Here is a 140,343-nt window from a genome sequence, read left to right on the forward strand (position 1 = left end):
CTGCATTCCTTGGATAAATCCCATTTGGGCATGGTATATTTTTTTTACTATATTGTTGGATTTGATTTTCTAATATTCTGATGAGGATTTGAGTCTATGTTCATGTGAATTTGTTTTTTATTTTCTTTTCTTGCGATGTCTTTTTTCTGGTTTGGGTATAATGCTATTCTAATAATGGACCAATCCTTTATTTTAAAAAGGATAAAACCTAAGAAATGACAAGGATTCTGCAAACATTCCAGAGAAGACAATTACTGGATTCTGAATCAGTACCATTTGCTGTGCTGTGTGAATTGGATATAATTTCTTTTATGTTTTGCTCCTGAATTCAAAATACAGATGGTAGTCATGTTGTCTGCAGGGATAAGTGACTTCTGTAATCTTAATATCTCATTGCCAATTATTAAAGCTAGTTTTCCCTGATGACACATTTTTAGTGATTGATGTAACAGATGTTTATATCTTCTTACAGCTGCACTACCAACCTGATCTCTTTTTCCCTTCTCTTTTGCAGTCAGACCTGGAACTGTACAAAATCTACTAGCCAGGTAAGCCCAGGTAAGCTCAGGTAAGCTCTGTACAATTTATAACCACAGACAGTCCCTGACTCTATGATTTGACTGACTTACAACCTTTCAACTTTATGGTGGTGCAAAAGCAATATTCAGTAGAAACTGTACTTTGAATTTTTATCTTTTCTAGGGTTAGCTAGAGACCTTACAATCTTCTCTCATGGTGCTGGGCACTAGCAGCCAGCCACAGCTCCTGGTCAGCCACGTGATCATGAAGGGTAAACAAGCCTTACACCTAAAACCATTCTGTGCCCATACAGCTATTCTTTTTCTCACTTTCAGTACGTTATTCACTAAATTACAAGAGATTTTTGACACTTTGCTATAAAATAGGCTTATGTTAGATGATTGTGTCCAACTCTAGGTAATGTAAGTGTTCCAAGCATGTTTAAGGTAGGCTTGCCTAAGCTATGACATTCAGTGGTTTAGGTGTATTAAATTCATTTTCAACTTAGGTATTTTTGACTTATTATGGGTTTATTGAGACACGACCCCATCATTAGTGGAAGATGATCTATACATTGATTTCCTGAGGGCTTAGGGAGTTTCTGCTTCCTTCTCTCCAGAAAGATACAATAGTTCAGATAACCCCAGGCCTGTAGGTAGCATGCATTTAGCTGAATATATTGCCCATCTAAGGGCTCATGATCACTGAGGTGAAGACCGGCCAGGTCATCAACATGAAAGTAGGTAAAGGGGCAACTTTCCACTATGCAGCCCCTCTCCAAGTGATGAAAGGAATAGATGAGAAGTCAGCTATTCATTTGTTTTGTTTAATTTTTTAAAAAAAACCACAATTCTTAATTTTTTCCTATTAAGTTGATAGTCTTAATGTGGATGGATATCTATGAAATAGTGTGGAAAATCAAATAAAAAACATAATAAAATAGTTGAGATTCAGGCAGTGCTTTTAAAAAAAGATTTATTTATTTATTTGACAGAGAGAGAGCGAGCACAAGCTGAGGGAGCAGCAAGCAGAGGAAGAGGGAGAGAAGCAGGCTCCTCTCTGAGCAAGGAGCCTGATGCAGGGCTTGATCCCAGGACCCTGGAATCCTGACCTGAGCTGAAGGCAGACACCCAACCGACTGAGTCACCCAGGTGCCATCAGGTAGTGCTTTTTCTATACCAGGCATGGCTCTTGGCTCTAACCCTTTTACATATATGAGGTCATTTAGTTGTGACAAAACCACCAACAAGGTAGGTATCATTATAATCTCAACTTTACTAGGTAGCTGTCACAAGAGGGGTTATAGACTAATATGAATAGCTTTTTTATGCAATAAAAAAGCCCATCTATGAAAATACAACAAATACAAAGCCCGGAGTGCGTGCATGCATAGGGAAAGAAGATTTTCATTTTTGTTGCACATTCATCTGTTTGCTTAGATTTCTTTTTACGAGTATACATTACTTTTATCATTTAAACTTACATGTTTAAAAATAAATAAATAAATAAACTTACATGTTTAAGGGTGCCTGGATGGTTAAGCTGGTTAAGTGGCTGCCTTCGGCTCAGGTCATGATCCCAGCCCCACATCTGGCTCCCTACTCAGCAGGGAGTCTGCTTCTCTCTCTGCCCCTCACTCTGCTCATACTCTCTCTCTCTCTCAAATAAATAAATAAAATCTTTTAAAAAACAAAATTATATTTTTATTCAAATTGCTCATTTATTGCACTTATTGTCAAGTTTTTAGAAAATGAGATCACATAGGAATGAGAAAACAGGAATGACCTATAATCTTGCCTCGGAGAGGAAATAGCATTTTGGTGTTTATCTTTTCAGTTATTTTTTTCTTTGTATAAATACACGATTTGACATTTATCCAAACATTGGTTTGCACTTGAGAGATGATAGAAAATATATATCGGCCACTGCCCCCAGCCCCCATCCCTGGCTCCTAAAACCCTTTAATTTCCCATATGAGAGCCCTAGGAGCCACTGTCATTCTAGTAAAGTGACTACTGTGAGCTCCTCCTCCTGGGTAGGGGCGGGTGCCTAGAAAGAGCAAGCCATGATTGGAAGCTCAGAATTTTCAAGCTCTTCGAGAAAGTATGGCTGAAAGTAGAGCTAATGATCGATCATACTCCTGTGGTAAAAAGTCCATCAATTCTCACAAGTACGGACTCAGAAAGCTTTCAGGTTGATGAACACATGAAGATGGCAGGGAGAACGGCCCTCGGAGAAAGCATGGAAGAGTTCCATGTGCCTTCCCACATACCTCGCCCTGGGCATCTCTTCCATCTGGGTGTTCCTTTTATAAGAAACTGGCAAATACAAGTCAGTGTTTCTCTGAGTTCTGTGAACAGCTCAAACCCAAGGAGGGGTCATTGGAATCTCTGGTCCACAGCTGCCTGGTCAGAAGCACAAGTGACAACCTAAGCATGCAGCTGGCATCTGAAGTGGGGCTGGGGGCGGTGGGGGTTTCAGTGTTGTGGGGCTGAGCCCTTAACATGTGGGATTTGACGTTGTCTCCTGGTAGATGGTGGTGGGATTTGGTTGAACTGTGGGAACCCGGCTGGTGTGGCAAGGAATCATTTATTGTGGTGAAAAACCTCTACACATTTGGTGACCAGAAACAAAATATTCTGTGTAAAAGTAGAGAAGACACTCAGGAGAGACACACAGTGGGCAGGAGCTGGGTTTTCACCATTCATGGGTGGAAAACTGAGTCTCTCTCCACCTACAACACCGTAACGTTGTTTTAAAAGCTGCCATTTTCAGCTAGCAATTTTATCATGAGCATCTTTCCAAGTCATTAAGCATTCTTGCATGGTATGGCCTTGACCATATTTTTGGTACCCTGCTGCTGTACTTTTCTTTTCTTTTGCTGTTGGCAGTGGGAAGGGGTGATTAATTGAACATTTAATGTGATGGGATAATGTGATTGAGAAATAAGATATATGTGGTTTTCTCGGCCATAGACTCTTCAGGAAAGTATGTGAAGTATTTTCCCCACATCCTCCCAGAAGGGTGGCCAGAGTTTCCAGTCCTGAAGGTCAAGGGGAATGGAGCTGGTTTTCCAATGGGGGAGCAGAAGCCTTACCTGTGGGACAGTGACTTCCAGTACCTGAGAAGAAGGTGCGAGATCACAGGTGTCCACAAGTAGAAGTTGTCCAGGTGGAACACATAGTCCCTGACCATGCACCCTTCAGGTGGTGAAACCTGGTGTGGGATGGCTATGAGGAAGAAGCAGTACTCACAGACAGGAAGGACCAGCAATCAGCATGTATACAAGAAGCAGATGTAACTGTCGCTATTTCCACTGAATAAGGACCAGCTGCCCTGTTTTACAAGATCAAAACTTTCGTTTGCTTGTTTGGGGATTTTTGTTTGGGGGTTTTTTGGTTTTGTTTTAATCCAATGGGCCAGGGGATGAGGACCTAATAATGATTTTAAACTTCTCACCAACTGTGGATAGGCCTTGGGATCAGATTGAAATGAACCTGGCAAAATAAAAAATATTGGCATTTCTTCCCCATCAAGTGTCACAGACCTATTCATTCCTCACTTATGCACCACAATATGAGAGACATTTGTGTGGCTAAATCTTCGTTCATCCTTGATCACTGGCTGTTCATTTCAAACATCTCTTGGCCTGGTAAGCAGTGGCAAAGTCTGCTTGGCTGGTCAGCTCCATGGATTAAGCTCTTTGGATTAAGAGACCAGAACTGGACAGGAGTAGGGGACCCTGGTTCCAGTCCTCTCTCTGTCATACTGTGCTTTCTAACTCTGAGCAAGTTCTTTTACCTCCCTGTGCCTCCATTTTCCAGTCTGTAAAGTTCTGTGGACCTATAAGTCCTTGCCTCTTGGAGTCCTCAGCCTGTAGAAGTCAAGACAACTCACCAGTAAACTAAATGACCTATCCATGGAAACCATAAGCAGCTCAGTGTTCTCCCATGTGCTCCAGTCAAACTAGATTATGGGCTGTGTTCCAGAACATACTCTGAGTTTTATCCCTCCAGAGTTTTGCTCTTGCTGTTCCTCTAGAATGAGTGGCCATCCCTCCTGCCTGTGGAAAGGAAATCCAAGGCGCCCTTTTAAATTCAACAAGAAGGACTCTCCAGGAGGCCGCCCCCAAAGAAAGCCTCTTTCTTTCCTCTACCTCTGGCCTCTTCTGCCTGTGACTACAGTCATCAGGGTACATTTGCAAGCTCCCTGAGGGCAGGGGCTGGGCCTCACTCCTCTCTGTGTCCCCCACAGGCCCCAGCCCAGGATGCTGCGAGTTAGGTACAGCCAAATGCTGTGGAACTAAAATTGGGACCTGCACCTAGGCTTGGCTCAAGTTTCAGACGATTTCAGGCCCTGGAATGGGTGGGGCAATGAAAGGAGTGCTGGGGCAGCGAGATAAAAGGGCTGAGTGGGAATGTGGCCTGGGCTTCACTGCCTGGAAGGGCCTCTCTGCCTCCCTCCTCTCCCCACCACCCAAGCGGGAACAGGGAAACACTGTGTACTAGGGACTCTTCCATCAGGGCCCCGTGGGTCCCTTAGAACCCTAGCCCCACCTACCCCTTTCCTGGGTCCCTGGGGTGGGGGAGGGGAGGGAGGGCAAAGGTCCAAGCAGGTCTGCAGAAAATGGTTGGAAGGGCTGTGGAGACAGGTTACTGTCCAAGCTCCTGGTCTCCACTTGGGCCTCACTGTTGCTCTTGGTCTAAAACGTGGTGTTGACCCTTTGTCCGGGCTCTGTTTGGAGTGTGGAAGTGGCATGAGCTCATGTGAGAGGCCAAGGAGCCTTTCCTCACTGCTGCAGAATGGGACAAATGCTGAGGGTGGGGATGAGGGAGGTTAACTCTTTTCCTGGGGAAGAGTCCAGGCTCACAAAGCCTAAGGTGGAGCCCTCGGCCCTCAGAAGGCCACCTGAGCAGAGCTTCTGGGCATCACAGAGCAGAAGAGAGGCTGGCGAGATCACACAGAAGGCTGCGAGGGGCAGCGCTGGGAATCTAGGTCGGCTCTAGGAAGGCCTGGGAGGCTGAAATGGTTAAGGGTTTGTTGAAAAACAGGGAGAGTCCCTCCTCCAGGGGCCCAGCTGGCTGCAAAGCCAGGAGCAGAGGCTCCAAGGGTGATGCAATGGGGCCCGCCCTGCACATCAGAGAGGGTGAGGAAGGCGGGCTCCCACCCAGCAGCAGCCTCCAAACAGACGGCTGACCACACTGCTCCCGCTCCAACAAGCCAATGGCGGCGGGGCAGGGCCTTTGGGGCAAAAGGGGCAGGATCCGGGCCACCAGAGACTTAGGGAGCTGCAGCATCTGGCTCTCCCACTGCATCCAGCCCCAGTGCCCTTCCAGCCAAGGCAAATCCCTCTCTGAGCCCCCAAGAGCAGATCTCATCAACCTGGCAAACCTCTTGTCTCTTCCAAATCTGAGACCACTTCCAGCACTAGGGGCAGGTGGCTGGTGGCAGGTGGCTGGTGGCAGGTGGGGAGCCAGTGCCAAGTGAGAGGTGGAGCAGACAGGCAGTGCAGTCTCTGGTCCCAGCAAGCTGGCACTTCCGCCTCACCAGCCCACTCTCCATCATCTTAGGACAGGATATATGCCAGGGAGACAGTATTCCAGAAACTTCTAAAAGACTCAGGACAAAGCCAAGGGTGGCTAAGTCGACGTGAACTCTGGAGTTGGATTGCCATCCTCCTCCCTGCCCTGGGGTCTGGCATGGTAAATGCAGTTCACTTCTCAGAAGGACTTTGCAAGGTGGGACACATGGAGTGGAGCGAGGAGGGGGGCCCCTCCATGGAAAGGTATGGGTGGAGGGGTCCCAGATTTTGTGACAAAGTCCCACCATTGACTCTAAGCCCCATGAGGACAGGAACAATGTCTGGTTGACTGCAGGCTCCCTGGCATCTGGCACATACCCTGACACAAAGTGTGTGCTTAATAAATAACTGGCAAAGACCTGGGTGCAGGCGGATGCCCAAGGCCAGTTTCACAATTTCTGGAGTCTGCTTTTTTGGTAAACTCCTTACCTCCCTCTCTCTCTCTCTCTCTCTCTTACAGGAAAGTACACAAAGTAGCACAAAGAACCAGCAAAACAAAACAGATTCCTTGAACATTGAACATTGTTTACAATTACTGGATGCTTGCTCAGCCTTAACTTTTATGGGCTGCAGTTTTGGAAAATACAAATTGAAGAAAGATACACCAGGCTCTGTGGCCCAACACAGAAGATAGCACTGAAGGAAGTCTGGAGGGGCTGCTGGATACACAGTAGCCAGACCCCAGGCTGGGCCAGGGCAGGGGCAGTTGCTCATGGCTGGGACAATGATACTTCAACACTTCTCAAGGAGGTAGGATCCCAACATAAACAAGTACTTAGCACCAGCATGGACAACCTCCCCCAAAATGAGCAGGTTGCTGCTGCTCCTCCTCTTTCTGAGAAGCGGTGCACAGTGAAAATTCCAAATTCTCGACAATTACACCTTTCCCTCCAGATTTTTAGCTGGAGTCACCTTTTGGTAACTTCCATTTGCACAATACTTGTTCAAAGCTCATTTGTATTTATTATTTTATTAGATTGGATCATCACAAGCCCCAGAGGGAGAGCTATCCTCCTCTTTTGCCTGAAGAAACAGAGGCCCAGAAAGGCCCAGGATTTCAGCAGCCAAAATGGTAAGAGTTAAGACTTGCGGGGCCACATGTCCTTCTGCCGGGCTTCCCTCCACACCATGCAGCTCCCCGCTGTGAATCAGCCAGCAAGAGTTCCAAGCATGGGGCCTCACATCCCCTGTGGTGGAAAGGTGACTTCCCCCAGTTCCTATTTACAGCCTGGATCATTGGCCCCACTATTTACATTTTTGTTCCTTCTCTCCGGCAGGACCCGGGTGCTGTGACCCAACCTTGTCTGTTTTGCTTGAAAGCCTATCCCACTCTGACTCCTACTCTGACCCGCTCTTTATTCAGATTGCACTAAGTTGGAAACCAGGGGCCAGCGCTGGGAGCGCGATGAAGCCAACTTTCATGGCAAGATGATGGAGCACTTGGGAAATGCTGGCAAGGACAAGCATGTAAGCAATCTGTAAGCAATCTCTGTATGTGGTAATATGTGTTTTCAAAATATTGTAATCTGATCAAAGCAGAACACAAGGTGACATGCACCTACTGATCACAGGTATGTAAAAGCAAGCTTCTTCTGCAAATGGCCAAGAAAGAGAAGTGAACTTTGAGGCAAAGAGATTTTTATCTTCACAGGTTTTCCTTTCCTATAATGCTCAAAACTATAATAAATAATAAACATGATCATAAGAAGCAGAGAAGGAGAAGGCCCCCAGGGGACTTCCATCTTCCCGCAAAGGGCTAGAGTTACAAGGCGGGGAGAGGACATGGGGACGGAAGGAGCTGAGTAGGAGGCAGGAGCCAGGCATGCTTGCAGAGGCAGTGCCCGAGATGCAGAGGTGGAGCTAGGAGCCTTGCCTTGGGGAGCCCTTTGAGGCCAGGAGGGCAATCTGGGAGTCCTGCTCCAGAGGCCCCCTTCCTATCAATTACAATGTCAATGGTGCCTCCCAGAGTTGTGCAACATGGAGGGCCTGGGACAGAAAGAAGATGGGAGGCAATCCACCCAATGCAGAGCCACTGACTGAGCCTTGCTTCCTTGCTTCTGTTGTCATCCAAGATCTCCTGCAATTTTTCTGCACCTTTCATTTCGGTGGTCTAAAGAGAGGAGAGGCTAGCCTACAGAAGGTGAAAGGCCTCCAGGAGGAAGCTCACCCTGGCTGGGAGCCAGCCTGGCAGGGAGCAAGCAGGTGTGAAAGGTTCCAACCCAGGCTCCCCTGGGACTCCGGGAGAGTTCACTCCACAGACAAATCAATCTCAACATGCCTGAAGCTGACTCCTTATCTCAGCAGCCCCTCTGCCCAGCCTTGCTTCTCCTCCCAGGTTCCTCATCCTGGTGGATGTCAGCACCATCTACCCACAGCTTGCCAGGCAGTGCAGGATCTGGCTCCACCTTCAGCTCTTGCTCTGTTCCACTTTGCCCTGTGTGCCCCACCTGCACCGAAACACCTACAGTGCCCGTAATACACCAAGTCATTTCATTGCCCTGCCTCTTCTCTTGCTGTCCTTTCTCTACCTTGTCCAGCTGTTTATCTAACGTCAAGAGTCAGCCCAAGGAGCAGCTGCCTCTACAAAGCTTTTCCTGCTCATCCCCACCGCCACTCCCCCATATCCCCACCATCTGTCCCCTGATAGAGATCAGTACGTCTTTTGTCTCTGTAACCCCAATATCTAGTGCTGCTCCTGGCACATCTTCAACATTTGATGTATATTTTGTGAATTTAAAAAGATGAATGAGGGGCACCTGTATGGCTCAGTCAGCTAAGCATCTGCCTTTGGCTCAGGTCATGATCCCAGAATCTGGGGACCCAAGTCTCGTGTTGGGCTCCCTGCTCCATGGGGAGCCTGCTTCTCCTCCTCCCTCTGCCTGCTGCTCCCCCTGCTTGTGTTCTCTCTCTCTCTCTCTGTCAAATAAATAAAATATTTTTTAAAAAATGAATGAATGAATGTGGAGAGTAAATTTTTGGGAAGACAGAAGAGTGGATTTCATTAACAAGACCAAGCCCATGGGTGATACTCCAGTGCCACCACATTTCTGGTGACAGCATCTCCTAATTCATTTCTACCCTCAGGCTACTCTTTTCTAGAGTAGGGTCCCTTCTGGTCCCTAGGCTCTTTGACACCTTCCCTCCGCACACACAGCAGGTGTACCTGGCCTTGGGGCTGTATTCTTCTCAAACGCTGGCTCCTGGTCATTGTTCTTATCTGTGTATGGATGGTGCCGTTCAGGAGAAAGAGCCCTGACTCACCTACCTGACTTAGCTCAGAGGTGCTGAGTCAGATAGGTGGGTAGGCAGGTTGAGGACAGGTCATTTCTTGATATCCATGAGAGGCAACCCCCCTACCTGGGCCAAGTGGGACCATCTAGGAGGGAGAGGGGCAGCATGCAACAGTTCTCACCCATGTTATGTCATCATACTCTCTGGCTGGGTGAGTTCTTCGGGCCCTGGTCCACACATGGTGGGAGCAATAGCAGCCAACCATGTCCTCTGCAGCAGGCTGATTTCCAGGAAGGCCCTGGGCCCTGGGCCCTGGCCCGACATGAACCACACAGGTCTGCTGCTTTTTCCAGGCAGGGAGTACTATCACTCCTGCCTTTCATTCTAAGCACCCAGTTCCCCTAGCTCAGCCTCCCCTGCCTCCCCTTGGGCCAGGCACTCAGGTAAGTGGAGTCAGACCTGCTGGTCTCCTTCCTGGTTCAAACTGCAAGGGTATTGTTTCATCTCAGACCGACTCTGCCTTGAGCATCCTCAGCAGCAGCAACAGCCAATTCCATGAGTGAGGTGTTAGGGAAAACCTCTTACTTTGATTCAGGAGGAGTCAGAGTGGTGAACCTCCCTCTCACGGAGTCTCACAGTCTGATTGCTAGGACCCATGGCAAAATTTGGGCTCAGAGAGACAAAGCCCTCAGACAATGGAAGTTTTAAAAATCAAATCCAAAGGACAGACACATCTACTTTTTTGTGTGCTTTTTGTTTTTTGTTGTTTTTTCTTTTTTTAATAAGCTAGCCTAAGTCACATGCTTTCCTATTCTAGGGATATGAAGTTTTTACTTCTGTTCCAACTGGCTCTGCCTCTGTTCTCTGAGCAAGCACCTCTGATCCTTGGACACTGACAACAGTTTGGGCAAACTCATGGGCTGCAAGCTACTTTAGGCTGTAGGTCCAAAGACTCCTGGGTGGGCAAGTATGGTTCCTGGCCCCAGCTGAGAGATAAAGAGGAAGGTACCAGTGTGGCACCCATGTGAATGAATCTGGTATTCTGGTCCCCCTGCTCTCTGTCCCTTCTGATACAGGAATACCCCTGAGAGGGAAGTTGGGGACCTTTGAGAGAATCCCAACAGTGAAGATGAGGATCTGCAGAAGCATGCACCCCATTGGCCATTTCCAAAGCCCAATTCAAACACATGACCCCATGGGGTGGGGCGGTTGGAACATGGGCTTCTCTGACTAAGATTTCCGGGGCCCCAAGAGGCATGTATTTCACACCCTCCCCAATCTTGAACACAAACCAGTGAAAAAAGATGTCATTTCAAGGCACAGCTCTTTTCTTCAAAGAGCTGAGCCTGTCAGAGACCTGGTGGGCTTCTGGATATAAAGAGGTGGGCTTGGTGGAGCCCTTGAGAAAAGGGCACTGGGAGGACCTGAATTACTCATCACAGTAGAGAGGAATCTGGCTTCCCAGAGTCAGTCAAGGAGGAGAGAGGGAGGTGGAAGGATGGGAAGGGAGTAACGGTTGGGGTAACTGAGTGATGGGTATCAAGGAGGATACGTGATGGAATGAGCACTGGGTGTTATGTACAATTGATGAATCACTGAACACTGCCTCTGAACCTAATAATACACTATATGTTAATTAACTGAATTAAGGTAAAATTAAATTTAAAAAGGGAGTAACAGGAGGAAGCCACATCAGACAGCAGCGGGCTGGCGGAGCTTTGTGCGGTGGTGTGGCCAGGGAGAACCCCAGGTGACAGGATAGCCAAAATCACTTCTCAGAACATTTCAGAAATGTGACTTTAAATTGTTTGCCGTGTGATGTAATCTCTCCCCTGTGGCCCACAAACCTTCATTAAAACTTCTGCTACATGTTACAGCATTACCTTTGCAGTTGTTTTGGAAGAGGGGTGGGAGCTGAAAGGAGACAGGGCTGTGTTCCGGATCTGAATCGACAGCAGGAACTGAAAAATGGCCACACCAGCGGGATGAGGCAGAAAACTAGAGCCAGGGGCGACCACGGAGATCTAGGTCCCCCCGGAAGTCACACAACTCTTGGGGAGGGCCCTGGACTTTCCACAGGACGTGGGCACTCAGCCAAGGCCACTTACGCCTCAAAGGACTTGCTACCCGGGCTGACAGCAGGCTCCAGAGGGGGTCGCCCGGCCCTGGGATGAGCTGCGGCCACCGCCTCGCAGAGGAGCCACGCCACGGCGCCCTGGCGGGCCGGACCCGCGGGGCCCCCGCCGGCCCGACGACGTCCCCGGGCGGGCCTTCCCCGGCAGGCGGCTGGCGGCTGGCGGCTGGCGGCTGGCGGCTCCCGCAAGGTCGTGGGAAGGCCGAGGGCTGCGGCGGGCCCCGCGGCGCGCGGGGGGAGGGGCTGCGGCTCGGCCCCCGCACTCCCTGGCGCGGCTGCAGAACGTGTCGCGGGGGGCTCCGCGCTCCCCAGCAGCCCGCCCTCGACCCTCTCCCGCCCAGCGGGGACCCGCAGCCCCACTGCCCCCGGCTCAAGTCCCCAGGCCTCCTGGCCCGGAACCACGCGCCGCTCACAGGGCGGATGCCGCCACCTGGCGGCGGAAACGTCCCGCTTCACTCTGGGAACCTGCGGGACAGGAGGAAGAAGGCGGGGCTTCTGCCGCCGGTCCGGCGTGGTGACGTCAGGACGGGACGCCGCGGCCCCGCCCCGCTCGGGCTGCCAGTACTTGACGTGGCGTCACCGCCCTCTACCCTTACTTTGCGTGCGTGTCGGCGTGCGGCGGAGGTGGCGGCGCGGGCCGGCCGGAGCTCGGCGCTGCAGCCCCGGGCGCTCCTGCCGCCGCCGTCGCTGAGCGGCCGGTGCCGACTGCCGAGCGGGCGAGACCCCGGCCGCCGCAGCGTAGGCTCGGCCGCGGCTGGGCGCGGGCCGGCGGGAGAGGGCGGGCGCGCGTCGGAGGGCGCCGCGCGGGGACGAGGCGGGCGGCGGGCGGGCGCCGCGCGGGGACCAGGCGGGGGCGGCGGGGCCGCGCGGGCCGGGCCGGCCGGGGGATGTCGATGCCTGACGCGATGCCGCTGCCCGGGGTCGGGGAGGAGCTGAAGCAGGCCAAGGAGATTGAGGACGCCGAGAAGTACTCTTTCATGGCCACCGTCACCAAGGCGCCCAAGAAGGTGCGGGGGCCCCGGTGGCGGCGGGGGTCTGGGCCGGGGCCTCGCGCGGGGGGCGAGCGGGCCGGGCTGCAGGCGGCGCGGGGCCTCGGGCCGGGGGGGGGGGCGGGGTTGCGGGGGGCAGTGCCCCGGGCCGCCCCGAGCCGCAGAGGCCGCCGCTGGCCGCACTTTCCTTTGTCCCTCGGCCCTGCTCCTCCGGGATCTTTATGAAACCCGAAGGGGCCGGGCCTTCAATCTGCGGCTGACTTTTCCCGGATGAAGGGCCAGGCGGGGGCGGGGGGCCGACTCGGCGGACCCCGTGACCTGCCCCCGGGAAGGCGCGGTGCAGACCCCCAGGTGAGCGGGTAAGGCTGGCGGGGCTGCTGTGGGCAGATGTTTGGGAGCCGGGCCGGCTTACCCGGCAGCTGCGTGCTCAGCTTGGAGGCAAGAGGGAAAAGACGTGAAGCCAGCTGTTTCACGCAGGCGAAAGCAGCGAGGGCAGTGTGGACTTGAAAGTATGATTTTCACCTTCCAGGGTCATCCAGCTGCTTCGGCATGTGTGAGATACTAACGTTTGGAGGTTGGTGACAGCAGGCACCGCCATGAATACAGGTTGATTGTAGTCATGTGAATAGATCCCTTAGGCATCCCTTGAGAAAGGAGCCCGGGTGGGTTGGAGGGTGGGTGGCAAGGAACGATTGCTCATTCTTGACTGCACTTAACTGAGGCAGAACAACTTTAGGCTATTGTGCTGCGAGTTGAGCTCAAAGGACACCCTTCTGATTCTCTTGTCGTGAAAGATTAAGTAACGACCTTTTAGTCTTAACTAGCTCTCTGGTGGAATTGGGGTCCCAAGTGCTTTGTGAGCATTGGCTGCCAACCACATCTTGACTTTCCACATACCTGGCTCCCAGGGAACAGTGGACCCGAGAACCTTTGCAAAGAGGTGACCTTTCTGAACTAGTGAGGAGCTGGATAAATATTTCCCTCCTGTAAAGACAGTGTTTCGAGGCTGTCTCTGCCTGCAGTGTTTGATGGGATGCAGCGCTTGTGTAAGCTAAGTAAAGCGAGGTTTGCAGGAAGAGTTACGGTCCTTGAGGTTCCTGAGACCTGAATTCGTTAAGCTGTCATACTGGGAGCGATGACTTTGTTTTTAAAGGAGGATAATCTACCACTCCAGAAATCAAATGAAGGATTGAAAAGACAGGTCGCTGTTGTGTGCTGTAGCTCCGCTTTCCCACAAAATTAAGAAACTTATCAATAGAATGCATTAAAAAGGTAGTAGAAGATCTTCTGATTCTGTGGTGTCTGATTTGAGTGCTCTCAGTTCAGCTGACTGCTTTGTTGGGACAGTACCTGTAATCTGCACTATTTGGAGACACAGCTTTTCTAAGAATGCTTAAGGATAATAACCTATGAGGAGTTAGGGAAAAGCCCTGGTATCCTAATTCCCTGAACTCTTCGTCTCCCCATTAGACTGTCCTCTTTGTCTAGTTGCTTCAGGAATTAAGCGCCTTTATTCTTATTTGCCTTAATTTTAGCAAGCCCGTGTTGTTGCAATTGCCCAGTTTGTATTGTAGATTGTAAACTGAATAAAGGCAGGTAATCTTGTTCACCAGTGTATGTATCGTGCCTAGCTCTACATCTAGGATCTAGTAGATATTTAAATCTTAATTGCCCACCTCGCTAACTAGTAATTGAGATGTCCATAGGACAACCTGCCAGGAATAAATATTCCTTTTCCCCTATTCTTCCCAGGAGGAAAATTGTTATGTGTATTATTGTCAAACCAAATAAAGATGATTTTCAAGACTCATTCCGTTAGCTGAAATGAGCATCTTCTGCCAGGATTGTGGGAAGACTCTGTCATAAGTTTCCATTTGTTGGTCAGTGTACCCCCTTGTTTCTCTCTAATCTTGCTCTTAGCTCTGTTGTTTGGTATTTACATAGCACTTTGTATTAAAGTGATTTATGATGACTAATTACTTTTTTCCCCAGTGATGGTAAAAGGCATTTATTTAATGAGTTGACTGAGGACTAGTCAAGGTCACATAGCCAGTCCTAGGTGATCCGTTTTTTCAGAACAACTGAATTGGACGTTATGACTTAAGTCACTTATGTACCTCTGCCATGTGTGGATAATGTGAGAAAGCATGAGAAAAGGGAAAAAATGTAGCTTGGCTTTACTGAATGGTGTAAAAGGGCTCTTCAAAAGGTGCCATCCTTAACCTGCGAGCATTCCAGCCTGGCTCTAGACCAAGTAATCCTTAGATCATTCCAAGCCCTGAGGCCCCTCAGGAAGTGAGGTGCCAGTCAGGCTATAGGTTACTCTAGGGTGACCTTGATAGTCTTTAGATCAGATTCCAGTGTAACTGGTGAAATTTTATTCACTTCGGGGAAGAGTTCATGTCCATCAATTAAAAGCATAGGTTAAGGTTCTTCAGCCATAATCATAACTTAGTTTTCTATGCCCCAGGGTCGACCACAGTACCGTGAAGTTAACACGACTTGTTGGTTTGATTGAAGGCTTGATCTTTGTGTCAAGAACTCAACTAAATGGGTACCACCTTAAGCAAGTGAGGTTCAGTTTCCTCATCTACCAAATAAGTGCTTTTTATTTGGGACAGGTGGAGATAAGCGCTTGTGAGGAGCTAAGATTGCAAACGTGGTTTTGAGGAAGTCTGTTAGTATACTTTTACTCTCTCTTTTTAGTGAGTATTTGAGATGGCTTATAACACAAGACACATATAGGTAGAAAGTCAAAACTATAGAAGGAAAGGAAAAAATATTATTAACCCTGAGGACTAAAACAGTTGATGAGGCTGATCATCACATGCAGCTCCAAGCTTACTAGGAGCCAGAGGATAAAGGGAATCATCACATTAGCAGACATAGGAGATAATACATACCATTTCCTTGGGAAGACAGCCTTGGCTGTCACAAAGTTCTAAAGGAAATTTTCATGGGACAGTATTAACAGCTATAGTATGAGTCCCATAGTGAGGCTTGTTCACAACTGTTACTGTTGATTTCAGATTGTATTGCCAGGAAAATTTGGGTGAAAGGCGTCCCTTAGTTGTACGGGAGTGTACATTGTGCCACAACTAAGGAGGATCTTTGTTTGATGTTGGCAGCTACCAGTTAACCCAAATACGTCTGCTAGTTCCCCATAATCACTGGGTATTTATCCTTTCTGCTACTTTGTGTTGCAAGGATGATAGCTGTCTTTGGGTCTTTGGAAATTGACATTGTATCAAGATTTTGTTTTTTTCCTAAGCGTAAACCCGTATCTTCAGCTTGTTGATGAAACTTCCCTAAGATAGACTTATTTCTCTGGTAGGCCTATCAGAGCATTTGCTATTGTCTGTACTTCTGAACATTTATTGGGGGGAGACTGGGACTGGACGGACTTTCCAGAGTGATGCGTTAGGCATTGAACCACTAAGATCTCTGTAGACTTTTACCACCAGCACAGTAGAGGAAAAGGGAAGACACAAAACAACTACTTTTGCTTGTAAGATATTCTTTATTTGAATAAGGCATATCAAAAGCATCTGCTAGGACTTAGGACACCAAGTAGAGCCCTAGTGAGTACTCTTTAGCTGCTAACCTGTTGGGTGAAAGAAATGCAGGATGCTCCTCTTCTCATCAGGGCTATGTTATGGCTGATTCTTGGTGCAGTTTTACAGAATTTGCACCAGTACTTCTTAGATACACCGAGAAAAGGTTTGATAGGTGGATATTTGCTATCTTCTCTACATCATTAGCATATCTTGATTCTCTTTAAAGCAACTACTATTTTAGTATCAGTCTTCAAACAAGTCAGAGACATAGAAGGTCTTGTTTGGATTTCTCCACAGATAGTGATTATCTCTTTTTCTTATTTGATTTGTTTAATCAGACATTAGTTTCCATATTACTTTGTTCTAACTTACTTTAGATGATTTTCTTTTAACAGAGAGGAATCTGTTGGTTTTCTAGATCCCTTGCTGGCAAGATTACACTTATGTATCTTTTATCAGGAGGGTATCCATTTGGATCCAGGGTGTATTACCTGGTGTATTCCTGTAAAGTTATTTATGAAGGATATTTTGATACATAGAATCGTGTAGCTTTCTAGTTGCCTATGACTCTTCATAAATATACTTTGCAGCCTCAAGTACTTATGATCTGTAAACAAGCACTTTAATGCCTTCTTGGGGCCTTTATTTAAAGGAACTGGCCTGAGGATCCCTGGGTGGCGCAGCGGTTTAGCGCCTGCCTTTGGCCCAGGGCGCGATCCTGGAGATCCGGGATCGAATCCCACATCGGGCTCTCAGTGCATGGAGCCTGCTTCTCCCTCTGCCTATGTCTCTGCCTCTCTCTCTCTCTCTCTCTCTCTCTCTCTCTCTCTCTGTGACTATCATAATAAAATAAAATAAAATAAGTAAATAAAGGAACTGGCCTGTAAAGGAGAATCATTTCTACTTACCAGTTTCTCAAGTTTGGGAATTTGAACATTAAAATTTTATAAAGAAGGGCTACCTCTATTATACTGAGTAGAATAATTCCAAACACTTTGTGCTGAGGTGGGTCAGAGCATCCTCATCAGATATGAAGAACAACACATTTGCATGGACCAGAGTTTATTCAGCCTGAAATCTAAGAATCCAAAGTGAAAACAGATTCACAAATTTTCCTTCTGACCTTTGTCAACAGTGTCAGTGTCCTGCATATGACAAGCAGTTAAAACTTCACATAGCATTATGTTCACCTTTTCTGTTACTCATTCAGGTAGTTCTCTTGCTATCCCACTGTTGCTTGGCTGTTATGTAAGGTCTCTTTAACTTCCCCCTTTTTGTTCCTAAAACCGAGGGAGAAGTACAATGTACGTTAAGCGCTTGATTTTTGGAATCAGGTTTACCTTCAGTCCCTACCTTCTCATAACTGTGTGACTCTGGACAAGTGACTTAACCCCTGCAGCCTCCATTTTCTTGTCTGTAAAATGAGGAATAATGTTGAGGGGATTAGCATTTAGTAAACTTACTAAATTTGCTTAACGCTTTGGTTCCTTTATAACCAGAGTGACCATATTTCTCATTTGCCTGGTACAGTTCTGCTTTAGACCTGTTATCCCAGGATGCTATTCAGTGACTGCTTCTGTAAACTCTGAATAGTACCCTGGTTCATATGGAGTTTTGAAATAATCTTAAAGAGCCAAAACAAAGATGATTCTATTGGAATGCTTTTTCAACAGGGAAAAAATTTTCCTTGAGAAAAATGTTATTTTACATAGGGCTTGCACGTACTGAACACTGAATTATTTGATTTCTAAGAGGTACACAGACAACAGGAGAACTTAGAGCTTGTGATGGAAATAGGATGTGGTACCACCTGACCCCTCCTCCCCCATCCCCCACATCACACAGGGCACCTGTAAAAGGTGGGCTCCTTATAGACACTGGGCAGGCTGAATCCAGGAGTTTGTTTCCTCAAACTGCAGTCATCTGGGAGTCTTCCCAAACTAGAATCCTTGAATTGCATGAAACAAGTCCAAAGACCCTTTGGAAGTGTGACTTTATCTTCTTACATAATCACCTTCAGATCACATCCCTGTGTACTCCCAACTCCCTCCCTCAGGTACTGTTTCTCTTTGCTCTAAACAGCCTGCTCCTAATTACATTTAACTGATTTTCTGCTGCAGAAATGTGTGGCCTTTGCTCGGAAGCAATTGCAGAACTAGGGTGGAACACCTATGCTTTTTATACTCTGACTGGTTTCATTTTTTTCCTATCTCTGTTCAGTTTCTCTAAAGGATTCAGCCCGGTGCCTTAATCTCAGACTGAGTATAATGATTGGTGCTACTTAGTAATATACAGTGGGGCTTAATCATTTACTACCCAAACAGGCCACAAAATATAATGAACTACTGGTAAAAGGTAGTACTCGGAATCCCATGGTGGAGACGAGGAAAAGACTAAAGAAACACAAATGTGGGATTGGCCCAGCATGCTCCTGCTTTCTTGCCACGGAAGTCCCAGGGCCTTAGCTGACATGCCTCTGTGATTAACCTGTGGAGCTTAATGGGCTGAAAATGTTCTCCTTGACCAGCCCAAACCAGTTCACTGCTAAAATGGACACCTCGTACTCCGTTGTGTGCTCGATTGAGGCTTAAACAGGAGGGGCTTGGGACTGCTTACTGTTCCATGCTTCTCATCTTGGACCTGCCTCAGGCTTACTTAGTTCTTTACAATCTGAAGAACTGCCCAGCTAGAGTAAGCCCTGTTGTATGTTTTTCTCTTCTTTCTTGAAGAGTGTGTGTACAGTGCCATCAGTGGAATCCCACTGAGCATGCTGTGTGCTCGAAGTGCCACGGAAAATTCTATTGGAATAGAAAATGGTAACGGAAAATGCTAATGTGCTGATCTGCAGTGGTGCACAGCTCTGTGAGTTAGATGGTGAATTGGTTGGTGACTGACGGAGTGAGGGTTAAAGGCCTGGAGGAGATGAGTGTAAACCATGTTTCATTTCTGTCTCCCAAATGAAGCTGTCCATTACCACTGTTTGAGTAATGTCAGGATTTTGGAAGTTCTGTTTTTAATAAGTGTTTCCAACTCTTATGGTACTTATTAAGGTGAACCTTTGGTGCACAAGTTTCCATGGGCAAAATGGGAATTTATTCCCTTTCTCCAGGACTAGCCAGTACTACTTGGCTTGACCTCAAGTTAAAGTTTTGGACTGTGACTTGTTTTCATTATGATCTTAGGATCCTGAAATCAGAAAAGAGACCTATCAGAAAAATAACTAGGACAGTGGTTCTGCTCTACCCTTTTTGACCACCTCTTTCCTCAAAGGTCTTAAGAAAGATTTATTTGGGTTCTCGTGATGCTTAGCTTTATTTTGGAGATGTAGAAAAGAGCTCTCCACCTTGAATTTTCAAAGTGCACACCCTCATCTCTGTTTCTAATTTTAGAAGAGAGGAGTAAGTAGACAAGTGTGTGTGGAAGGTAGAAAACTGAAATAGGTTTCTCTTTTGCCAGTTAGAGGGAGGCTCCTGAGATACTCGCTGGTTCTTAATCTTTTGAGTCACAGATCCCTTTAAAAATCTTATGAAAATTATAGTTCTTTGGGAAAATCCAGGAACACAAAAACTTTCATATACTTTTCAGAGGACTTGTGGTACTTACTGAAACTCACCTGTGGATCCTGGGTGAAGAACTCTGATTTAGAAGAGGAGGTCTTTATGCCATAGTGTCTCTTCCCTATACAGATCCAGAAACTGCTGAGATTGTTTCCAGCTTGCTGTTTGTCCTTGAAACAAAGCTTAGGTTGTTGGTGTCCTCTGTCATCCCCCTCTGTGAGATGCTCCTCACCTTCCCAAGAGACTCATTATCAATGCCGTGAGGGTTCAACTCAGGAACTTAGGCATACTGAAACCAGCATTTCAGCCGCTTCTGGGGGTTCTTGTACTATCTCATGCCCTCTGCCCTTCAAATGAACTGTGGGTGCCTCTAAAGCTTCAGAGCTGATTCCCAGGAGTGTTTAGGGAATTCATGGGCTACACTATCAAAACTAAACAAAATAACTTGTTCCCTTGTATCTCTCAAAAATAGATTTGATTTCAGTGTAGTACCTCTCAAAACTATTTTCAGGACTGACTTGATATCTGAATCTTAATTTTCACTTGATTTCTGTAGATCAGGCAGGCATATTGAGGGCAAGGACCACATCTCACACATATGGATAGTATACAGTGCTTGGTGTATAAGTACTGTCAATAATTGTTTATTGGGTAAAAATATTGGGAGATGGTTATCGCTAGGAGAAAGTGGGTAGGACTCACTTGGTTGCTTTGGCCCGCTGTCCTCTTCAGTCGGCAAAGGTGGTTTTTCTGATTCAGATCCCTCTCATGTGGGTAATAATGGAAATACCAAGAACTGCAGGTGAGAAATTGAGAAGAATTTCCAGCAGCTTTATAGATCCCTATATAATGCCAGAAATCGAAGATAAGGGAGAAGACTGTTGAGACACAAGGCCTCCAGCTTCTCAGCCCAATAGCCAAGAACCACAGGGCAGTAGGCTAGCAGGTTAGGGGTATCCTTACATGTAGTGGGAAGGTAATCTGATGTCCCACCAAGTTTTAAACCTTTAGCGTTAGGGACACTGTCCTAAGTTGAAAGTGGTATTCTGGTTTACACATGCTTTTGATTTAAGGAACAGAGGCTTACTCTTACGGTATTCGAGATTTGAGGGCCAGCAGTGAGTTGAACAGTTTCATTTTGGAATTTGTATTGGAATCCTAAAAGTAATAAACAACAGCACTGCCCTGCAATGCCAGGCAGACTTCTGATTCTTCTCATTCTGCAGCCCTAGCTGCCACTTCTGAACCAACGGCTGAGCTCCATGTTCAAAAGCTTCATATGCCCTTGTCTTTGAAATACACCTCTTTTAGAGTTACAGTCCTCTGGGAAGTGGGCCAATGCTTGTCCTAACCAGGAATCAAGCTCGAGTTGGCATTGAGAATTCTGTGTGTGTTGTTTCCCTTAAGTATGTGACATAAGCACGATTCAGGGGAAAGGGAGACCCTCAGAATTCTGTAGTTTTGGAAGTAGAAAATAGGCACTTTGTAAAGATGGCAGATGTGTTCAATTGTTCTGGTAACTAATTCAGTTTCCCGTGGGTGGCCAGGTAGTATCCTACTTCGAGTTTAGTACTTGAGTTTTTCGTGCTCAGCTTCAGAGCACCAGACTTCTTAGGAAGCAAGACATGAAGATTCCCAATGTTCAGTTTGTATAGAGAGTAGCCCAGCTGGCTTGTCATGCTGGACTAGATGAATTGTGAATGTTAATTATACTGATCAATACAGTGGCCTTGGTAACAGACTTGTAGCTGCTGTAGAATCTGTTTACTTCAGGTTTATAACAGAAAAGAGACCAAGCTGTTTGGGAACATGATGTTCTAAATGTAATAAGCTGTATTGTAAGTCCAGGGAAAAGGCACACTGGAGGCACTGACCCTATTGCACCCTTCCCTAGGATTTCCCAGAGGGAAACATTATTCTGGGGGTGGTTTCTGTCATTATTTGCCAGTTGAAAATGAACTGATTGGCAGAGGTATAGCTTTTGTGAGGTGGGGTATAGAATATTTATGACTCATAAGGATTAGACGTAGAGCACCCACGTTGGAAGGCATCTCATTCTTCTACCTAGTTGGTAATTAGGAGTGGAAAGTTGAGATTAGTTGCAACCCTTGCATTCAGAAGAAGGAACCCCTCCTATTTGAGGAATAGAGGGTTCAGAATTCTGCACATTCTTTTCTGACTCCACAGGGAGGGGATTAGCTGAACACTGGGCATGTTTGGAATGAGAGCACCTTGCCAATTTTTACTGATTTTTGGACCAAGCCATTATAAAAATACAGTCTCTCTTCCTATGACAAGCTCTTTGTCATGTTCTCCTAAACCCTATAGATCCATTTGATGGATTGACTGTACCTGACAGATGGAGTTGGTATTAAAAGGGCAGATTTTCTACTTTCTTTGCCTTGTTTTATCTCTGAACAAGACATGTCTAACCCGTTTGTTCCCTGTGTTGCCTTCAGTTGCTTTGTCAGGAGCCTGGTAAACTCAGTGTGCTTATGTTTGCTTTTCAGATTTTGCTTAGATTGTCTCCAATGAGTACTGCTCATGGAGTGGAAGGAATGGAAGGAATCAGTCACCTAGGGAGCTTTTTCAAAACATTCATTTCAGGGCCCTAACCTAGATCTACTTAATCAGAATGGGAAAGGGTTGAGGTATACAGGGGCAGGGGGAATAGGATAGTATGTGCTTTTTGAAACAGCTTAAACTTGAAAGATCCCATATTTGGAACCACTCTTAGATTATCAGCAAGACTGGCCAAAATAGTTATGAAATCTGATATTGGGATGGTAATGTAGCTCCTACTTATCTTGGGTGACTTTGGCCATGAGGAAGAATCTTGTGTCCATGTGAGAGGACTGGAAATAGCTTATGGTTACTCTTCTTTCCAGAGTATTCAGAATAAACTGTGACCAGAAATCATGCAGCTCTGTGTCAGCTCAGGGTTGAGCTCTACTACTGTATCTGAGGACCTGTGCTGGGCGCTTAGGATTCATCAGTGAACAAGACAAAGATCCATATCCTCTGGAGTTTACATTGTAAGGTCATTACTTTTGGGTCATGTAAGTCTAGTGTAGTGGTTCTTAACCATTTGGTTTTTGGAGCCCTACAGACCCGTGTTCGTTTTCTAGAAAAATAAACATGCATGCACACGTATTTTTGACAATTTACTTATAAGGGGAGTTGGCAGCCTGAAGCCCATCCATGAACCCCGGGCTAAAAACCTAGAATGCTTGCCTAGAATTGAGAATGTGGTGATTGGGATTAAGCCAGGCCATGATTAGGGTGTTTGGGACTATTTAGGGTGTTTGGGACTATTGTCTCCTAGCCACACCGGATTATAGTTTTTTCTATATAGCTGAGGCCACTTGCAAAGAACTTAAGGATGTCAATAAATAAATAAATAAATCAAGCAAGCAAGCAAAGCAATTGCAAGGAATTGCTAGGCATCTACTACACCAATAGCGTTTCTTGAGTCTGCACTGTCTGAATGATTTTGATTGTGTTGCCATTCCCGCCTCTGATTTCTGATTAGCTGGCCTTCTTGGATTCAGTAGATTAAAAATCAGGTCAGAAGATGAGAATTGCCTTAACATAATTTATATTATCAATTCCTGGACTAAAAGTGATAGTAAAATTATAAAGATCATGAGAGGGCATTTTAGCAAAATTCGGGCTTCAAAACACAACCTTCCAGAAGGAATTGATGAAGGACTGAGAAAATAGACAAGGAGTGAAGACTGGAGAGAGAGGAGAGGAAACAAAGGACAGAACTCAGGCAGCTGATGAGCTGGCAAGCCAGATAGCCTTAAGCCAAAGGGAGTGGATTTGAGACCCAGACCAGTGGGGGGGGGCGGGGATTCCTTTTTAGTTTTGAAGGGTCTGTCACTATGCTTTATTAACAAACAGAACTCAGGAGAAAAAGGGGAGGGCAGATAAGGCTTTGCTTCATGTATACCAATATTAATATGTCTCTATCCTTGGAAAAGTTGGTGTTTGACTTGAATGGCTAAACCCTGCCTCAGGATTAGTACCATGTATAACATATATTGCAGAAGCATGAATGAAATTTCATTTGGGACACTGGCAGAATTATGTAGAAGTGACATGGTCAGATTTAGAGGTTGGAGCACAGTGAGCACACAGAGTCCTGTGCCATTTCTCCCTTTACCTCCCTGGAATCTGATCTTCAGTGTAAATACGGATCAAGACGTCTTTAAGGGTGTTCTTTACAAGGAACTCTTGTTTCTCTGCGTGAGATCTAAGGGTCCAGACCCACACAAAGGGATTGCTGGAAAAGTCCAGGCCGCCTAGGCTAAACTGTTAGACACTAAGAGTCCATTAAAGAACAGAGCCCACAGTCCTCCCCAGAGGAGCCTGGAGGCTCTAGATGATTCCAGTTGTAACTGCTCCAGTTGTTCAGCATATGGAAAAACTGTTGTGCTGTGAAACCTTACAACCTGCTGTTATGTTAGTACAAGGACATCTCATTGTTTGCTCAGTGATGCATTAAAGCCAAAGCTCCCTAATCTAGGGGAATATAATCACACCACCAATTATATTTATTTTCTATTTTTAAAGAAGCCCTTTGAATGATCAAAGGGATTTCAGACCTCACTTCCTGGGACTGTTTATTTTAAGATTCTATTCAGCTTATAAGCTACATAGTTAAAACTTGCTGTTCGGTTTTTGGAAAAACTCTCCTAGAAACCATATAACTAGAATGTTTTCTTCATTAAATGAGTAGTTTAAATAAATATCTAGTGTGGATATGGAATCAAAATTCAATCAGCATATGTTGTTTAAATCCAGAATACTTCAATAAAATTGATAACATTATAAGAACTTTTCGTTGTAGTAAAGTCAGAGAACTTGTTTTGTATTGGATAAATGTGACTTTGTTTTTTTTTTTTTTTAAATTCTTTTTTTTTTTTTAATTTTTATTTATTTATGACAGTCACACAGATAGAGAGAGAGAGGCAGAGACACAGGCAGAGGGAGAAGCAGGCTCCATGCACCGGGAGCCCGATGTGGGATTCGATCCCGGGTCTCTAGGATCGCGCCCTGGGCCAAAGGCAGGCGCTAAACCGCTGCGCCACCCAGGGATCCCATAAATGTGACTTTGTAAGATCTATCAGACATATTGTAAGATGTAAGGTGACTTGGAGTAGATACTGTTTGAGTACTACACCATAGAGGAGAAAGGAACTTAGTGGAGTTTTCCGTTTAAGGGTGTGTACTCTGTGCTGTGTGTGAAAGAAAAGTTCCTACATTATCATTGTGCACAACATAAATAGCCTTAAAAAGCACATTTAAAATATATTCTCTGTTGCATATCTTTTTTAAAGATTTTATTTATTTGAGAGAGTGAGAGATCACAAGTGGGGGGGGACAGGGAGGATAGAGGGAGAAGCGGACTCCCTGCTGACCAGGGAGCCAGATGCACAGTAGTGGACCCTGGGATCATGACCTGAGCTGGAAAGCAGAAGCTTAACTGACTGAGCCATCCAAGCGCCCTCTGTTGCACGTTTTAAAGTATGGTCATTTCTTATGAAAATAATCAGCAGGTTTCCCAGATGATGAAAAAAAGTTATTGGTTGGTTTTAACCGTGCCAGATTGAATACCTTCTTGTATAAATAAGCATAGTTGGAGTTTCTAAATTACTTTTGATATCTACAAGACATTCTGGGGTCATTTCCCTCATCCTAGTGGTCAGGGTTAGATTGCCTGTGTGTTCTTCTCCTCTCCAGTCTGTCTCCAGAAGACAGTAGACCTATATGCCAGAATGGAGCTTTTTGCTTCCACAATGTTTGGGCTCTTATACTTTGTCCTCACCCTTTCTAAGTCCAAAGGACCCTACCCTTCAAAGATAATAAATTGGCAACTTTAAAATATTACATTTCTTTTCATCATTTCACTTCTCCTAAAATCAAAGTAGATTTTGGAAAAAAGAATTATTTTTCTTCCCTAGAGCCTCACCAGGTGTTCATCTGGAAGCGGAGAAAGCTTCAGTGCAATTGGAGAGTATTCTGTAACTGTCTTCTTGAAAATAAAGGGGAGAGCTACTGTTTCCTCTAGCCTATTCCAAAAGAAGGGTAATAGTACTACTTGTAGGGATTATTTTTCTCCCTTGTATTTTCCTTTAAAAAAAAACAAAACTCCGTATTGTTAGCAAATTTTGCCTTCAGCAAGTCACTTAATCCTCACTTCTGTTTCTTTCCTCGGAGCAGAGTAAATCCTGCACTCAAAAGATTATAAAATTTTTTGAAAATACATATCCTCAGTAAGGAAATCATATCTTCAGGCCACTTATGTTGAAGCAGATTGCTTAAACTAGAATATCATAGAAATCTAGGCATTCAGAACCTTGGTTTTTACAGTACCAGTAAGTGTAGATTTCAAATTTATAATCAGCTTTAAGTAAAAGTCCTGATGTAATGCTGGCAGGTGTTTTCCCTTGTTTGGACACCAGAACCTAAAAATAGTTTGAAAAATACTGAGATCAGTGATGTCTGGCATTGTTATTTATTGATAAAATTGCTGAATAACTCTTCCTATACCAAATTTGATTTTGACTTTTGGTTTTCAGTACAATGTAAAAGCAAGAGATCTTTATCCTTGTGCATCTATCCACTTTACTTGTTAGAAAATGTTCGGAAAGTTATAGGTCAGGAAAACCGCATTTTTGTATTCTTGTCTGGGAAATAGAGTGAGGGGATTGTACTGTATTCCCTCTGGAGCAATAGGTAGTTTGGGTATTTTGGTTTTTTGTTTTGTTTTGAGTGTGAGAAAGCACATGGGTGAGGGGAGGAAGTGAGAGAATCTTAAGCAGGCTCTGTGCTCAGCGCAGAATGAATGCAAAGCTTGATCTCAAGACCCAGAGATCATGACCAGAACCAAAATCAAGAGTTGGGCACTTAACCAACTGAACCACCCAGGCACCCAGGTAGTTTTTATTTTTAAATAGCCCCAAAGGCATTGCAGCCAATAATTCCTTTCAACCAGCTTCTTTCTTTTACAGGCTATCTAAGGTCATGATTTCATACTGAGACTCATCTAAAATTGAACATAAACATCTCAAGTTAGAAAGTCAGGAAGAGATGGCAAATACTACCTCTCTAGAATGAAAAATACAGTTATGTTTTTTATGTGATTGTCAGATTCTTGTCCTTGTATTATGTCTCTAGTCTCCTGGAAGTTTAATATTTTGGGTTTTGTTAAAAGCTGTGGAAACTAAAGCTACCTGCAGCTGATCTTTTTTTTTTTCTTGCAGCTGATCTTTAAAGTGATTTTACCTTGTTTTTTTAAAATTGAAACTATTCCACCTATCTACAGAGTGGATTCTGAAAGATCCCATTGACCTACCTACATTTGGTTACAATACCTGTTACTACATAGTTACTGTTTAGTATTAGGTCTTTAAAGTCAATTTTTAAAAATTTAATATTGAGTTTTGATGTCTTTTTCCTCCCTGGAGCCCATACTTTATGGGAAGCAGTGGATGGTAACTAAAAAACATATACAGTTTCTGTCTTAGTAAACTTTGTTGGGTGTTAGCCTAGGGTTTAGAAAGCACACCTAGCTAAACTCAGAGCTGCATGTAGTTCTTTTGCCATAAACTATTTGGCAAGGATTTTCATGTCTTTGACCTCCCAATTGGATATAGGCTTCCCAAATGCTGCTCTAACAAGTGGGATTCACTCAAGCAAATACTTGCATAGAGGGTTTGAATTTGTAAAATGTAAATTGGCTTTCAACTTCATTTTTAAGCTAAACTTCCAGATCACAGCGAGGATTGTTTTTATACATCTCCAATCTTGTTCCTTCTTGGCAGGCTAAGAAATGATACAGATGGCATTTACTCAATCTGTGTGGCCACCTTCCAAAATGTCAGAAACTCCCATCTTCCTTCTAGACCTGTCCATTGATCCATTGCTTGTTTTCGCTGTTTTTTTTTCCTTAGAAATTCATTTGATGAATATAGGTTTACCTATTTATAAGCATTTGACAGATTTTCATCTTAAAGAACATCCCAGCCTACCTTGTAGTGAGGTTTGCTGGTTTGATTTCTTGTGAGCTTTATTTAAAGTCAAGATTAGCTTAGAGAGGCTGCGAATTAAGGCTAATGACTTTTTATTAAAAGCATAATAAGGTGAACAGTAGTAACCTGGCTCAGTCTTTCCCAGAATTTAAGAATTACTGATTCTTATACTCTGAACCAATACAAAGTAATTCCTAAGGCGGGGTGGGGTGGAGTGTGCAGATTATTTTAGCATTCTACCTTTTGAGTAAGAAAAGGAAAATAAGAGTATAAAGAAAAAAACACAATGCAAGTATATACTTGCTTTTTTCCTACCTTCAGAAATAAATATAAACCAGACACCGACGATAATAGGGAGAGCAGGGGGTTAGAAATGGCAGTGAGACTTCTCTGAATATACCTTTAAAACTTCTGAGATGTGTGTTTCATATATCAAAAAATTAAAGAGAAAAAAAGGAAACCTTAAAATCGCTTGTTATCAGAAACATAGGAACCTAAACTAACTACATTTGGAATTGATTAATCACCCAGAAAACAATACTTCAGCTACAAATCCTTTGTGAGAGATTTTTCAAAAAGAACTTCAGTGAAATATTGACACCTCACTATGTAGAGTATTGTTAGTATTACTCTTAAAATTTTGAAGTTGTTGTAGCGGTATTATAGAATAAAACAAGTGTATCATTGCTGTTAGAGACCAAGATTTGTCAACTTAGGAGAAAAGAAATACAAATAGGAAAATTAAAAGTTTAGAAAAAAGTAATGGTAAATTTGAAATGGAAATATCAAAATAAACTGAGTAAACAAAAAGATTTCTCTATTCCCTGAAAGAACTTAATAGCACTGACACCTCTAATAACAATTAGCACATTTTGTACTCAGATGTTATTTTCTAAATAACATTCCTCACTAAAAGAAATCAGAGCTCCTTGGAGAAATGGCTGATTCTAGGTCTGAAGCAGAGAAAAAATTAGGTGAGCCTGGTGTATCTTCTTATGCCAGAAAGGAAGGAAGTGCTAAAACAGAAGAGTCAGCTTGAAGGAGACTCCTGCTGGCCCAGTTTGGGACAATTGGAGCATTCAGTGTACCCATTGTGTAACAGATTGAATAAATAAAAATATGAATGACGAGTAAAGAAAAAAGTGAGAGGGAAAAGAAAAGCTTTTCTTTACAAAAGTAATGCTAGCTAATATAAGCAGAAAGAATGATAGGTTAAAAAAAAAAAAAAACATGGTTCTGTAACACTCTCCCCCCAATATAATTGGTTCAGGCAAGGATTATGAACAGATGGTAAAGTCACTAGGGAACAGGATATTCACAGGCTGACAAATATCACCCTGCAATTTAACCTTTACTTGCAAAGGAGAAAATAGAGTCTCACTTTAACCCAAGGCTCAGCCTAGTGTCACTAATCGTGGAACAACCAGATATTACATGCCATCTAATACGATGCAAAGTAAAGTATACAATGTTATCTATGCAATATTCTTGCCAAAATTTTAATCTTTCTGATCAAACCTCAAAACTGAACTTCCAATTTACGGGAAAGAACTAATCTAAAAAATCAAGAATATGGGAGATTCTGCGAGGCAACTCACCTGGACTCTTCCAGGAAATGTCAGTATCAGGGGGCGGGGGGGGGGGGCAGGATAAGGGAGGGAGAACTGTTCTAGATTACCAGACACTGAAGGAACCTACCAACCAAATGCATTTAGTGAACCTTGATTCCATCCTGGGTTGGAAGAGTTGGGGAGTCATTTGGGTCTATAACTATGCAAGACATTCTTTTTTTAAATTGCACAAGTATGAAAAAAAATAAAATAAAATAAATTGCACAAGTATGATTAACATGGTGTTATGTTTCAGGTGTACAATGTAATGATTCAACTATTCTGCACATTACTCAGTGCTTGATGAATGATTAATCTCCTTTTTTTTCCCATCCTCTCCAATCACCATCTCTCCTCTGGCAGCTACCAGTTTGTTCTCTATACTGAAAAGTGAACCTTTTGTGTGTCTCTTTTTTTGTTTGTTTTTATAATTCCACATGCAAATGAAATTATATGGTATTTGTCTTTCTCCGACTTATTTCACTTAGCATAATACCCTCTGGTTGCTGCAGATGGCAAGATTTCATTCTTTGTTATGGCCACATAATCCATCCTGCACATACCACATCTTCATCAAAGGTATTCTGGAGGTACTTGGAGAAGTTTGAATACAACTTAAATGATACAGGGTTATCAATATTCTTAGAAGTATGAGAAGATTATTGTAGTTCTGTAAGAGAATATCCTTATTCTTAGATGATTCATTCTGAAGAATTTATTGGTGAGTTTTCATGTTGGCAATGTTTTTTTCTTTTTTGGCAGGACCACTTGAAAATACGCATATGTATGTATATACAGAGGAAGAAACCTAATGTGGAAAATGGAAGGATTCAGTGTAGTTAGAGGGTGTTCATTATACTATTCTTTTAAGGTGTTTACATGTAGAAAATGAAAGTAAAGTTGGGGAAATGGGACAGTGGGGGACAGAGTAAGTTGGAAGGGAACTTTGGTTTGTCATTAAAGTCATGGGTATGTTCCAGGAATCTTGATTTCTTCAGGCACCTGTACAAAAATTAATCAATTAATTAAATAACCTAGGATTGATGATAATTGAATGGTAGGAGAAAAAGAATGACCAGCGTATTTTCATGTATTATTGGTGACAGACTGAAGAAGAGAGAAGTATGGACAGGCCACGCAGTTGGACAGGCAGATAGCTAAATAGACTTTGAAATATAACTGGGAATGTGTGTCTGTTAAAATTACAGTTTTCAAAAGATTAGGAAGCCCCTCCCTGTCCTACTTGTTGCCACTTTTTAACCTCTTGATTTTACCTCTAGTTGGCAGTTGGAGGGCCAGAGCACTCAGGAGCTAATAGCCAGTGAGGTATATTGTCTCATATGAAGAGTGGGGGCTGGGGGAGTATCTGATAGGAGTGAAACCGCTCTTTAGCAGAGGTTTTCAAGCTTTATGTTCCTTCCTCACCAGTTAAGTGTTAGCCCTGGTGTTGCCTCACCCCTTCCTCCCACCAGCATTGATGAAAGATCAAGTTAAGTCCCATTTTTGAAAGGAGCGTTTTGGGATCCCTGGGTGGCGCAGCGGTTTGGCGCCTGCCTTTGGCCCAGGGCGCGATCCTGGAGACCCGGGATCGAATCCCATATCGGGCTCCCGGTGCATGGAGCCTGCTTCTCCCTCTGCCTGTGTCTCTGCCTCTCTCTCTCTCTCTCTCTCTCTCTGTGACTATCATAAAATAAAAAAAATAAAAAATAAATTGAAAGGAGCGTTTCTTCTGGAAGTGGATTCTAGCAGTGTGTGTGTGCACGCGCACGCACATGTCATCCTGTTACCCTTGAGACACAGAGATGGCTGGAGTGGAGGAGGGAGATGTATGCTGTGATTAGTCAGCCGTCCCCCTCCCCCCCCCCAGAAGCTCAGGCCCCATCTGGGGAAACTGAGAATTTAAGAAACTTGAGACAGAGAAGGAGGACAGGGAGCAGCCAAGACCTGCTGAGTCTCAGAAGACTAGTTTGTGCACTAGGGAATGGAAGCAGTGACTGAAGGAGACTGTGGATTCGACTCTGGCCTGAGATTGATTCCCTTGAGATAAATTATTTTCTGGTGGTGTACCTGAGCAACGTGTTGGGAAGAGGATATCCTTCTTTGGGAAATTTCTTTTATCTAACTGAAGGTCTGAAAGATGCGCAGACTTACATAGTTCTTGTACCAAAAAGTTGGTGTTCATTGATCACTATTTTTTTGGATTCATCTGAAATGAAATCAGACTGATAAGTGGTAAGTATCAAGGAAAGGTCTTGGGCTGATTTAGTTTAGGGTGACAGCCACACCCTCTTCCTTTCCTCTGAGAAGAGAGCAGAGGAGAGTCGAATCTGTCGAAAAAGGAATATATTAGCCAGAAGATGTGAAAGAGGGATTAGAAAAGATGTAGGAATCCTGGAAGGTGTTGTAACATATTGCTTAGTAATTGACCTTGTTAAAATCTCTGATAGTCACCTTGTGCTCAGTTGCTAAGTATTAAGCTAAGAAGTACGCTGACCATTTCAAAACAGAAAAATCTGCACATACAGTATGCTAGAGGAGACAATGGGACAGATTATATAAATTTGGGAATATCTCAGAAAATCAGTCGTGTACCAGAAGAGGGGATACTGGCCCTTTAGATACTCCTCAGCAGTTAAGACAGACCAATCCCTCTACTCATTTCTAAGATATGCTTTAATGATTTGTTTTCCTAATAATTGCTGTTTACCTTTGAGTCTAGTCCTTCACCCTTAGGAGGAAACCTTTCTGAAGAAATTAAAAGCTGCTAGATAGGTATGTGAAATCACAGGTCTGTAAATTGTCTAGCCCAACCTCTGATTTTTGGAGGCCTAAGCTAAACAGTACCCAGATAAGACTGTTAAGATCTGTATCTTAACATCTATATCTTCCTTAAAAAGCAGTAAAATTCTTTGGCAACCATTTGTGTTGTTATTACCCTGTCATCAGTCTAAATCTACAGATTGTAAGGGTCCATGTTTCCTTTCATAGTTCTTTCCTGGGATAGTGCTGGGTGCTTAGGTGGTGCCTCCCAAATGTGTTGACTAAAAGAGTATAATAGTCCATGAATATTATCCTGATCACCATCCCTTGGCCATAATGTCATAATGGCATTCTGATGGCTTTCGACTCTCTTGGATTCTGGGGCTAGACAGCAAAATTGGGTGAGACCTGGGAAGAAGTGTGGCTAAGCTACTTAACATCTGGGTAGATAGAACATGTGTTTGTGGAAGTAAACTTTTCAGCTTCTAATGGTAAAAAATGTCAGTTGGGATAAATTGAACCGGTAACATATAACAGTTTTCCTTCCCTGGAGGTTCATAACTGTTTTGGATTGCCTGTGATCCCTTTTTCTGGATAAATTATCTACAGAAATTCTTTCAGCTCACTTTGTCACCAGACTTAACAATGAGGTGGTGGGTGCACCATATCCCACGTTGTTTCTTTGGCAAAGCTTCTCTTTATCATTTTCAGTGTCACATGGAAGACAGTCAACCATTATACCCACTGAGCCCTTTGAAGAGGTGCTCTAAAATAGCACATTAAATTGGCCTGATATTTAATTGAGTTTTTAAGACACAGCAAGTAGGCTTCTGTATTTGGATGTGCTATTTGGAGAATGGGTCAATCTGACCTTCTAACCTTTCTCAGATGTAATACTAGTTCAAGAATGAAAAGCACTGGCATGCCTTGTTGTGGGTAAGGCTGGTTTATGGGGAGGGGGGTGAGTATTCAAACACAAAATAGTTCTTTAACATAGGACTTTTTGAAAACATCGAACTATCTTATCTCTTTTTCTCTCCCCCTTTTTCCCATCCTACATCATATTTAGAACTAGCCTTCCTTACAGATATAGAGCTTTGAAGAAACACTGAAGTACACCAATTGAGATTTAATTATGATTGGAAGAAATGACCACAGGAAGTAATGTAAACAGAACAGCATTGCAGCCATCTTTGGGTTTTGTTTTTACCTAAATGATCATATTTGCATAAATGCAGTGAATCCATCCCAATTTAGAGGGCTGTTACTGAGATCTGGTTTCACTGAGGGAAATCTTGTGATAATTGCTTTTGGCAACAGTGTCTTTGTTTATAACATGCAGGTGAACAGCACTTCAGGAGGTACTTTAAAAAGGAAGGCAGATCTGCTGGCTGTAAAGACAGTCATGGAGGGGCGCCAGGGTGGTTCAGTCAGTTAAGCATCTGCATTTGGCTCAAGTCAGGGTCTCAGGGTCCTGGGATCAAACTCGAATCAGGTTCCCTGCTCAGTGAGGCATCTGCCTTGCCCTCATCCTCTGTCCCTCCTCCCTGCTTGTGTGTTCTCTCTCAAATAAATAAAATTTTAAAAAATGAAACATGCAGGCATGGAGTAAGCAGGCCTAGTGGAAACTGGCAGAGCAGCTGCATTCCACCCCAGCAGTTGTAATATAGGTTCTCTTCAGGGGATCCCTGGGTTCCAGCAGTTTAGCGCCTGCCTTTGGCCCAGGGCGTGATCCTGGAGTCCTGGGATCAAGTCCCGCGTCGGGCTCCCGGCATGAAGCCTGCTTCTCCCTCCTGTGTCTCTGCCCCCCCCCCCTCTCTCTCTCTCTCTCTCTCTCTCTCTCTCTCTCTCATAAATAAATAAATCTTTAATATATATATTTTTTAACCTATATATTTATATATGTTCTCTTCATGCAAGTTGGGAGAAAAGACAAGGTCATCATGAATCTTTGTATAGCTGGACCACCCTATTTATATTTATAAGCAGTGAAACTATCCAAGAGCTGTGAGAAAAGACAGCTACCCATCCATGCATGGCTTGAGTTAACATTCTGCCCACTTCAAATATGGACCAAATTCATTATTTGAGAGATGGGGCACTGCACTGATTAGTAAGCTGCTTGCAACACAGTCTAATATTTTTAGATGGGAAAGATTTTGCTAAGCTTTAGGCTACTGGTGAGCTGCATTAATACAAGGCGGGATTATGACTATTAAATCAGTTCTTAGGTGGCTGAAGAAACATTTCTGTCCTGCCACAGCTATCTCTCTCTCTCTCCTTTTATTTAAGGAACTGCAAATGTTACTGCATTTCCCTTCCCCACCCCTGCCACCACCAGGTAGGTGGTGTCTGGGAATATGCCCAGAGCCTTTTGAAAAAAGATGAACAGGGGAGGGAATCATCACAGTCAAGAGAGAAGACTAGCTTCCGACTAGACTGCCCATGCCAGGAACAAGGAGGCTGATGGAGGAAGGGCTGTCTCTAGAGAGTGGTAAAAGGCATGGATGGTCTCTTGACTATTTTTTCTGGCACCAAAAGAACTACATATTGGGTTGAAAGTCATTACCTTGGTCCTGGATTAATCTCTTCAGTAAAACTAGCTTTGCTGACTGTAGAAGTCATGTGAACATGCAGTGGGAAATCCTGTCCAGAAGGGCAGATACTGACATGGAGCCACTTCAGGAGTGGGGTTTTTTATTTTGTTTCTTGTTTGTTTGTTCTAGGTTATTTGAGAGTACTTAGGGAAAGAGGCAGAGGGAGAGAGAAACTTAATAAAGAGGCTCCTTGCTGAGCTCAGAGCCTGACACAGAGCTCGATCTCATAACCCTGAGATCAGGACCTGAGCCAAAACCAAGAGTCCGGTGCCTAACTGACTGAGCCACCTAGGCACCCCTCAAGTGTGGGGTTTGTTTGTTTTTCTGAAAGTCACTGTGCTTTTGGCATTTCAACTATTTAAGTTTCAGCCCTAAACTTTAAAAATTGCTTAGAAGATATAAAGATACCTGTTAATCAAGTTATGGTGTCATGTATGTTTAGACTGAGTCCCTTTTACTTATTTTTCTGTGTTTCACATTTAAGCCTGATTCTTACATGGCTGGCAGTTGCTACCCTAGCTGGAGGGTACATATGACAGAGGTGGGGGCTGTTCTGCAGCTATGACAAATGGGTAGTTTACTGTTCCTGGCTTCAGAGTGGCTATAACCATGTTGCTAGCATTCTGGGGAGAAGATTTTAATCTGTAATAGCTTTTACACTTCCCAGAGATATCTGCTAAAGACTTAGCTTAATGGATTCTTCATGGGAACCTTTTCAGATTTAGTGAGTGGATTCTTCATGGGAACCTTTTCAGATTTAGTGAGATTGTGAGGAGAATGAATCTCCATTCATAGTCTCAAACTGTTCTGTTTTTCAGGAGGCTGAAGTGTATTTTAAAGAAAGGGTTTTTCAGAGTTTAAAGAGTTCAAGAGGAAGATTTAAACCATTTAATGGAAGAAAGTGTTTTCATATACTTTAGAAGCATCCCTTAATTTGACTTGACTATAAATTATATTATTTGTGGGCAGCCCCGGTGATGCAGCGGTTTGGCGCCGCCTGCAGCCTGGGGTGTGATCCTGGAGACCCAGGATCGAGTCCCACATCGGGCTCCCTGCGTGGAGCCTGCTTCTCCCTCTGTCTGTGTCTCTGCCCCTCTCTCTCTGTGTCTATGAATGAATAAATAAAATCTTAAAAATTTTTTTTTAAAATTATATTATTTGTAAGGTATTTACCATTTATTAAAGCCAATTTTCCAATTTTCCTTCAAACAGTTACCTAGTTCTGGTGTGTTTCATTGAAAGAAGTTTGTAATGCAGAGTTTACCAAGTCATTTATTTTCTCCTTCCTTCAAATTAATCCTAATTAGTTGGATTTTACTGTGGAGTGCATATACTTTTTAAAATTTTGCTTTCTTTACTATATTCCAGTATTTTACTGAATGTAGAAAGTTCTGGGCATACTGTACTGGCTTTGTAAAGTATAGGTGTGATTGGGCTCTTGACTTGGCATCACCATCAAGTGCCCATCACCATCTCAAGACAGCTCCATGGTTTTTCAAACAACAAGACAGTTGCTAATTTCAGGATAAGAATGCACTGCAGATAATATTCTGAAAAAAAGAAAAAAGCAAAAGCTCTATGAGTGTTTAAAATGCCTGTTTTTTGGTAGTGTTGGGAGGAAGGGCGAAGAGTTTAATGTGTCAAGGTTGTAAGAGGAAAGAACTTTATGGAATGTGAGAAGAAATATTTGTGAGATTTGGACAGATGCTGAAAGAAATTGAGTCTAAAGCACCACGCCCCAACAAATACACACACACATATAAATTCTGCATCAGAAAGAGACAGTAATTGGCATTTGGGGAGGAGTCAGCCAGGAGCCTCTGCCCACCCTCATTCTGGTAGGAGAGTTGCTAGGTTAATAGGAGCCATACAATAATATTGGGTTTTAGGGAAAGAAATGTATGGCCTTCAAAAATGGAACATTTCATAGAATTCTTGTTGTAAGTTTTCAACTGTTTGTCTTCTTCTTACAGCAAATCCAATTTGCTGATGACATGCAGGAGTTCACCAAATTCCCCACCAAGACAGGCCGGAGATCTTTGTCTCGCTCCATCTCCCAGTCCTCCACTGACAGCTACAGTTCAGGTAGGTACAAACTTCGAGTCCACTCTGATCTCTCTTCCCAGTTCCAAAGCCTTAAGCTAGTTCTTTACCCACTGCTCTTTACTTATCTAGAATCTGAAAGTTCCTCCTATCAGGACTTCTCATCTTTCTGCTGAACGCTGATAATTAGCATTTGGGCAGTTGGACATGTCCCCAACCAGGCTTGTAGCTGAGGAGGCTTTTGTCATCTGAGGACTCTCTTCCCCTGGCTGTCTCTGTGTGTGGTCTGTGGGCAGTACCTGTTTGGTAGTATTGGGCCAGTTCCCATTCCCACGTTTCTCCGCCCACATCACAAATGGAGAAAATCAATTCTATCTTGGCTGACAGAACTGGCCTTGAAAAAGAGGTGTACTTTGGAAGCATAATTTCTCACTTTGTTGTTTAAGATATACACCACCACATATCCTTTTCTTTCTTGGCTCCAAGACTGTTTAAGTGGTGACAATAAGAAGGAATATTTTGGCTCCTTTTATTCACTAGGTCATCCTTTATGTTGAAGTGTCCTCTTCTGTTCACCTCTGGAGTAGGAAAGCTTCAACTACTATAATGTGACTCCAGCTTGGTTTCTTTTTAGCTCTCCTCTCCTATCTTAACATAGGCTTTTTTTTTTTTTTTAAGATTTTATTTATTTATTCATGAGAGACACAGAGAAAGACAGAGGGAGAAGCAGGCTCCATGCAGGGAGCCCGATGTGGGACTTGATCCCGGGACTCCGGGATCAGGCCCTGGGCTGAAGGCAGACGTTCAACCGCTGAGCCACCCAGACATCCTCTTTTTTTTTTTTTTTTTTTTTTTAATTTTGCCCTTCTCAACTTCAAAGTGAGTACTACTAGAAAGTTAATGTGGAAAAAAGAATGTAGAATTTAGGATTTGAGTACTAGAGGAATAGACACTGGAAGATCCATAGGGGCCACTGATCTAACCTCCCCCTCATTGTTCAAGTGAGGAAACATTTTTAAGAGATTAAGAGGCTTGCCCAAGGTCCTAGATTGCTGTTAGTTTTAGCAGAGATTTGCTGTCTCAGTGAGTGGCTTTGCCAGAATACTGTTTGTACAGTGTTATTAACATTAAGGACTGGGCTTGAGGTAAAAGGAATGTAAAAACAACAAGTAAATGCATTTTAAAAAAAAGTGTCCTTTGCTCTGTGCCACTGATAACCCAGGGTAGATAAGATAGGCAAATAAGAGTAAATGGTGGTCTACAGGGTTAAGTATTGAAATAAATGAATATCCAGAGTCCCTGTGGGCATGTGTGCAAGAAAAGGTTCCCAAATATATTGGCTGTCATAAATGTGTCATGGAGTGACAGATACCAGAGTGGGGGTGATAAGCAGGCTGACTATAGCTAAAAGTGAATTGTGAAAAGCTGTTATAAGAGGAAGAAGGAAGGAGTGAGGGAAGAAAGCTTTAGTGAAGTCCTCAAATATTTTGATGTCTGTGTATTAACAGGAGCCTATCAGAGCTTTTTTAAAAAAGCTTTGTTATCTAGTTAAATTGTCCCCATGGGAAAGAAACCTTGGAGAGTATTTGTGTTGGCTCTTAGTGTGAGGAAGACAGCCAGGGAGACCTGATGCACGGGCAGAGACAGATCAAGAAATACTTGTCGATTCAGAGAGGAAGGAAGTGATTTGAGAGTCTCAGGGACTGATGATTATACGTCCTCCTTCATATGTCTAAAAGGACATTTTCAGCCTTTATGTGAAGCTGCTTTTTTTACAGTTGAACATATTGAGTGATCTCAGGACTGGCAGAGCCAGAGCTACTCACCCACCTTTTGATTCGTTTCTTTCCATCTCTATTCCTTCAGCACAACCTTGTGTAAAATCCCTTGCAAGATTCTCTTAGCACTGTCGTCCATATTAGTGGTTCTCAGAGTGTGTGGTCTTCAGAACAGCAGCATCAACAGCACCTGGAGACTTGTTAGAAATGCTAATTTTGGGGTCCCACCTGAGACCTACTGAGTGGGACTCTGGCGGTGGGGCCTGGCTATTTGCATTTTAACAGACCTTCCACATGATTCTGATGAATGTTTTAAATGCTTAAGTTTGAGAACAGGTATTCTCCAGAAATGGTGTTCCTTCCATGCCCTAAAGTATTCTTCCATTTTTGCCATGTCTGGTTCCAGTCCAGGTTGGGACCAAGCACCCTTGTTACCTGGGATCCCTCGAGGCAGTGCAAGAGTGGGATCAGTAGCTTCCCATTACAGGCACTAATGGCACAGCATCATCAGGGTGGATGAAGGGGCCCCAACACTGAAAGATCCACAACAATTTCATTCATCTGTTAGACTCTGACGTAGTAGAGCTGAGCGTGATGTAAAAGGCAGCTCCAATTCTGAGTTTGCTTAACTTAAATGAGAGTCCTTTGGGGGAGGGCGGTTTGTGGAGTTGGGGCCATTGAGGTTTTTCTATCCTTGTTTCTTTCTCTCCTGGCTCTAGCTGCATCATACACAGATAGCTCTGATGATGAGGTTTCCCCCCGAGAGAAACAGCAAACCAACTCCAAGGGCAGCAGCAATTTCTGTGTGAAGAACATCAAGCAGGCAGAATTTGGACGCCGGGAGATTGAGATTGCAGAGCAAGGTAAAGAAAGGGAGAGGGTGGGGGCCAGAATCAACCCACTTGCTAGTCATCAGGATCCACAGACAACTTCACACTTGAAAGCTAACTTGAAAGTCACCTTGGACAATTCAGTATTCTAGACTCTTCTATGAGCAGATCTCTGTGTGTGCAGGTCGAGCCTCAGGGTACTTGTTCTTGGTCTCCTTGCTTCCTGTTCTCTGCACGTAGTGATTACACAAAATAGTTTCTGTTTTCCTCCCCCATGACACCATATTCAGAGAGCTCCTTATAGAGTTAGCGAGTCCCGGACCACTATGGGGTGGTTAGTTCTGCAGGATCCTACCATAGCTGCCAACCTCAGGGACCCACATTTCCCAGAAGCAGAAAATGTAGGAGGGTTTTCAGCTAAGGATGTGGTGACCTAGGGTCTCACTGGTCTTTGGTCCCAAGCACCCTCTGCTGGAGCAAGAGTAAAAGTGACTGGCGGTTAAATCTTGGTTTCCCCACCCTCTCTACTCCAAACAAGGTCTCTTTACTCTTGTGGCTTTCACACTGAAGGCATGCTCTGTACTGGGAGGAAGTACAGAAACCAAACAGACCAGCACAATGGGGTTAGGCAGCAAGTGCTCTTCTGCTGAGGGTGAAGTCTTCCTTCCTGGTTTGATGATTATATATAGGAGACCATTAGCCAATGCCATAACCACTTCCCTCTCCTCCCAAGTGAATGATGAGACTTCCCCTCCATTTTGACGAGATTTGAGAATTTACTTCATTCTCCATTCAGTCCTCTGTATAGAAAGCTAAAACGGTGGAGGAAGCAAGAAATTTCCAAGCGGTTGGATGGCAACTCCCCAACTGTCTGTCTGCTGTTGAAGCTGCCAGTCATCATGGAAATTTGCTTAGAGTTTTTCATCCGAATCTTGTGATATCTCTACAGATGCAGACCACCCCTAGATGTTGCTGGGGCAGGAATTGATAATATTGCTAGTGCAGACCTAGCTCAAATCCTCTGTTCTTTCACAGACATGTCTGCTCTGATTTCACTCAGGAAACGTGCTCAGGGGGAGAAGCCCTTGGCTGGTGCTAAAATAGTGGGCTGTACACACATCACAGCCCAGACAGCGGTGAGTTTGTGGGGAGGAAAAAGAGGGACTTCTGATGAGGGGGAAGAAAGAAACTTTTTTTTACTTGCTTTTCCTTCCCTAGCTATCCAATTTCCAAATGCTTAAGACTATTATGTGGGACCCCCTGTTACCCAGTAATGGGGTTTTCTACTCTGTGTGCACAGGTATAACCTATGTTTAACAAACTTGACTCAGGGAAATCTAGATCTGCAAAAATGTGATTGACTATCATGAAAATGTTCAGACTTTAGGACACATCTGTTAGGTAAAGTTAGATACCAGTATTCTATTTCACTGGCCCCACATTGTGACTTCCGGCGCACCACTGGTTGCTACAGAGTTGCTGGGTCTTATCCTCTTACATGCCGTGCCCTTCTGTCTGGTCCTCCTCTTTCTCACCCTGTCTTCCTCTGTTATCTACATAGGTGTTGATTGAGACACTCTGTGCCCTGGGGGCTCAGTGCCGCTGGTCTGCTTGCAACATCTACTCTACTCAGAATGAAGTGGCTGCGGCACTGGCTGAGGCTGGTAAGTTTAGCTTGTTTTCACCAACTCTGCCTCAGAATAATTATCTAAGTAGATTATTTTTTTTAATATTTTATTTATTTATTCATGAGAGACACACACACAGAGAGAGAGAGAGAGGCAAAGACACAGGCAGAGGGAGAAGCAGGCTCCACGCAGGGAGCCTGATGCGGGACTCGATCCTGGGACTCCAAGATCATGCTCTGGGCTGAAGGCAGGCACTAAACCGCTGAGCCACCCAGGGATCCCCTAAGTAGATTATATACATACCAAAATTGTCTTCGGGGATCCCTGGGTGGCTCAGCAGTTGAGCGTCTGCCTTCAGTCCAGGGTGTGATCCTGGAGTCCTGGGATCGAGTCCCACGTCGGGCTCCCTTCATGGGGCCTGCTTCTCCCTCTGCCTATGTGTCTGCCTCTCTCTGTGTCTCTCATGAATGAATAAATAAAAATTTCTAAAAAAAAAAAAATTGTCTTCATGGTTATATGTACGTCTAGGGGCTATAAAACCTAGAGGGTAATAAGAATATCACCAGGAAGAAAATGGGTAATAAACTGAAGGTCCATATCCCTGATGAAATATACGGCCATTAAGAATGACCTTTGAAAAGAATCTTAATTACGTGGGAGATGCTAATTCTAATGGTTAAGTGAACAAGGAAGAGTATCAGACTATATGAGGTACATGAGTTCAGCTGGTCTTTTTTTCACCAAAGGCTCATCATTTTTGAGGGACCACAAGTAAGAAGTGCCTTCTGTATTAGCAGTTTGGTTAGATAAGGTGGTGGTCAATACTGCACTGAAAATATATGGACCACATGTAAGTTCAGTTTAGCTTACAATTTTTATTGTAAAAATGTTCAGAAGAAAATCACCATGAAGTTTCTTTAAGGACTTATCATCTCCCTGGGATCCTCAGAGAGCAACTGTATAACTTTTACTTTTCTTGTTGTTCTTTTCTGGTGCTCATTGCAGAAAATGTAGGGATTTTCAAAATAATAATAATCCTACACAGGAATAATATTTTTTTTAAGATTTTATTTATTTATTTATGAAAGACACAGAGAGAGAGGCAGGGACCCAGGCAGAGGGAGAAGCAGGCTCCTCACAGGGAGTTGGATGCGGGACTTGATCCTGGACCCCGGGATCACGACCTGAGCTGAAGGCAGATACTTAACCACTGAGCCACCCAGGGATCCCCACAGGGATAATATTTGATGCATTTTTCCTTTTTTCTATTCATGTTTTACAGAGATGAGATAAATCTCTGTATACTTTTATAACATTTTCAGAAGTAGTTTTCCATTTCACTGAAAACTTCTTGAAAGCATCATTTATAATAATCATATGGCCACGTGATTTTACTTCACCGTTTTACTCATGTTGAACATTTAGGTTTCAAGATTCTTACTAATTAATATAAATAATGTTCTAATGAGCAACTTTATTTTAATTCCCATTTCCTTTTATCTCCTTAGGTTAGAGTTCCAAGTATAAAATTGGCCAAAGAGGGCAGCCCGGGTGGCTCAGTGGTTTAGCACCGCCTTCAGCCCAGGGCCTGATCCTGGAGACCCAGGATCGAGTCCCACGTCGGGCTCCCTGCATGGAGCCTGCTTCTCCCTCTGCCTGTGTTCCCGCCTCTTTCTCTCTCTCTCTCTCTCTCATGAATAAATAAAATCTTAAAAAAAAAAATTGGCCAAAGAGAATCACATTTTAAGGTTCCAAAAATGTCTTAAATTTGTTACTGATTGGAGAAATCAGCTGATTTGTTTCCATCCCTACAGGAGTTGCAGTGTTTGCTTGGAAGGGCGAGTCTGAAGATGACTTCTGGTGGTGTATTGACCGCTGTGTGAACATGGATGGTTGGCAAGCTAACATGGTAATGATGTATATTCATCCTACAATTTGACCATAGATTTGTTTCCTTTTTTCCCTCAAAGCATGGTTCCCTAAATATGTTTTGGTTGTGTTCTAATACACTTAACTTTGTTGCCAAAGTGTTGAACTTGATACCTATTCAGAATGGGTCTGAATACTGAATGGAAAGGTGGGGGAAGGGTAAGACGAAAGTGAACAGGTTGGCTCAAACACAGCAGAGTGAAATAGAAGTAATGTGGTTCCTCTTTGCAGTGGAATTCTGGTTTCTTTCCTTCCTGCCCCAGCTCTCCTTTTGCATTCCACAGAGCCATAGATTACAAGACTCTAGACTAAAACGAGTCTGTGATTAGCCTAATACTCTTCACTATAGCCAAGAACAAACTTAGGAATCCTTTTAACCATTCTACACCAACAAATTTGACTGTGTTTCCATTGTCTAAACCTGCTCTAAGGAGATCTGAGGAGTGCTCTTCCAAAACATACAGGGCTCTCTTATTAGTACAGAAAGTGGGTTCAAAGTTCCCCCCAGCTCTAGCAGCCTGAATGCCCATAGAAGTCTTCTGGCTGTTCTATAGATCCTGGATGATGGGGGAGACTTAACCCACTGGGTTTATAAGAAGTATCCAAACGTGTTTAAGAAGATCCGAGGCATTGTGGAAGAGAGCGTGACTGGTGTTCACAGGTAACAGATTCTGGAGTAGCTGCCCTTGGGTCCTTGCCTCAGCAAACTCTCCTGGTCTCCATTAGGCCCGAGGGCTGTGTTTCAGACTTATAACTAAATGGGAGGATCTTCATTAGATAAAACTCCATTTTTACTTCTGAAGAATCCAGGAGATCCTAAAAGGAAGTGACCTCAGGCTCTAGTTCACACATTTTTCTTTCCCACTTATTCCACTGTGAGTCTCAACCAGTGTTGGGAGGTGTAGGGAATGGATATATCTGGAAAAGCTGTATTCAATATGTATTATAATTTTATATTTGAAATACGAAAAAAATCCTATTGTAAAACTATACTTATACCCACTACAAAAAGTAAAATTTGGCAAAATATTCTTGGCTTGTTGGAAAACCTCAAAGATATCTCTCCGAAAAAGTGTTTCTCAGTTGGGGGTACATTGCACATGCTTGCACACGCACACATAGGGAACCAAAGCAGAGTCACTGATAATCTTTGTTTATCAGAAGTAGGCATGTTTTTGTTTAATTGAGAAAATGCTGGTCTAAGGAAATACTTCCCCTTTTATGGAAGAGAAGTGAATTTCTTCAGTTGAAAGGGTTTTTGTTTTTTTTTCCCTTCCAAGAAAAAGGGCAGGGGCAAAAGGGGAGAGAAAATGAAAAGAGGTGAGGGATGACAAGGAAATGCTCTTCTTTACTAATATCCTTGGGCAGTAAATACAGCTTGGGAGGGCAGCATGGCACTCGAAGAGAATTAGGCAGATTTTGTCATGTATTATGTTTTACCAGCTAACTTTGGTTTGTTTGTTTTTGTGGCTTCTTCTCCCTTTAGGCTGTATCAGCTCTCCAAAGCTGGGAAGCTCTGTGTTCCGGCCATGAATGTTAATGACTCTGTTACCAAACAGAAGTTTGATAACTTGTACTGCTGCCGAGAGTCCATTTTGGATGGGTAGGTTGAAATGTAGAGATATTCAAACTTAGAGGGGACAGGTTTGGGTTGGGTTGCAGTGTTAGTCTGATACCACTCTTGTCCCGTGGTCTTCCTTTGGCATTAAAGGTTTGTTAGAGGGGTCCATTTCATTCTATGCCTGGGGTATTGCCTCACCCTTTTACTTTTGTGCAAAGGGACTGTGTTTGGGCTAATAATGTTTAAGTTGAGCCCTTATCTGTTTTCCACAGCCTGAAGAGGACCACAGATGTGATGTTTGGTGGGAAACAAGTGGTGGTGTGTGGCTATGGTGAGGTAAATAGTTGGGCCTCAGTGTGTCTTTTCATAGACTTACTAGAAATGTTGAGTGAAGGAGATTTTTGCCATCAGTGTGGTCACTGATATGGGGTTAAAATATACTTTGAGATAGTTACTGCAATAGCAAAAGTGCTTTCTTTATTCAGACTTATCAATACAGACATATAGATCAACTGAATTTTCAGATCTCGCCACACTGTTTTATGGATTGGCATGTTGGCGTCATCCGTCCCTCCCCCCATGATAAGTTACCTTTTATGAGACTTACTTTAAGTGAATATGTAGCATTTTAGCTGCACAAGTGACCTGGTATTGGAGTGAAGGGTGGGATGCGAAAGTGGTATATAGATGATTCTGTCTAAACTAGAGTAGGTAAAGGAGATTTTATTGTCATCCATGACCCATGGAGTCTCTTGAGCTACTGGGCTATCCTGAGTTAGATGCATCTCAAAGGAGAGTTAATCAGGTTTTTCTGGAATAAGCTATGAGAGGTTACAATTGCTCTTCCTTGGTCTTACTTTCCTAATGGTAACACTTATTTTATCTCCAGATTTCTTTTACTATCCCAACCCCCGCCCTTGATATAAAATATGAATGTCCGCTAAATCCCCTTTCTAAGGGTCGCAGCATAACCTGGATCTGTTTATGCTCTGCTTGGATTGGAGCATCCCTGCCAGGGCTCACTAGATGATTGGTGATTTCGGGGAGGTTAATTCCCACCTCCCAAAGGGCCTACCTGCCCCAGTACCCATGCCTTAATGGACCTGACACCCCTACTTCTTTCTTATGCCATGCAGGTAGGAAAGGGCTGCTGTGCTGCTCTCAAGGCCCTTGGAGCAATTGTCTACATCACAGAAATCGACCCAATCTGTGCTCTGCAGGCTTGGTAAGAACAGAGTGGTAATACCATTAGATTCATCCCTGGTACTTTGTTGTTTCTGAGAGTTATTGATTATATTAACCATTCCTTGCAGAAATCTCTCAAAGGAAGAGAAAACTAGGAGGATGGCTCTGTTCCCTCCATTTTAACCCCAGGGCACTCCTAGAGCTTCCTGGCATTTTCCCTTCCTGAACAGAATCTCAGGGAATATGAAGAGGCCAGTGTGAAGTTTAGCACAGCTTGTCACTTAGCCTTGTGAGGTGCACTGGACCTGACTTCAGAAGGGAATTTAGCAGTCTCATTTTGTGACCAGCTTCTATCCCACTGCCTCCTTGCTTTGCTCATCGTGTTCCTTCCTTTTCTTCCAGCATGGATGGGTTCAGGGTTGTAAAGCTAAATGAAGTCATCCGGCAAGTTGATGTCGTAATAACTTGCACGGGTAAGTATCAGTGCTTTAGTGTATGTGGCCACTCTGAGGCCAAATCTTGAATGTGGTCTGCCTTTCACATAAAGTAGGTGAGACCTGGGCTCAGTGTAAAAGTCTCAGAACCAGAATAAGCTTTCAGAACCTTAACATGTTTTCCAGACCTAAGAGCCTTTTTCCCTGATGGCTATTTATACTGTTTAATCCTCAAACCAAATTACTGAGTCTACAGAGCTGTCATACAGTGTACACTTTCTTACAAAGATACATGCCCTTGAATGCAGCAGACTTCTTTCCCGTGCTCTCACTGGAAGCCAGTTGGTACCTTTGTTACCCAGCATCTTTCTTTGGCTACTCTCCTTTACTCTTAGGAAATAAGAATGTAGTGACACGGGAGCATTTGGACCGCATGAAAAACAGTTGTATCGTATGCAATATGGGCCACTCTAACACGGAAATCGATGTGGTAAGGTTTCTCTCATTCATTTACTGCAAGGGCTCTTCTCCCTCTCTTCCATTATGACCACAAGTCAACTGTGCTGTCTTCCTTTCAGACCAGCCTGCGCACTCCAGAGCTGACATGGGAGCGAGTACGTTCTCAGGTGGACCACGTCATCTGGCCAGATGGCAAACGCGTCGTCCTCCTGGCAGAGGTACACACGCAGGAGGGCTTTGGCAGTGCAGCACCAGCAGTATAATTAGATCCATGGCAGAGTCAGGGAAATGGGGAAAAAAGTATTAGGCCCCTGTCTCCCTCAACTCTGTCTTTGGATAGTGATATTTCTTAAATGTTTTGGTCCTTAAAATAGAACCACTCAAGAGGAAAAAAAAAAAAAAACAAACTACCTTTTGCCATGTGACATACTGTTTCCTGACCACAGCGGATTCTTCAGCCTTTCATACTCAGATGGACTTATAGAAAAATAAGATAAAACCTAGAGTTCCAATCTGGAACTGTAATTCTTTCTCTACCAACTGACTGCTGTCCTGCATTTGCTTAACTTGTATGACACTGGAATCTGAGAGGGAGAACACAACTCATCCCAGGCCTCTCTTACCTTTTCAGGGTCGTCTGCTCAATCTGAGCTGCTCCACAGTTCCCACCTTTGTCCTGTCCATCACAGCTACAACACAGGTACGTGACCCAATGCCTTCTTCTCCCACCCTGAGATTAATGGAACTGGGCCTGGGTCACAGTTCAATGAGTGTGTGCCCTGCTATGTTCTTTTCAACCTGTTTCAGGTCACAGGTGGTCAAGATAGGCTTGCTTTTTTTTTTTTTTTTTAAGTTTTATTTATTTATTCACGAAAGACAGAGAGGCAGAAACATTGGCAGAGGGAGAAGCAGGCTCCCTGTGGGGAGCCAGATGCGGGACTCAATCCCAGGACCCCAGGATCATGCCCTGAGCCGAAGGAAGACACTCAACCATTGAGCCACCCAGGTGCCCCACAATGGGCTTTCTCGAGTATAGAAGAGTCATCAGGCAGGCAATCAGTGTTTGTGTCCTTTTGAGATGGCTATGTTAGTTGAGAATGTAGTGTTGCAGTTTAGTTGTATTTAGTCTGTTTTATTAGGAACCAAACAAAAACAGCAGATCCTCTTCCGATGCATGGTGGTGTTTATTGCAGGGCAAGTCCTGGGTAGTACTACCATGGTATATCACTGTAGTACTTACCCCAAGACCCTGTTATATCTAGTTTTATTTTCATATCCCTAAGAAGTGTTTTTGTGTCTTCTGACCCTCTTTTTCCCAATCTAGGCTTTGGCACTGATAGAACTCTATAATGCACCTGAGGGACGATACAAACAAGATGTATACCTGCTTCCTAAGAAAATGGGTGAGTGAGAAACAGTAGGAACCTGTATTGATTTCCCAGACTTTTGCATGGTTTAGTAAAATGATTATCATTGAAATTATTGGATTTAGAGTCAGAGTTCTAATCCACATCCTAGCATTTCATGGTTTCTGAACCTCAGGACAAGCTCTAATCTCCATGAGCTTCAGTTTCTTGAGCTTCAGTTTCTTTATCAATAAAATAAGAATGATATTTATATACACTGCAAAATTATAGTAAGAATTACAGCTAATGAGTAAAAGTGCTTACCACAATGGTTTAGGGTAGGTGCTCTTATTCTAAGTAGCCTCATGGAGTTCAGCAAACTTCCCACTACCAGTGACTACAGCCTGCAACCAAGATGAAAGAAACAGAAACAAATCTTGGTTTTATCATCCATCCTCTGTAAATATGCAACCTCCTGATACTCCGGGAGACAGCTGTGTTGTGTTCATGTGGCATAATACATCATCTCTGATTCTTTCCCTTCTTGAATAGTGGCACCCACCTCCCATCTATGATTGGTCAGCCCCGACCCCTTAATTAATTAGCGGAAAGACTTCTCCCTCTCATCTCCTCCAGTGGCTTTCCTCATATTTTTTTTCCTTTAATTCATATTTATAAAAGTAAAGCCTGGGAAGTTTATCTATGGAAGAGTAATAAATTTGCACCAGCTGCCTTAGAAATCCATGATCCTAAGATTTGAGGCCTTTATGGATGTTATTCTAAATAAATCTTAATTTGACACAGAGGTATTTTGAACTGCTGGTATCTATTTTGTTTCGTAGTTTGATTGTAATTCAGTTAAGGAAGTTGTTGCAGGAAGGTGAGAGTATTACATAGCATGTTTGCCTTGGGTAAAGCCAAAAACTTTGCCAGAGAAGGATGAGGAGGTAAGAGTCTACCCCATTTTGTCATGCTGACAAATGGCTTTCTTAAATGCATTCTGGATGTACAGAGAAAAATTCCTGCCAGAAAGGCAACTTTGAGGGTTCTTTAAGCAAATACTTTGAGTTACAGATACTTTCAGAGTTACTCTATTCCTGTCCTCTTCAAAGAGCTTCGGATGAAAACAGGAGGAGGTTATGCCCTGGGAGGTAGATTACAGTAAGAGTCTGCTCCCCTGCCACTGTGTTCTTCCTAGATGAGTACGTTGCCAGCTTGCACCTGCCATCATTTGATGCCCACCTGACAGAGCTGACAGATGACCAAGCAAAGTATCTGGGACTCAACAAAAATGGGCCATTCAAACCCAATTATTACAGGTAACTTGGGGAAAACAAGTGAGAAGCTCTTTTACCTGATATTAAACCAGGCATGCTAGCCAGCTTTCATGAGTGCTCTGGCTGATTTTGAAGATTATGAGAACTCTGCTCCAGACTAACAAGGTAGGCAGAGAAGTTGTAGTAGATGTTAGAGGAGTAAGGGTTTTCTAGAATTCTGAAGCTTGGGCCTCACCTCCAGAGATTGTAATACAGTTGGTCTAGCATGGGGCCTGGTGTTATTTTTTTAAAAGCTCCCTAGATTAATGTATAGTCAGGGTTGAAAGCCACTGGCTTATATTATCAGGGAGCAGGAAATGAAACCAGAGATGGCATTGTCAGAACCCCTTTGGAAGCACAGGGAAGAAGAATCCATGGGGAATGGCTGTAGGGATCCCCAGCCGGGACCAGGGAGGGACCCTGGGGAGTGTCCTCTCTTTCTGATTTTTCCCTTGGCTCTCTCATGAGCCAAGTGCTAACCAACCAGTCTCTTTCTTTACAGATACTAATGGACCATATTACCAAGGACCAGTCCACATGAACCACACGACTCTTAAATCTTTTTTAAGATAACTTTTATTTTCTTCTTATTCCTTTCCTGTTGATTTTTTTTCTATAATAATTTCATTTTTGTTTTTTTCATCTCATTGTCCCAAGTTCTGCAGACCACACAGGAACTTGCTTCATGGCTCTTTAGATGAAACTGAGGTTCAAGGTTCCTCACTCTAGTCACTAAAGAAGGATTTTACTCTCCTGGCCCGGAAAGGTGATTCTTTCTTTCCCATTTCTGGAGACTTTAGTCTTAATTGGGTACCCTATTAAGAGGAAGTGCTAAGGTACCTTCTATGTTGAACAATCTGCAATGTCTAAATTGCCTTAAAAGAGCCCATTTCTTAGCTGCTGAAATCAGTGCTCTTTCACTTCATCAGAGGAGCAGGGATGGTACCCACCAGCCAGGTAGGTTAGATGTTAGGTGACGCACGTTCATTTCCCCAGGTGTTCCAAGGCCTGTTTCCTGTGTGAAGGTGGTGTGTCTGGTTCAGAGATGAGTACTGTTCAGATCCAGTTGGTCCACTTGGATTTAGTACAGCCCTTCCTCCACCCCCACCAGACCTTCTCGTTTTTCAGGTCTTTAACCAGACTGCAGTCTATTAAGTTGAATTTTGTCCCCTAGCATCAATTTCCATCATACAAAAAAAGAAAAAAAAAGTAAGAAAAATGTTTAGCGTTAACACTGAGGAACTGCTTGGGCGATTAGTTGTTCACCAGTTTCTCCTTTGAACCTTCGGAGCTGAGCGTGCAGAGTTGAGTCTGCAGAATGCTGGCCTCCATCTCTGCGAAGTCCCTCTGTCTCTAGCCCGTAGTCTTAGAGCATCAGTGAACTGGGGCCCCATACAGCTTGTGCTGAAGGCGAATTTCTTGAGCCATCGCTCAGCCTGAAACGCTGAGCTCTATCTTTAGGATTTATCCTTTAAGAGTAAATTTCTGGTCAGCTGTGCTTCTGCAACCTAAAATATTTAAAAGGAGGTAGATGTGGATGGGAGAAGGATAAATTGGGCCAGGGTGAGGGAAACGTAGTTCCGTGTAACTGGTCTGGGACTTGAGGCCCCTGCATTACGTTAGTGTTGCAGAAGTGGTGATCGACGCATGTCACAAAAAGTTTATGAACCAAGATCTTAAAGAGCTGTTTGTGCACAGAGAGGGTAATCAGTGTGTCCTGGCTCATGCTCAGAAAGAATCCCTCAAGAGGCCCTCAGAGATTGGAGAGGTGTATTCCCATGCCATGCACCCGGCTTACCAGCATCTCTGCATGGTCCGATGAGCTTTATGCTCATGAGCTTTATGTAATTATCCAGGATTCGAAACCTTCAACTTGTTCTAGCTGATGATCCTTCCAAGTTGGGTCAGGCATTAGTGCTAGGTACGAGCAATGTTCATTTCTCTGTTGCCATTGATCAGAGACAGACATTAAAAACAGTCATATAAGAAAGGAAAGCTTTCACTGCAGCCTTCTAGCAGAGTTTTGCCAAAACGTTTTTCCTTTTCCTCTCCTGGTTCTCCGCTACCCAGGCCCTTCCCACTCCCTTTCAGTGTGACCATGCTTTCTTCTCTGTAGATGTTAATGGCCCAAGCCCTTTTCCCCAGGGCATTGAACCAGCCAATCAGAACACCCCATCCTTGAGGGGCAGTAACCTGGCCAATAGTGGTATCCATCACATCAGCTCTGCTGGAGGCGAGGGGCCTAGGTCCTGCTGCCCTGTGGCCTGCCCCCTGCTCCCAATCTTTTATTGTGTCTATAGGAATAATAGGTAAGGGCTCCATCTCTGTCAAGCCATGTAACAAAGGACACTGTGGGAAAATCTCTGGCATCAGAGGGAGCGTGTGGAGAGCAACTCGGGAGGAACAAGTTTATTTTGTATTGAATGATTTTTAATGAATGCAATATTAATCCTTGCAGATGAGCAATAATCATTAAAGTCAATTAAAATGATAAGACCTTATTGGAATTGTGTGTCATTCTTGTTTAGACTTGTCATTAGAACTTCTTTTCTGGGGTGGGATGGGTCAGAGGCCAGTCAGCAGTCTCTAACAGAGATTAGCTGAGGACCTAATATGGAGAGGAGCAAGCTGGATGCAAAGTTCTTTGGGAATATCTTAAGTTGTGTTTGCCTGCTCTGTGCCGAAGCACTTGCATTTGAAACTCCTTCAAGAGTCAAATCTGCAAGGTGCCTGACTGGCTTGGTCGGTGGAGCATGCAATTCTTGATCTCGGGGTTGTGAGTTTGAGCCCTGTGTTGGATGTGGCGAGGGCTTAATAATAAAATCTCAAAAAAAAAGAAATGTTCAAATTTCAGGGCTCCTCACTTGCATCGCCCCCCTTCTAGACTTATACCTAATTCTTTTCCTTAAAAAATGTCTTTAGGGCGTCTGGTTGGCTCAGTTAAGTGGCTGACTCTTGGTTTCAGCTCAGGTCATGATCTCAGGGTCATGAGATCGAGCCCTGTTGTCGGGCTCCATGTTTAGCTGGAAGTCTGCTTGGAACTAACTCTCCCTCTGCCCCTGCCCCTCTCCCCTGCTTACTTGTTCTCTCTCTCTCTAATCTTTTCTTTAAAAAAAGAATGTTTCCAAAATTAGGAAAGCTTTAGCCCATCTCACACCTTTATCCAACTTTGGAGTTGTGTCTATGTCTTCTGATGTAACAATGTACCTATTAATACTCAAAAGTATTTTAAATTGGTCCCAGACAATGTTGACGGTGTCTATGCAGACTGGTAAAATGAGTATTTTTAATTCTGGGAGGCTTTATCCATGCACATAAATCCAAATTTAAGATAAACTTCAAATTGCCTAATTAGAGATTTAAACTTTTAACTACCCTGTGAGTCTCTTTGGTAACTTTTGAGATTATAAAAAGTTGCCTATTATGGTGGGAAAATATCTTGAAGTTAAATATTTGAATACAAAGTATTTAAATGAACTGTTGACCTTGTAGTTTCATAAAATTATTCCTCGTTGTTTTTTGTTTTGTTTTGTTTGTGCCAAGGTCTGTTTTAGATACTTGAGACATATATCAGTGAGAATCCGATTTCTTCCTTTGTGAAGTTTACATAAAATTCCAACAAGTCTCAGATTCCTCTTCCTCTTTTTCCTTTACCCACAATTCTGCAATTCAGTAGAGAGAGCAAGCTAGGCATCCACATGGATTGGTAGGTTGGTATGTGGATGTGGAGCTGGGGGTAGGCCCTGTGCAGAGAGTCAATGTAAGTGGGATGAGGAGGGCAATGGGGTTGGATAAGAACAGGAACTTGATCAAATACGCAAAAATATTAAGGATAATGGAAGAGGTGTTACAAATCGGAAAGGGGGAGAAGACTAGAATGAACTCTGGTGTTGTGTCTGAATAGGAGGTATTGCTGTGAATTCATGAATTTCAACATAAAGAAATACAGGAGCCTATATTTCATCCCCTAGCCTTGTCTACTAAATGAGGCTTGCAGCAGTCTCCTTCCCCCAGAGCAGTCACGCATCTACCATCCAGATTCAGGCACTACGTTCTCCACTTAAAGGAGTCAGGACTGTTTGAAGAAAGGGCTGATTACATGGCCGGGCGGGAAAAGTAAAAGATGAGCCAGAAAGAAAGGAAGTAGTCCAAAAGTGATGGGGGCATGTCAAAAGAACACAGAAGCTAGCTTTAAAGGGACTTCATAAAAATAATAATAATAAAGGGACTTCATGCTGGGCAAACCTGAGACAATCTGACATAAAAATAATGGCTTCTAAACCATTAAATAGAATAGGAAACTATGAGTTTATACTGATATGAATGAATGAATGGTTGAATAAGGAATTGGCTATGTATACAGTTTCCAAGTACTTCCCCGTAAAATATTAAGTGCAATGGCAAAAGAGTATCTTAAAATGGAGAGGTTGGCAGACCACCTTAACAGGATGAAAATCAGTAATAAGATTCTATATCCTCCACCCCTGGGATGCACTGAGAACACAGCATGCCTTCTGCGATATTCCTGCCAAAGATGCAAAACCCAAATGTAATCATGAGGAAACAACAAATAATCGTTTTACAAAATTATTGGCCTATAGTCGGTCTTCAAAAGTGCCAAGGTCACCAAAGTCAAAGAATGACCAAAGAACTGCAGAGACTAATACAACTAAATGAACTGAACTGGATCGTTTTGCTGTAAACATTACTGGGACAACTGGTGAAACCTGAAAGGCAAGGACTAGGTGGTGGGAACATCAGTGTTGATTTTTTCTGAAGTTGATGGCTATAGTGTGGTTCTGTAGGGTGTCCTTGCCTGGAGGAAATCAATACCCAAGTATTAGGGGGGTAATGGGTCATCAGGTCAATGACTCACTCTCAGATGGACTAGGAAAAGATTATTTGTAACATACTTGCTACTTTTTTGAAAGCTTTATTGTAAAATTGAATTTTAATGAGAAATCAAAGACCAAAAAAAATTTCAGACTTTAGTTTCATCAACTGAGAAAAAATTTTAATTCTTTTTGCTCTATTTAGTAACATTTTAGGGCAGCCAGGGTCGCTCAGCAGTTTAGCGCCACCTTTGGCCCAGGGCGTGATCCTGGAGACCCAGGATTGAGTCCTACATCAGGCTCCCTGCGTGGAGCCTGCTTCTCCTTCTGCCTGTGTTTCTGCCCCCCCCCCCATGAATAAATAAATAAAATCTTTTTTTAAAAAATAACATTTTAGACCAGATAATAAAGGTAAAGCCTCCTGGGTTAGCAAAGAAAAAGAAAAACACAAGAACAGTATTTTACCTGCCCACACAAAACCATATTTCACTGACAAGTCCCAATGAAAGTAGTAACAAAGACCTGGATGGCTCAACCAAAAGGTGGGGAGTGTGGGTGCAGCAAGGTGCAACCACTCCAGAATGCTCCCTGAACAAAGTCTTAGCTGCCAAACAACTTCTGAATGTGGGAAATTCCAGAGAAATATGTGAATCTTGAAAGAATGGAGAACAAGAATTTACATTAGTACTTAACCTGCTAACCAGGTGCAGAACTCTGGGTCAGAGCAGGGGTCCATAAGTGATAGCCTTCCCATGAGCCAAATCTGGCCCACAGCTCACAAGCTAAAGAATGGTTTTCACTTTTTTTTTTTTTTAAGATTTTATTTACTCACCCAACAGAGAAAGAGCCAGAGAGCACAAGCAGGGGGAACAACAGAGGGAGAAGGAGAAGCAGACCTTCCCACTGAGGAAGGAGCTGGACATTGGGGTCCATCCTACGACTCCGGGATCATGACCCCGAGCCAAAGGCAGATGCTTAACTGACTGAGCCACCCAGGCACCCCTGGTTTTCACATTTAAAAGAAATTTTTTAAATTGTGAATAATATTTTGTGACACTTGAAAATTACATGAAGTTCAATTTCAGTGGCCATGAATGAAGGTTTTTTTTTTTTTAAGATTTTATTTATTAATGAGAGACACACAGAGGCAGAGACACAGGCAGAGGGAGAAGCAGGCTCCATGCAGGGAGCCTGATATGGGACTCGATCCAGGGACTCCAGGATCACACCCTGGGCTGAAGGCAGGCGCTAAACCGTTGAGCCACCCAGGGATCCCCACCATGAATGAAGTTGTATACACAGCCACACTTACTCGTTTGTATAATGTCTATGACTACTTTCATGCCACAATGTCAGAGTTGAGTAGTTGCAACCAAATAGCCCACAAAGTGCAAAACATTTACTGGCCTTTTATGGAAAAAGTTTGCTGATGGCAGGCATACAGGTTGTGTTAGGTATAAAAGGAAAGATGTGTTGAAAGGCATTTCATTTGCATTCTGTTAGGTAAGAAGAGAGCAGAAGCTGAGAGAATGAAAGCATTGGAAAGTAAAGGGTATTGAGCAGAGTATTATTCTAGTGTAGGTAGCAGATGCTAAATCCATCTGCATCCTGGCCAGGATTCCCTCTGGTACTAGGAAATCTCAGCAAACTGATAACTTAAAAATTACTTGGGGAAGATAATTTGTGATTCCAATCTAGAATATGTGATTGAGTAATCAATTAAGACTTAGTAATCAGTTTTAAATTGCCATCGATTCTATACATATGGTATTGGAAACTATATATACACCATCAGAACTTTTTATTTGAGAGCACTATCAGAACTTTTAATAGTATTATTTTGTTTGCATTTGGTTTGGTGATAATTGAAATACTCCAAAAAGGAAATTGAATATATTAAATATATAAGTGCAATAGTAAATGTTTAAAGGAGTTTAAGTTATGAATTGGATATTCAGACCTCCCTTAATTAAAAGTAATTAACATTTGCTAGATTTATAAATATAAGATCTAGAAGCCAAACTTTAAAAAGCTTAAGTAATGTTTTTGTTACTTTAGTAAATTGAATATTTTTTAATTTTTTTTTAATTTTTTATTTATTTATGATAGTCACAGAGAGAGAGAGAGAGAGGCAGAGACACAGGCAGAGGGAGAAGCAGGCTCCATGCACCGGGAGCCCGACGTGGGATTCGGGGTCTCCCGAATTCGGGGGGATCCCGGGTCTCCAGGATCGCGCCCTGGGCCAAAGGCAAGCGCCAAACCGCAGCGCCACCCAGGGATCCCAGTAAATTGAATATTAATCATTTTGACTGAAGTGATGTCTTCTCTGCCCATACAGCAGCCCTTGAAGACATTTAAAAATGTCCTCTAAAACGAATTCTTCTGAACTGTGGGCCAGAAGATACAAGTCTCTGATGGTGGGACATTTCCCCTCCTCCTGCCCTCCTGTGGCGTGGTTCTCCACTGCAACCACCAGAGGGCGAGTTTTCCCACATTGTCTTATAATGTGAGAAATGTGTTGTCCTATAGGGTCTCCTGCCAACAAATGATAATAAGATGTAGCTCCACTGTCCCTTTTCTGAAACCCCTGCGCTTTGAAGTCAAGAATATTTCAGATTTTTAGGATATACACAAATATACAGTATATTATGTAATGCCTACTGGGAGGTGCAGGGCAGCCTTCCATAATCAAATGTGTTGATATTTCTTCAATTAAATTTTAATGTTCACAGAATAAAAGATAAAGACTATTAATGGCCTCCCATCAACTCAGATCAGGTTTTACTGCCAAATTGATTTATGCCAAACTTAGGGAAAAACTTTTTGATTTTTAGAATTTTTTTTTTTAATTTTGGAGTTGTGGATAATGCTTTGTGGATCTGGAATATTAAAAGTAACACATAAAAAAATAATAAAAAATAAAAAAAATAAAAGTAACACATAGGTGGGGCAGCCCTGGTGGCCCAGCAGTTTAGTACTGCCTTCAGCCTGGGGTGTGATCCTGGAGACCCGGGATCGAGTCCCACGTCAGGCTCCCTGCAGGGAGCCTGCTTCTCCCTCTGCCTGTGTCTCTGCCTCTCTCTCTCTCTCTTTCTCTCTCTCTCTCTCTGTCTGTCATGAATAAATGAATAAAATGTTTTAAAAAAAAAAGTAACAGATAGGGCAGCCTGGGTGGCTCAGTGGTTTAGTGCCGCCTTCAGTCCAGGACCTGATCCTGGAGACCTGGGATCAAGTCCCGCATCGGGCTCCCTGCATGGGGTCTGCTTCTCCCTCTGCCTGTGTCTCTGCCTCTCTCTCTCTCTCTGGGTCTCTCATGAATAAATAAATAAAATCTTTAAAAATAAATAAATAAAAGTAACACATAGGGGCACCTGGTGGCTCAGTTAAGCATCTGCCATCAGTTCAGATCATGATCCTGGGGTCCTGGGACTGAGTCTGCATAGGGCTCCCTGCTCCACAGGAAGCCCACTTCTCTCTCTGCCTCTGCCTCTCTCTCCTTTCTGTCTCTCATGAATAAATAAATAAAATCTTTTAAAAATATATTTTTTAAGCAATGCATAGTGTTTGCTGTAACTTGGCTCCATTGTGTTTTCCACAATACTTGATCTTCACAATAACCCCATAAGACAGGTACTACTATCAACCCCATTGTATAAATGGGGAATTGAGACAAGAAAGTGAAGTAACTTTCCCCAGGGTACACAACTCCTAAGTTGGTGGAGCTAGACAGTCTGGCTCTAGGGTTCTTGCTTAACACTAAGCAATACAGCTTATCAGAACCGGCCTCAAGCCAGGTTTCTAGTATGAGTCACATAAGGGGGCTGGTTAAAAATAATACATTCCCAATCCTGTCCCAGACCTACTGAAATAAACTCAGGGCCAGGAGGAAATAAAATATATCGAGTCACAGCACAGTTGATAGGTAGAGCTAGGATTTGACCTCCAGTCTTTCTGGCTCCCTGTAGGCTTTCTTCTGAGTCACCTTGAAGCTCCCCAAGGGCACTTTCAGGTGGTTTCCCTATGGTTCTCATTTCTTAGCAAAGACCCTTTCATCAGAAGAAACAGCAATGGCGTGAAGACCCACACTGCAGATGCCATGACATGCTAATGCTCCCTGAATAGCAAGCCCTGGCAACCTCGGGACCCGGCTGCCTCCTGGTGCACAGGACTCTGCTTCCCAAAGCCAGCGCCAAACTGGCTCAAAGTCGCCCACGCTTGGGGCCCCAAAGATTCCCTGATGTCCCATTGGGTCCTTGTGCTCTGGACTGGGTTGTTAAATCACAAAAGTTCACACATATGTTCATTTCTGACACCACTATTTCCATGCACAAATGCCAAACGAAAGGTGTATTCTTTTCAACAATTCTCTTGAGAGAATGGGCAAATTACTTCTGAAGGGCCACTTAGCAGTGTTTTCTCGCCAGGGAAAGTGCAACTAGGAGCTTGAAGTAGATTAACATGAGCATGCTGCTCTATTGAAGGTCCATGGAGCCTAGCCTTCTCCGAGCTGCGCTAGCTCTTAGCTCTTTGTTTTCAGGCAAATCTGTAGACAGAGGGGATAGCTGTGTGAATTTCAAGTAAACATGGCTTTATCTCAAATCTCATGGTAAAACAGGAAGAAGGGAACTGTTTTTCTCTGTCACACATATGATGGGGAACAAGCCACCACTTGTGGCTTTTTCCTGTCTATGCTGGGAACTTACTAATGTTTATGCTTTTTGTTGTTGGAGAGAGGGTTCTGTGTGTCTGTTAGAGCTGGCCGGTTTACTGCGTTGTTTCAGTCCTCTGATTCCTTGCTTATTTTCTGTTTGGTGGTTCTATCCATTATCGTGAGTGGGGTATTGAAGTCTCCAACCAATATTGTAGAACTATCCATTTCTCCCTTCAAGTCTACCAGTTTTTGCTTCATTTATTTTGACGATCTTCATTAGATGCATAAATGCTTACGATTATTATAGCTTTGTGCTGTGTTGAACCTTTTATTAATACATCATGTCCTCTTTTGGAGAGCCTGGGTGGCTCAGTCGGTTGGGCATCTGACTCTTGGTTTTGGCTCCGGTGGTACTCTCAGGCCCTGATCTCAGCATTGTGAGATAGAGCCCTACCTCACACTCCCTGCGCAGCACAGTCAGCTTGAGATTCTCTCTCCCTCTCCCTCTAGCCCTCTCCCCTTTCTCTCTCTCTCTGAAATAAATAAAATCTTTACAAAAAATATGTAATATCCTTCTTTGTCTCTTCTAAACCTTTTTTTTTTAATTTAAGATTTTACTTATTTATTCATTAAAGACACAGAGAGGCAGAGGCAGAGGCCGAGGGAGAAGCAGGCTCCCAGGAAGCCTGATGCAGGACTCGATCCCAGGACCCCAGGATCACGCCCTGAGCCGAAGGCAGACGCTCAACCACTGAGCCAGCCAGGTGCTCCTCTTCTAAACTTTTTTGATTAAAAATTGATTCTAAGGTGTCTGAGTGGTGTAGTGGGTTAAGCAACCGACTCTTGGTTTCAGCTCAGCTCATGACCTTGGTCATGATCCCAGGGTCATGAGATGGAGCCCTATATTGGGTTCTACATTCAGCATGGAGTCTGCTTGAGATTCTCTCTGCCTCTCCCTCTGCCCCTCCCCCCATGCTCACGCATGCATGCATGTATGCTCTCTCTCAAACAAATAAATAAATAAATAAATAAATAAATAAATATAGATAGATATATAGAATCTATTTTGTCTGATATTAATATAGCCATCCCCACTCTTTCTCTTTGGTGCCTATTTGCATGGAATATCTTTTTCCATCCTCTCAACTTGATCATACCTTGGGATCTCAAGTGCATTTCTTAATAGACAGCATATAGTTAGGTCCTGTTTTTGTCCATTCTGCCCATCTCTGTCTTTTGATCGAGGCATTAAGTCTATTTATACTATTTTATATCTATTTACACTACTTGCACTTAATTACTTATAAAGAGAGACTTCTGTCATTGTGCAATTTGTATTCTATATGCCCTACAGCTCTTTTTGTCTCTCATTTCCTGTATTACTGTCTTTTGTGTTTAGTTGATTTTTTGTAGTGAATTATTTAAATTCCTTTCTCATTTCCTTTTGTGTATATCATATAGCTATTTTCTTTGTGGTTACCATGGGATTACATTTAAGATTCTAAATTTATAATGCTCCAATTTGAATTTATACCTTCAATAACAGACAAAAACTCTGCTCCTTTACAGCACTTGTCATTACCCCTTTTGGTTTCTGATGTTACAAAATATCATTTTTAGAGGTACCTGGGAGGCTCAGTTGGCTAAACTTCTGGCTTCCTGGGGGAGTCAGCTTCTCCCTCTCCCCCTGCCTCTCTTTCTCTGCTCCTGCTCTCACTTGTGCTCTGTCTCTCAAATGAATAAAAAAATCTTAAAAAAAAAAGTCATCTTTGTACATTGTGTGCCCAAAAACAAAGTAATAATTCTTTAAATTCTTTATTCTTTCAAATTATGGAGAGAACAGAGTGAGGAGTCACAAACCAAAGACACAGTAATACTAGTTTTCACACTAACAATCTTTTTCTTTAAATGCATCAGTCTCAGAGAAAACAAAACCTACAGTTTTAAGCCATTGGAGAGGGGTAATTGCTACTGTGCTAAAAGCTGAAATTGATCAAAGTTAAGGTAGTTTACTCTCCAGGTCTTCCCCCTGGTAGGTGCAAAGCCTTCAGCAAACTTCTGAGTTCCAGAACAGTTACATCAGACAGCCTCTGCCAGTGCACTGTCCTCTAGATGAGGAGACCAATTTCCTGGGGCTTCCTATTCCACCATCTTCCTCGAACCCTCCTCCTGCAACCCCTAACACTGACATATCACTTGAGTATGTCCCATCACCTCCCACCTCCCCGGGTCAAGCTGTCATATAAGACTACAGCCCCAGTTAACAGTTTGCAGCCTCATGAGAGACCTTGGCAAGAGGCTCTGCTTGTCCAAACTTCAATCAGGCTCCTCCGAGCCCTTTTCTTAATGAGGCCTTGACCTTGCCCCCTTCACCTTGGCCTTGTCAGGCTTGCAGAGCCCAAGTGTAACAAGAGTTCTGTTAAGTCAGTTCAGTAAGAATCTCCTCACCCTTGATATCTAATCATATTCTTCATTCTCTACCCTTGGTATCTGATCACCTTGGCCTGGCTTCAGCAAGAATCTTGTGTCAGTTTAGCAAGAATTACCCTACCCTAGATACCTCCTCTTGGTAACTTTTTTTTCATCCACCGACCCCCTTATTACACTCGCTGGCTACAAGTCCCCATCCGTCTTTGCTGAATTTGGGTTGAGCGCAACCTTTCTCAACTTTTGATAACCTGGACACCACCTATTTCAAGAGTCCTGACTAAAGTCTTCCTTACCACATTAACAAGTATCAGAATAATTTGTTCTTTAACATCATTGAGCTAGAGGCTCTCAGCAAAGCCATCCTCAGATTTTCAACCCATAGAAACTATGAGATAATAAATGTGTGTTGTTTTGATTCTTAGATGTTGGGGTAACCTGCTACACAGAACTAGAAACTAATACGCGGTGTGTCCTGGACAGCGTGATGCAGTGTTCAAACTCTCCTTCCAGGGCTGGGGTTCTCACAATTCTATTGCCCACAGTGTTGGCTGCTAGCAGCTGAAGTTACCAGAGGTGCTTCTCCAGTTACTGCCTTTGGTAAAGAGAGCTACCTTGCCCAAAGATACACCCCTTCCCTAAGCAGTCTGCCAGCCAAGGATGTGTCCATGCAGAAACAGAAAGGCCTTGGCCTCCAATGTGGGATGACTCTAAAGGGTCATCTCAGCTCTCCAATGCCATGAAGGGTCCACTGAGATCTCTGCTGCAACTGCGTCACAATCCAACTTCTCCCTCCCCCCAGTCCTGGTGCTCTTACCTCTGTGTAGGTGCTACAGGGTCAGTCTCCAACATACCTCCTAAATGTGAACCTCTGCTTCAGAGCCTCTTTTCAGGGAACCTGGCCTAAGACACTCTGTGACCTTGAGCAAATACTTTACCTCTCTTTATCCTGGTTTCTTGATCTGCAAAGTGTCCATCCCAGAGTGCTGTTGTGAGGATTAAATGAGTTTAGGTCCTTAGCAACAGTGTCTGCCATACAGGAAGCACATACACATATTTGCTGTTATTATTATTACTGTTATCTATAAAAGAACACTCCAAGCTCCCTGCCCCCTTTCACCTCAATAAACCAGCTAGTGCACAGGTCTTGCCACAGCTGCAACCTTGGCATGCTAGAGAGACAGAGTGGGGGGCCGTGAAGTCAAAGGAGGAGAGAGGTAGGAGATGAGGTCAGAGAAGCAAGCAGGGCCTTGCTGGGCCCACGTGGGCCTTGGGTGTTAGGGTAAAGAGCTAGGATTTAAATCTAAGTAGGGTGGGAAGCCATGGCAGATTGAGAGCAAGTAAATTACACGAGTTGCTTTGGGGTTCTCAAAGCCCAAACTGGCTGCAGGGAGAGTCAGGCAAACAGAGGGAGAGAAGTGGGGACAACTACAGGGGTGATGTGCATGAAACGGGAGCTCTGGGATGGGTTTTAGGGGAGAGTCACTGGTGGATACATGTAAGGGGTGAAGCAGAGAGGAGTCAAGGACGTGTCCTAGGTTTTGGCTTGAGAAAAGTGGGCCATTGGGAACATCATCTATTCCGAGAAGGAAAAACAAGGTAAGAGCAGGTTTGGGGAAATGGAGAATTCAGAGTTCTGTTTGTAGCATGCTAAGTTTGAAATGCCTATTAGACATCCAAGTGAGATGTCAAACCAGCCATCGGATGTATGTTTGAATCCTCCTTTGACTGAGCCATAGAGCATGTAAGAAGGGTAGGAAGTTATAAATTAATATGTCCTGGGACAGAATTAAGCTGGTTGATTCCTTTAGAAGACAGGATTAATGTTATTTGCCTTATTAACTGACTACCACATTATCAACCTTTTCTTCTTCTCATAGCCATTAATAGAGAAAATGCCACATAGCACTGCAACTAGAGGGTAAGACTTGGTCTGTATGTGCTCCACAAGTCATGACTTGAATATTGAGCATATCAGTGGCTAGTAATAACCTGACTAGGGCTAAGATGGAAATTTCCAGAAATATGCAGTTAGGTATGGATGGTAGATGACACCCTAGAGGTACACAGCACGGGCCAACTTCCTTCTACAGAGCCTACCTGAGACCACCACCGTGTTCTTGGGCGCAGCCCCATGACTACTTGTGGCAAAGGAAGGGCCTTCTCACCGTAGGGTTCACCTCTTGGTAATAATAATAATTCCCCTTTTTAAAAAAACACTTTATAGTTTTCAAAATGATTTCACATAATTTGATCCATAGCCTTCATAAAACATGGAATTATCATCAGTTTACAGATGAGGAAAGAAGAAAGTCATAACTATTTTCCTACGTGTCACTGAAAATTCTTCTTAATATTAAACACGAATATTCATATCTTCTATATATTCAATTTTATCAAAGCCCCATTATTTAGTCATTTTTTTATTGGCTATTTCTCAAATTGGGTTGGTCCCAACTTTATACAACTGAAAACACCAATGGCTGGAACATCATCACATATATATATCTTCATGTAAATCTTTGTTTCTTTAAGATCTTTTAATAGAAGTGGAATTATTAAACTAAAACCTTAAACTTTCCCTACTCTGAACGGAGATGAAAGAGTATAGAGTGTTTCAAGGTCTATTCTTCCCCCTGGGTGATAGAACTTGTGGTATAGGTCAGTCTTAGAACTTGGCCAAACTGGTCACTAAAACTAGAGAGCAGTTATGTATTGGGTTTTGTGGGACTTGCTGATTTTATCCAAAAAGGTTAGCCGTATTAGTCCTTTTCCTGCAAATTCCTAGTTTTTCCTATCACCTTGGCCCAGCCCAGCTTGGATGAAATGCTAATTTACAAAGTGTATTATTAGACATAAAAGGAAATGGGCAAAGGATGGGAAGATCAGTAGGAGGAAGAAGCAACATAGTGGCTTTAAGTTTATTCATCAGTTTACAACACTTTTAAAGCAACTACTAGTTGGATGGTGGAAATTTCGAGAAAGTTGCATCACGGGGAACTTTCTGGGTATTGAGCTGGAGTAGCCAAGATGGAGTTCTGGAGGGACAAGGACGGAGAAAATGCCTTTAATGCCTTCACAGCATAGTAACAGGTAATTATCACACGTTACCTCTAAGACGTTTAATGGGTATCTCTAGCTTGACATGCCCCAAAGAGAAATCTTGATCTTCCTAAACCTGTTTTTCTTTCTCCCAGACCTCCCTAATGTAATCAGCAATACAACCATTCACCTAGTTGCTTAAGCCAAAAATCTAGGACTCATTCTTTACTCCACTCTAACCTGCTGATAGGATTCTAACCTTTTACTAAATCCTGTCACATCTACCCACACAACATTGAAATATTGTTAATTCCATTTTGGTGCAAGCACCATCATTTTCATCTACAAAGTTCCTAACCTGCCTACCCTCATTCACTCTCAAGTCTCTAATTCCTTTTCCAAAAAGCAACCAGATTGGTCTTGTAAACTTCAGACCACAACAGCTCCCTGGTTAACACCCTCTGATCGTTTTCCATTTTACTTAGAATAGAAAATAGAAAAAAAAAAATGTTCATCCCCTTCACAGCTCTGCATTTATCTGGCCCTCATCTCCTCCTGTTCATCCCCTGGCTCACTCCACTGCCACAGCGACCCCAGGACCCTCTGCTTACGATGCCTCCATGCCTCTTTGTACGATAGGGGCACCCGGGGGGCTCAGCAGTTTAGCGCCACTTTTGGCCCAGGGCGTGATCCTGGAGCCCCGGGATCGAGTCCCACGTCGGGCTCCTGCATGGAGCCGGCTTCTCCCTCTGCCTGTCTCTGCCTCTCTCTGTGTCTCTTATAAATAAATAAAATCTTAAAAAAAAAAAAGTGTTGAATGAGTGATGAATGCATGCTAGTCACAACTCTAATTGCTTTAGCCACTTGTTTCGCCCATGACCCCCAGGTGAGTGTCCATTCCCTGAAGACTGGGGATCCTGCACGTTTTGTTCACTGTCCGGTCGCCTAAGCTTTGCAAAGGGCTATCACGGTGACAAGTGCAAAGCTATATTAAGGCAAAGTGGGGGCAAGTCAAGGACTTGAGGAGCTATGGGACTACTCACAGGTAAAACTGCACCCACACAAGGACTAAAAAGGGGTGAGAACCAAGAGGACAAAGCTAAGAGCCCGGGAAGAGAAGAGATGATCTCGCGAGGTGTTGGGCAGCCAAGATGGCTTCCGGCACTTGCCGACACACCTAATATGGCGACGAGGGGGGGGGGCGTTCCTGGAGGAAGTCACGCGAGAGTTACATGAAGACTAGAGTCCGAGAATTGAGCCGGGGGTGTGGAGCCGCCAAGATGGAGCCGGCAGCCGGCGTCCCCGGCCCGCTGATCATGAACAACAAGCAGCCCCAGCCGCCGCCACCGCCGCCCCCCGCAGCCGCGCAGCCTCCCCCCGGGGCCCCGCGGGCCGGCGGGGGCCTCCTGCCCGGGGGCAAAGCCCGGGAGTTCAACCGCAACCAGCGCAAAGACTCGGAGGTCAGGCGCTTGGGGGGCCGGGGTAGCGCCCGCGGGCGGGGGGGGGCGGCTTTCGGGCTGGTCGTGGGCTCCCGTGGACTTCCCGTGGGTTCCATGGTCTCCCGTGAGCTCCCGTGGGCTCCCGTGGGGTTCCCGGAGCCCGGGCGGGCGGCACTTCACAGCGAAAGGAGCGGGGCGCGAAGCCGGCGACCCCGGCCGGGCCGAGAGCCGGCGCTCCTCCGCGGCCTCCCCGGCCCCGCCTCCGGGACGCCGCCTCCTCCCCCCCCTCCCCCGAACGGCCGGCGGAGGAGCGGGCTCGGCGCCCCGGGACTCCTGGCCTCCCCGCGGAGACCTCAGGAAGGGAGCGCCGAGGCCCCGGGCTGTGACCCGGGGCCGCCCCCGCCGGAGGTCGCTCGAAGGTCGCTCGGAGGGGACCCCCGCTAGTGCCCGCGCCACGGCCCGGCCTCACAGCCGGGAAATCCGGTCCTCGCAGGCTTTGGTGTCCTGGTGGCAGTGCATGCCCCTGGGAAAACGTGTCAAAATTTGGCAAGTCCAAAATAGAGGTACTCTGAGCTTGAAGTGAATTATTTGAAAAAGCAGTGAAACTGGTTTTTTAGGAGCTTTTGCATGGTGAAGTGATGGAGGATTATGAAAGGCTTGGGAGTGAACCCGCCTTCATCAGGAGAGGACTTAGAGCTTAAGAATAGTTTTAGATTTTCTTGAGTAGCCTTCAGTGATCAAGGCAATGATCATGACCCTCTGATGCATGTAAATTTCTCTTTTCTACCCTTTAATTTCCATATAGACTCATCGCAGGGAAGGCAGCCAGTGAACACATTTAAGCTGAGAGACCTGATTCAGTTATTTTATTGGAGATGCCAGAGCTGCACTCCGCTCTTTGGGGCATAGATGGAATCCACCGGCTGGGAGCTTGAGCAGTGCCTGGAGGACAGCGAGGCGGTCTTGGGGAGAGCCCACTGTGTGCTACATAATTTTGATTAGTCCTTAAATCTTTCAAGATAGGGGCGCCTGGGTGACTCAGTAGGTTAAGTGTCCACCTTCAGCTCAGGTCATGATCCCTGGATGCTGGGATCGGGCCCTGGGTTAGGCCCCCTGCTCAGTGGGGAGTGTGCTCCCTCTCCTTGCCACCTATTCATGGGCTCTCTTAAATAAATAAATAAAAATAAATACTTAAAAAAAAAAACACACAAAACCTTCAAGATGGATTTTTATCATCCGCTTTCCATAAATGAAGGAACTGAAGCTCAGTAACTAGAGAAAGTATGCATTGTTGCCTTTGACCGGGTAAAGTTCTTTGTTTTTCCATCTCTGTGGGTTTGCTATATTGTTTTGTGAGTGCTCTTTGTCTTACAAAGTAGCTTGTAATTAGACCTGAGGACTTTACCTATTTCGTCCCTTCTCTCTTCCCAGCACAAGGTTTTCAAGATGGTGTGGTCTCCGTGATCACTTATCCCCAGCAGTGAACAGATTCTCTTTGTCACTTTCTCTCCTGTCTGTTGGAGGGACAGCATTCTGTTAGGCTGCTGCCTTCTCTGCCCGTCAGTTCTCACGGAAATTTGAGAGAAGGGCAGGAAAGCGGAGTATTTGTCAATACTCATTTTGTGGAGTATTTGTCATTTTGCCCTGAACTGTTGATGGCTTACCACTAGCCAGAAAGAAGTGAGGCTTCCAGAATCTTAGCACCATGTGAAATGGGTCATTCACTGCACAGAATACATAGAGGCTTTGTGTTCATTTATCTAACAAGAATTTATTTGACTATAAACTCTTCATTTATATTCGCTCATTCAAGCCAGGTAGCGTGCTGGGCATTGTGAAGTCACAGGTGAGCAGAGTGGACAAGTTCTCTCTCTCAAGGAACTTGGAGTCTCATGGAGAGGCATACATGAAATAAACACACATGCTGGTATATAATTATAAGTTGAGGGACGCCTGGGTGGCTCAGCAGTTGAGCGTCTGCCTTTGGCTCAGGTCCTGATCCTGGAGTCCCAGGATCGTATCCCACATTGGGCTCCCTGCATGGGGAGCCTGTTTCTCCCTCTGCCTGTGTCTCTGCCTCTCTCTCTCTGTCTCTCATGAATAAATAAATAAAATCTTAAAATATATATATATATATAAATTGTGCTACTAAGGAAAAGTGGAAGGTGCTCTTGCAAGGGCTTAATAGGAAGACCTGAGCTAGCCCTGGAGATAAATGTGTTAATACCGGGATCCCTGGGTGGCGCAGCGGTTTGGCGCCTGCCTTTGGCCCAGGGCGCGATCCTGGAGACCCGGGATCGAATCCCACATCAGGGCTCCCGGTGCATGGAGCCTGCTTCTCCCTCTGCCTGTGTCTCTGCCTCTCTCTCTCACTGTGTGCCTATCATAAAAAAAAAAAAAAAATGTGTTAATACCTAAGAAAAGTGGAGGCAGTGGTGTCTTATAACACAACAGTGTCTCAGTACATATGTATTTCCTCCTTTGGAAAACACGACGGTCTCTTGCATTACTCTTTGTCCTTTTCTCAACAGGGCTATTCTGAGTCGCCAGATCTCGAGTTTGAATATGCTGACACAGACAAGTGGGCTGCAGAGCTCTCAGGTAAAACACAGACCTCCATATTATTTGGGGGTGTTTTTTTCTGTATTGGTCTTCAATAAAATTGAGAGTGAATGTTACAAGTGCTTTACAATATAAAAGGTAAAAAGGTATTCTCCAGGTTATGGCCTATGACTTTTTAGTAGAGACTAATTCCTCTAGATGTCAAAATTAAAGCAATGAACAGCTTTAAAAAAAAGAAAAAAGTGAATGTCATTTTGGAGTTCATTTTTTCCCCTGGTTAGCTAATTATGATTTATATATATATATATATTTATAATTAACATGTTTACATATACATATATATGTAAACATGTTAATTATGGGATTCACGCTTTGTGTATCTTATAACTTTGGCTTTTCCTTTACTTTGGTGAAGCACCTCTTCTGTGTGGTCAGCTCGTATGGCTGTGGCCTAGTCGCAGACAGTGATGCTCCTTGGCCATGCACTCTGTGCCCAGCACTGGTCTTTCCTAGAGCAGTAGGTCACTCATGAGGCATGCCAACAAGTGTGCCTGCATCTGTGTACATCTGTTACTGCCACTGCTACTCACATGTAATGTGAAGCTAGCCTGAGCTGCTTCTCAGGCCTCCATAGTACAGGTCCTATTTAGAACTTCAGGGCTGCCTGAGAGACACTTGTCCATGGTGGCAGTCAGCCTTGTCATGGCATGGTGGGATTGATGTGCACAGGACTGGAAAGGCCTGGATTTATGTGGCATTCTGATTATCGGCTGCTAGCGGGAATCAGCACTCTCTGCATCGTGCACTTCAGAGCACTCACACCCCCTTAATCATTGGATAGTCTGGGAGTCACTGTGATTCAGGGAGCTGGGGCCTAGAAGCAGATGCCTTATATTCTTTGCTACCTATGAGAACTACTATGGTAGGTGGACGTGGAGCTAATGAGACTTTATTCTTAATAGAGCTTTACAGCTACACGGAAGGGCCAGAATTCCTGATGAATCGAAAATGCTTTGAGGAGGACTTCCGGATCCATGGTGAGCCGGTTCCCTGCACTTGTTGGTTCCTCTGTCCCTGCATGGTGAGAGCTGCAGAGTTTCTCTTAGTCATCTGAGTGACTTGAGTCATTCTGGACTGGCCTAAGAGACCTGCTGAACCATGATTGTTCAAGGCCCCCTGTGAGCTTTAGAGGGGGGATTGCTGGTACTCTGGTGGTAGCTTTTCAGAGTGTGAATATGGGGAGCGGAGGAAGCTTTATGTGTTAAAAATAACATCAGAAATATCAGTGTTTCAGTCTGGAAATCTGTAGAGCAGCAGCATGACCTTCCACCTTATGTAGAGAGTAACTTCTCTTACTGAGTTTTCTGGTCTTGTGGCAGTCTTGAATTTGGTGAGTTAGCATTGTGTTCATTCCATTGTGGGGACTTTTCTGGGCTCAAGTATAACTGATCTCTTGCCCTGCAGTGACAGATAAGAAATGGACCGAGCTGGATACTAACCAGCACCGTACTCATGCCATGAGGCTCCTGGATGGCTTGGAAGTCACTGCCAGGGAGAAAAGACTCAAGGTGGCTCGAGCAATTCTCTACGTTGCCCAAGGTACTGAGTGGGCCCCCGGATACCCTGACACTGCCTTCACTGACGTTGCCCAGTCAGATCTGGGGAAGGACTCCATGAGCCTTGTGTCTGCAGGCACCTTTGGAGAGTGTAGCTCGGAGGCAGAGGTGCAGTCCTGGATGCGCTACAACATCTTTCTGCTCCTGGAGGTGGGCACGTTCAATGCTTTGGTGGAACTTCTGAACATGGAAATAGAGTGAGTCCGTCTGAGGAGCTGGAGTAGGGAAGGGGAGGCAGGGGTCGAGGGGACAGAGCTGGCAGGACTCAGTGGTCAGAGCTGGCAGGACTCAGGTCTCAGAGGAGGGTGACTGGGCCTAGTAAGGCTGAGGGCGTGGTCCAGGCTCTGTTCTGAGCAGTCACGTTGAGCTATAGCCTCTTGTGCAGTCAAAGCACATATATAGTTTTATTCCTCCACTGGGTGGCCCTTGTCAGGGGAACTCCTCTTCCTTCCTGGGGGAAGACTTGACTCCCAAATCTCTCCTGCAGCAATAGTGCCGCCTGCAGCAGCGCAGTGAGGAAGCCGGCCATCTCCTTGGCTGACAGCACAGACCTGAGGTGAGGCAGGCAGCAAGCCTGGGTTCCCTGAGAATGAGATCAGAGTGGGCAGCAGGAGGGTGTCTTCGGGTGCCCTCGCTGTGGGTGTGCTCCTTCTGCGCATGCTGATCTTCATGTGTCCTGAGTCAGCCCTGCAGAGGGTTCTCCCTCGGTGGGCCTCTGGGCTGTATCCCTCACAGGAAACCTAGGGTGAAGCCACTTACTAGAGCCACAATGAGATATGGCCTCCTGCCCACACTTTTGCTGAGAACTTGGTGGTGTGGTACTTTGTGATTGGTGAAACGCATGACGTGGCTACTTGGGCTCCACCTTCTGGTACGCAGCTCGACCCCCATCTACTTGATGATATTTTGTGGCTGCACAGGAAGTAGCAACTGCTGAACAATGAGATCACCTTCCCATTTTTGTGAGGCTTAGCATCTTTGTCTCTGAGTTTGGGAGTTTTCAGACCTGGTGTTGGTGGTCTTCCCCACTATGGTCGGGTCCCTGGGCACTGCCCGCTGGCTCCCTATTTCTGCTCCATGATGGTAGCTTTGACCCCGTGCTGCTTTGTCTGATCCAGCACCTACTTCCACAGTTCGCTCCCATCTCTGAGTTTTTCTTGCTCCAGGAAGCTTAGGACCAGAAATGTTTTGAGCCATTCTTGTTCATGTTAATCCATTAAGCAACCCATTGATGAAGCACCTACTTTGATATGCACTTAGCTCGATGCTGCTGAAATATCAAGCAGAGTAAGATCTGGTCAGGATCTTAACAGCAGAGGCCAAGAAAGGGCACACCAAGAGGTGCTCTGTGGGACTCTTGGTTTTCTCTGCATCACAGCCCTCCGCCCCCAGCTAGCCTTTGTGCAAGCACTTTCCTCATGTCAGCTAGACCGTGGGGAAGCTGGGACACTCCCTTGCTTCCCCATTCTGCACCATTATGAGCTGGCTCTTGTTCCCAGGGTCCTGCTCAACATCATGTACCTGATTGTGGAGACCGTTCACCAGGAATGTGAGGGCGATAAGGCTGAGTGGAGGACCATGCGACAGACCTTCAGGGCTGAGCTGGGTAGGCCCCTAGAGATCCTGGGGTGCTGAGGCCCTGCCTGGAAGCAGAGGCTTCTGGCCTTTGGGAGGGTCCTGTTCCTGCTGGTGGTCCTGATCCCTTAGTGTTCCCTCTAGGTTCCCCCCTGTACAACAATGAACCATTTGCCATCATGCTGTTTGGGATGGTGACCAAATTTTGCAGCGGCCATGCCCCTCACTTCCCCATGAAGAAAGTTCTCTTGCTGCTCTGGAAGACAGTGTTGGTGAGCATTTCCTTGAAGGGGAACTCAGCTGCTAGGGATCGGGGCAGGAGGGAGACTTCATTGTATATCTTTTTAAATGTTGAGTTATGTGAAAAAGTATATGTGAATTAATATATAACTAACTGCTTTGGCACTTTTGTCTCACTATGGTCAAAGAGGACTTGGCCCTTGGGTCAGAATAGATTGTGGGCTCCCTGACTCCTGGAAGCTGCTTCTCTAGCCCTAAAATGCCTTCTCTCCAACCAGGCTGCTTCTGAACCTGGAGTATATAAAGTGATTGGAGGCAGAATTAGGGCTGGTGTAATCGGGTCCCCTCAGTCAGAGGTCACTTGAAGGAAGCAAGAGCGAGCCTTGTGCTAGTGCCATCTTCCTCAGGGTGTGGTATGGAGCCCATTTCTGGCTGGGGAAGGACTGGCCAGCACCCTTGGCTTGGGGCCGTTGTCAGCAGCCAAGCCCAGCGCCCTTCCCACCTGGAGGAGTGATTTCAGCAGAGAGCAGCGTTGCAGTTGGGACTCCACCTCCCCCTGGGGCTCTCCTTCCTCCTTCCAGAGCAGGCAAACTCTGCAGAGCCAGGCTCAGTGAGTTAAGGGCCTCTTAATCTTCTTTTTTTTTTTTTTTTTAATTTTTATTTATTTATGATAGTCACATGAGAGAGAGAGAGAGAGAGAGAGGCAGAGACACAGGCAGAGGGAGAAGCAGGCTCCATGCACCGGGAGCCCGACGTGGGATTCGATCCCGGGTCTCCAGGATCGCGCCCTGGGCCAAAGGCAGGCGCTAAACCGCTGCGCCACCCAGGGATCCCGGGCCTCTTAATCTTTAGAGTGATGTGCACCTTTTGTTTTGGTCACACATCCCTTTGGTTCCTCACAAAGCTTCACTGAAGCCAGAGGCAAAAGCTGAATTCCACTGGGGTTTTGGCTTCTAGGGGCATGATGAGAGGAAGCTTTTTTTTTTTTTTCCTTTTTTTTTTGTAGTATCTAACTGTATCCCCAATTTGATTTTGAAAGACTGGCATGTACAGTTTTTGAGGTATGTGAGTCTCCTAGACTTTTCTACGAACCCAATGGGGTAGGCTTTGCAGTCTGCCTTTTTGACATGAAGAGTATATCGTACATATGGAGCTAAGCATGTCCACTAGCTCAGTTAGCCTCCATGTCTCCTTCCCTTGGTCCGTTTTCTCTGTTCCCACCTTGGCATTGCTGAATTCTCGTGTGAGTTCCTTATTCAGAGATTGGTGTGGGTCGTGGTATCACATGTGCTTTTGAGCCTAACATAGGGCCCAGGGACCCACTCATGGATGCATTCAGCCCAGCCCTGCCCCTTGTTCACGATGCAGTGCACACTGGGTGGCTTTGAGGAGCTGCAGAGCATGAAGGCTGAGAAGCGGACCATTCTGGGCCTCCCTCCGTTGCCTGAGGACAGCATCAAGGTGATCCGTAACATGAGGGCTGCCTCTCCGCCGGCGTCTGCCTCAGACTTGATTGAGCAGCAGCAAAAGCGGGGCCGTCGGGAGCACAAGGTGAGGGTAATCGATGTCCCCTGTGACTCCTGAGGGTCTCAAGGTGCATGACATGTAGCAGCATGATCCCTGTGTGAAAAGGGCTGTTGGAAATCATCTCTGACCAGCTAGTCCAAATGAAGGCCTCTGGGCCAGGGATTCTGTGTCTCTAGCCCAGGACCCAGTTTATTGTAGGTACTCACACATGGCTTTTTTTGAGGCTCTGGGGCAAGAAGGCCTTTGTTGTTTTGGCTCAGCTTTGGCTTCCTCTCAGGCTTTTCCACTGCCCTTGGCTCTGCCTACTACCTTCTGTGATAGAGCCTCTCTAGCCTCCTTGCCCTTAATGGTTGCTTGGTTTGTCCCTCTGTTTTCAGGCGCTGATAAAACAGGACAACTTGGACGCCTTCAACGAGCGGGATCCCTACAAGGCTGATGACTCTCGAGAAGAGGAAGAGGAGAATGATGATGACAACAGTCTGGAGGGGGAGACATTCCCCCTTGAACGGGATGAAGTGATGCCTCCCCCACTGCAGCACCCACAGACTGACAGGCTCACCTGCCCAAAGGGGCTTCCATGGGCTCCCAAGGTCAGGTGAGGCCCAGACATCTGGCACACTCCTGGCTTCTGAAACCAGAGATCTCCCACCCCCAGGCCTGGCATCTGGCCTGAGTCACCATGGGAAGTCCTCTGTAGGGCCAGGCCAACCTTGGCTCTGGGATGAAGCTGTCTTATACAGTACCACATGTTGGCCCAGAGGTCTCGGGGCACTGGCCTTGCACAGAGAGACCGTGTATGGCTCTTGAGTTGGTAATATGAGTTAGCACTTGGTTAGCCATACTAATGAAGGGAGAATAGGGAAAAATGAAAACCAGGACATTTAACTGAATTCATCTCCTCTCACCCTGGGATTGTATGTGGTTTTTAACAGATTAAAAAAGAGTTTTAGGATCATACTTAAGGTGTTTGAAATATGTGTGCATGAATCAGTGGGTGGGAAGGTACCTGGATATGTAAATGGAGGTGGTATCTGTTTGAAAAGGTACCAGCTTAAGAAATAGATGGACGTGCAAAAGAATACAGAAGTCAGTTTCTTGATCTGAAACCCCAGTTTTCAGTGATCTGTGATGGCAATACAAAACTAGTCATCAGAAAACTGCAAGATGTGCATGCCAATTGTTTAAGACAGGGACCCAGGACACATGTGAAAATATCAGTAGCTGAGAGGTCTAATTGTAATAAATTTAAATATTTGAGAAATTTTTTTGACAAACTTGTTAGCTGAATAAAGTGTGCTTTTCAGTTTGATGTAGCACCTTAATTTTACAGATAAACTAATTATCTGCAACATATTTTCAGGTTATTGATCCAACAATGTTATAAAGGTCATTAAAAAAGTCTAAGGATTTTAGTTCTTTCCTTTCCTCCTTTCCTTCCTTCCTTCTTTCTTTTTTCCTAAAAAGAAAAACAATGGTGGGAGACCTTTTCTTCTGGCTTCACCATTTTTGGGCATTCTGTGTTTTATTGACCATGACACCTTGAAATAACATTTAATAAAAACCTGGTTCTTTCTCTTTGGCAGAGAGAAAGACATTGAGATGTTCCTCGAGTCCAGCCGTAGCAAGTTTATAGGTTACACTTTAGGCAGGTGAGTGTGATCTGAAGTTCCTTTTGAAGAAAGGTACCGGGAGTTCACTTTCCTGGCCTTTGGTGTTTGGGGATCGAGGCGAATTCATGTCTGGGCTTAAAACAGGGCTTTCTTTATTCACCAGTGACACCAACACAGTGGTGGGGCTGCCCAGGCCAATCCACGAGAGCATCAAGACTCTGAAACAGGTAGGTGGCATTGAATGAGCTTTTGACCTACTTTGGTCCCGAGTGAGTAAAGTGAGAGCAGCCCTTTGGGAGAAACCTTTTAAGACTATTGTCTGCCTGAAGGAACCTAGAGCAGAGGCATGGGTGGACCGTGGTGATACCCTTTAAAACAGCTCTCTGTGAGTTTTACTTATTTAAGCTGACTTTTTGTTGGAGACTTAACTGGGAGTTTATTAAAGATAGTACTTGATAGAGTTTTTTTTGTTTTGTTTTTTTTGTTGTTGTTGTTGTTTTATTTATTTATGATAGTCACAGAGAGAGAGAGAGGCAGAGACACAGGCAGAGGGAGAAGCAGGCTCCATGCACCGGGAGCCCGATGTGGGATTCGATCGCGGATCTCCAGGATCGTGCCCTGGGCCAAAGGCAGGCGCCAAACCGCTGCGCCACCCAGGGATCCTGATAATTAGAGTTTTAAGGGGCCTGATAAATAGCCCTCCCTTTTCCTAGCCCGAGCTCTAAGGCAATTGAGATAGAGGAGTAGATAGATGGAGATTCAAACACTAGCCTTCCTGCTGATAGAGTGACTGGAGAATGAGGCAAAAGGGCACAGCAGCGACATGCACCCTAATGCTTTACTTCCAGAGTTGGTGGACTCACCTACCCACGGCCAGGCGGTATTGGAACCCTGCTAAGCCTGATCGAGGAGCAGAAGAGAACATAGGCTTTTCTTTTTTCTAAAGAGAAATTCAAAGAAGGAAGTTGGGCTCAGAAAATCCTGTTCCTTCCCTGATACTTGCCAGTCGGCGAAGGGAGAGGAGTGAGTGTATGGAAAGGGGCAGGGGAGATCAGGAGTTTTTTTTACACACATGTATCCCTCCACATGGGAGGAAACATCAAGAGTGGGAAAGAGGTATCTCCCCTAACAACATGTCAAGAGTGTAAATGTTGATGATATGTTTTTGAAATACGTTTTTGAGATTTGTACAAATGGGCTAAGCAGGCCCTGTGCCATTAGGCTGTTTGAGGACTTGGTTCTGAGTCATTGACTCTCCCTTTAGTGGTTTTCTTGTATCTCTATAGTTATCTGGAAGTCCCTTCTTTCCTTTGTTTTTTCCTAATCTATTGTGTGCTTTTTAGACTGGGTTTAAGAAATATGTGTCTTAGAGAAATATTTCAGGATTTGAGTTAGGGACTTTTGTGGTGACTTTAGCTCTCTTTGAGAAGATTGTGTTTGAAGAAAACTGCATGGGGTCTTTGCCAGGGTATGCGGCTTTGGCCAGCGAATGAGGGGTGTTTCCCCACTCTCTCTCCAGCACAAGTACACATCGATTGCAGAGGTCCAGGCGCAGATGGAGGAGGAGTACCTTCGCTCTCCTCTCTCAGGGGTGAGTCTGAGGCCTTCTCCAGTCGCCACCCACCCCCCTGCTGTTCCCAGGCACTGGGCTGGGCCCAGACCACAGAGCTGCCCCAGGCCCTGCCCTCGAAGCTCCCAGTCTCGCTCCCATTGCAGGGGTGGCGGGTGATTAGTATGAGGGTCAAGAGCACAGACTCTGAGCCCATCACCTGCCTCTGACTCCCAGCTCCCTGACTTGGTAGGTGGCCACTTAGGCAAGTTACTGGATCTCGCAGTGCTTTAGTTTCCTCACCTGTGGAATGGGAATAATAATAGCCTTCTTCACAGAGTTGTAGTAAGGATTAACTGATTTATTACAGGTAAAGTGCCTCACAGGTCGTATTATTCGATGCTTGCTGTCGTTATCAACATCTTTATTTATATCACTACTTACAGATTCTCCTCTAGCCGCCTAGCAGGCTGGCTCAGGAGACCCATCAGGACTGGGGTTTTGTATTTGTGCCTAATTGTGTTAAAAGGGAGAAGAGGAAGTTGAGCAAGTACCTGCAGAAACCCTCTACCAAGGCTTGCTTCCCAGCCTGCCTCAGTACATGGTGAGTGTTCCTGCTCCTGGGGCCTTGCCACCTCTTCAGGAGTGCTCTGGGTCTGGGACCCCTTTAGTGGCCATGCGTAGGTACTGCCGCAGGATCGCCCTCCCCACTACACTGGCCTTGAGAGCACGCTCTGCCAGTGTCCTTTAGCCCCCCACCGCCCATCTGAGCTTCTCTGGAAGGACCGCCTCTAAGGGCTTAGGGCTGCTTCTGCTTCTCGGCAGATCGCACTGCTGAAGATCCTGCTGGCTGCAGCCCCCACCTCAAAGGCCAAAACAGACTCAATCAACATCTTAGCCGATGTCCTGCCTGAGGAGATGCCGTGAGTAGCTGAGTAGCATACCAATGAATGGAGCAGGGCAGAGGCTGCAGGGTAGAGGGGGAAGGCAAGGTTTTCCTCTCAGGTCCCACTCTTTGTTAGGTTGATTTCTCTCTTTGACTCACTTTCTCTGTGGGTTAAGTTTAGGGTATTCCTGGCTCAGAAGAAAGAAACTGTATCGGATTAAATACTTAATTTTACTGGTTGGGGAAGTGGCTTTCTGTGGTAGGCCCGGATTCTGGTGTAGACTCTGCCATTGAGTGAACTGGGGAAAAGTCATTTCCTCCTCTGTAAAATTAATCAGGCTGTGTTTGACATTTCCCAAACCCTCCCTCGAAAGCTGTGTGATCATCCAGGACTACTGGACATTTTACCGGCCAACAGCTGAACTTGAGCTGGGTGTGGATTCTTTTCTATTCGCTGTTGATTTGGCATGCAGGATATTTGTGGATATCTCAGGGTGATAGTGAAATCCTTAGGGGTTCTTTTTCCCTGGGGCACTGACCTCATCGCTTTGATGTGAGAGTTCAAACCGAGATCATTTTCTGCTTTGAGAAGGACCTGGGCCTTGATCTGACTTTCTGCTTGCCTGCCTGCCAGTACCACCCAGCTCTGAGCCCAGCTCCCTGGGGGCTGGAGCCCCTTGAGTCTGGCCATGATAGCCAGGTGAGGGAGGAGGCAGGGATTGGTTAATACCGAAGGGAGCGTCCTAGAACACCAGGCCATCATGATGGTCCTTGGAAGAAGGGTTCCAGAGTCAAATACTAAATTTCACAGAGATTTACAGTGCAAGGCCCTGAATTAAGAAACAGTTTAACTTAGTGCTTTTTCAGTATATCTGACTCCAAAGCCCTTTTTTCTCCCCAGTATTAAAAGCCTCAATGTACTAGTATTCCACAGGATACACTTGGAGGGACCCAAGTTCATACAGTAGCAAAAACTTACGAAGAACTTGGAAAGGAGTCCATTTTGCGAGGAAATCAGAGAAATAGGCTAAGAATGTGTTTGGGGCCTCACAAGAATTGTGCTGAGCTGGATTGCTTGTGAGGCAGGTAGGAGGAGCCCAGGGCCTGATATCTGAGCTGCCCACAAGGGGTGGGTGGTGAGGTAGGGGCCTTTGCCCAGAGAAGGCTCAGGAATGCCATCTCTCCCACGAGCACCTAGAAGGACTGTGCTGTACCTGCTGGTGGCTCACCCTGGGAATTGTGTTTCCAGCACCACAGTGTTGCAGAGCATGAAGCTGGGGGTGGACGTGAACCGCCACAAAGAGGTCATTGTTAAGGCCATTTCTGCTGTCCTGCTGTTGCTGCTCAAGCATTTTAAGTTGAACCACGTCTACCAGGTACCTGCAGGGCCTTCCTTCCTGTTCCTTGGGCCAGGGCCTTAGGCAGCACTACTCCTCCAATCCTGAAAAACTCAGGCCTTGACCTTCAAACCTCTTTGAACTCTGCATGAATGTTTTAAGACACAGTCTTCCAACCAAGGCCTTTTATCATTGGAGGAAAGAGGGTGAGGTCCTAAAGGGCATACTTACTTTTTTCTGTTGGTTTCAGTTTGAATACATGGCCCAGCACCTGGTGTTTGCCAACTGCATCCCTCTGATCCTAAAGTTCTTCAATCAAAACATCATGTCCTACATCACTGCCAAGAACAGGTGATACGAGAGAGGGAGCAGGGAGGGGTGGGTGTGGCCAGGTGGCAGGGCTCCTGGCCGGCCTCCTCTGCTGAGCCCGCTCAGCCCCTGCAAGCCAGCACTCTGCCGGGCCTCAGCACAGGGACCACAGGGACCGACCCCTGCTGTGGAGAGTGCCACTGTGTCAAGTCTGAGTCTAGCCACTCCAGTGACAGGTGGCACAGTCCACCTGGGTGGGAGGGTTCTCACCCTGGGTTCCAGTACTGTCCTCAACTGTTTGGTGTTTCTTTGAGGAGACTGGCTGGGCCTCCTGCTCTCTGAGGAGCTCTGCCACGTGCACTGTGAGCCCTTGTCTGCCCCCCTCCCCCACCTGCCGGCTGTAGCTGATGGCGAAGCACAGGGTGAGGGCGGTTGGCCAGTGCTGTCTCCAGTAGGGGCTTGGCATGCATTAACTGCCTTGAGAAATCTTCCCCATCTCTGCAGATTTGCTGCTGTAGGAGAGTAGGGCCTCTGGACCTTAAAAGATAGACCATCTGGTCTTTGGCCATAGAGAGACCCTATAAGTTCTCTGGTAGCAGGGATTTTTTTTTTTTTTTTTTAAGATTTTATTCATTTATTTGGGATCCCTGGGTGGCGCAGCGGTTTGGTCTCTCTCTCTCTCTCTCTCTCTCTCTCTCTGTGACTATCATAAATAAATAAAAATTTAAAAAAAAAAGATTTTATTCATTTATTCATGAGAGACACGGAGAGAGAGAGGGGCAGAGACACAGGCTGAGGGAGAAGCAGGCTCCATGCAGGGAGCCCAACGTGGGACTCGATCCCAGGTCTCTAGGATCATGCCCTGGGCTGAAGGTGGCATTAAACCACTGAGCCACCTGGGCTGCCCTGGTAGCAGGGATTTGATCCTCCTATTTGATCCTCCAGCTTGGAAAATGAGGGGAGTGCAGGCAGGGCAAAGTCCTGCTTCCACTGCCACCAAGTGAGGGAGGAAGGCCAGGAGCCAGCCCTATCGCAGTTGCTTCACCAGCCCCTAGCCTTTGCTCACAGTGGGCACTCGCCTTCTCTTGCTCTCTGCAGCATTTCTGTCCTGGATTACCCTCACTGCGTGGTGCATGAGCTACCAGAGCTGACCGCTGAGAGTCTGGTGAGTGGCTGTGTGCTTCCCCACCCATTCCTTGACTTTAGGGGTGATGGTAGAGGGCCTGCCTCCCCTGACACAGGGATAGAGGTGTTCACAGATGAGGTCATTGTTGAGCACTGGCTTTTAAAGCACCAAAATTGCATAGAAGGGCTGGAGGGAGGGACCTTACATAGTGGAAGGATTTGGATATAAGGAGTAATTTGTCAGGAGCATGGTCTTCAGGGGCCACTGACCCAGAGTTCACTTGGTTGAGTGGTGCCTCTCACACAGTTGTGTCTCTGTGGGGCACAGCTCTGAGGGAGCCTGGGTACAAGTGCCCCAGGTATGGGGGCTGAGGGTATAGTCCGCAAAATCATGGTCCATGTTTCCTACAGAAAAATTCTAGGGAGGTCCTTTACCCCTGCCAAGCTCTGGGACAGAAGTCCTCCTGGCTTGAGGAGAGGGTTGCCGGTACAGTTCCAGGGAGGTGTGAGGGCCTTGGACAGTGCTGAGCATCCTGCAGCTATGAGGGTTACAATTGTTCCTGGACTCTCCCTGTAGGAGGCAGGTGACAATAACCAGTTTTGCTGGAGGAACCTCTTTTCTTGTATCAATCTGCTTCGGATCTTGAACAAGCTGACAAAATGGAAGCATTCGAGGACCATGGTGAGCCAGTGCTTGGGACAGAACTTGGGACTCGAGGCAGAGGGCTACACCCCATGGTGTCCCCTCCCAGGGCATCCCCATGCGGCCTTGCTGCTGCCCTGACACCCCTCTTGCTGCACTTGCTGGTAGCCACATCCTTGCATTTTAACGGCTCATCCCTGGTGCCTTGCTGAGTTGAACTGGAAGCTAGAAGCTTAGTTGTGCCCTAAAGCAATGAACACTTAGAGAAGGGATTTTTCTGTGTCCTCTTAGTCTCCAGTGGTAACACAACCAGGCTTCTGGGAGCCTCCAGTAACCCTGAGGCTGAGGATGCCTTTGGGGTGGGGAGGTCCGTGAATTCTCGGAGATTCTACATCTTGGTGCATAGGAATGTTGGAGGTGAGAGAGCTCACGGCTTTTCTTCCATCATGATTTCATGATGACCCATGATGTTAGCAGTGGGGGTCCATGTCCTCCCAGGGGAAACTGTGATGGTAGGGTCCCCTGCCTGCAACCCCAGAAGGTAAGCAGTAAGGTGGTGGTGCAGGTGTTGATCCATGCCCTCTACCCGGTCCTCTGTGGCCCTTCCCAGATGCTGGTGGTGTTCAAGTCGGCCCCCATCCTGAAGCGGGCCCTGAAGGTGAAGCAGGCCATGATGCAGCTCTACGTGCTGAAGCTGCTTAAGGTGCAGACCAAGTACCTGGGACGGCAGTGGCGGAAGAGCAACATGAAGACCATGTCTGCCATCTACCAGAAGGTGCGGCATCGGCTGAACGATGACTGGGCGTACGGCAACGGTAAGGCTGTGGCGCGAAGCTGAGGCGGGGAGGCTTTTCCCTCTGACGAACCTGCGGAGTCCAGTTCCTGCTTCTCTAGCATCAGGATAGGAACTCCAGGAAGGACCTTGAGAAGCTGCCTGGGATTGGTGCATGTGACCCTCCCCCGTTCCTCTGTCCCCCTGACATAGTTCCTTTTCCAGAAACTGCCACAAGATCCTGGCTTTCCTCTCCCCACTGCCACTGCCTTGGTTCTAACCACTGAAATTCTCACATACCTCAAACAACCTCCTGGCCCTGCTCTTCTTCCCCTCTGTCAGTGCCTCAAACTGTGTCTGAGTGATCTTTTTAAAAAGCAGATCCTGTGATGCTAACTCCCGGAGTAAAATCTTTCATGAGCTTCTGGTTTCTCATAGAATTTGAGCCACACTCTTAACGCAAGGCATATAAGGCTCGCCAGCCTCCCTTCCCTCCTCTGTAATCTGATCCAGCTCTCTTCACCCAGCTAGAGCCCAGCCTCTGTCACCCCCAGGGATCTTGGCCCAGTAGCCACGTTGTCCCCACTTTTCTTGCTCCTGGCAGGAGCCTCCCTTGTACCTGCACTGCTCACTGTCTGCACGGGTTCTTCCCCTCTGGTAGGCTGCTTTGGCCTCAGGCAGAGCAGACTCCCCCAGGCTTTCCTGAGCGTGTTGCCACACCGGTGGCGATGCCTCGCCCACCACCCCATGGCCGAGTGACCGCATCTGTACCCCAGTGCTCTGTGAATTTGTTTTTTTTTTTTTTTAAATTTTTTTTTTTTATTTATGATAGTCACAGAGAGAGAGAGAGAGAGGCGCAGAGACATAGGCAGAGGGAGAAGCAGGCTCCATGCACCGGGAGCCTGATGTGGGATTCGATCCTGGGTCTCCAGGATCGCGCCCTGTGCCAAAGGCAGGCGCCAAACCGCTGTGCCACCCAGGGATCCCTGCTCTGTGAATTTGTGAGGAGACAGAGTGGTCCCCGGTTCCTGGTCAGGGAACTAAGAGAAGGAGCCAGTGAGGGGATCCGCAGCTTCCTGCCATCCATCCCAGAGAGCCGGGGAGAGCGTGACTTTCAGAGAAGCCGGTGTTCCTTTGGCTCTCCCTGGCCGGGTCCCCCAAACTGCAGTTGGGCCTTTTTCTCTGTAGATCTGGCCTCTCTTTTTTTACCTGATTTCCCTTTGTATCTAAGTAAAAAGTCCTGTCAGTCTTCCTGAGGATGGGGATTGGAGGTCTCCCGGTTGACAGCATTACAAGCCAGGGTCAACCTGTTCCCGACTTCAGGGAAACCAGGGGGAGCTACCATGAGGACTTGGCTCCTAAATATGTCTTCCTGCTTTATCCCAGATCTTGATGCCCGGCCTTGGGACTTCCAAGCAGAGGAATGTGCCCTCCGTGCCAATATTGAACGCTTCAACGCCCGGCGGTATGACCGGGCCCATAGCAACCCGGACTTCCTACCTGTGGACAACTGCCTGCAGAGTGTCCTGGGCCAGCGGGTGGACCTCCCCGAGGACTTCCAGATGAACTATGACCTCTGGTTAGAAAGGGAGGTCTTCTCCAAGCCCATTTCCTGGGAGGAGCTGCTGCAGTGAGGCTCCTGGGCTAGGGTACTGAGAAGGAAAGAAGGGGTGACCTGGAGGTGCCCCAGAGGCTGTTCATTGCTGCAGTGCTCCCACATCCCTCCAGGTGGCAGCACAGCCCCACCATGCCCTGCCTTTGGTCCAGCTGGGCTTGTGAGGGAGGCCAGATTTGGCCCCTCTTTGATTGCCAGCGTCCTGCCCAGAGAGCCATCTGCTCTCTGCTTGGGATCCTCTTTTCCTCCACTCCTTCCCACTTTCTTCTCTTGGACACGGTTGGTTGCAGCTCATTTCTTTCAGCCCAAGGCTGGGAAAAGCTGGGATGGGCTGGGAAGCCATTGCATCTGAATTGCAGGGGTCACGCTGACTCTTCCCGAGACACAAATCCTTGGTGTGTCAGCTTGCCAAGGAGGAAGGCCAGGGCCAGAAAGTCAGAATCTTGGTTTTGCTTTGAGGGGTTTCTCATGTCATTCCAGCCTCCTGCTAAGTTTCATCCAGAAGCAATTGCAGAGGCTCCTACAGATGTTTCAGTGCTTTGATTTTGGACAGGCTTAGGGGTTAGGAAGAGAAGCTTCCCTTAACCAGGGGTGCCATTTTTCCTCTTGGTTTGCAAGGGTCTGTAAATACCTATATATAAATTTCTGTGTATTCTCTTGTGTCACGTTGGGGTTTTTAATGTGTTTGTGTATTCTGTTTACATTAAAAGGAAGCAAAACCAATCCCCATTGCCGTGTCTGCAGGAAACATGGCCCCTAAATATCTCCTCAGGTCTAGAAAGTGGGTTTTCTTGCCAGCATTGATAGGTCACCCACTTGTTCCCCGTCAGGCTGCATGCCTTTCCCACCTGAGGGGGAGAAGCAAGGGGAGTTGGCGCTTATCCAGAGTCTTTTCCCCCCTACATCAACCTGGAATAGCTCCAGGGCTCCTGTACCCCTGGGTGTGATGTAATTGTAGTAGAAGCCCCAGGCATCTCTGGATCGCACTACCGAGTTGGCCTCCACCAGCCCAATTTCAGTGCTAGGGAGGGAGGGGTGGTTGGCTGCTCTGGGCCCTCATGGGAGTAGGTGGTTGGGACTGAGAGGACCTCTGTGCCCAGGGCTTAAGGAAGCAGCCCCTCAGGAGTCAGCTTCACAGGGAGGAGGAGTGTGTCGGGAGGCCCAGGAGTCCACATCGCTGGGAAAGAGGCAAGGAAACTGTGGTAGGTGTCCATTTGGGGCCTCCTGGAGCCTGCCCCTGGCCTTCTGATCCCTGGACACATCTGCTTCCACTTCGTTCCATCTTGAGGTTCTGTATGATAGGACTGTTCTCTTTCAAGAATTACTTGAAGGTCCCTTATCTTAACCTGTAGGCTATGTGTATGGAGTCTTAAGTATCTGAAGGGTCTTGACATACAAAGGAAATGTATTCTGGGGACAGGCTCCCTTTTGTTTGTTCAGTGCCTTCCTGGCCTGGGTTTTGGCTGAGCCTCAGTGCAGGCCCCAAGCTGGGCTTCTGGGACACGCTTGCATGGTTTGCAGCAGCAGGGGCGAGGCCAGCACTGTACCTTTTCTGCAAGTCACACAGCCTCTGAGGTGGGGTGTCTGTGTGACTGACTTTTTGTCTCATGGTAACTTGTACCAGAGGAGGGAACTTGACACAATTTGTGTGTGTGTGATGGATTTTCTACCGTTCCCTGCCAGGACCCATGGGAAGTACATATCTCAAGATTGTAGTTTGGGTAGGAATAGATTTTCACATTCATACTCGCACCAGGCCGTCTGGCTCACTGCACCAGCCTCACGGAGGTTTTGCTTCCTTCCCCTCTTTTGATTTCTCCAGTCTCTCCTGAAGCTTCCCTTAACCAGAGGTGTGCCATTCTTTCCTCTTGGTTTGCAAAGGTCTGTAAATACCTATATATCTAATTTATGTATAAATTTGTGCAAAAAAAGAACACAGAATCTCAAAGCTGACCCATGAAGCCTGAGTGGGCTGGTGTATCCCCACATCTGTAGGCCCAGGGGCTGGCCCAGGAGAGGAAGAGCCTTATCCCAGCCACAGGGCATGCTAGTGGTAGATTGGCCATTCCAATCCAGCACTTGTACAGAAATGTCTTTTGGAGCAAGTGGTCACCCCATGTCTGTGGTTTTATTTCTCATCTAGGTCCTGAGATGGGCAGGGTACATTAAGCCCTTTGTAAACAATTGAGTTACATAAAATGGTGACTATTGCTAACCAGGCTCAAGGTCGGGCTCCTTTAATCCACTAAGGCTTACCTTGTGGCTCTATCACCTGAGGGAACTGACCTTTGTTAACCAAAAGAGTTACCACTTAACTAGATGCCAGATAGGTACCAGGCCCCGTACTGATGTTTCTTGAAAGCTAGTTTTCCACACAGGAGCCAGCAAATGTTTAGTGCTTACTATGTGCCAGCCACTACTCTGAGCACTATATATATAATATATATATATATTATATATATATGTATGTATGTAATATATATTATGTAGATACAAAATACTGCTGCAAGTGTGTACGTCCCATGGCCAACCTTTCTCTAAGGAATCATTTTGATTCTCCAGCACTTAACACCACTGCATTCAGTCAGCACTTTGTATTTGCTCAAGCATGGTCCTTGGCAAGAAGGTTCTTGGCAAGTGTCAGCTAGGCCTTAGCCTGACTTCTAACGTGCCCCAAATGTGCCCTCATCAGGGTATTTCGGGGTGGTCGCTGCTACCTTCCTTTTCAGCCTGTGCCTGGGCGTCTGTCTCTCCTGGGTCCCAGAAGACTCTTGTGTGTGGCGGCCCCTCCATTCCCATTTGGGCTTCTCTCCCGGAAAGCTAGCTTCTGTCTATCCTCTAATGCACTGACAGCGCAGGGCAGCAGTAGCTGTGCCATTCGTTTGTCAACTTGGCAGGGTCAGCCTCAGGCTGCAGGCTCTTGCATTTATTCACTGAAGGACCTTGAGCTCATCAAGCTCTCTGCTTTAGTTGGCTTATCTGTAAAAATCAGATTAATAATAAACAGCAAGGAGGGCTGAATAAAATAATGGATAATAGACCCACGTACCTGGCTGAGGAGGGACAGCGTGGCCCATAAATGATAGCTACTCATAGTCCTGCCAAGGGCCCTTCCAGCTCTAGCCTGCACTGGATTTGCTTCTACTTCCTGAATCCTCTGGAAAAGAGACCCTCCTTCAAGGGCCAGAACAATGTCTTAGGCCTCCTCCTATCCCTCATCCTGAGCTCAGCGCTCTAAATACAGAAGGCTCTCAAAAGTCAGCCACTCACCTAGCCACCCTGCCGTCACACCTTGAAGACCTCTTCTGGGCCAGGCTGTGTTCCAGGTGCCCTGGGCATCCAGGTGAACAGAGCACCACACTCTCACTGTGCTTGGTGAGCTGTCAGTTGTGGACAGATTGGCTATGAGAGCAAGTGAAAGCATTAACGTGGGTGCAGAGACATGTCTGCAGGGCCCCCTGGGCTCCACTGGCCCCGATCAGTGCCCTGGAAAAGAGACTGGGCGTGGGAGCCTGCCGTGGGTGAGGGGCAAGGGTGGGGGCTCCAGCATCAGGAAACTCGGGCTCTGGGAGCAGGCGCTTTGTGTTCCTTGCCCCTGGGGAAGATGGTAGGATGCACCTGGGGCAGAGGCTGGGGCAGGAGTGAGGTGTGTGCTCCGTCTGCCTGATAAAGGAATGCGTTTCCTAGCGTTTCCTGGCGAGCCTGTGTTCCTGGGGGGGGGGGGGGGCTGCAGAAGGTCTGCACTTCAGGGCTGTAATTCAGGTTGATGTGTAAATGCTTGGGGGGAGGTGGGGAAGGAAGATTGAGCGGCTCTAATGAGAAGCATTTCCTCATGCCTGGACTGAGACCGGACTGAAGGGCCCACTTGCTAGGGCTCTCTGCTCTGGGGCTGGGGTCCGTGCCCCTGCCAGGACCAAGATTTAGGGCTTCTCTGGGTGGGCCTCACTGGTGCAGAGAGGGGCCTTAGCAAAGAGACATTGAGACTAGCAACTCTCTTAAATGTGGGATTCCAAATTTAATTCACCTCTGGGGTGAGGTGTGGGGGCAGGGGCATCTGAAAGACTCAGGGGCTGTGTCGGGTGGGACGCCTAAGGCGTGGAGGAGGAGGGGAGGATGGGAGGATGGCTAATGGGAAGCAGGTGGAAGGGCTGCCTGTGTCCCAGCCAAGGGACAGGCCCTCTATGATGGCCCAGTCAGTGGGAGAAGCCATCGGCTCACAGATAATCCCAGGGAACAGGCTCCGGGATGCCCATTCATATTCATTATGTGTGAAGTGGGCGGTTGTAAAGTTAGCTTTCTCTTCATTTAGCTGTCACTGGACAGAAAAATATGAGCTGTGGGCAGATGCCCCTGGATGGGAGCCAGTAGCTGGTCTCTGGCCTCCCCGTGCCCTCCCCCGCCAGGGCCTCCCTCCCGCCTGGTTCACTCCCAGCCTCTGCCTGCCTCTTCTCTGCTGCATGGCTCTCTGCTTTGCCTTTACTGTCTGCCCTAGTCTGTCTCTTCCCCACCTCTCCCTTTGCTTCCACAGGTCTTTCCTCTGTGCACCCCTGCCCCTCCGCCTGCAGTGTGAGAGGGAACTATGTTTTACTTGACTTGTTCTATCCCTGCCACCCAGCACAATGCCTGGCACAGAGTGGGCACCCAATAAATATTTGTAGAACAAACTATAGTCTTTCTGCATGTGACTTTATGACACAGGAGTCCAAAATCTGGCTGGCCACTCCTTGGGTGAAGAAACTTCTAGTGCAGTGGTCTTAGCCCTAAGTTAGGGCTGACTCCCAGTTCATTATTAACCTGCTGTGTGAAGGGGATTGTGTTCTTCAGAGAAACTGGGGCTGCCTATTCCTACTACTCAGACTCTTCCTGATGGACACAGGGCTCATACCTGGACCTCTCAGAGCCTGCATGAATACAGAGAAGAGAAATCACCAGAAGCCGGGTCCTCAAATGAACAAAAGGAAGACACGGGTTTCTTCTGAGGGATGCCCAAGCCTAGACACACTGGGACTGTCTTAGGGAAAGCTGATCTGATGGGGCCTTACTCCCTCTTTGGGACTAAGCACAGCACTGGTGTTTTTGTGTGCTCTGGTTTCTCTGTGCCTGGAAGTGGGGGGACGGGGCGTGGTGGCTGAGGCTGAGCTCTGAGCAATGTGGTTGTGTTTACGGGGAGGGTGGGAGGGCCAGGCCTGCTTTCTTCCCGCCGTCCAGGCTGCGGAGATAAGGCAGAAAGTGGGGATGAAGGATAGAATGGCTAATACTCTGAAACCACAAGAAAGAGTCCTGGCTTTCGTCTCTGCCCCACAGCTCAGACACGCTTTTGGGGCCTCTGGGAGAAGGGGGCTGCCCCACCCCCACCCCCACGGCTCTGGCCCAGGGGAGCTCAGAGCCCTCAGTGGGCTCCCCCGCCTTTCATCCCACCCCCCTTCCACTGCCAGTTCAACCACAAGCTTATCTCTGCCTTCCCACTCCCCTTCCCATCCCCAGCCCTCAATTTTCCCTTCCACACGAGCCCCAGCAGCCCTAGAGCTGGGCTCTTCCTCCTGTCACAAACTCCAGCTGCTCCTGGGCAGGTGACAGGGCCAGGCGTGGCATATATCCGCTTTGGGGGGCTCTGCTGCAGGGCTGGCTTCCCTTAGCCCCCAGGATCCCTGCTGGCCCCTCAGGAGGCCCTGGCTCAGCCTGAACCCTGGACACAGACCCACTAACCAAGTGCCAAACCCTGAGGTACACAATCACTTGGTCTAAGAACTACTGCCATCTTTATTATTATGCTGGGCAGCACATTTTTTTTTCTTTTCTTTTTTCACAAAAGTAGGGGGTTGAGATCTCATGGGCTAGAATCTGGGAAATCTGTTTTATTCTTAACCAACATCTAATGAGTAAACCAGGAAGCCTACAGTTTGCATGGCACAGCTGGCCTGATCGCATAGAAAAGAATCCAAATAGTTGGTGGTTTCTGGTGGACTTTATGTCCCCTGGGGGCGAAGGGGACTCCAGGGCCCGGCCCCCGTTGCGGAAGCGGGCACAGGACAGGAGTGAGGGGCCGCTGGGGCAGGCCGCTGGGGCAGGGGCTACCGATGCCTCTTCCACGGCAGGCCTCAGGCCTGTGAGCCCCAGTCGCCGGGTGCTCGCCCCCTAGTGCCGGGAGGGGAAGATGGCCCTAGGTGCTCGCGGAAGTCGGTTCCCCTAAGGCACAAAGAACTCCTGCTTCAACCTGTGTCGTCCTCCTACTTTCCCGGGTTCTCTGAATGAGGAACCAATTCAGGCATTTCAGCTGGAGAGATGACAGTTAAACTTGGACAAAGTCTGGAGGCAGCAGGACAGTGTCTTCCTCCAGCCGAGCTGGATGTTGGGACCCAGTGCGCGGTAGGAAGAGCGCTACCCGCTTTGCAGCCCCCTTTGTCCTGGGCAGGCCCCCCTCAGCTTAGGAGGAAAGTCTCTAGCTTGTTCCCTGCGGGAGGCTGAGGATCCCAGCTGCCCTGCCTGCCTCCGGGAACCAGGGGGGGCTTGGAGGCAGAGGGGTGTCTTCTCTGACATCCAGGCTGGGGTGGGGTGGGAGCAGCTGGGATCAGACCCGGGGGTGGCAGCTTAGTCTGTGTGTCCATGCAGCCGATCACGTGGTCCAGTTCAGTAGGCTGGGTGGCTCCTTGGACTTCACCCTGAGCGAGATGAGGCTCGGAGACTTATAGTCGCCCTCTGGGGTGGGCTCAAAGCTGTGGCCCCCCAGGGCAGGGGAAAAGCCATGGATGGAGTAGATGCCAGGGTGGGCTCCGGGGGAGGCAGGCACCCCCATGAAGCCAGCCACATTGCCATGGGAGTGGGAGTACGGGGACATGCACGGGGAGGCCATGCCCTCTGGAGACACGAGGCAGGGAGCTGGGGGGCTCCCAGATCCCGGGCTGGGCCACAGGGAGTTCTGCAGCTGCAAAGAGACGAAACGAAGGCCCATGATGAGTGGCCCAGGGCTGCCTCCCTCACCGGGGGCTCGGTCTTTGCTTCCCAGGAAGCCTCCCTCCTTCCCAGGAAGCCTCCCTCCGCCTCAGGAGCCCCCTGCTGCCGCCTCCCTCACGAGAGGGCCCTGCAGCTCCCCGCGACAGCGCGGCCTCACCTGGGCGTGGCTGGCCGCTCGCGGCAGCACGGAGGCGTCATAGGCCGATGGGAAGGGGTTGCGCCCCTCCTGGATCTTCCCGAATCGCTCCCGCTTCCGCCACTTGGCTCTGCGGTTCTGGAACCAGACCTGGGGACCAAGGGGAGAGGCTGAGGGAGTGACAGAGTGGCCCCCGAGGAACAGTGCCCTCTGGGAAGACCGTGGCTCCTCCCACGGGGCGGGGGTGGGGGGCTGGCCGCCTGCGGGAGGCTGCAAATCCCCAGTTCTCAGGGCCGGGGAAGCTTGCAGGGGGGCCTAGCAGAGGCCAGAGTTCCCAGGGGCCCCACTGGTCCCTTGGGCCACCCCTCACCCTGTCACCAAGCTGAGTCACCCTCTCGGTTCTCCAGCCTGCTCGCACCACGCAGGGTGTCTGGGGTCTGGGCCACACCAGGTCCCAGGGCTCTAGCCCCGGCCTCGGCCTCCTCCGGCCTCCTCCGGCCCCAGGCGCCCCGACCTCATCCCAGCGTTCAGCTCCTTAAAAAGGCCCCAGGGAACTGAGCCCGCTCCTCTCCACAGCCTCATCCGCGGCCAGGTGGCATCACCGGATTCCTCCCACTTGCCTGTCACACCAGCGCTTTTGGAACCGTCTGCCACCTTGCTACCCTGCCTGGGCTGCAAGTAGCAAGTAGCCCCCCCAACAAACACACATCTCTGTCCACTGGCCCGGGCCCGTGCTGCCAGTTCTCTCAGACTTCCACACTCTGTCACCATTGTCCATTTTGTAATCTGGCTCCCTCTCATTTGTGCGCACCTGGCAGATGAGAGTAGCCTGTGTGCTGTATCTGTGACAAATTTATCACTTGGCACTCGCCCTGTGGCTGTTCTTTTTGTGTGTACCTGTGTATGCACTTTGTATTTCTATCATTTAATAAACATTTATGTGTCGGGTGCTGGGCTAGATGTTGGCCACATCAAGACCAGTCCAAACCATCCCCTTGCTTTCCTGGGATCTAGTTGGGAGCCCCAACAAAAGAAATTCCGTGTGTGTGTGTGTGTGTGTGTGTGTGTGTGTGCACGCTCACGCGCATGTGCACATGTGCATGTGTAAGCAACCCCACCTCAGCCCCTCACACACTCCCCCGTGGTGGCCATCCCTACCTGGGCAGGCAGGTGAAGCCACGATGGTTAGGGAGCTTAGCTCGCCCCCCAGCCCCCTCAGCCCCAGATGCCGGGAGCCCAGAGCAGGCCTGGGGCAGGGACGGACGATCCCACCTGCCCAGCTGCCTGGCCTTCCCTTCTCTGTTCTTCCCCTGCGGGCAGATGAAGGAGTCTGCAGCCGTTCTTCCCACCATCGCCGGTTGTCTCTACGGTCCCCACTGTAGACTTGCACCTGCGCTCTGGCCCTGCGAGCTTGTCCATTGCTCTCCACCGGGCAGGGCCTATGGGTGGATGTCATATTCCCCGCGGAGAAAAGACCCAGGGCCTCAATTATCGGGGAAGCTTTTATACTAGGTCTGAGGGCCTTGCGACCACCCCTGCATCCCTTCAGGTTTGAAAAGGCCTGGGAGAGGGGTGGGGTGATGCACTCTACTTCTCCAAGGTGGTTCCACTGAGACAGCTATTTAGACCCCACCCCAGAGGCTCGCTGAGGGTCCAGAGACTCGATGCTCTGGACTTCATGGCTCATGGAATCTGGGGCTGTTGTGAATGCTCAGTCTCTTACCCCGATGGCCCCAGGCCCTGGGGCACCCTGGGACGGCTGTCCTAAAAGTCTGTTTTGGGAGCCACCTGGGAGGAAGAGTGAAAGCAGGAGGACCCAGAAGAGAAGGGGAAACAGCCCAAGCCCCTCTGGTCCTATGCTGAATCCCACTGTAGGACCTTGTCTGCTAGAAGGCAGCTGGCCTCTTTGTGGATTGGCCCGCTGGTCCCCACATTTGGCCAGGAGGCTCAATACAGGGTGTGCTGTGTATGAGCTCTGTCCCACTTGGTCTCCCCTGTGGTGGGCAAGACAATCCCGTCTAAACGTCACCTCCTCACCTCTCTGGAGGAGCCCACATCCCCACCCCTCTCCCAGTGCCTCTCGCTTGGCCCTTGGCCCAGGGAGCCAGTTCAAAGTCAAAGCAAGGCAACAACCACCACCTTCCTCCGGGGCTAGGTCTTTACTGAAGCCTCCTTCCACCTCCCCCCCTGCCCCCCCTCCCCGCCGCTTGCCACCTTTGTGTCCCTTCTCACTTCCAACGTATCTTGGGCATGGACTTCCCTTTTCCCTCTCCCCAGTTTCCAGCACCCTCCATTCCTTCACCCCCAACCCCTGAGAAGCTGGCCACAGCCCTACCCAGGAAGCCCTGGGGCTGATCTCTGCTGGGGAGAGCAGGCTGGGTGGGGAAGGGCCCCTGGCCAGCCTCTTCCGGCCAGGGTCTGGAGCTGGCAGGCCGGACAGGACAGTCGCTGGCTCAGGACAGCTTTGAGCATCACTGAGCCTGAGACGCCCCAGCGGGGACCCTGCAGCTCTGCTCTGCACAGCTACATCAGGAGCAGCCTGATATGTTTAGCATTTCCCTGCTTCCAAAACGCGGTCACATCTGTGATCCTCAAAGACCACCCTACGTAGGAAGAGTGACACTGAGATCCAATGGCAGGCCCCAAGTCACCTGGTCAGTTAGAAAGTGGCAGAGCCAGGACTCCCAGACAGATCTTTAGATTCCGAGAGGCCACCACCCCATGAGGCACTTCCAGGGGAGGCAGGCACCTAGGAAAGGTGGCTCTGCGTGTCACTTGTGCCCGCCTCTCTAGACCCTTCCGTGGCCCGGCCCATGCTCAGGGTGGTAGAGGCAGCCAGAGAGGTCCGTGTCCGGGGTTCCCTCACCTGTACCCGGGCCTCGGTTAGGTCCGTTCGCAGAGCCAGCTGCTCCCGGGCATACACATCAGGGTAGTGGGTTTTCTGGAAGACTTTCTCCAGCTCCTCCAGCTGGAATGTGCTGAAGGTCGTGCGGTTACGGCGCTTCTTGCTCTTGTTCTTGGCCAACTCCATGGAGTCGGGGAGTCCCGGGGACAGAGGGACACGCAGGCTGGCCAGACAAGGGCCTGGGGAGCCTTGCAAGTTAGAGGGCCCGTCTCTGGGGGCCCCTCGGCAGTCCAAGGGCAGCTGGGGGAAGCTGGCAGCTTTGGAGGCCTTCTCCTCGGCTGCAATGGAAAACACAAAAAGGAGGATGGAAACCAAACCAGGGGGTTTTGTGGGTGGACTGGGGGAGGGGGAAGAACAGTTGACGCTTCAGTCCCTGCCTCCCCCTTCCTTTCTCTTCCCTTGTCCCAGCAGCCATCCTCCATGGGAGCCTGGTATTCGGAGGCCTGCTTGCTGAGCCTCCAGCTGGGGAGGGGGCCCTGGGGAACCATGTGCTCTGTGGTCTGGGCGGATCTGCTGGGGCCAGAGGAGGGTTCATTTCGGGGAAGCGCTTTGTGGTGGTGCGTCCCACAGGGTGTGGAGGTGCCAGGATTGGCGCCATGGCAGGGCTGAGCACAGAGGCAGGAGGAGGGGATGAAGATGGGGTAGCTGACATCTCCCGCCCCTGCCAGGAAGTGCCTCCTCCAGCCATGGTTCCCAGGTCCTCAGGCCATGCCTCTGGTCCCAGGTCCAGGCAGGCAACAGACAGGGACACTCACATCCCCTTTGGCTGGTCTGCTGTGCCTCATTCTCTGGACCCCAAGTCTCAGGGCAATGTCAAATCCCCCAGCCTTGGGGCATGAAGGGCAAGACAGGGCAAAGGGGCATCCAGAAAGATTGTTGCATTCCTCTGAAAACTGTGATGTTTGGGCACAAAGACTTGAGCTCCAGGATTAGAGAGCAAGGTAGGCTATGTGGAGAGAAGAGTTGGGGGGGGGGAGGCCAGTGTGGAAACAGGACTCAGCTTCCAACCCCAACATTCTAGCCCTCGGCTGCCCCCTCCCTCCTCAGCAGTTTTGGATGGCTCCCCAGATGGGGGGACCTGACTGCAGCTGGACACGGTTCCTGGCAGCCCCACTCTGACAGCTAACCCTCACTCTCAAGGCTTGGTGGAGCCCTGCCACAACCCGGGCATGCTGAAAACAGGTCACCCCAACTGCTCTGCCCTCTTCTGTGGCAAGGCCCCACATCAGCACTGTCATGAAATCTCAAGAGTCAGCTGGGACAGCAGGAGGGCTGCCACAAAGCCACCCCACAGACTCACACACCCCTGCCCTGGCCCTGGGCCATCCGTAGCAGGGGCCTGGGCCCCGGGAGGCCCAGCAAGCTGGCACCAAGAGGCAGTTTCCTCTTTGGAACTTGGTATCAGGATCACAGCTGTCATCAAGGAAGGATGGGACCAGAGAGATGGGGCTCTCGGTTCTGGCTCTGATGAGTACCCATCTGGACTATGGAGGACGGAGAACGAGTCGGGCAAGGTCCCCCTCAGCGGGAATGTGGTTGGTGACCTCCCAGGACCCGCCAGGCTGTGTTGTGAGAGTGTCCTGGAGGCCTGGCAGAGTCAGGGCCTGCTCTCCAGGCTGCGGACAGCAACAGGCTCCCAGCTCGGTGAGCATCCAGGAGAAAGGGCCCTGGCCACGACTTCCATCCTTGGTCAATGTGTTTTGGTTCTAGGGGGAGTTCCATGGGCAGCAGCTTTGGAAGGACTCATGAAAACTGAGCCAAATAACTGGAGATGGTCAGGGAGAGTGGGAGCTTGGAAGGGACACCCCACATAGAGCAAGTTTGAGAGAGGGGGTCTTGGAGTCCTGGGTTCAGAGGGAGGTCCTGCTGGACTCCAGGCAGAGAAGGGTGAGGGTGGCTCAGGGATGGGGTGGTGGGGGGGGGCACTGGTGTCACTGTAGAGGGCTCCCCAAAGTTCTGAAGCTTGCTCATCTGGCTCTTGGGCCCTCAGTGTCTGAACAGGATCTGCCCAGAGCACGAGACTAGCTCTGGCTCTGACCTACCAGAGTAAGAGATAAAAGTGCAATGGGACTTTTCTGAACAGGCACTCAAAAAAGGGGCCAAGCCTCCCATGCCTGCCCATTCTGCAGCCCTCCCCGGGCACCAGGGCACTTCTTCCCCCCTCACTGCCATTGCCCCAAACCTCCAACTACCTGGAGGGCTCCACGGAGAAGCAGGCATCACCCGCTTGGGGGGAGGGGGGGCGGCAGGGGCACACCTCATGGAATGCCTCCTGGAGAGAGCCCGGCCCAGCGCAGAAGAGGGGAGGGGGCACCCCACAGGCAGCAGTCAGGGGAAGCAAGGAGGGCAGAGCACTTGGGGAAGCCTGCAGTCCCGGGCCCGCCGGCCGCAGCCGAAGTCCGTCCGGCCCTCTGGCGCGGCCACGGGGCAGGGCAGGGCAGGCCCCCCACCCGGTGCCGCCGGGGCCCCAGCACCCGGCTTCCAGCCTCCGCGGAGCCTGGCTTCGCGCCGTGTCCCACGCGATCCGCTGAGCTCGCAGGGGCCCAGGCAGACAACCGGAGCGCAACGCCGCGCGCAGGGCGCCAGCGGGGCCTCGGTGCTCCCCCGAGCGCGGCAGCTTCGGCCCGCACGCCGGGCCCCAGACCTTCTCGACGGCGCCGGCGGCCCGGTGGGCGCGCCCGCGGTTCCGCTCGGTCGTGGCAGGCGGCGGGCGCGTTCCCGGGTCGGAGGACCACGCGGGGCGGCCCAGCGCGGCGCTTCCCCGGCCCTCGCCGCCCGCGCACGGGGCTCCGGGGGTGCTGGCACGGCCGGCACCGCAGCGGGGGGCTGGGCCGGCCGGGGCGGAGCGCCGGGTGCCGGGGACCGCGGCGCAGATGGGGCGCAGCTGCGCGCTCACTGGTCTAAACTGGAAACGCTCGGAGCCGGTCAACGTAGAAGCTGGGAAGTAAGGGGGCTGCCCTCGGCCGCCACTTCCCACCCGGCAGGCGGCGTGGCCCCAGTGCCCCGGCCGCGCCCCGGCAGCCGCGCCCCGCCGCGCCCCGGCCCGGGCTCCGCGCTCACCGCTGCGCCTGGTTTTCGTTCGGCCGGCTCCCCGCTCAACGAGACTCGTTCGTTTTCCTCTCCCACTCGGTCTCCTTTTGCTGCTTTCTGCTCTTTCAGGATGCCCTCTTTTCCTTTCATTTTTTTTTTTCTGCTTCTACTTAGTCCTTTCCGTCCTTCTCCATTTACCCGCTTCATTCGATCGTTCGATCCTCCGTTTTCGTTTTTTTGTTTTTCCTTTCGCTCTCCGTGTATTTCCTAACCTTCCGCCCTGCTTGCTGGCTTTCGTCGACCTCTCCTTCTCGCCTCCCTCCCGCGTTGTTTTGTTCGGGTTCCTTTTCCTTATTTTTAGTTGTGGACCCTGTTTGGTTTTACCTCTGCGCGTTCCGTTGGTGACGCCGTCGCCGGCCGCGGGCCCCGCCGCTCCGCTCTCGCTCCGCTCTCCGCAGCGCGCCCACCCGGGGTCCCGCGGTGCGAGCGCACTCGGCGCGCCGGGCAGGGACGCGGGTCCGCGGGCGGGTGCTGCCCGCCGCGGGCGCCGAGCCAGGCCGGGTACCTGTCCCCAGCGGTGCTCCCGGCGCTGCGCGGCCGCCGCCGTCTGGCTGGGATCAGAGGAGCCGGGCCAACTGCTTCTCATTAAGTCCCAACTGTGGTTTTTATCAGGAGAGCCTCTTTGAAAGGGCACAGCCACGTAGCTCCGCGCACTCGCTCATTTCCTCCGCTGACCCCACACGCCTCCCGCCCTCCCCTACACATTCCCACCGCCCGGCCAGGCCAGGGCCCGAGCCGCCCGGGCCCTCGGCGGAGGCCGGCGGAGGCCGGCGGGGCGCGGGAGGGCTGGGCCCGCTCCGGAGGATCCAGCTCGGGCCGAGGCGCGCAGACGGAGCGGGCGCCCGGCCCCGACAGGCCAGCGGGTGCAGCGGGCGGCGGCGGGCCGGCCGGGCCTTGGTGCAGCGGGCGACCCGCGGCCGAGGCGCCCAGGGGGAGGCCCGCCCGGGCTGCTCTCGACGGCCCAGCGGCGACGGTCCGGGGCGAGGACGCCGAGACGACGGGAAGGGCGCCCGTCGCCGAGCGTGACGCCGGGCCCGGGGTGGTCTGAGAAGGAAGAACACAGTCACTCCTTGTGGAGGGCGCCCCGAAGCGCGGGCTGGGCCGCGGCCGCGCCGCCCAGAGCCTTCCGAAGGCGCAGGGGCGCCTGCCCCGCCGCGGCTGGGCCCCGGGAGGCCCGGGGAGCCAGGCCGCAGCCCGCAGCCCGCAGCCCGCGGCCGGGTCCTGCTTGGCGTCTCCGCGTCGGGGCGCACGCCGGGCCCGCACCGCCGCCGCACACGGAGGCCGCCGCACACGGAGGCCGGGCCCGGCCCGCGGCGGGCGCCCGGGCCGGCGGCACCTCCAGCCGACTCCGGCCGAGCGTGGTCTCTGCTCCCCGCCTCCGGTCGCCCGCGGGCCTGTCGCCGCGCCCCCCCGCGCGACCTCCCGCCTCCCCTTCCCGCCACGGGAGGCACGGGGCCCGGCCCTGCCCGGACCAGGCCGGCGGGGCTGCGGCCGGGCGCGGCGAGGCCCGGGGGCTCCCGGGGTCGGGCTGCGCGCACGGCCGCGCCGCGCGTTACCTTCCGCGGGGCCCTCGTAGAAGTGGCTGCCGTTGAGCGCCGGGCCGGGCCCGAGGCCCTGCAGGTACCTGGCGGGCGGCCGGGCCGGCTGCGGGGCGTAGGGCTCCAGGGGCGCGCAGGCCGCAAAGCGGGTCGGGCGCGGGCCGCGGGGCGGCGCGGGGTGCAGGTGAGGCGCGCCGGCGGGGGCCCCCGGGGGGCCGGGAGGCTCGCTGTCCGCGGCCGCGTAGGGGCCAGTCCCGGGCCCCACGCCGAACCGCGCGCAGCGCTCGGGGTCCATGCCGGCTCCCGGCGCGCAGGCCGCGGGGGCTCCGGGGCTCGCGCTGCCCGTGCGGCCTGTGAGCGCCGCCAAGGGGGAGGGCCCTGGGCGCGGGGGCGCGGAGCCCCGGGAGCGGCGCGCGCCGCGGGGGGCGGGGGGCGGGGGGGCCGCTGACTCAGTGCTGGAACCATCCACGTCACGTGCGGCCCCGCGCGGGTTAACCCCTCGGCGCCCGGGAGCCCCCTGGTTGGCCCCCGCCGCGACCCGCGGCAGCTGGAGCGGACGGAGGAAGCCGCCTTCTCCCGACGGCAGCCGGCAGGGCCCCTCTGGTGCGGGCCTCGGTGAGTCCCTCGGCCGAGCTGCGCCCCGAGGCCTGGCCCCTAGGGGCGTGAGGCCCGCCCCGCAGACGCTCTGAGGCCTGGTCTCCCGACCGAAGCCTCGAGAAGGCGGCGTGGGGGAGGGGCTGGGCCGGGCCCTTACCTAACTCTTTGCCGGGAGCCGGAAAAACGTGGCCTCGGACAGAACCGCGTTCCTTGGGGATCCCTAGCTCCGCCCGGGCCGGGAGTCCTCGGGAGAGGCGCGTGGAGACAGCGCTAATCCGGGAATGGGGGCTGGGAAGTTAGGGCCTGGGCCCGACCATTAATCAGCGGTCGGATCTGGACCTGTCACTAGTGTCTTCGTCTGACTCTGGAGTCTGGAGCGAGTCGACCCGTAGAGCCCTTCTGTGTATTCCTGGTGGGCTTGAGAAGCAGACGCAGGCCCAGCCGTGCAAGGAGACTTGCTCAGGACTGAACAGGGTCCAGCAGAGGCTGTCTTTGGAGCAGGTGGAGGGGCACATAGAGGGTTTTGGGTCTGAACAGCAGGCGTGCAACAAACACCTTTCAAATGATCTGGAAGTGTGTGCGGATCCACTGGAGGAAGGCTGGCTGTGGCCAGACCCCAGGCCTACCATTTTGCAGAGAAGTGAGGGGGGCGGGGGGGCCACTCCTAGGAGTCTCCCCAGCCAGAAGGAAGCATAGGACTACCCAGGTAGCTAGGAATTTGTCAGAAGGGAAACAACCCCCACCCTAAGATCTGGGAAGAAACTCCTGAGGGCCCTGGGACCCTGCTCACCTCTGTGGATCTTGAGGAGTCCCCAGGTCTGGGTTACACTGCTTTTTATTGTCAGTGCCTCCAGAGACCAGTGAGAGGAGTGGGGAGTCAGACATCATTTGTATTTCATTTGAATTCTCAATTTTTAAAGGAATCCAAGGGGCCTGGTGTGAACACCTCCCTCTTCCGCTGGGGGCTTAGAGGGGGTTTCTTGGCTGTCCTCAGCCAGAGTTGGGCTGTAAATCAAGGCCAAACAGGAACCAGAAGCCTTGCATCTCCCAAGTAGTCATTAAGCCATTATTAAACATACCGTAACTTCTCTGAAGCCTTATTGGTTTAAACACCACATTGGAGCATTATGGCTATTAGGGCCCCTAATCACAGACTGCAGACTGGGGCAGTGAGGTGGGAGCACCTGGGGCTGGTACTTCCAGCCAAGAGGAAGGCTCAGCTCAGAATTAAGCTTCCTCTCTGGCCTCACGAGGGGGAGGGATCCCTTCTCTAGGATCCAGTGGCTCGCAGCTCTGAGCAACCAATTTGCATCAATCACTTTGGCTCATTAATACGGTTTTTCCATAGTGATTGGGCTTGGGCTGTGGATATTGTTGACTTTATAGGAGGATGTCAGTGTCAACTCAGGACACCAGTTCTGTTGCACAAAGGAATGGAGCAGCTTACTGTGAGGGATGCACGTAGGGTGTGGGGAAGCACATCACAAACAGTTTAAATAACACAGCCAGGCCTGAATGCCAAGCATTTTGCCTCAGGCGATAAACCTTTCTCAGCCTTAGTTTCCTCATCATAAAAATGGGCCATGCACATGGAAGAAGGACATTTGAGAAGCATTTATGTTTTGATGGATGTGATGAACGGTGTTAACGAGATGAGTGTTACCATTACGATATCCAGAGACAGCAGCCCAGATTTCTGTGTTGCATCACTGAATTGGTGGAAGGCTCCTGACCCCCAGGGCTGAATGGACTAGAGGCTGGGGCCAGTCTGAGAGACCTAGGGACCCACAGCCCTGCCCCAGCCCAGAAGCGCCTCCTGCCATTCCCCACTCTCTGACCAGAACCAGTTTCCATGCTGCCAGTTGAACTGAGGCGGAAGAAAGCCCCCACTTACATCCAGACTGCCCAGCCTCTCCAGGAGGCTTTATTCCCAGGATCATGCAAGACAGGGTACACTTTTGCTTTCCTATTCTCCTTTTCAACCACTGATGCAAACTCTATCTGTATGAGATCTGGGGAAGAATTTGATGGGGCAGAGGCCCATAGAAAATGCCAAAAAAAAAAAAAAAAAAAAAAAAAACCACCCTTAGAATTGTCAAGGTTTTCTGTTAGGAGGGCAGAGAGATCCTGGAGTACCACAGGGGCCCTGGTTTTACAGATAAAAACAGTGGCTAACACATCTTACAGTGTGCCAGGCACTATCTAATGTATCTATCTTATGGACAGTGATTTATTTTATCGTCGTACAACTCCACAAAGTAGGCACAATTATTATCCCCATTTTACTGAGAAGAGATGGAGACTACAGAGGGGACCACTTGTCCAAGGTGGACACAGCCCCTTAGTGGTAGAACCAGAACTTATGCCCAGATCCATGGTCCCCCACCTGACACTGACCGCCTCTTGATCCTTCTTCTTCAGCTAACATGACAGAGCTAAAATCATTCAGTGCACCCCCTCATTTTCCCAGAGGAAGGTTGGGACTTTTCCCTGAAAAGGAAGTTGAGGCCAGAGTGGACCAGGGACAGAGTTGGTCCAGGGTGGAACCCCAGGGCTGATTACCGAGTGGCACTTTATTGAGACCTGCCGCGCCTCATGCTGGGGCCGCTGGGACTATAGGTGCAGAGTGGTTTCTGCTAAGCTGAGACCAAATGAAACAGAGCAGCTAACACCTGAGAGGTTTTACGACCCACTGACACAGCCAGATGTGGGGCAGAGATTTAAGAGAATTTGCGAGTTCACCCTCCGTGCTGTTTGAGAACCACTTGATTGCAATAGTGTTTGTCACTGCTGTGTTATCCGTGGACAAAGTGAGATGAACTGATGCGATGATTCAGATCATCCTATCATGAAAAACCTTTAAAAACAACAACAGCAACTTTCCACCTGCTGAGAAAAACTACTTTTAAAATAATGCTTCTTACTGGCCGTGTCTGTGCAGCTGTTTTGCACCAGCAAATTGTTTAATTCATTCACTCAGTAGGAGGACCTACTATGTGACAGGCACAGTGTGCTGGCGCTGTGATACTAGACGTGACTCCTGCTTTATGGAGCATACACTTTGCCAGAATGGAAATGTCTCCTCCACCACGACTAAATCATCATTGGATATGAGTTAGGATGAACTCTGGTCTTGAGAGCAGAATTCCTGGCTTCTAGCCTCACCTGTGAAGTCAGTTCTTGAATCAGGGAGACAGTCCCACCTACTGCTTTCTTTTATTTTCGGCTTGCTTCAGCCTACACCACATGAAGGCAAATGTTCCTCCCTTTTGCCCCGTGGATATCCTGAGCAAGGTCAGAATAACGGGAAAGATGTCACCTCAGATCTGGCATATACGAAACTTCCTTCCAGACAGAAAAAACTCAGTTGCTTTTTTTTTTCCTTCTAAGGAGGACAGTTACCCTTGTCCTGTTTAGACTCTGAAATCCTAAATTGATCCTTATGAAAATTCTGGGTTTGGGAGCCCAAGTAGATTGTTTCTCATTAGTGACATTCTTCCTGGAAGGTCAGGCTAAGGAATGGTAAATAAACCCTCGGATCCGGTGCTTCCTCCTCACCCATGATATTTAAAAGAAAGAAAGAAGGGGGTGGGGAGCTTTGTGCTGTGGATACCCAGAATCCTGGGCTGACAATCCAGACTGCAGTCTGGGCTTTAGGGTGAAATTTCTGGGAAGTTAGGGAGCTATTTTTTGTCTTCCGTTAATTTGATCTGTTTCCTTGGGACAGTCACATAACCTGTCCATACCTGTTTCTCACCCTGGAAAACAAGAGGAATGATTTTGTAGGTCAGCTTTCCTGTAATGAAGAAACAGTGTTTATACTCATGTCTCTTGAGCCTGATTCCACCTTGAACCTACATTTCTCTGCTTATGCTCTCTGCCCACCTCCCTAGGGTCGGGTTGGGATGGGGGCAGTGAACAGAGAGGTGGAGCTGTGTCTGGGATGTGTCCTGAGTGCCTGGTTTGGCCTGATGTCTGCCTTACTGCCTTTGTGTGAAGGTAAACGGGTTCTGTGGCAAGTGCCAACTCAGACCAGGAGAAGTCATTTTGTGGGAGAGTTTTTGATGAACTCATTCTTGGTGTGAAACAGGAGGTAGGTTTGGACTTCTCGGCAATTCTAATACTCTGATCGATTAATGCTGTGCATTCGCTTATTCATCAAGCGTGTATCAAATGCCTGCCATGTGCCAGTCAGTGGGGCCGCACAGTGAGGGCTGAGTCAGAACAGAATCCTTGCTCCCAGGGCTTTTCCAGGCTGGCGGGAGAGGCACAGAGCAATGGGCGCTGAGATCACAGCTATGCTGTGCTGGCAGGAAGCATGGGGCTGTGGCAGCCATGACATGGGCACCTGTCCCAGCCTTGGGCTGGGGGTACCTGGTCGTGGAACACTTCCATGGAAGAAAGTTGAGTGGGGGACTCAGGGGAAAGGAGTATTGAGGGGGCAGGGAGAGAGGGCATCCAAAGAAAACAGCCCAGAGGCAGGAAAGAGAGCAGCCGAGTTTGGGGAGCTTGGATTTGTTGAATTGCCAGGGCCAGGGCTGGAAGATTCCGGGCTAAAGTGGGAGGAAGAGAAACCAGGACAGAGGCATCCACCCGAATCAAGAGAGACTCAAAGGAGAGGGCAGGATGGTTCCGCAGGCATCCATCTGTGCCCTGAGTCTGTCAGCCCAGCTTTGAGCACCGGGTTTGCAAGCGGGAGATGACGGGGAGCAAGCCCCAGGGCCCAAGAGTCTCCCAACTGTAAGGGGGCACACGACCCACACCTCGCAGGCAGGTAGTAGGGCAGCATGCAAAGATGAAGCAGAGCAACAGGCTCATGGGTTTGCTGGGGCACCCCGAGGTTGGAGAGTTGCAGGAGGGCAGAGGAACTGTGTGAAGCAGGCTGAGCGTGGGGATCTGTGAGGCCTTCCATAGCAGAGCTTGGGCTCTCACGGGGAATGCTCGCCGGGGCACCTCTTGAACTCATTTCAGCAGGAAATCCATTGGTTCCAGAGTGTAGATTCCAGATTTGTTGTTTTACAGGGCTAACAAGTATATAATTATCACATCTGGGGCCCTTCAAAGGCAATGCAAACACACAGCATTGAACACCCTTAGAAATGTGGGTGGGACCCTAGAGTTCTAGAAGGAGCTCACCACCATGTCACAGGGACATCCACTTCAGTCCAGTGCCTGTTCCTGTGCTGGAGGGAGGCGGAGAGAGAGAGAGAGAGAGCGCGAGCACGAGCGTGAGTGCTGACCTGCCTGAACTTTTACGAGGGGGTTGGAGAAAAGCAAGTGACAAGGGGCAAAGTGCCTCTGCCTGGCCTCCTCTAGAGTCACCGGGGCCAGGTAATAATAATGTGCACCACTTACAGAGGGTCTACAGTGTGCTAGGCAAACAACCGTCTCATCTCGTCATCACGTTGTGACAAAGCTGGCATTAATAAGTGTGCCAGTTCTCCAATACTGGATAGCAAAGTATCCCAAAACTTGGTGGGCTGAGAACAACGAAAGTCGATGACTATGGGTCAGGGATACAGGAGCGGTTTGGCGGAGTGGTCTGTCTTGGGGTGTCTTATGACCCCAAGTCAGATATTGGCTGGGCTGCAGCACTCTGAGGCTTGATGTGGGCTGGAGGATTGATTTTCTTTTTTTTTTTTTTAAGATTTTATTCATTTATTCATGAGAGACGGGGGTGGGGGTGGGGGCAGAGACACAGGCAGAGGGAGAAGCAGGCTCCATGCAGGGAGCTTGATGTGGGACTCGATCCTGGGTCTCCAGGATCACACCCTGAGCTGAAGGCGGTGCTAAACCGCTGAGCCACCGGGGCTGCCCTGGAGGATTGATTTTCAAGGGGGCTTGCTCACATAGTGGGCAGGTTGGTGCTGGCTGTCAATGAGAGACCCCAGTTCCTCCCCCTGCAGGCCGTTGCACCTGGCTGCTCAGGTGTGCTCACAACCTGGCAGCTGGATTCCCCCACAGCGAAGGATCCGAGAGACCCAGGTACAAGATTGCAGTGCTGTTCATGACCTAGCCTCAGAACACACGCACGCACACACACACACCCATACACATACACACACTTAGGCCATATTGGATTGGCCACACAGTTCTGATCGGTTCTGATTGAGCATCGGAGAGGGTCCCATAAATGTGGGGCCCTTGTGCAGGCTGGCTATCACAGACCAATTCAGAAAACTGTCCCTGTCTCACTGCTGCGAAGTGCTGCTGGGATTCACACTCAGGCTGCCTGACTCCAACGAGGAGACTCGAGTGCCAGATGTTGGCTCAGAAAGACTGGCTACGTTCATGAGCTAAGAAGAGGCCCTGAAGGGGCAGGATGAGGGGCCTGGCTGGCAAGTGGCAAAGTCCCAGTGGGCAGGGAGGAAGACTGGGGAGATGTGGAAATGGGGACAAGGTGTGCCCTGGTCTTTTCTGTACCTTGAGTGGTCAGCAGTCACAGCACACAAACTCCTAGGACCTCTCTCCGTACAACAAACTCATCCCAGGCCTCCACTGGGGCTCTTCGTTCATGCAGAGGAAGGAAGGAAGCAGGTTCACTTTTCCCTAAACAGGTACTAGAATATCCTATTTGCATTGCTGTCAGCTTAGCAAGGGGAACCCTGGCCTTAGACCTTGAACTGAGTGATGGAGGGTGGGCGGTGGGGAGCAGTGTTTAGAGTCCACTGCGAGTTCAGTCTAAACCAGGCACTCCACTTTTTAAAATTGCATATAACCCATCCAGGAGGTAGATGCTATTTCTGCCTCCCAGCTGAGAATACAGAACTCAGAGAATGAAGTCAGTTGTCCAAGATGTCATACACGTCCTAAGTGGTCCCCAGGAGGGACCCCCAGGCAGGTGGCTTGCGCTGTCTCCAGTGAGCTGTGCTGCCTTCAGTCTTCTCAGACAGAAAGCATTGTGCTTTCCCTCCAGCAGGCTGTTCAGTGGATGTGAGCACCGGGCGGGGCAGAGACCATGCCGGGCAGAATGGAGAGGGGAGCTAAAAATGTACCCACTCTAAATTCTGGGGGGATCTTTCTTATTAGATTTTTTTTTCCTGGAGAGACAAGATTTGTACACATGAGCAATTAGCCAATAATACGAGGATGTTTGCTCAGCGTGAGATGGGCTGCCTGTGCTGAGGGGCAGACACAAGCAGGGAGGCACGGTGCTCTCCGGGTCACTTCTGGCTGGAGAAGAAACCTGCAGGGTGGTCATGAACATATCTGCACCCATCGCTGGACTCCCAGCTGCACGGCCCTGGGGACCAACCAAAGCAAAGGGCCATTCCTCCTGGCAGAGAGTCCTGGGAGATTTCCAAGCTGCCGCCTGAGAAGATGCGAAGGATCTGGACAGATGGACAGCAGGGCAATTGCTGAGCCCTGGTTAGATGGACTCAGTGCCTCTGAGCATGGGGTACTTGGCTGCCTCCAGCAGAGGGTTTTGGAAAGGAGTAGTGAGTGTGACAGAGATGGGCTGGGCAAGACCAGAACGTGGCAGGTGTGAAAAATGGAGCCTCCTTTTTTTTTCTTTTCTTTCTTTTTTTTTTTTCTAAAGATTTTATTTATTTATTCATGAGAGACACAGACATAGGCAGAGGGAGAGGCAGGCTCCCTGCGGGGAGCCTAACTCAGGACTAAATCCCAGGACTCGGGGATCATGACCCAAGCCAAAGGCAGATGCTCAACCACTGAGCCTCCCAGATGTCCCTGGAGCTTCCATTCTTTCAGGTAACAGGAGCTACTGGGGAGTGGTGAGAAGTCCTTGGAGGAGACCTGACCTTTAATAAGTGTTTGGTGTTAGTACTATTACAGTTGTTGTTATTTAGCCAGAGAAGGAAAGCTGTGCTTTGGCAAGAGAATTTTGGTGGCCTAAGCAGAATAATAATAGAAATGATGATACCTAAGTTTATTAAGTGATTACTGTGGGCTGGGTTCTTTAAGTACACTGTCTTACTTAATTCCAACCTTACAAGGCAAGTCCCACTATATCTGTTTTATGGCTGAGCAAACTAGGGCACAGAGAGAGTAAGTCACTTGCCCGAGGTGGCCGGGACACATAGGACAAGGGGACACCATCAGTGTGTAAAAGAGTGGTCCTGGCATAAGGTGACTAAAGGCTAAACTGGGGCGTGGCCGAGGGGATAAAGTGGGATGGCTGGAGAGAAGCGGTATTTAGTGGGAAGAAGTGAAAGACTTATTGCCATGGGGCTGGGGGTGTTATATGGATGATCAGTAGCCCAGAGAATGGGTGCCGCAGGGACAGGGCACAGAGATGTCTTCAAGGCACATTTGGAACCTCTGAGGCAGATGTCCATCCAGAAAGAGGTCCTTCACCCTGTACATACTATCGGCTGCAGACTCAGGGCTGCTCTCTGGACTTTGGGGCAGAGGGGAAGACTCACTGTGGACTTGCCGGGCTCTGGAATCCTGTGATCGTTAACATCCTGGTGACAACACTAGGCATACCAGGTGCTGAGTACATGGGTCTGGATGCTGGCTGTCATACCCCTCAGAGAGTGTGGGCCCGGCTCGGAGGCCTCCAATGGGGTTGCAGGTAGAGATGTAATGAGCCCAGCCCTAAGGTTGGCAGGACTCCTGGGGAACAAGCAGGATATTTCGGGTACTGCATAGAGGAAAGTGGAGAAGACCAGGCCTACAGCTGTTTTGAGTTGACCTGTAAAGATGATGAAACACTTGGTCCCTTTAAATGGGAAGTGAGAGCCTCAGCTCTCAGCTTCAGGGACGGTGGCTCTCTCTATAGAGGTCCCGAACTTTGGGATTGAGAAGACTGATGATTTTAGAAGCAGCTCCTGCCCTTGGGCTGGGGGTGCTATGCCAGGTCAGGGGCCTGGGGTGGGGGCATTGGGGGTTGTTAGTCCGCTGTGGGGGTCTAAGGCTCTGTTGGTGGGGTGTGAACATGGCGAGTGCATGTGTGCAGTATGTGTGGCTGGGTCTCCCTCTTTAGGAGAAGACTCAAAACCCCGCATCTGCTTTGGGGGCCCCTTGCAGCAGAAACAGGCAAGCCCTGGATTTGGCGGGGTCCATACAGGGGAGGGTATATCTGTAACCACACACAGACCCCGGGACGTCTGGGGAAAAGCAGCTCTGTAGGCACATTCACACCAGATCCATTGGACAAAGAGACCGGATATTTTGCTGTTTGATAAACTTCATAAAACAGTGGAGCTGAGTGATTTTGCTGCTGCCTGAATGGAAGTATTCTAAGAACCCATGCCAAGAAGATAAATAAGGCCGTGGCTCAGGAGAGGAGCTGAAACAAATGTGCAGCGAGAGGTACATCAAAGTAAAACTAGTTCTCCTGACGAGTGAGGGGTTCTGCGTGTGGCAGAGTGTGTGCGTGTGCATGTGTGTGTGTTGGGGCAAGTGTCTGGCAGACACTATGCTATATCAAGGGGCCCAGAGATGTACCCTGGGCTCTTGCCAGCCCCTCTGAAGGCAGTCCTCTACACAAGAGGCCTGCTTGGGATTTAGTTAGGATTAGGCCCAGCTCTGCTTGGTACAAAGGGAAACCAGTGTTAGCCACTGTTGGAAGATTCAGTCCCCACCGTCAGCCAGCTGGGGTTAATTCACACTGGGATACGTGCACCGAGAGGTCAGGAATCCCTCAGGGGGCAGGGTGATCAGCTCATGTTGGCCAGCTGAAAGATTTATTCTGTACTGATGACAGGGGATACAAGCTGGAGTATAGAAACATCAAGCCTCTCATATTTGTTTTTTTTTTAAAGGTTTTATTTATTTACTCATGACAGATACACAGAGAGGGAGAGAGAGAGGCAGAGACACAGGCTGAGGGAGAAGCAGGCTCCACGGGGGGAGCCTGACGGGTGACTCGATCCTGAATCTCCAGGATCCAGCCCTGGGCTGAAGGCGGCGCTAAACTGCTGAGCCACCAAGGCTGCCCAAGCCTCTCATATTTGGTTCCAGACCCTTCATGGGGTGAGGGGGAAGTACAGGGGTGTGGAGAAAGAACAGAATGTTAGGTCTGGATGGGCATCATCTAAACATCACCTACTCCAAAGGTTCTCAAAGGATGATCTTCAGCATCATCAAGGAACTTGTTAGGAAGGCAAATTACTGGCCCCATCCCAGAGCTGCCAAGGTCAGAAAACGTTGAGCGCGCGGCCCAGCGAACTTCACTTTGGCATTTTTTTCTGGGTGATACTGATGGTGTCTACAGCTTGAGCACTGCTGATACAGGCTGTCACCTTCATTTTAAAATGAGGCAAGGAAGGCCTAGAGAGGGAACTTTTGCCAAAAGTGTATAGCTAATTAGGACCCAGCCACTTCCCCCTTCACCCATATGTTTTTGGCTATTTACTTTGCAAATAACATGGGGGGGGGACACATTTAATAAATTTTTTCTTAGAGGCAGTTGTTATGTGTTTATATATTTTCCATTTGTTAGTAAGCTATTTAGATCGGCGGTGTTGCCGGGGCTTAAACCGAGGAGTTATTTGCTATAAAGTTCGGGCTTTGGGAAGTAGACTCTCTCTGGGGCCCCAAACCCAGGCGTCCTAGCTGTGTTCCCCCAGCCACCCCCAAGTCACCAGCACCTTCTTCCCCTGTTTGTCCCCAGATGCTCTCTCTGTGACTACACCACTGGCCCCATAGGCTTGCTTGGAGCAGATGTTTTGGTCAATAATCCCTCCCTCCATCTGCCTGGCGGAGTGCAGGTGGATGTGATGGGATTAGTTTCACCCACTGGCCTTCACTGGCTGCGGGAGAAGACCTGCCTCTCCTTCCGGTGGCCCTCGCAGTGGGCCCAGCATGTTTCCAATATTGCCTCAGTGTTTTCCCCGATGGAGTAATGCTTTAATGGTGCAGATTTGTTCTCTGTAGGGGAAACATGTGGGCTGCTGTCAGACGCCGGGAGAGTGAGCTGCCCTCCGCCACAGCCATCTGGGCACCTCTTGGGGCTCCCATCCCTGAGCTCAGTAGAAGGGCAGTTTTCTGAATCCAGTGGTGTGAGGAGTGAGGAGGGGGTCTCGGACACTTCTGGGTGAGTAACTCTTCTATGAGAGCAGAACTGTGACAGCATGTTTACATCAGTCCGCATTACTGAGAAGTTCATGCAAAACTTCTGTTGTGGTCTGAATTCAAATGGTGAAGGAACCACTGTGTCCAGTCTAAACTGGACCTTACTGATGAATTTTAGGTGGAAGCAGAGTGGGGGAGAAACGCACCCCCTTCCTCCTCCAAAGGCCTTGGTGGGGATGGCTGGTGAGAGGGTTGGGAGGCAGGAGGCCCCCCTCAATCAGAGAAAGAGCCTCCCCAGGCCCCAAACCATACTAAACTGAGGCCCTGACCTGCTGGGAACTTGATTTTCTTTGCCTGAGTCCAGGATTCTTCCCCAAGCTCTGAAATTTCTGAAGCCCTGGGATGCCTCCGCTTCAGAGAGCAGTGACACCCTGGGATGGTTGGCTTGATTCCCCAACATCCTCCTCGGCTTCTCCTGACCAACAAGAGGTCCATAACCTGCAGTTAAATAATTAAAGTTAATTGAAGTTTATTTCGTCTTGAGCATTTCACAAAGCCCTAGAAATAATTGGAGTTTCCCTGGAGTGTTGCAAAACTAGATTTGGAAATCTCAGATCAAGAGAACGTTGGGCAATGGATGATGGAGACAAAGGAGGAAAGGGGAGAGAAAGAAGTGAGGGAGAGGAAGAAAAGAGCGCTTTCTGTTTCCAGCGGGTCTCCCGATGCAGGCTGGAGGGCTGTGGCGACTTTAAAAGTGATTTGATCCCAAGACGGTTGATTCGGTTGGTTGATTCCGTAATGAAATACGGGGAACTGCCAGAGCCAGGGCCCAAGGAGCGACCCACGGAGACAAAGAGAGCGCCGCCGGGGACAGTATCGGGACAGCATCGGGACAGCATCGCGGCAGGAGCAGGCCCCTGCGCCCCGAACCTCCGGTCCCGGCCCCGGCTCCGCAAAACCCTAAGGGCTGATAGGGAAGACCCTCTCTCTGAATGTGGAGTCTGCGGATTGGAGTTGGGCCCCTGGAAACTTGCCTCCTGCCCCGGAAGATTTATTTTATTAAGTGGCCCGCACCTGAAAGTAATTCAGTCTCTCGGCTGGGCCTGGGCTGCGGAGGGAGGCCCGAGGCGCGGCGGCGGCGCCCACTTCAGCCGCAGCCCCGCGCCCCGCTCCTGCCCCGCGCCCCCCGCTCCTGCCCCGCGGAGAGCCGCCCGGGGCGCGGGCCGGGAGGGGTGGGCGCCCACAGGCGGGCGGGAGTGGCGCGTGGCTGTGGCAGGGCCTGCGCCCCTCGCCGCACCCTGCGCACCCTGCGCCTGCGGACCTGGGGACCTGCAGACGCGGCGCCCGCGTCCCGCCCGCGGAGGTTGCTCCCGCGCGGGCCCAGGAATCCCCTCCCGAGATGGGAATAAGGGAGATTGAAATAGAGAAAAGCATTCAAAGTTTAATGTCAACATCAAATCTCTATAAAACCAGATCAAAGGGAACAGGCGCAGGGTTTCTTCCCGGACCGCGGGGGCCCCGGGGCTGGAGCCCCAAGGTGCAGCCCGAGGCCGCCCGGCGCGTCCTGCTCTGCGGCGGGGCTCGGCTCGGGGCGGCGGCCGGGCGGGGCGCGCGGGGCGCACGGGGCGCGGGGGCGGGGGGCGGCGCGCGGGGCAGGGCGCGGTGCGGTGGGCTTGGGCCTGGTCCGCACGGGCCGCGAGCCGCGGGGGGCGGCGGGCGGAGGGGCCGCTCCGGGACGGACGGACAGACGGCCGGAGGCGGCGGGACGCCGGAGGCTCGCGGGCAGCTCGCGGGCTCAGCGGCGGAGGGCGGCCGGGCCGGGTCCCGCGCGGCGTGGGCTGTCCGCGCCCCGCCCGCCCGCCCGCCTCGGCCTCGCCGCCGCTCCGCTTTCGTTTTCTCCTGCCCTGTCCCAACTCCGGTTTTGGATGAACACCGAGTGCGGTCCCCTTCCCTTTCCCGAAGGGATTGTCCTAAGGGGAGGGACGCGGGGGCCCTCTCTTCCGTGGTCACGGCGTGAGGCTCTGCAGGAGCCGAGCTCCGCGCGTTCTGGGGCCGCGCTCCGACCGCCCTGACCGCGAGCCACCGTCCCGCAGAGCTTCAAGGCGAGGGCCGCAAGAAACGTGGACCGAGATAGACCCTCACATCTTGAGGATGAGTACGGGGAACTTTATTAGGAGCAAAATTATAGACTCTCTCATCCCACATAAAAAAAGAGTTGTAAATTAAGGAAGTGCTCTGCGTGTATCAGTTTTATGTGCTGTAGCATTCCAGCCCTCCAGACATAAATTTCCATGTCTGCTGAGCCAGTTCATAGGTAAAACCACATGTCTATTTGGTGTGCCTTTATGTGCTGGCACAGTTATATGGCAGCAATGCGACGGACAGCTCATGGTGCTGGGCTTGGGGAGAAAGGTTCCTGACAGCTCGCATGGTGTGTGTCTGGAGAGCTGGAGGAAATACCGGACTCACATTGGGGTATAAACTAGTCTAAGGGGATTTCACCTCATGCACAGTCTGCAATTACAGGAAATTCATACACAGAAAAAAAGGGCAGAAAACTCAGAGAGGCCAAGGAAGTGAGGTTGTTGGTATGGAAGGAAGGGAAGAAGGAAGGGAGGGAGGGAGGGAAGGGAGGAAGGAAGGGAGGGAGGAAGGAAGGAAGGAAGGAAGGAAGGAAGGAAGGAAGGAAAAAAAACGAAAGAAGAAAGGAAGAGAAAGAAAGAAGACAAGACGCAGAGACAATGGTGAAAGACCCAAAAAGGACAGAAATGTCACAAAAAGTCAGATGACGGAGGGGATGTAGAAAGAGAGAACACTCTTAGAAAAAGCAACGTGAAAAGAGAAATGGAGAAGAGAGGCAGAAGGAGAAAGATGCACAAAAAGTTGTGGAGGAAGAGAGACACCAGGGCGTTCAAGACAAAGGGTGGGGGGCACTGGCCCAGACTGGGGGTGGGGTGGGTGGATGGCAAGGAGAAGACAGAAGCCCTAGGACCTGGGAGCCTTTCCAGGGCTAGGCACCTCCCCAGGGCCTCGCTTCTCAGATTTCTCCAGCGCAAGGGAAATCCAGGGAAGCCTTTGTGGGCAACATTTGTTTGCTCCAGACCCGGATCTGATGATGCTGTTGATTTGGTTTTTAAACAGTGGGTTTGCAGCCTTCTGGGCTGGGGCAGGGGTCTGCTAGCCATCCTTAACCCTGCACATTGGATTGAATTTCGGCCACTTTGATGGTCCTGTGATTGTCTCCCAGTTTTCCAATTTCCAATCCCCTCCGCCTGGCTGGGGGTTGAAGAGGGACTTTAAAGATGCCTTTGATAACGTCTCACGGTTACATATTTCCATAACAATTTTCTTTACCAGACTATTATGTCGGATGCAGCCCCAGATGTTCTGCGGGAGAGAAAGGGAACCAGTCCCCTGTGCCCCAGCCTGCCAGGCCCTGGAGACAGGCGTGGGGAGGCAAACCCTGCTGTGGGACCCAGGGCCCTCTGGCCTCTTGCTGCCCCTTCTCCCAGCTTCTCCTTGGCCACGCTCTCTGAATCCTTCTTAGGGCCCATCCTCTGTACATGGCTCGGGTACTAGTGCAGCCCTAAAGGTCTCTTTTCCATCAGAACTTCCCTATACTGGATCCCCTTCCACACGCTCTGCTCGGTGACAGTTTGTGGAGTGGATAAACCACTCCATGCTAATGTCTCAAGGCAAATTGATTCCAGGTGCCCCTTCTGGAGAATTTTAACAGGCCCTTTCTGGAGACACAGTGCCCTTAGGAGCATGAGGAGACTTGCCTTCTTCCTCAAACAAATGTATTGACTATTACTGCATGAAGGCACTGGGATGGATGCAGAAGGCAATCAAACATATCTGGCCCGTACGGAGCATCTACGTTGCTGGGGAAATGAGATGTGCATGCACATAACTTGAGCTGAAGGCTGAGTGCATGTGAAGAATGCAGGAAAGAGGTGTAATGAAGTGGCTTTGGTGTTCAGAGGCAGCAAAATGACTGGCTGGCAACATCTGGGAAAGCTTCGTGGAGGAGGTGGCACCTCTTCTGGATTCCAGACTACATGCAGGGCTAGACTGTGCGGTAATGGGGAATGGTAGGCACTCTGATTGGCAGATGGGTGAGAAAAATGCAGAGGCATTTTTTGATGCTCTTTCCCCAGACCAGACCTGGGTGGTCGTGGGAGCAAATGTCTCTCATTCAGTTCATTTCACTCAACAAGTTGAAGAATGGCACCAAACTGGGCATATGCTGGGCACTGGGGCATAGGGATGGAAGGGACAGGTTCCTGCTGTCCTGGGCACTGCTTGTACAGATCATGTTCTACAGAATTTCAAGGGGCTACCCAGGGCTGTGGGGCAGAGAAAGGAGAAGCCAAGCAGTTAGTGGCTGGTCCCCACCCCCACGGCAGCCAGAGTGGTTCTACTTTTCCACTGAGGTCCCATATAAAATTTCCTTTGGGATAAAAGGGGGGCTCTGCTGCTTTAAAAGAAAGAAAATCCCTGGTTCATAGGTGCTTGCGCATGATGAAAAAATAGCTAAGCGAATCATTGAATAAAAGCATGAGAATGCACCGGGAACCGAAGATGGTAATTAAGCCAGAATCCAATCCTGGACACTTGAGTTTCAATGAAGAAATTGCCAAGTCCCTTCTGTACTTCCCGTCTCTCCGTGGAACTGTCCCTAGAGGGCACATCGGGTCCCAGGCTGTCGTTTTCTCTGGCCTTGTCTCCCCACATCCTGCTCTTCTCTCCCACTCCCCAGCTGGTTGGGGGTGACTGGGTCCCAGCCGTTCCCACAACACCCAGGGGCCCTATCCTAGTGATACCTCAAGCCCATCTCGGGGAGGGTCAGCGCCCAGCCGCCGTCAGGAACCCATCCTCCCGCCCTCGGCTAGGGAGATCCCGTCCGTTGCAATACAACAAGCTGCCACCAGGGGTCAGGGCAGAAACGCGGGGTCCTGCTCTCGAGGGCCAGGCTGGGTTTGGGCCGGTCCCGCTGGAAGCTCCGCCCTGGGGGGGGAAGACCCAGAGGATGCACACAGCCCCCGCCTGCAGGAGCCTTAGGGTCCGTGGTGACTTTGGGCCGCAGCGTCTGCTAGCGGTGAGCGGGTGAGCCGGAGCCCCTAACCTCTCCCAGCACCACCCCTGGCAGTCCTTGATGTGCCCAGCTGCCTGCCCCCCCCCCCGCCCCCGGCTCAGCGTCCCCACTGGCTTCTCCAGCTACAAGGACCGAGGCCAACGGGGGGGGGGGCAAGCTTGGCTCTGCCTCCCCCTGAAGCCCCAGACATGCACGGAGCACCTGACTGTTGTAGGCTCCCTGCAGGTGCCCCCCACCCCCAGGGAAGAGCGCAAGAAGGCCTCTGAGCTAGGGGAAAAGCCAGCTCTGATCCTCCCACCTTTCATCTCGGACCCTGGCTCCTACCCTAGGCTGGGTCTGCCCTCAGGCCTGCTGTGTTCCCCCCTCCAGCCTAGAAGGGTGGGGGCCCCACTGTGCTGGGTTGGGGACAATGTCCTCACAGGCTAGGTGAGCCCCCGTGCATAGAGGGTAGTGCTTGTGGGGGTGGCGTGGGTGGTGGGCTGCATGTTCAGATCACTGGTGTCCCCGCCTCTAGCCGCCCTCAGGACCTTAGCCCCGCAATCCAAAAACAGGTATTTTTTTTTTTTTTTTTTTAAAGTTCTTTTTTTTTTAATTTTTTTTTTTTTAATTTTTATTTACTTAGGATAGTCACAGAGAGAGAGAGGGAGGCAGAGACACAGGCAGAGGGAGAAGCAGGCTCCATGCACTGGGAGCCCGATGTGGGATTCGATCCTGGGTCTCCAGGATCGCGCCCTGGGCCAAAGGCAGGCGCCAAACCACTGCGCCACCCAGGGATCCCCCAAAAACAGGTATTAAACACCTGTGCTGCACAGGCGCCTAGTGGGGCACGGGGGGGGGGCAGGGGGGTAGAGGCATGAGCGAGATGCAGCCCCCACCTCGAGGGGTTCGCTGGGGCAGGCAGAAAGGATGTTTCTTGGAAACCTGCCCCGGAGGCACGGAGCAGTGGGCTGGCTGGGCAGGTGGCAGGGTGGGGAAGGGAGCATAGTGTGAGAGTTCCGGATGGCAGGGGCCGCACCTGTCCTTTCGCTGCTGCAGCCCCAGTGGCTGGCGGCAGGCCTGGCACGGGGTAGTTGCGTTAGTCCTGGCCCAGTAAAGGTGGTGCTGGGCATGGGAAGGCATCCAGACGGGTGACGGCATGAGCCCGGGTGACGGCATGAACCCGGATGCTGTGCGGCGGGGGGGACTCTGGCTGCCCCGGGGTCACCGGCCCTCTGGCCTTAGACGTGGAAGCCCTGCATCGCAGGAAGGCACACCGGATGCTTGGCCACCTTCGCTGCTCGTTGCCTTGGCAAAGGGCCCTGGGTGGCTCCTCCCTGGTGCTCCCTCCTCCCGCCCGTCCTCTCTCCCTCAGCAGCGGGCCTCCTCCCAGGGCTCCTGGCCCGCCACGGCCCCCAGCCTGACCTCCAGGGGGGTCAGCTGCCCTTTCACTCGGCTGTTCCTGATAAGGAGACTGGAAACAGCTTTGCCCTTTCACCTTCGCATATCTTTCCCGGAGAGCCTTGGGTCCCCCCGCTCCAGTCACACAGGAGGGTCCCCGCTGCCCCAGGCTGCAGGCCACCAGCGCTAGGCCCCGGGTGGAAGTGGACGGGTGGGAGCAGCAGGCCGCCCGGCCACCGCCCGTGGCCAGAGGCCTCTCGGGGTCCCGCAAGGCTTCCCCTGCACGACTCACGACGGCTGACCTGCCCCATCCCTCCCAGCCATCCTGACTGACATTCTTGATGCAATTGGCCGGATGTTTCTCCTTCACCAGAGACAGGGCCTCAGGCAAGACAGCTGTGCCTCCCTCGGTTCAGCAGCAGCTGGAGGTGCTGAGAATCCGGGAGCCCCACTTCCTACTCGTGGGCTCCAGGGAAGGGGCGCGGTGGCTCCTCCAGGGTCCCCGGAGTCAGGGGGAACTGGCTCCTGAGAAGCTCTGCCCATGCCGGAGCCTGTTCTCTGCCTGGGTCTGTGGCTCCCACCCGGTCGCTGTCCTTGACTCGGGGGACCATCGAGTCACAGGGACCCCTGAGGCCTGGCCCGGGCTGGGCTCTGCCCAGGGCCGAGTCCCGCCTGGACCCACTTCTGAATTTCAGAAGCCACCTCCGCCGAGGTCCGGACATCGGTGTCAGACCTTCTGTGTCCGCGAGTTAGAGGTATGAGCAGAGGCCGCTCTTACGGAAAGGGCACGTCGCACGTCGTAAGCTTTGCTGATTCAAAGGGCATCTCATGAGCTTGCAGCACTTGGGGGGCTTGTCATTGGTAACGACATCAGTTTTATGGCCTTGAGATGGTGAGAACTGTATGTTCAGAGAATTTTCCCCTTTGGGGAAGCCCAGTGGTGGCAGATACCAAACGCCACACGGAAGAGAGAGTCTTATCCACCTGTGGCCCGCAGGGGCTCCGCAGCGAAATGAGAATGCTCGCACCTTTGATCTTGGGGTGGCTTGATGATAATACTTCTGTGTGTGAATAGGAGGCTCAGGGCTCTTATTCTCATTTCTGTACCTTTATAGCCATGTTTTTTTCAGATTTTAGCCATAGAAGTAGCACCTTCATGATTTGGGCCACATTCAGTGCCACTTGTGCTATTAACAATTTTTTTTTAACAATAACTCCTGATATGTGCTTATGCATATGCACATGCACATGAGGATATCTTTTAAAAGGAAATTTGACAGGATCCCTGGGTGGCTCAGTGGTTTAGTGCCTGCCTTTGGCCCAGGGCGTGATCCTGGAGACCCAGGATTGAGTTCCACGTCAGGCTCCCCGCATGGAGCCTTCTTCTCCCTCTGCGTGTGCCTCTGCCTCTCTCTCTGTGTCTCTCATGAATGAATAAATAAAATCTTTAAAAGAATAAAAGGAAATTTTACATCCTTATCATAAATAGGACACTGGTAGCACTTGTCATTAACAGGAAGTAGGGCAGCCCAGGTGGCTCAGCGGTTTAGCGCCACCTTCAGCCCGGGGTGTGATCCTGGAGACCTGGGATCGAGTCCCACCCACTTCAGGCTCCCTGCATGGAGCCTGCTTCTCCCTCTGCCTGTGTCTCTGCCTCTCTCTCTGTGTCTCTCATGAATAAATAAATAAAACCTTAAAAAAAATAAACAGGAAGTGGCCATAAAGATACATAAAACAAAAACACAGCAGTGTAGCTACAGTTACCCGTGGAAGGTTCTGAATCCAAAGGTTGCGTTCTTTCCTACAACAGAAATGTTAGCAAGTGTTAGAGGGTGTGTAGAGCCCCAGTTGGCCACACTGTTAGTAACCAGATGCCCCTGTTATTTAAAGGACACATTGGGAGCACCTGGGTGGCTCAGTTAGTTAGGTGTCTGCCTTTGGTTCAGGTCACAATCTTGGGGTCCTAGGATTGAGCCCCTAATCCATCTCCCTGCTTAGCGGGGAGCCTGCTTTTCCCTCTCCCTCTGCCTACCTCTCCCCCTGCTTGTGCTCTCTCTCTGTCAAATAAATAAGTAAATAAAATCTTTTAAAAAATCAACGACACATTGTTATCGGCAATGATAAGGGATTGTAGAGGAATGAATTTCTCACTCTTTCTCTGGGCACCATCGAAGACTATTGCAAGTTCCACCGAGGAGCAAGGAGTGGGCCTGCCCCGGAGGGATTGCTTCCGGGCCATTGTCCTGAAGCAATGCCCTCTCAGCTAATTCCAACCACGTCCTCCCAGGAGCTGCACTGCATTCATCTGCTCCACTGGGCCCCGTTCTCCAGGCCACAGGGAGAGGAACGACAGGGTTGCTGGAGGCCAGGGGGTGCTGGTCTCACCTCCTCTGATGTTGCCCAGAATATTCCAACTTTATTGAGACAACACTAGAAAGACTATTCCATTCTCGCTAACAGAGTGACAGGAGTTTTCCCTAATGATGGTGAGAAAGCCCCAAGCATGAGAACAAGCAGGGCATCTGAGCTACACTGCCTGCTGCTGCTGCTGACTCCCAAGTGGTATTTTCAGCTCTGCCTCTCCCGTGAGGCCTAGGTTTGTACGTCTGGCTGTCCGGTTGTCCTGTCCACTTGCAGGCCTCATAGGCATCTTGTGGCCAAACAGAGCAGAGCTTTTTTTTTTTTTTTTTAAGATTTTATTTACTTATTCATGAGACACACACAGAGAGGCAGAGACACAGGCAGAGGGAGAAGCAGGCTCCGTGCAGGGGGCCCGACGTGGGACTCGATCCCAGGACCCCAGGATCACACCCTGAGCCCAAGGCAGACATTCAACCACTGAGCCACCAGGCGTCCCAAACAGAGCAGAGCTCTTGATTGCCAGCCCTGCCCAAGCCTGCCACAGAACTCCTTCTGTCTCAGGTCGTGCATCTCAGCTGCCCCACTGATGTCTCCAGCTGCTCAGGTCAAAATATCCACTTTGCCCCTTTCTCTTCCTCACATCTCAGATCCAATCCATCCATTCTTCTATTGGCTCCCCCTTCCAGAAATATCCAGAGTCCAGTGACTCCCGCTCCCTTCTGCCACTGTCGTGGTCTGCGCCCCACCATCTCTGGCCTGGTCAATGCCTTGGAGCTCCTCTCCATTCTCTACACACCAGAGCCAAGAGCGGGGTTTTGAAGGTGTCAGTCTGATTCTCACCTCTCAGGGCAAATTCCTTCAGTGGCTTCTCATGGCATGCAGAACAAAATCCAAACCTGACCCCTATGCCTTCCCTTCCTCACCTCACAGCCTCTGCCCTGGGCTCATCGTGCTCCAGCCATGCTGGCTTCTTTCTATTGCCTCAGCACTCGCTCCCTATCATCTCAGGCTTTTGCCTCTGCTGTTCCCTCTGCCAGAGGTTCTCTCTCCTTATCCTCACAGGGCTCCTGCTTCCATCCTTCACTTCATTCAGGTCTCCACAGAAATGATACACCCTTGGAGAGGTCTCCTGACTGCCCTGAGACAGCACCTTCCTCCACCATTCTCTAACCCTTTATGCTGCTTTATTGATGCTGCTGGTGATGCTGATGTAACCTCTATGCCCAACATGGGCCTTGAACTCATGACCCCGAGATCAAGAGTCAGATGCTGGCACACCTGGGAGGCTCAGTGGTTGAGCATCTGCCTTCGGCTCAGGTCATGATCCTGGAGTCCCAGGATTGAGTCCCACATCGGGCTCCCTGCGAGGAGCCTGCTTCTCCCTCTGCCTGTGTCTCTGCCTCTTTTTCTGTGTGTCTCTCATGAATAAATAAACAAAATCTTTAAAAAAGAAAAAAAAAGTCAAATGCTTTCCTGATTGAGCCAGCCAAGCACTTCCACCCTGCTTTATTTTTCCTCACAGCATTTACCACCATTAACATTGCTAGTCTGAGAAAGTCTTTATTTCTCTTTCACTTTGGAAGGATAATTTTACTGGATCCAGAATTCTAGGTTGTGATTTCTTTTTCAACACTTTAAATATTTCATTCCACTTTGATCCTTGCTCGCATGGTGTCTAAAGAGAACTCTGATGTGATTCTTATCGATCTTCATAGGTGAAACATTTTTTTTTCCTCCTCTGGCTTCTTTCAAGATCTGTGCTTTGTATTGATTTTTCTGCAGTTTGAACATGGTACATCTACGTGTAGAACTATTGGTGTATCTCCTGATTGGTGTTCTCCGTTGACATTGTATTATATATATTTTTTGCTCATTTGGTTTACTGAGTGTCTTCCACAGCAGAATATAAATTCATGAGGACAGAGCCTTTGCCTGATTCACTGCTTTATTCCCATTGTCTGGAACAGTCTCTAAAGCTAGTGGTGTTCGGTAAACATTGATTGAATAACGAATGAGTCATCACATATGGTGCCTCTAATAAGTTTGTATAAGAAAGCAATATCATATAATGTGATGTGCCCTGTAAAATGTTACGTTATGTTTTCTTTTCTTAATTTGAAGCTGTTTAATCTATTTTATGTTGCAGCATAGAGTTGTCAGCTGTGCTTTCTTAGAACAGCAACAAGCACCACTGAGTAAGAGATTGCTCCCTGGACAGGCCCTGTGTGATGGGCTTCATGAGCACTGGCTCATGAACTCCTCACAGGGACTCTTGGAGCTGAGTCTCAGTATCCTCATTTCCTCCCTGAGGAATCAGGGAGGTTAGTTAGACACTTTGTTCAAAGTCACACAGCTACCAAGCGGTATAGCTGGAATTTGAGTTAGTGAAGGGGAGAGAAGCCCACGGATGTTGCTTTGCAAGTGGGGATGGAGCCCAGCCTCCTATGAGCATTGCCCTTGAGAGTGCAGAGTGCTGTGTGTCCCTGGTCATTCTACCCTCCCCCCATGTCCCCAACATATGACCACACGCTTTCTAGGGAGAACCTCCAAGAGCAGTAACAGTTGGGGGATCTCAATTCCCACTCTGAGGATCCCTCCCACCACTCACCCCCAGCCCTCCCCAGTTTCTGTCCAAGTTTTTGAAATGCTTAGAAGCACCTGGGAGCCAACTCATGTTTGTATTTTAATAAATGCAGCAGACAAGAGAGGGGTAGCAGGGCAGAGGGAGGGAAGGGGATGGCACAGGAGGCAGATGCAGAGCAGGCTGTCTAGGACCAGAGGGACAGAGTAGGACAGGGGACAGCCCTGTGAGGAGGGGATATGATTCCTCTCCAGATTAAAGGCAGTAGGGGACCCCTTGGGGCAGCAGCAGGCACATGGTCTGGTGAAGGTGGGGCATCTGTGGCTTTCTTCCTGGAGGGATCCTAAGATGCCAGTTTGTACAACCTTGGGGGATGCTGGGGAGACGAAGGGGGTCCTGTGACCCTTGGACATGCTGCCCTTCCCCTCCATTCTTACCCCATGCAGTCTGGCCACAAGCTCCTAGGCTCCCTAGCCTCCCGGAGAGAGCTCAAGAGGAGCAGGGCCGGGATGGGGATGGCGGGGCCCCGCCCTGTGTGGCTAAAATCCCCTCCAGCCCATCTAGTGCCTGCTCAGAGCTCACCGACTGCACCATCCTGGCCCCTGACTCCCTGGGCCCTTCCCCGAGTGTCAGCAGCAATTTCCTGGCAGGCCTGGTGACAGTAGCCTGAGCTCGCCCAGGGGAAACCCAATGCCATGGTGTCAGCCGCGAGTGTCCCCTGGTGTCTGGGGAACGGGGCTGAGACTGTGCAGATCTGAGCTGCCCGGGGTGGGGTGGGGGGGTGGGGGGGGAGGAGATCGGCCACCACCCACCCCCACAGCTCCCCTCTGCTTTCCGCACTCCGTGGGGGTCGCCGTGCCCTCTCCCCCTGCACCCAGGGACCCTGCCTCTTTCCTGCTTCACAGCCAGACCAAGGCTGGAAAACATCACCCACGGTGACAGAGACGGGAGCGCCCGGCTTCAGGGAGGCGCAGGCTAGCCCTGGCGCTGCCCCAGCCTCCCGGGCACTAGGCACTTCGCGGCCAGGCCCTTCGATGGTGGCCAGCGGCTGCGCCTTCTGCTCTGGGTTCCCCTGGGCCGCTGGCTCTGTGCGAGCCCACCCGGCCACCCGGCCACCGGCCACCCGGCCCTTGGGCCGCAGCCAGGAGGTTCCTGCGGGCAGAGTGCGTTCCGTCTCTCCTCCGCCTTCTCCTCAAGTCCCTGGGGCTGTTTTTCAGAAACTGGCCCTTGAGGCAGAGCTGGTCGTGTTTCTTGCCTCGGGCTTGCCCTCAGTGGATGGGCGTGAACACACGCACCGAACCTGACCAGCGCGGCCCTACCGTGTGCCCGGCCCGCTCGCCGCAGAGCAGGGCTACGCAGCCTAGGGGTTGGGCGCACTTGAGCCCGGAGGCTGGGGATCGTGGCGGAGGGAGGCCCGGCTGGTCGGGCCAGAGGGGCTGGGGCTGTGCCCAGAGGCCCGCGCCAGCGCCAGCGACGGGACCTTCCCCGCGGGGGGCCTCCCGCGGGCCCCCCGGCCCCCTGCCCAGGCCCAGCGGCGCCCCGGCCTGCGCGGCCTCCCCAGGCCTGCCCAGCCCACGCCTCTGGCGCCACCTGGACGCTGACCAGCCTGTGATCCGCATGTGTTCAGCGCTGTAGCCTGCAGAGCTCTAGGCTGCCTCAGGCTAGGTAAGCATGTCCCAAATAAATAACGGGGGCCTGGGGGTCGCCATCGGTTACAGTTTCAGCTTAGGTGGCGCTCTGGGTGGGGAGACCGAGCAACGTGCCGCCTCTCGGGGCGCCCAGGCCGTAGAGCTTCCCTCTGCCCCCAACACAGGCACTCAGGCGCCACCTCTCTCTCAGATAAATAAATACATGTTTTTAACAAAACCAAATAAATAATATACAGTTGTTCCCAAACTTGGGGATTTTATGGACCCATTAAAAATGGCTGTTAACTGAAGGGAGGAAAAAGTTGGACAATTTTTATTTTGCCAAAAATAGACTTTCTAGAAGTCCTGCGTTCATTATGTTTTGTAACAGGAAAGAAAGAGCATTTTACATGAGAAAAAGGATGATATCATTTCAAATTTAGAAGCTAACTAAGTGTAACCATATAAAGAATTCGCTATTGGTTTCTTTCCCTTCACCTCCAAATGGTAATAGCATCTTCATGGGCCAGAGCCCTTCTGTGGACCTGGATTAGAAGATCCAGATCTGGGATCCCTGGTGGCTCAGTGGTTGAGCATCTGCCTTTGGCCTCCAGGCAAGCGTGATCAAAAGCACTACTGGAATGTGGGTACAGCCCATCCAGGCCCTTCTCCTGATGCCTGGCGGCTGGGTGGCTGGGAGGGTCCCTGGAGGGACTTTGGGGAGCTCTGCCCTCAACTGTCTGACATCATTGTTTCCATCAACCTGAGGACTAGTTGAGGCTGTTCCACCCACAAGGGTTGAACTGTACCGTCTTCTTCTCTCATTGGCAGTGTGACCTTGGACCAGTTCCTGAACTTCTCTGAGCCCCTTTCTTTGGCTCACAGAGCTAATGTGAGTATAGCCACTCATATGGCAAGTGTACCTTGCATGGCCGCAGGGGCTTTTCCTTAAGAACTGGCTAAATGTCCCTGGATCCCAGAGCACCCAGGTTCCTGGCTCCCACCTGAATCCTTCCTCCACACCTTGCAGGCTCCACGTCTTCATCAAATCTGACACCTGCCCAGGGATCAGACCTTTGTTCCCTTACTCTGGCCCTGACACCTCCCGTTTTCCACTGGATTCCACATTTGACGTAATGGTAGCACCCGTGTCCCCCTAGTGTCCCCCCATGCACATCAGGGCATGAACCCTGAGTCCAGACATCCCTGCTTAGGCTCTGTGGCAGTGCCTGGCAGGGGCTCCTCCTGCGGTGGGTGATGGAGATCATCGGTGGCTGTCCCTCACCTCCTTCCCATCATCCCTCATTCCAGACACCTCGAGGAAGCCCCTTCCTCTGGAAAAAATTACTCCCTGCTTCTCTTCTCCACAGGGGCTTCCTGGGCCTCCCACCACCCCTCTGTCCCGCCTCACTCCAGCACTAGTTGGGGCGGCGCGGGGGGGGGGGGGGGGACCTGTGTCTCCTCTCCCTCCTGCCATCTTTTCTTCCTCCCTAGCCCCAGCCCTCAGCCCCCAGCCCCCAGGTCCTCTCCTCTCAGCCCTTATCTGCCCCAGGATCTGACCTGTGGATGCACTCGCTGCTCTGCATGCTCCTGACCCCAGGATGGCATCACCACCCGGCCTGCCTGCCCCGGGGCTAGCTCCGGCCTGCTCTCCTTCCCTTTAAAAGCCCCCATGTCTTGAAGCTGATTAAAACAAACACAGCTCGTATTTTTGTTCTTAATCCAATTCTGCACTGGGCTAGGGTCGGGGAGGGAGGATAGGATGACAGAAGCACATTCTTCCTTATGCCAGCGGGGAGAGCCAGACCAGGTACCCCCGAGAAGCCCCCAGTGGCTGGGCGGCCATGGGCCCAAGTGGGGTGCTCCGGACAACAGTGGAGCGAGATTTAGCTGTGACTGCCGGGGGGGTGTCAGGAGGAAGGCCAAGTTCCCAGAGTGGGGAGGGCAAGAGGCCCTTCTGGGAGCAGCCAGCTGGGTGTGGGTATGTGTGTGTGTGCAGGGACTCCGAATAGAGGCCTTTATTCTCTCTAGCCTGCAAACAGGACAGGATCTGTTAGTCTCAGCTGACCCCTTCCCCCGACATCCCTCCTCAACACTTGGCCTTGGAGTTCCTGAGGACATACAGACCCAGACACACGCTGTGGGCACTTTCTCCTCTTATAGGCAAGGCCCATAGGCCTCTGAAAATTCTGTTACTGTCTGAATCAGAGTCCATGCCTCCACACCCCCCCGAATTTCCTGATGATGGGACCACCAGCCCTAGAGCTTGGGGGAAGAAGGGGTGAGCGCCTCCCATAGAGCCTGGGGGAGTGGGGGAGCCCGGGAGCCCAGTGATGTTGTGGGCAGAGGTCAGAGGCAAGCGCCTGGGGTTGGAGCTTCCTCTGCCACTTACTAGTTGTGTGACCATAGGCAGGTTACTTATCTCTCTGCACCTCAGTTTTGTCATCTGTAAAATGGGGGTAGTAGTACACTTACCTCACAGCTGTGAAGCTGTGTATGCTTAGAATGAGAGAACAGTGTCTGGTGCTGTCCTCAATACACTGTCTCTATCTGGAATGTTTTGTCCTATCTGCCATAATATATATGATACCATATGGTGCTGCTGTGGGAAGTCTTGGTTACCATTGCTGTGACTGAAGGCAGCTGGAGGTCATCCTAGGTCTGTCACCTGATAGGTCTGTGGCTCTAAGCAAATCAGGCCTGGGTGCTGAGACTCAGGTTTGCACCTGTAAAATGGGAATGAGCTCAGCCCCAGAGAAAGGCTGTAAGGCTCCAGTGTAGTAATAAACCTGGACGAGCCTGACACGTATATGTATAGGACATATATTCATTGGCTCTTCAAATTGCAGGATTTCAACGTCGAGCAAGACCTTAAGAGACAATCTTGTCTAAGAGCAGAGGGCAGAGATGGCTAGATCCTATAGGAAGGGGAAAGGCAAAAGGGAGGAAGAAAAGGTAAAAACCAAACAGAACAGGGGATCTCTGGGTGGCGCAGCGGTTTGGCGCCTGCCTTTGGCCCAGGGCATGATCCTGGAGACCCGGGATCGAATCCCACGTCGGGCTCCCGGTGCATGGAGCCTACTTCTCCCTCTGCCTATGTCTCTGCCTCTCTGTCTCTCTCTCTGTGTGTGACTATCATAAATTAAAACAAACAAACAAACAAACAGAACAGTTCTGAGAACCAGAGTGAGTCTAAGGAATATGAAAGGGGGAGAATGAGGGAGGAGGAGCAAAAGCTGTCCTCCCAAAATGAAGCAGACAAAGAAACAGAAGAGGGTCGGGAAGGGAGGGGCAGCAGGGAAGGATGGGAAGAGGCCTGGGAGAGGGGACAGTGGCAGATCCCAGTGCGGGGCTTCCCTATCCACCTTGGGAGCCTGTAGGACTAGGATGACTCCCTGGCTGAGGACCCCAGGCGGGGGCCGGCGGAGATCCTTCCCTGCTACCCTGCCAGGCACGTAGAGCCAGGAGATCTCTGGACCTGCTAGGACCAGAGACCCAGCTGGGGAAAGCCTCTCCTGGGCTCTTCCAGAGTGTCCTGGCCTGGAGAATTCCAAGCTCTGCATCGGAGAGATGCTAAAAAATTCTTTTTGCCAAATCCTTGGAAGTCTACAGCTTCACAGTCTTGCAGGGCTAAACAAGATCCTAAAGGTCCGTTGTCTGTATCCTAGCCTATGACAGCTCACCTGCCTGGCCCCCTCCAGAATGGGCTGAGTGCCCATTGGGACAGGCCCTCATTACCCTTCCGGGGCATTTGCTGGGCCCCTTCCAAGGCCACTCTACAGTTACGGTAGCCACAGAGTGGTCAGCTGGTCAGTAACAACTTTGCGAGTCCTCTTTTGGTGTCCTATCTGAAGGAAAAGGGGCGAATCTGAGGGGGATCCCAGCAGACCGCCTGACCTACCGAGGCCAGCTTGGCACCTCCCGGGTGCAGGAGTGTCCCATCTTCCTTCCCCGTCCCACTGTCACTCACCTGGGCTGCGACAGTTCCCCACACCACAGCTAGAAACCAAGATGCCTCAGTAGGTCAGGGGGATGGGGACTGGAATGGCCCATAAACGTCTAGGGCTCCCCATAAACAATGAGCAGGGGCTTTGAAAGCCCAAAGCAGTTTTATGTGCTAGTTAAAGGGCGTTTCTGTTGTGTTGCCAGGATTTACCAGGAGGTGGGTGGGGGAACCGGGTGAGGTGAGGCCAAGTGCAGCCTCCACCATCTGACACTCCCCAGCTTTGGCCTTTTCAGAGCTTTGATTCTTTGGGTCCCAGAGGAGAATGGAGGAAGGGAAGTGCTTAGCGACTTCTTGGGTGTCACACTCTATTTACCACACAGGTACCTTGAGGCTCTTCTTTGGTCTTTTTTGGTCCCGAACCAGCCCTCTGGGCCAGGGGTTGGCCAAGGCAGTGACATGTTACAGGCCAGCCATGTCCATGGCTGAGGGGAAGGAGGCCCTGGAGACAGAGGCAGAGCTCTCAAGAGGCCAGGCTACTTATGCAGTTGTTAAGGACTAAAATGATCCAAATGGCTTCATTTAGGAGAGATGGCTCCACGGCCAGTCTTGCCTATGCCCTGTGTCTGACACCAGCACTGAGGCATCACAGGGAGAGAGCAGAGCGTCTGCCCCTATCTGGACTCCATGAGTTAGGGATGCCCATCCATCAGCCTGACTCCGTGGGACACCCTGTCAGAATGCACTGACCATGAATTTAAACTTAGAAACAAAACAAAACAAAACACATGAAAAGCTCCACACAATCAGTGCATTATTCCGGCCCACTGTCTGGGAGTGATGGGCTGTGTGAGTCTACTGCTCTCTCTGGGAATGCTGAGAAGGAGCTTCCCTGATCCACGTGGGGGAGGAAGGAGCCCCTCCTGGCTCTTCCCAGCCTCCTGGCTACAACTCTGCAGAGCCTGTCAGGCTCTGAGCTCCTGCCTGTTGAATAGAACCCAAGAACCGAGGTCCCTGGCCACCCCGGGAGGCCGGCATTATGCCCAGGGATTCACACATCATCCTACCTCGCCCTCTTTGCCCAGGAGACACCCGTATCCCTCCCCACTCTACTCCTGGGGAGCATTTGCTGAGCTGTTCTCCTTTATCAGACCCTCTGGCCCAACAGGGCCTGAGTTCTTTCTTTTCAGCCTCCCAGCCTCCCAGCCTCCCAGCTGGGTAATATCACCCCCAGTTTGCATATGAAGAAAAATGAGGCTCGAGGTCCTGTTTGGTGACTGGGGGAAGGTCCAGCGGGGTGGTGCCTTTGGTTTCACATGCGTATAGGTCTTTGCCGATTCTCCTCGTGCCAGGATGCCAGCCTGCTGGTTTGCCCCTTTGCTGATGCCCTGGGCACTTCGGTCTCTGCCTCTCAGGCCAGGCTTGTCTGTGCCTGTCCAACAGCCCTGTGCTCTGGGCTGCCCACTCTCGTTGTCCTCTCCTGGACTGCCTCGTCCTCAGCCCATTCTTCCAGGAGAGCCATGGCCAGAGTACCCCCAAACTCTGGGACCTGGGGCGTAGGTTCAGGGGCTCTGTACCCAGACAGGGGGGTTCCTGGATTGACCTTATCATGACCCCTGTCCGCTGCCTGCTGGCCTGAAGTGCCCATCATGGCCTCAGGCCTCTGGCATTCTTCCCTGATGTTCCAACTCCCCTCTGCTCCTCTGTGACCCTATAGAGTTTCCCCAGGTCTGGCCAACCAAACACTGCCATATGGGAGAGAGTTACATTTCCTGTATATGTGTCAAAATATCTGAGCGGATGTGAAATAGATCAGACATGTATAAAAATAAACTTATATGGGGTGACTGACTACTCCCCTCCAGGGGGAACCAGCGATTCACTCCTCATCTGGGGCCCAGAAACTTGGCTGGGGCCTTGGGGACCACTCCCCCCATGCGGCTCCCCAGGCTCCCCTGCCTCACTTCTTTGGGCTTGGTGCCAGCTCCCCTCCTGGAAGGACGTGCCCCCAGGGGACCACGGGTACGGGAACCCCTGGGAAGTAGGGCTGACGTTAACAAGTTACCTCTCTGGGCCCCAGTGTCTTGGTGGGGGTGGTAGGGCTTGCTTTTTCAGCTCCCCCTTCCTCTGACAGTCTGTGATTCTACAACCCCGGGGGTCCCAGGCTAGGCCAACCTCTTCTGCTGGTCAAACCATGACTGCATCTCAGTTGGACGTTTCCCATTGCATTCATGTGAGGCCTGGCGGACAAGAGGGCGGGGCTCTTTCTGTCCAGGCACCCCTGCTTGAGTTCCCTACCAAAGCTTGTCAAGGTCATCTGCCTGTCAAGGTCACGTTGCCCATCCCCCCTGCTTCTAGCTAACCCTGCGTCTGACTTGATTCAGTTAAACAGGGCTCGTTTTCTTTATTGCTCAAAATTTGCAGGAAGCAGCCTCTGAGCTTTGTTTTAGGAATTTCTCCTTAAATGCGATCTGAAGTTCTTTTGCGCTCAGCACCCTTTCCCTCTTCTGCCCAGCCGTGTCCCCACACAGGGGTAGGTGGCTGTGGGGGAAGGGGGCAGGGGAGTGAGTCTGAGAGCATGCACTGTGGTTTTGGACACTTAGGGGATTCTGACACCAACCACTCTGTGACCCCTGAAGCAGCTTGCGGAGGAGAGCCACAGGATCCCAGCAGACCCCGTTCTTGGGCTGTTGGTTCCTGGCTGGCAAAGAAACCAGCCTGGTGGCACCTGGTGGCAGCTTCCGCCTTTGCCCCCACAGTCAAGGGACTCAAGGGTCTCAGGGTTAAAGATGCAATACCCAGCATCCAAGCTTAGAAACCACAGGCAAGTCCCCTTTTTCCATTTCCCCAAAGCCGCCCAGGCTGGAGGCATCCTTTTCCCATCTGAGCTCAGATCTGGCAGGCGGGGAATCCAGCGTCGCCTCACATACCCTGCTTCCTGGCCTTAGGGTCGTCGCCACGGACCCACTGCTTCTCTCAGGTGGGCAGCCGTCATCCCGCCCGGAGGCTGGTGTCCATAGCTGGAGCAGCTCTCTGCCTCCCACGGCTGCCTGCCCCCTGCCCGCCAGGCCTCTTCTGAGCACCTTGTGTCCAGGCCAGTTACCCACGCCAGATATGGTCTCACTCCAGCAATTACTGAATCTGAGGTGCAGGACTCTGCTGGTGGGAAGACACACAGGTATGTTAAGGGCATCAGGAGGGCCAGTGTTTTGGAGAGGCTGAGGGGGCGGGCAGGCTGACAGCTGGATGTGTTGTGTTCTCTCCAGGGCAAAGAGCCTGTCTGTAGACCACTCTTGACGGCCCCTGCCACCCTAGGATCTGGCCCCCAATACCATGTACTCCTTGCCTGACCACGAGCCCTGCCCCTTCCCACTTAACTCTTAATCAGGTCCCTGTGGGTGAAAGTATGAGTTGACTTGTCCAGGAGTCCCAGGCGGTGTCATCTGTCAGGTGGACTTAATGGACAAAGGTGGCCAATCTGGTGTGATATTCTTACAGCTGACTCAGTTGAAGGAATTCTATAATCTCCTTGGGAGAGGAGGGCAGCCTCTGATTAGGCCTGAGATTTTCTATTGGTTGATACGTCCCGTGCTGCTGTCAGGAACATTCCATCAGCTATTGGTTGGAATAGAATTTTCTCCCCCTTGCTCTTGGCTCTGGTCTTTTCTCATGGCTGGCTGCTTATGGTTGGTGCCACCGGCTGGAGAGTAGGCGGTCAACTACTGCAGCAATCAGCCATCTGCCCAGCCTAATGCCCCACCTGCCAACTGCCCACCTCGAATCCAAGTTCACTAGCTGCCTTGTTCAGTTATGACTCGGTCCCTCTTCTCCTCTCAGAGGCCTGCCCCCCAGGTAGGTCAGTTCCCCCAAGTCCAGCCTTGCCTGGTCTGTTCCCAGCTTTCCTCCCCCTTTTCTCTCTGGACCTCCATTTCAGACCTAGTGTTCTTCGGGGGCAAAGATCAATCACACAGCAGATGTCATCCCCCTTGGCAAGGACCTGCCTTTAGTTCAACTGAGAGAAGGGGCCGGTAGGCAACACTCTCCTCTAAATATGGCCTTAGCACCCTTAGGTCAACAGCCAGGTTAAAAGGATGGTTCAAGCTTCCCTTTTGAATGGCCAATCTTGGCATCTCTCCAGGAACAACAAGGAACCCCTTTGGATCCACAGGGTCAGGTCAGTGTGGCTGCATCTTTAGAGTAGCCTCTGGGTTCTCCATCCAGAGCCGGTTGGGTACTTGCAAGACCAGCTGGATTAGGAAGCATCCAGGGCAGGGCTCTGTGGGCACCTCCTCTGTCCTCACTTTTAATGCATCACGTTTGATCTTTGCTGCATGGTGGAGGGTTCCTGCCACTCTGATTGATGACACAGATCTTCAAAGGAACAGTCACCCCTAGAGGGAAGGGAGCATTCATCAAAGTTGTTTGGGGGGTGGGGATACTGGTACCCATGAATGCCAGGCCCTCCAGGACCCATCTGGCCCTCAGACGGGTCTGTGTAGCTGCCATCATTTCACTTGACCCAGGAACCCCTTGCTTCTCCACTAAATCCAGCCTAGATGCGACTAAATCTGTTTTTCCTATTGTTGCAACCAAGACAAGATTATAGATTTTTTAGGATGCACTTGAGACTACAGGAGAAATAGTACTCAGAGACTGGAGAACACACGATGAGTCACAGAGCACCAGTCCTATGAATCAGAATCCGCCCTGTGATGCTCTCTGCCTGGCCCGGTGCCTCAGCCAGCAGGGCCCTTGGACTCTCCCGACTCCCTGGCTCCAGGTGAGGAAGACAGTTTCCTCCCTGACCCCACAGACCCCTCCCGAGCCCTCTGACACTCTGAGCAGGTGCCGCCCACAGCCTCCTGGTGGCTTTTCCTAAGCTGGCCTGGGCGAAGGCTCTCCCTAGGTAGCCCCTCTGTCCTGCCGGGACACTGCCGGCTGCGGAAGGCTGGCTCTGCCCCAGCCGGCTTCCCGGAGCTCTTCCCCTTCTTACGACTGACGGGAAGGGCTCCTCCCTCCAGCACCTGCCGCTCTGGAGCACCGCCTCCCAGGCCTGAGTCCCTGCGAGGCTCCCCCTCGGTCCTGGTGACTTGGCAGAGGTGCCCACTGTCTCGGGCATGTCGCGGGCCTGGAGCGTGCTCGGCAGTGGGTGCAAGGGGGGCTGCTGGCGCGAACGCCCTGGGCCCGAGGGCCGGAGCCTGCGCCTCGCTCCCGGGACTCCCGGAGCCCGGGGCGGTGGGCGGCCGTGTCCGGGGCGCACGGTAGTTCAGTGCGCTTCACGAGCGGCTCGGTGCCGGGGCTAAGGGCTGGCGCCGACTGTCCCTGGGCAGCTGCGGTCGCACAGCCCCGCCGCGGATGGCCGAGGGGCGCCCTGGGGGACGGGAGGTGGCCGAGGCGCCCCGGCCAAGATGATGGGCCTCCAGCCACGGCTGGGCCGGGTCTCCGCCGGGGCTCCCCGAGAAGGCGCGGACGGGTGGAGGGGGGGGAGCCCACCCTGGGCAGCGGAGCTCCGGCGGGGTCCTGGCATCTCTCCAGGCTGCCGGAGCGCGGCCGCTGTGAGAGGGAAGCCCGGTCGCCGGCCCCAGCTTAGGGCCACGGGGCCTGTGTGTGTGGATAAGGGGGCACCCTCAGCCGGGGTGCCCTCCTTGCCTTCGTCACTGGGGCAGATCCTGCTCCTCCTCCAGCGGCACCCACAATCCCTCCCTGAGAGCAAAGCCGTGGAGCCGGCCGCCGGGGTCCAGAGCTCCTTCCCGGGGGTGGGGGGGTGTGGGGGGGTTGTGTCCCCACAGGGGCCTGTGTTCCTGTTCTCTCCTCCCACCTCAGGGTGCCCCCCCCCCGTGAGCTCTGTGCCTGGAGCATGCCCTGCGGGTGTGGGCAGGGGCCGACTGGCCGCCTGCGGGGGGGTTGGGGGGGGACAGGCTCTGGCAGGGAGCCTGGGTGCCTAGGCCCTGGGGGCACAGGCCCCAGGCGGCGGGGCGGGGTGGCCGCTGGAGCCGGCCCAGGAGGTCGCCAGTGACATCTAGTGGTCACAGCGGGCCGCAGCCCTCTGTTCCAGGTGTGAGGCCTAGGAGCGGGGCTAGGCCTGGAAGTGTGTTCCCTAGGGCTGCGGCAGCAGCGTGGAGCAGGATGCTATCTGGTGCAAGGACCCAGGCCCACAGAGACGCTGGGCGGCCGCCCATCCGTGTGAGCAGGGCTGGGATGGCCACCTTCTTTCCACTCCTTTTACTCCTTGGTCCTAACCGGCTGGGCCCACATGCCTCAGCCTCAGCTCCCAAGATGTGGCAGGGGCACCTTGGGGCCCGCCCTCGAAAGTCGCAGACTGCTGAGACAGCCAGTGCCAGCCAGTGGAGGAGGAGTGGGCAACGGGCCTCACTGAGCTACCAAGCACCTACTCTGTGCCACAGGCACCACAGAGGGCAGCTGGGGGCACCTCTTTACAGCTGCCTGTTCCGTCCTGGGCTAGGCTGACGGAGCCCCGAGCAGCCTGAGAGGCCCCTCCGTGAAGGGGCAAGGGTCCCTGGGAACAGCTACAGGCGGTGGCGTGGGCTGAGCCGGTCTCTGGCAGCAGAGGGCAGCTGTCGCCGGCAGGGCATCTGGGACCCGCCGGTGTTCACCCTCCCCCTGCTAGTGGGTGCTGTCTCTTCCAGGGTGCCTGAGAGTGTCGTGCAGAGTGCGGGCCTCACCAGCGCCCGGGGACGGAGCCGCTGCTACCCCTGGGCTTGCGTGGCGGTGGAGGCCCAGAGGGCCCAGACCCACAACTGCAGGCTTAGGCTCTACTCTCTGCCAGAGTTTGCCGTGGCCATTTGCAGGCTGCAAGGAAAGAGAAGAGGGACATTGCTTTCAGAAGGGAGGCTACAGAAGTATTCATTGCTCTTTTTTTTTTTTTTTTTTTTTGCAGTGACAAGTCCTTTCTCCTTCTCCACTCTTCACTCTCCTGGTACTAATGGGCCTTCCTCCCGCCGCCCCTGCACGCCGCTCCTGGGCCCGTACCTCCTCTCCGGTCCCTTCGATTCTCCCCAAGCCCCCCTTTCTGCATATCCTGTGCTTGGCCCTCATGGCCCTCATGCTCTCCATCCCCCTCCCCAGCCCTCCCTGCCTCTCCATCTCCATCTGTCTTTGCTGCCTTGGTCTCCATGACCCTTTCTCCCACAGCTGCTGTGTATCCTCTCTTCCCTAGTCTCCTGCTTTCTCCCCCACCTACCCTGGAGGGCCAGCCTGATGTCCACCGAGCACAGTAACTCGATAGCTTGCTCAGGGACGGAGGTGGGCAGAGGTCATACGTATTTTCTCCATGAGCCTCTTGTGCAGCCCAGGGAGGGTTGAGCTCTCCTCACAGCCCAGAGCCCCCGGCTGTGGGCAGTGAGCATCTTGGGCCCTCTTCCCCTTGGCCAGCCAGGTCTGCAGAGGGCTGTGTGGCCCACCTGCCTGCGGACGCAGTGACAGCTCACCCGGGCTGGTTGGGGGCACGCTTTGGGCTCGTTTCTGGGTGTGACGGGGTCTTCCCTGACAGCCAGGGCAGCAGAGCACACATTTACATGGATAAGTTCATCTAAATACGCACGGAACACCTTCATGGGTCAGGCACTGTGCTGAGGCCCCGGGGGCACGGCCTGCCTCTTCTGGCCCTTGCCGCCCCCTGCAAGGGACGCTGAGCGGTGGTTGTACCCGCGAGGCAGGCAGGCAAAGGAAACTGAGGAGGGGGCTTGCGTCAGGCAGGCCCCAGTCTGGCAGGGGGACACATGGCTTTTATCTTACGGAGCTCACAGCCTCCATGTACCGACGTCCAGTCAGGCTGTTCAGGAGTATTGCCAGGGCCTCCGAGTCCCTTGGCGTTCACTGACCTGTCCCCAAACCCCCTCCCCTGACACAGACCCTGCACTTGTTTCCCGGTGACACGATTGCATTTGTAGCATTTGTAGTTGTTTGCGAGAGGGGTCCGAGCCCACTGTCTGCATGTGTTCATTCTTTCCCCTTGGTCGCAAAACCCAGTCGTTCCTGCTAACCTTCCCCCAACTATGGCAATCATTGTCTGATTGCGTGCTCTGATTGCACAATTACATTTTCTCATGCAAATTGCGTAAGACAAGCAAGTGCATGGGAAAAACTATGAACTTTTTAGGATCCGAATACAATTTGAGGGTTCAGCAAGGTGCCCCCATTGTCTCCTTGTGGGACATCTTGGGGAGGTGGCAATCATCTTTCTCAGTTTCCTGGGACACCCCCAATTTTGCTGCTCTGTCCTCATGGCCCATTAGGAACATGGGACTGTCTAGACCAGGGAGCCTGATTTGAAAAGCATGAATCAGCAGCTGTGGCCCTCAGAACCCTGTCACAGGGGCACCAAGTAGCCTTGGAGAGACAGAGCCTGAGATGTAGCTCTCACATGCTTCTGGAAGCCAGGTCTTTCCCCAGTCCTACCGGTGTCCTGGGCAGCACCCCACTGTGTAAATGGTCTGAGGGGAGAAACTAGAGGCAGGCAGCTTCTTTCCTGCCTTCTTCCCTCATGCTCAGAACTCTGGCTCCTGCCACTTTCCTCAGAAGACCCACGGCCAGGAGAGAGATTGCAGGCCATCTCACCTTCCTTTGTATCCTGCAGAAGACAACTCAAACTTGGCCCCCTCCAGGAAGGCTTCTTGGATTACCTCTACTAGGGGCATCTCATATGTTATGTTGTGCGAAGACTGTCCATCCCATGGTTTATCTACCATGGGGTCCTTGCTTCCAGAGGCTAGGGGCTTCCACAGTTGGCCAGGGAGAAGCCTCATCTACATTCCTCACACACTATATGCACATTTGCAAATTCTGTCTTTCAAATGCACCAAGAGAGTTGACTATTTAAAGAATACTATGGAAGATCCTTTGGTAAAGATTAGAATCACTTTCTGATTTATTTTTTATGTAATTTCGGATTTTCATCTCTCTAGGGGAAGAGGGAGGGGCAAGGGAGAGGCTGCAGGCAGGTTTCTATCTTTCCGTAGCCTGTCATACTGGATCCTCCATCCTCCTGCATCGCTCAGCATGTTTAAATTTTATCATCATTCAACAGACGTGTATTTGAAGCCTTCTCTGTACCGGGCTCTCCGCTGGTGGTAGGGGTTACAAAGACTGGTAAGATTCCCTCCCTCTGGGCAGCCCCGGTGGCGCAGAGGTTTAGTGCCGCCTGCAGCCCGGGGTGTGATCCTGGAGACCTGGGATGGAGTCCCGCGTCGGGCTTCCCTGCGTGGAGCCTGCTTCTCCCTCTGCCTGTGTCTCTGCCTCTCTCTCTCTCTGTGTATCTCTATGAATTAAAAATTCCCTCCCTCCGATAGCTGGTGAGGGAGACACAGACATGTGTTAGGTGCATGCTCAAGAGGATTAATAGATTCATGGAGGGAGGTGGGACTGCTTCTGCCCAAGACTGAGGAAAACAGAAGAAGCTTCATGGAGGAGGTGGTTTTTAACCAGCCTTGAAGACTTCACTTGGGACAAGCAAGTTAAAGGAATGGCAGGTGTTTGGTAGAGTGGAGGATGCAGTGTGGGGAAGCAATGAGGTTCAAGAGGCAAGCAGGGTGGGGCCACGGTGCTGTTGAACACCAAAGGAGGCTGATTTTGATTCCAAAAGCTAAAAGGATTAAACTGGGTGGCGTTACACAGAAGAGGGACTTGGCCTCACTCTTATTTAGGAAGACCCCTTTGGCTGTGGCGTGAATAGACCCAAGTGGGTGGGACTGGGCAGAAGAGATGGACTATGAATTCTGAGCCACAGACTAGAGGAAGGTGACAGCCTGAATTGGCTTGGGGTCAGTGGACATACAGATGGTGGAGGGTGGGTTTTGGAGACATTGCTGAAGAAGAATGGAAATGGCAAGAGGGCTCATTTGGTTCGGGAGAGGAGGAGGAGGGTGGCGGGGAAGAGGTAGCAGGGGGACTGGAGCAGCACTCTGGTCGGTGGGAAAGGGCAAGATGTCAGGGGCTTGCTTTCTCTATGGACTAGAATTTGGGTCCAGCCAGAGGCTGCCAGGACCCAAAGAGAGGGGTGGTGGTTGGAGCGACACTGGCCAGGGGATCCAGGCTATGTGCTGTGAGAGGGTAAGTCTGGAAAGTCCAAGGGTGCTGGCAGCCTGGAGGTGGTGGTTTTGAACTAGCGTTCAAGCATTGCCCAGGCTGGAGAGCCGAGCACAGCCGTGGAGCACGGAGAGTGGTCTGCAGATCTCGGCCCAAGGGTTTTGTCTGGTCGCAGAAGCGCACTCTGCACCTGGGCAGGCCATGCAGCCAAGAGGTCAGCACCCCCGCTAACCACAGGCAGGAGCCTGAGCACACACACCCGGCTTCTTTGCTTCTCAGGTGGGACAACCCAGGGATATAAGACCAACCTTCTGGAGCACCGGGCAGGATTGAAGCCTCCCAGGTACCCACCAGGGCCACCTGCCATTACTGCAGTTTGGTCTTCTCTCGCTGCCTCGTCTCACCTCCTCACCTCCTGCCGCTTCCCGGGGCCACCTCCTGACTAAACACGTGGAATCCCTGTCTCCGGGCCTGCTTCTCTCAATCAGAAAGCGTGTAAAGTGCTTGACCGAAAGAAGATGCTTGATGAGTCAATGTTAGCCGGCTCACTAGACTGAAAGCTTCATGAGGGTAGCAGGTGTCCACTGTGATCCCATCTCTCTTTGGGGAAAGGTCCTGGCAAAGAAGGCACCCAGGAATCGACGAGGACTTACTTCCTTCTGCTACCCTGTCCCTTTGGACTCTTCTGTTCTCAGTCCGACTCTCCTCTCTCCCTTCATGGAGGAAGGATGTCCCGTGCTGAACAAGTCCCTCTAACTCCCCCAAAGGTCTGCTCTCAAAATGAGCCCTCCCGCAGCATTGTGATGTCACAGCGCTTCAGCCAATGGCTGTCCGTTTGGGCCACCTGGCCTCCTGGGACCACTGCCCTCCATTGATAGGGAGAAGCCACCTTCTCCTGCCCTGGCCCTTAACCCGGAGCAGCCGCAGAGCATGGATCCCTCCTGATTCTATTCTTGGCCCCATGATTCTCACAGTCAAGCTGCTTCTGGGCCGGAGATGCAGCCTGAAGGTGTCCGGGCAAGAGAGCGTGGCCATGCTGAAGAAGCTGGTGTCGGAACGACTGCAGGTGCCCGAGGAGCAGCAGCACCTGCTTTTCCGGGGCCAGCTTCTGGCTGATGACAAGCGTCTCTCTGACTACTGCATCGGGCCCAATGCCTCCATCAATGTCATCATGCGGCCCTTGGCAAAGACGGCAGCTGCGGAGGCCCACCAGCCACAGCCTTTGTGGCACCATCTGGGCCTGGTCCTGGCCAAACACTTTGAGCCCCATGACACCAAGGCAGTGCTGCAGCTGCTGAGGCGGGAGCATCAGGAGCGCCTGCAGAAGATAAGCCTGGGGGACCTGGAGCAGCTGGCACAGTACCTCCTGCTGCAGGAGCCGTTAGTGGAGCCCGCAGGGGAGAGGGGGCCTGAGGCTGAGACCTCAGAGCCCCAACACAAGAAGGAGGAGACGGAAGAGGAGATAGGGGAGGAGGACAAGGAGGACAAGGAGGACAGGAAGGCTGATCAGTAAACTGGCCCATCTTACTCATTTGCATGCTCAAATTCGCCTGGCCTCATCCTTCTGTGGTCCCTGGCGACTCCCCACTTGGCTCCTGCTGGTGCATTTGCATTCTTACTCCTTCTTAAAACTTCAGAGCAGCGGGAGGGATTGTGGACACCTCTATCCGCTCTTGGGCCTGTGCTACCCCCTGTGAAACATAGTATGATTCCACCCCCATTACCATCCTTGAAGGAGTTCTGGCCTAAAGGGGTGGTCAAAGGCTGCTTTGCCTTCCTGGGCTGGACACCTCTGCTTAGCCTGGACACCCCTCCCTGGGCTGCATGGCTCCTCCTGGGCTGAACACCCCCTCTGGATACGCCCACCTGGGCTAGATACCCCAGCTTGGGCTGGACAGCTCCTTCTGGGCAACCTCCCAGGCTGTCAGTAAACCTCCTGTCCAGAGTCTCCGTGGCCTTTAGACAGACCCTCTTTCTCCTTTGGGACAGAAAGACAGATAATGTGAGTTCATGTCTGTCTGTCCCCAGGCCATGACACCTATCCTTGAGATGTCTGACAGCCAAGAGATGAGGCGTGTTGGGTAGCTGCCCCTCGACCTCTGCATGAGGCCATCCCTGACATCTGCTTGTGCTTCCACAGCTCAGGGCAGGGCTAGCAGAGGCAGGGGTGGGAGGAAAGTACCTACTGTGTGTCAGGCCCTGATTCTTAGGGAGACACATGCAGACCAAGAATAGCTGGAAACCAGAGCTTAGGCAGAGAATGTCATTTGCACACTCACTGTGGTCAGTGTGACCCCTGCCTTACCCCCTAACCAAGTCTCATCAACTGGTGGGCGTCCCCGAGCCCCCCTTCCCTGCCCAGCACTGCCCAGGCTCCCCAGGACCAAGAATGGTGCCAGTCGACATCCTTGCCCCCACAGAGCACGCAGCCTGGATGGACAGACAGGGTGGAAATGTGACAAGTAAAGCAGCGACATGAAAGAGAGTGCAGCCCATGTGACTAGATACCCAGGCAAAGCCGCCACCTCACAGGACGCTGGGCTCCCATGGGAGGCCCGTCTCGCAGGCTACAGGACTGCTGGGCCTCTCCTCTGCTCTGGTGTGAGACAGCGGCCCTTGCCAGGGGCTGAGGAGCCCCCGAGCCTGTGTATGAGGGGGCGGATAGCTCCCTGAGAGTGTGTCTTCCCAAGTCCCTAAGGTGCTATTACTGCAGTCATTCTGTGATGGAGACGGAGGGGCGATGAGGACAATGTCCTGAAAGGAACACGCAGGGCCGCTTCCCTGGAAGCCCCCTATCTTTGGCATGGGGCCCTGGAGCCGATTCCGGTCCCAGCTCAGCTGTGGTCTTGCCGCGTGACTTTGGTTACTGTACTACACCTGTCTCGTGCTCAGGTTTGTCGCTGGTTTGAGGGGGCTCATTAACCAGTTGAGCCTTTGAGCCACACAGGTCTGAACTGTGCCGGTCCACTCGGTGGATTTTTTTTTGATAAATACAGTACAGCACCGTGAATGTATTTTCTCTTCCTTAGGATTTTCTTAACACTTTCTTTCCTTTCACTTACTTTATTGCAGGAATACGGTATATAATACAACATACAAAATGTGTGTTAATCCACTTTATGTTGTTGGTAAGGCTTCTGATCAACAGGTGCTTTTTAGTAGTTAAGTTTTGAGGAAGTCAAAAGTTATATGCAGATTTTTGACTATATGGGGCAGGAGGAAGGGGTCCGTACCCCTAAACCCTGTGTTGTCTAAGGGTTGCCTTATGATGCCAGAGGCTGTCTCAACCTTTATGTGAGGGCAGGAGAGAGAGGAGGATTCCCCATGTAACCCAAGGGTGGGAGGGTGAGCATGAGTTAACCTGAGTTTTCACATTGTAGTCGCCTTTTCATCAGCCTGTGATTACCAGTCAGGCAATGCTATCAGCATCCACTTCCTCCCAAGATGTTTGTGAGGGTCCTAGTCATGAAGACGGCGCCATCCAGGGCGGCGCCTTGTAGCAGAGGGGGCCTCGGCCTGGCCAGGTCTCTGCTGTGAGCATGCTGGTAGCAGAGATCCTCGTTCAGCCAGAGCATTTCGTGCTCCACGCACCAGCCTCTGCCCCCACGGCCAGGAGGAGGGGACGGTTGCCTCTGAGGGTGACCTGGGTCAGGTGTGACCTCTCCTGGGGCACCGGCGACTCACCGTGGGGGCTGCCGCAGCACCCGCCGCCCGCACCCCCCGCCCCCGCTCCCAGGCGGCCCCCATCCTCCACCCAAGAGGCTTTCTGAAGGCTCTGTGGCTGTGTTTGTACCACAACACAAATGTCTGTGCCATTTGCCAAGGGGGACGGGCCTATTATCTTTACATTAGGGGAACTAATAGCCCATTTCCCGAGAAATCTGTGGGCGATAAAAAGAAGTGAGCCGTTTTATTCCTTTTGCTGAGAGGAGCTGGCATGAAGGACGGGGAAGCCCTCGTTTTCTCTCTAGTTAGTGGGGGTGTCAGGGCTGGCTGAGAGCAGCCGCCTCCACCGCTTCTGTCCCCAGCGCCCAGGCCTGAAGGACTCCAGTCCCACGGGAGCGCGAAGAAAGGTTCCTCCCCGGCCCCGCCCCACCCCTGGCCCCGCCCCACCCTTGGGCCCGGCCCCCTCGCCCCGCTCCGCTCCGGCCCCTGGCCCCGCCCCGCCCCTCCCGGCCCCGCCCCGCCTCAGCCCCGCCCCAGGCCCCCCCTCCCCGGCCCTCTTGGCCCCGCCCTGGCCCCCTCCCAGCCCTGCCCCAGGCCCGGCCCCT

The 140,343-nt window shown here is 50.0% G+C and overlaps 4 protein-coding genes across 5 annotated transcripts; 3 read left to right on the forward strand and 1 right to left on the reverse strand.

Moving 5' to 3' along the window:
* Positions 1-12,311: 12,311 nt before the first annotated feature.
* On the forward strand, positions 12,312-51,584 carry AHCYL1 (adenosylhomocysteinase like 1). Of its 2 annotated transcripts, XM_055340309.1 has the most exons (17): positions 12,312-12,472; positions 36,548-36,659; positions 39,115-39,258; positions 40,261-40,361; positions 40,787-40,889; positions 42,668-42,762; positions 43,337-43,443; positions 44,269-44,385; positions 44,616-44,679; positions 45,480-45,568; positions 45,931-46,001; positions 46,358-46,452; positions 46,541-46,639; positions 47,053-47,121; positions 47,746-47,824; positions 48,966-49,086; positions 49,586-51,584. In XM_055340309.1, the coding sequence occupies exons 1-17, from the start codon at positions 12,353-12,355 to the stop codon at positions 49,590-49,592; spliced, it is 1,593 nt and encodes a 530-aa protein (XP_055196284.1). In that variant the 5' UTR covers positions 12,312-12,352; the 3' UTR covers positions 49,593-51,584. The 2 variants fall into 2 exon arrangements, with proteins under 2 accessions (XP_055196284.1, XP_055196285.1); XM_055340310.1 differs by lacking the exon at positions 49,586-51,584 and having other exon boundaries at positions 48,966-49,090.
* A 13,718-nt stretch (positions 51,585-65,302) lies between these two features.
* On the forward strand, positions 65,303-83,563 carry STRIP1 (striatin interacting protein 1). Its single transcript, XM_055340603.1, has 21 exons — positions 65,303-65,495; positions 68,006-68,075; positions 68,999-69,073; positions 69,501-69,635; positions 69,729-69,849; positions 70,140-70,208; positions 71,152-71,258; positions 71,372-71,499; positions 72,836-73,018; positions 73,372-73,589; positions 74,578-74,643; positions 74,768-74,831; positions 76,124-76,195; positions 76,683-76,757; positions 76,979-77,076; positions 78,289-78,415; positions 78,627-78,727; positions 79,784-79,850; positions 80,388-80,492; positions 81,064-81,268; positions 82,612-83,563. Exons 1-21 carry the CDS (start codon positions 65,316-65,318, stop codon positions 82,857-82,859), a joined length of 2,514 nt encoding a protein of 837 aa, XP_055196578.1. The 5' UTR covers positions 65,303-65,315; the 3' UTR covers positions 82,860-83,563.
* A 5,019-nt stretch (positions 83,564-88,582) lies between these two features.
* ALX3 (ALX homeobox 3) lies at positions 88,583-97,775 on the reverse strand. Its single transcript, XM_055339270.1, has 4 exons — positions 97,479-97,775; positions 92,794-93,110; positions 89,949-90,077; positions 88,583-89,762 (listed from the first exon to the last, which is right to left on the reverse strand). The coding sequence occupies exons 1-4, from the start codon at positions 97,753-97,755 to the stop codon at positions 89,454-89,456; spliced, it is 1,032 nt and encodes a 343-aa protein (XP_055195245.1). The 5' UTR covers positions 97,756-97,775; the 3' UTR covers positions 88,583-89,453.
* A 39,024-nt stretch (positions 97,776-136,799) lies between these two features.
* UBL4B (ubiquitin like 4B) lies at positions 136,800-137,585 on the forward strand. Its single transcript, XM_055340648.1, has one exon. The coding sequence runs from the start codon at positions 136,896-136,898 to the stop codon at positions 137,583-137,585; it is 690 nt and encodes a 229-aa protein (XP_055196623.1). The 5' UTR covers positions 136,800-136,895.
* Positions 137,586-140,343: the final 2,758 nt, after the last annotated feature.

Source organism: Nyctereutes procyonoides, unplaced genomic scaffold (genome assembly GCF_905146905.1).
Source record: "Nyctereutes procyonoides isolate TBG_1078 unplaced genomic scaffold, NYPRO_anot_genome, whole genome shotgun sequence".
NCBI lineage: Eukaryota > Metazoa > Chordata > Mammalia > Carnivora > Canidae > Nyctereutes > Nyctereutes procyonoides.

Bases quoted from the DNA above. Each gene is read 5' to 3' on its own strand.
- AHCYL1 (XM_055340309.1), top strand. From the start codon at position 12,353: ATGTCGATGCCTGACGCGATGCCGCTGCCCGGGGTCGGGGAGGAGCTG. The intron at 42,763-43,336 runs GTAATGATGTAT...GCTGTTCTATAG, and splicing joins ATGGTTGGCAAGCTAACATG to ATCCTGGATGATGGGGGAGA. The intron at 46,002-46,357 runs GTAAGTATCAGT...CTTTACTCTTAG, and splicing joins TGTCGTAATAACTTGCACGG to GAAATAAGAATGTAGTGACA.
- STRIP1 (XM_055340603.1), top strand. From the start codon at position 65,316: ATGGAGCCGGCAGCCGGCGTCCCCGGCCCGCTGATCATGAACAACAAG. The intron at 77,077-78,288 runs GTGAGTAGCTGA...TTGTGTTTCCAG, and splicing joins GTCCTGCCTGAGGAGATGCC to CACCACAGTGTTGCAGAGCA. The intron at 81,269-82,611 runs GTAAGGCTGTGG...GCTTTATCCCAG, and splicing joins TGACTGGGCGTACGGCAACG to ATCTTGATGCCCGGCCTTGG.
- ALX3 (XM_055339270.1), bottom strand. From the start codon at position 97,755: ATGGACCCCGAGCGCTGCGCGCGGTTCGGCGTGGGGCCCGGGACTGGC. The intron at 93,111-97,478 runs GTAACGCGCGGC...TTTCCATTGCAG, and splicing joins CTACGAGGGCCCCGCGGAAG to CCGAGGAGAAGGCCTCCAAA. The intron at 89,763-89,948 runs GTGAGGCCGCGC...GTCTCTTTGCAG, and splicing joins GAGCGGCCAGCCACGCCCAG to CTGCAGAACTCCCTGTGGCC.
- UBL4B (XM_055340648.1), top strand. From the start codon at position 136,896: ATGGCTGTCCGTTTGGGCCACCTGGCCTCCTGGGACCACTGCCCTCCA.